Genomic DNA, 144,179 nt, shown 5'->3' with positions numbered 1-144,179 from the left:
AGGCCTCAGTCATAATGAAAGTCACCAGCTCTTCACAGTGCAAAAAGACGCTCTTCTTCACTAAGCCTAATTTGGAAACATTTGCCTTCCATATTGAATAATTACGACTTCAAAATTCTATCCTCGTCGCCAGTAGTCATGTGGGCGTCGGTTCAAGAGAAAGAGGAGCAGACAAGTTTCCTGGGAGTGAGCGACGTTTATTACCACATGTTCATCGTTACGTGGCCTGGTCTAGATAAGCCCCGGGCACGGTGCGGCCCATGCTTCTTATTCGTTTCATGTGCATGCGCATTATCGGCTTGATCAAATGCAGTGCTCGGCCGGACACCACAATATTTGAATAAAAACACACTGCTAGTACACTATGTTGCTGAAAAAGTAGGGGCACTGCTGGTGAATAAAGTACTGAATGCTAGAATGCGAACGGCTTAGTTTTGGGGACGTTGAAGTGGGGAGATATGAGATGGATGCAGTACGTAATGTGTCTCCGCCCATGACGTGATGCAGTACATAATATATCTATGGATAAAGGCGTAGTATAAGCAAAGCTGAAAAATGGTCGTGCTTTAAATGTTGTTCTGATACCAGGACCTATCCTCTGCCTTATAAGTGAAATTTGATGACGGACTTAAGATGAGCATCTAGGACTACTGCCAAGAATGCGAACTTAGTGGTAGAAAGATGTTTGCGGCCGTTGATAGTAATAGCTGGGGTAGGTGAAAAAGCGTTATGGCTAGAATGGTAGACAATAGACTGTTTTATTTGTGTTCATTGGTAAATCATTATCTGTGCAGTTATAAGACCTTTTACATCCCATTGTTAATCCGAAAAATGGGGACCACAAGCAGGCCGTTGTGAGCACCACGTCGTTGGTTCATTTCGACATTTGTTTTTAAACCTTCACTCTTACACCATGCTAGACATCTAGGGTTGCAAGCTGCTCTAAGGATCAATAGGCTTTGTCACATAGTCTTCATTAACAGTGGCACTTGTATACTGCTCCGCTTTACCAAATGAATTCACAATAAAACAAAAAAGATAGCTGTTAATATTACGTTTCATAATTTTGCAGTTGTACGTCTGCTCAACTGCAAAAAATGAAATTTCTACTTTCTGCATTTATAGATGTAAGCATATGTTAGAGAGACATAAAACCTCATATATTCATGTGGTCATAATGTTGAAGACTGCAGTAGTCGGTGGTATTGAGACCAAGCTTTTTTTATTTCTGCGAACCTTTGCCTGAGGAACGGACAGTCAAACTACAAGCAATACATAGTCTGCCCTGACAGCGGGAAACAGTAGGCTGGCCATCAATAATCTGACAAGCAGTACAATGCATCTGCTTTTATACTAGTGTTATTGACAATTCCTGTGTTATTGCGGGTGGCTTCGTAAGCTCTAACTTATTCGCATCCTGTCCACAAACTTAGCAGTGTGATCTCAAGTTATCGCGGAGCTTCTAAAACACTGCGGCGCCGCTGGCGCCGAGTGTTGCTTACAGTCTTTATGGGTGAAACACGACTTTATTGCAATAAAACAGACGTGTAAATATGCATGTTCTAAGTTTTCAGGCTTGTCATTTGTGCGCTAAATTGATCCTAGGTAAAAAGGTATTTTCATCCCTAAAGTCATAAAGACATCTGATTGTCGTGTTCTGGGCTGCATGTGTCATTGCCGTGAAAAATATATGTAGCAATTTATATATCTGTAGTAACAATATGTGTGAAATCCACAAACCCAAAGTGTTTGCAATGAAAAAGTTTTTTTTCATTTTCAACTCATTTTGTGACATCCCTTACTAATGATTTCATATCCATCATTCTCTAGCAAGAATAATAAACATATTGCAATCTCTTTTCTCTTCGATCATTTCAGGAAGACATTTAAATGCAGAAGTGAGACTTGGCATCTATAGTTATTTTTTTCGCGACAAAGCACCCAAAGTACGTCGGCATGTGACTCAACTTGAGCCACAAAACAGATGCTTCCAAAGCTTCTCATAAAAAACATATCATCGCTATAAACTGTTATAATTTAACCAGACTGCCATTCGTTATTAAGGCAAGAATTGCCTCAATGTATCGGCACTCACTGCATTTTTGTCAGGCATGTTCTAAATGATAAAAGGTACTTTTATGGTAATTTGCTGTGTTAATTTCGTTCCTATCTCAGCAGAGTAAAATTGAGCTGTCTGATCTTCTGTTTTTATATTTATTGCACAAATAATTCAATAATTAACAAGCGCCTATGAACAGGCTCATGCTTCGTTTACTTATGTAAGCTGAGAGTAAAAAAAGGTAAGGAATAAACTGAACCTTCTTGCTAATGGACGACAAGATTCAGAGCAAATTTCACCAAATACACTTATGCTACTTCCCATTTCATGTCACCAATTGGCGTCACGTGTAGCCAGGCACGTTACCTTTTTTTTTCATTTACGTAACTTGAGGCATGTGCAAAAGTGCGTTCAATAACGAATGGGATACAGCACATAAAATCACTCGTGATGTTTACAGGTGCGCAGTCACATTGAGGCAAAAAGACGGTGGGTCACTGGTGATGAGAAGATTACCAGAGGTGTGCAGATATTTAAATAACGGACCAAATAGCATTTCCTCATCGAATTGAATGGTACATATACGTAATACTGAATATTTTAAAAGTTATCGGCTTCTGTGGGACAACCCTGAAGCAGCAAAACATGGGGTCAGCTGAAGGTTTTTCTTTTTGTAACCTCTGAATTGCTACAAGTGCAGCCCTAGTATCGGCAACACTATTAATGCTATAAACATTACCAGATAAAGCATTTTCACTGGAAAGTGCACTTTCACTCTGTTTTTGCCATGGCGGAGTTGCATCGCAATCCTCGTTTCCTGTCTTCATTATTGAAGTTAGGGACTGTGGTTACATTCAGCTTCACGAATGAAAACACATGCAAGTCTTTTCTTTACGTAAATAGCTCATACAGATACAGCTTTCAACACTTGATTTTTATATGCTCTCTATGCCAGGGCATACGTTGTGATAATTTTGGCTGTTCCAATAAATATTTTGCTCAATAAATGGTGTACGGTTCAAAATTATTTAGATTTAATACCGCAATATTACTTAAAAGCCGGCAACAGAGTTTCAACTTGAACAATGTAGTTGCTGCGGTATTTTGACATACAGTTCAAAAGTTTTTTGAAGGCTCTGGTCACTGCTGTATGCAAGCTAAACACAGCTATTATATATGTAGTATTATTTAGTGACACTTCGTGAATACTTATTTAAAATAAACTGTTGTGTATTTTTAGGATTACTTAAAAAAATCTTGCCCTACTATTTGAAAACTATCAGAAAAGTACAAGGTCCGTTTAAGTGTTCGATTTGGTTATACCACTATTGGATTCGTATTGAATTTGCTTCTGAAATTTACAACTCCCTAACCCATTGCTTGCGCGCATTTTGTACTATGACAGTGCTCATGCTGCTAACGCTTCACCGTTTCACAGGCATGCAACGCGGTAAAGTGAACAAAAAAACGCCGGCTGGAGTTTTTTATGTGCACGACATACAGTAGATTTCGAATTGTATTTGGCCTAGAGGGAATATTCTGTCACCCGCGTCATTCTCAACTAATAATAGCGCGGCCTCTCGCCCCTTATGTGAACAAAATTGCTTGGCGTGTTTATAGAGTGACACTACGAAGACAATCGTTTGCAAGTCTATCGAGGTGCTCCTACAAATATTCGTGTTTCTCATTTCGCATCGCTATCATAATCAGTAGCGGTGGCATTCACTACGAGTAGCCTCAGATATGCCAAAGTGAGTGCAGATAAAGTGACGTGCGCGACGTAGGCACTCAAGGGCTCCAACACCCGCTCTTTGAGCTGCAACAAAGGCTTACTGAATTACAATTATTGTTATATAGTCCACACATGAACTCTTTACATCGTCAGCTTTCATTTTTTTCTGCATATCTGAGCTGACTTTGATGCTTTCAGCGATCGTTGCAAACGAAGCGGCGAGTCTTTCGGCAGTGTCGACACAGGCATACGCACGCCGTTTCTGTAGCACATTGATGGCACTAACCATTTGATAGCGCCGTCTTCGCATTCATCGTAGGCGGTTTCCCAGTACGCGTGCGAGCGTCAACTTTGCTCTCGCCTTCGCCGCAGTGTCTGCGTAAGTTGGGCCCGCGCCCGACACACGAGCCTTGCAGCATGAACTGTAGCATCGTCGTGGGCGCAGCCATGTTTGCTGACGAAATTACGCACTAACCAATGAACTCGCAGCTTCCAGGAGCCTCGCGAGACCGCCTGGCGCAGTGCATTGCCGGGGGGGGGGGGGGGGGGGGTCTATCCGTTCCCCTTTGTAAACTCGCGGCCAGGCAACTGCGGCGGTGATACCTCAAACACGGTGATGTTGCTTTACGTATAAGTCCTGAACGCTGCGCGTGTAATAACTTCTCCACTGCACTTTTATGTCAGAACGTGAGTGACTAAGTGGTGCCTGTATTACTCCGTGATTTTGCCGTACCCGCCATGGCATGATGTGGTGCAGGCTGTGGTGATGTGGTGATGTGGTGATGCGGTGCAGTGGTGTGTGCGCGCTTGCTGATCCAATGTTCGCGAGTTGGAATCCTCATGTGTTTTTTGTGAATTTTCTGAGGTTTATATCTGATTGCATTGTGTGAGTATAGCTTGATTGATTTGTGGGGTTTAACGTTCCAAAACCACCATATGATTATAAGAGACGCCGTAGTGAAGGACTCCGGAAATTTTGACCACCTGGAGTTCTTTAACGTGCACCCAGTGCGAGTATAGCTTGCGTGTGTGATTAAGATTGAACCTAAACCTCCCTAACCCTGGCTGGAGCCCTAAAACGTGTCCGAAAAATTTCTATTTGTTCGCTTGATACATTGCCTATAGCCTATAGCTAGGACAAGCAGTACCTGGGACAAACCTTATGTGGGAGACCTCTCCAGTCGGCATTTTGGCTAGCCGGGACGTGAGACGAAAATTCTCCGGCCTGTTTCAGTCCCGCCTTTGTGATGGGCCGCTGAGCAGCGATGCCTCCTGCGGTGTGGGCCACCTATGTGCCCTACATGCCACGGGACGGCTACGGACGGTGCCGCCTACAGGTTTTGCCGGGTTAGTTTTTTCGTCTCGCTTACAAGCTATAGGCTGGTACTTTAAGCAGGACTTGGTTAGGAGTGTAGTTTAAGTAATATAGTATTGCCTCAACTGCATAGCGTAAACCAAAAAAAAAAGTTCGCCTTTATTCCTATAATCGATTGTCATCTCTTCAAAATGACTGGGAAAATCTCATAGCACATGCCCCGTCAGGAGTTTTCACGTGCAGTCTCTTTCTTGCAAACTTCGCAGATTTCCTGAAAATGCGAGAAAGACAGTTCAAAAACTTTTCTCAATATTTTCATTTTCTATGCGCAAGAGCATCACTGAATTGGAAAATGAAACAATACATTGACATGTAATATTCCTCTTTCGCTTATGACTGCTGACATGCAGAATTAAGACACAAATTCTATTTGTATGCTTTACTAAACGAAAGTGCACAATTTTTGTCTTTCGAAGCCCACCAATTGTGATAAAATACACAATCAGAACACATTTATTTAAACGCATTGGTGATCATTGATATAACATGAGTGAACAACATATTTCTTTGTTTCGTCCAGTGCATTTAATCATTTTGCACGCATATTTTATTAGCGCTACCTTCAAGTTTTCGCTAATGGGTAACATCTCGCCTTTCGCTCTCAAAATATTCAATAAAATCAAAAATACCAGGTGAGTAAGTTCAAAAATACTAATATATTAAGGCCTTTTCGAAATATATACTTGCGTGTGTGCTTTGGATGCACCTTTAGCACGTTTTCAGGGTGTGGCCTGTACTGTACAAGACCTGAACATTGGTTCGCTGCCTAAAGAAATTTATACGTATGCGGATGAAGGATAATAGCAAAGAGAAGAGCCAGACCTCTTGGAATTAAGAAGATGCGTGAGCTGTCCACAAAGCATGAATGGCTATCGGCAAAGCATGCCTGTTGGAGGCTACGTATGCTAGCCACACTCCTGCTAATGGCATGATCCCGAAGGTATTTATGCCAACCAGTCACGCCACGCTACATCACACTCTGCACTGTATTATATTGTCACGACGTCAAAACAGAGGTCTTGCCGTAGAGACTGAGACACCAGAAGCAGGTCGATCTTTTTAATTAGAACGCGCAAGCGAGTTCTTCTTCTTCGTCCATTTCGTAGTCCTTCGTGGCACATGCACAACTGTCATCGTCTTTCTTGGGCAAGCACGTGACATTTGCCTCCTTCCGAAAAAAGCATCGTCCCGATGCGCAACTTAGGTGCTCTACCAGGCGTATGAAGTGGTCGTACGAAAACGATAACCGGGAGCCAATTAACTCAATAAATATGGTTTCATACGCACGACGTGCACGACTTCGGGCAAACGCTTTTGGCGCTTAGAACTACAATTAGTGTCGGGAACAACTTCGTAGTTCACGTCGTTCAAGCGTCGCGTGACGCTGTATGGACCAAAGTACCGTCTTAGCAGTTTCTCAGACAGTCCACGTCGGCGTATCGGAATCCAGACCCACACTTTGTCGCCTGCTGAGTAGCTAACAAACTTGTGTCGGTTGTCGTAGCGTTGTGCATCTTGATGCTGTTGATGACAGATGCGCACTCGCGCGAGCTGTCTGGCTTCTTCGGCACGCTGAGTGAATTCTTCGGCGTCTACATGGATGTCGTCACACTCATGCGGCAACATGGCGTCCAATGTTGTCGTGACTTCGCGACCATAGATCAGACTGAACGGTGTCATTCCAGTGGTTTCTTGTCGAGCGGTGTTATAAGCAAAGGTCACGTACGGCAATATCTGATCCCAGTTTTTATGTTCTGTGTCAACGTACATACTGATCATGTCTGTGAGGGTCCTATTGAGGCGCTCCGTCAGTCCGTTTGTCTGCGGATGGTATGCAGTTGTTCTCCGGTGAGCTGTACCGCTGAGTCTGAGAACCGACTCTAAAAGCTCTGCGGTGAAGGCAGGTCCTCTGTCTGTGATCACTGTTGTCGGAACGCCATGCCGAAGGACGATGTTTTTGATGAAAAACTGAGCGGCTTCTGCTGCTGTGCCACGCTGCATAGCTTTAGTCTCCGCATAACGGGACAGGTAATCAGTGACCACAATAATCCATCTGTTCCCTGTTGTGGAAGTTGGAAAGGGACCCAGGAAATCCATTCCAATCTGGGTGAACGGCTTTTCTGGTGCTTCGACTGGATGTAAAAGACCGGCTGGCTTGCTGGGAGGCGCTTTGCGTCTTTGGCAGTCGGTGCACGTTCGCACGTGATGGTTAACAGCAGCAGGTAACTTTGGCCAGTAGTACTTGCATCGTAGTCGGCACAATGTTCGGGTGTAGCCTAGATGACCAGAAGTTGCTTCATCATGGCACGCTTCCATAATTTCTTTTCGAAGAGAAGCAGGCACGACGAGCAAGTGCGGGTTACCAGTTGGTGAGAAGTTTTTCTTATAGAGAACATCGTTTCGCAAGCAAAAAGATGGCAGTCCTCTAGCAAATAACCGTGGCACGTCTTTACGTCGTCCTTCTAAATATTCAATGAGTGGTAACAGCTCAGGGTCACTGCGCTGCTCTCGTGCAATAGTGGCTGTGTTGACAACTCCCAAGAATGCCGCGTCGATGTTTTTGTCATCAGGAGCGACAGTTTCCACTGGCGACAGTGAGAGACAGTCGGCGTCGGTGTGCCTCTCCCAGATTTGTAGACGATGGCCATGTCAAACTCTTGAAGTCTTAGGCTCCAGCGCGCCAAACGACCAGATGCATCTTTAAGGTTGGTGAGCCAGCACAAAGAGTGATGGTCGCTAACAACCTTGAAGGAGCGGCCGTACAAATACGGACGAAATTTGATGACTGCCCACACCACGGCGAGACACTCCTTCTCGGTGGTCGAGTAGTTCTCCTCCGTGCGAGAGAGAGAGTTCTGCTGGCGTAGGCTATTACTCTTTCACAGCCGTCTTGCCACTGCACCAGAACGGCACCTAGACCTACATTGCTGGCGTCAGTGTGAAGTACTGTAGGGGCGTCCTAGTGTAAGTGCGCAAGGACTGGAGGTGTTTGCAAGCGTTGTCGCAGTTCATTGAATGCCATTTGCTCCTGTTCACCCCAAAAGAAGGGGACGTCCTCACGTGTGAGTCGTGTCAATGCGCCACAATAGACGAAAAGTCCTCGATAAATCGGCGGTAATAGGCGCACAACCCTAAGAAGCGTCTCACAGCCTTTTTGTCACGGGGTGCAGGAAATTGCGCTACGGCGTCTATTTTGGCCGGGTCAGGTCGAACACCGTCGTGGCTGACGACGTGGCCTAGGAAGCTGAGTTCGTTGAAACCAAAATGACATTTTTCTGGTTTTCACGTGCTTGCCAATGTCACGTGCTTGCCAAGAAATGTCACGTGCTTGCCCAAGAAAGACGATGACAATATAGACGCCATTGTTGTCAGTTACTTCTGCAGTATCAGTTTTGTCTAACGTATGCGGTCACGATGCAGTGCAGGCTAATAAGCGCACTGAACGGAAATCAGGCTGTTTTGACTGGAGAAGCACAAATATTATGTCAGCCAGATACCATCAGCGCAGCGCTGGCCACTGGTGCGTCACGTGTAGCGAGCTTGTTCCTTTCGGAGGAAGTGGGATAGCCCGCACCGCGAAACTATTAGGCACGTGGGGTCAAAAAAAGAGAGTGCGTATTTGTCTGGTGCTCTGTATCTGGCTTCGGGACACCTGTACTGGACCTGACAAGTAACACTTCAACATGCAAAAAAATTGTGGAGCGATACCCTAAGGAAAAAATCTAAGACACCTCATTATATGTTAAAATTGACTGTCAGTGGCATTCCACATCTGCAGCGTCAAATTGAGTGAAGCGAAAAATCATCATTACGGAAACGCAGCACTGTATTATGTCAGTGTTGCGTCATATATTGCGAAAGATTGGGACGTCAATTTGCTATCGTGACGTCACATGATGTCACGTGGCGTCTTCACCTGGTCAATGAGGGCCGATCACGGAGTCAGGGCGAGTATAAGTGACTGATTGTTGCAGCGTCATAAAAAAACATGAAAAAATTTCTTTTCTCTTTGAGTCGTCTGGAAGGCATAAATAAAAGACCCGGCAAGTTTTTCTTTTTTGTAACTCCATTGCGCAGTAGGTACACTATCTGATGGGGTCCTAAAGACAGGTTTGGTGGTGAGTGACCACATTTTCATACGTTTTTACTAATCTCCCGCATGTTTTCGTGTGACTAGTCGCGGATGGCTCAGTCTTCTTGCCCAAAGTAAAAGATCGCTATACGCACTTAATGCCGATATAAACACATGCGGGCTCTCAGTTTCTTTCGCTGGGTGGAATCGCCTGGAATTCCACGCCTGCATACCTGCCTTTCTTCTGCGTTGCTTGACTATTTATTACCAATTTTCTGCCGAAACAACGCACTCGTCCAGGCATTTTCCTTTGGTGACGTGGATGAGGTATTGTTTAGCGTATAACAGAGACCTAATGATTTTTTATAATTAGGCAATTTAATAAATGCAATCACACTGTAAAAGTATCACGTACAGCGTGTAGGCAATACCACGTTGACAACTTATGCCTCATCGCCCATGCATATACCACAAAAATGGCAGAGTAGAGAATTCGCAAGCCGATTCTGTAACTTTTTTTTCGTCGGATAAATTCCTGAGAGTGGCTCACAAAGACGGCCTTCTTGGACGTCTGGTGCTGCGTCGTCATCTAAGGAGCAACCGTTCTTGCAACACTGAAGAGAAACCTGCTCCTGGGTCGTCTTCAGAAACTAGTAACGCAAGGGCAAATGAAGGACCCCTCAGTTGGAATGCTGAAGGACGCAAGGAAACAATCACAGAAGTGATGGGCAGGAAAAGAGTGAAACTTGTCATCATTTTTTTTTAATTTGGCAGTGTTCTGAATACTGATCGTACTGTTGAAGCGCGCTTTCATGTGTGTTTTTGGGCACAACAGAAAATTCTTTCTTTTTGCAATGAATGAATGGCTGTTGATGTCTTACTGGCATTTCACCTTGAACAAAAGTTGTTATCTCAATTTTAGGTCCTTCCACATCGCTCATGGTACCAAAATTGTTCCCATCAAGACCAACGTTCAGTACACCTAATTGAATCACCTCGCATTGTCACTAAAATGAAATTAATAGAGGGTATACATAAGAATAAGCATTGTTTCGAGAGACGATGTGCAATTTAGCGATGGGTGCAGTTCTCAGCCGCCTCTCACTTCATTTCTGACTCCGTAGCTTCACAGTTCGAGCTAGTTGGTGATTTATTACTAACAAGAACAGCCCTCTAACAATAACTTCTACTCTGCTTTCACACGTGTCAAGGTCGTCTGTATACGCGCATATTTTCTTCTATTTGTACTCGATGCGCACTGGGTACGCATTCTGTTTCGTTGGACGTTTTGTTCAGCACTCCGTACAGCGCTGAAAGACACAGAACAATAACTGTCCTATGTCCTTTTACTTCTGATACATCGTGTTTTTGAGCTGCCTTTTATACCATGAAGTTCAACCAAATCACCCGGTATGGCACCCTACAGTTTTGTACATAGGCACCTCAGCCTTCACGATATTATGCCTCTTGAGGCACGAACTTTAGAGAGCCCCTTGAGATGTAAAATTGCCATGCTAGAACGACTTAGAAATAAACTCAAACATGCATGAATGGTTGGAATCACTGTAATAAAACGAAAATCAATAATCTTGAGGTAGCGCAGTGAAAAGCACTTCGATTTCGATTTAACTAGCTATCGAGATCAGTTTCTCTCAAAGACCTTACGATCTCACTTTTGAGCAGCGGCCGTAGGATTCGAACGTCTACTAAGAATATGTTCTCTCCGCTACAGACCGGGGCAGTCCAGATGTTCCAGCCGAGCAGCATTCTCCAGTGTGCAACCACGCTCGTGTCAACACGAGCCAACCTCCTGTGCCTCCCCTGTGCCTGACTGCGCTGGCGCTGCGTGGCTACCAGAAGTGGCTCTCGGCGCCTGCGCTACGTGGCTACTGGAAGATCGACATCGACTCGATATCATCGTCTTGTACGACCTTTAGCGACCTGTCATTCGCACGTGGAGCGCTACGGCGCGTGGTCACCCCTGCGCCTGCGCTGGCCTCATCGGAAGTTATATAAGGAAGCCCCCAGCGCACCCGAACCACTTTTGAGCAGCGGCCGTAAGATTTGGACGTCTACTAAGAACCTGTTTTCTCCGCTATAGGTTGGTTCTTGTACTACTACCTCCGCTCGTGTTGCCTACTCACATGCGGCTGCTGCTCATAAGTGTTGTCTTCTGGTTTTCCTTGCACACCATGCCTACTAACACCGAACTTGCTAAGAAAATCGAGCACCCTGAGTCCCTGCTTCATGCTAAAGTTTACAATCTTGTTGATGATTTTGTGTCTAAAGTATCAAAAAAATTAGAAGATCAGGGACTAGGCAATGTTTCTGCACTTGCCGATAGTGTACGTTTCATCAGTGATCAATATGATTCAGTGCGCAAATCTGTAGATGAGCTGGTGCAGTCAAACAAAGCACTGAGGGCGGAAAATGACGAGTTAACCAAAAAGATTGCAGATGTGGAGCAATACAGTAGGCTCAATAACATTGAACTCAAAGGTGTTCCATGTACTCAAGGCGAGGACTGCGCTGTTCTTTTGAAAACCATTGGACAAGTGATTGAATGTCCTATTTCATCGACAGATATTGATGCAGTTCATCGTGTTGCCAGTAAAACAGCTGACAAGTGCATCATCGCGTGCTTTTGTTCACGCGAGAAGAAAAATTAGTTTCTTCGCAAAGCATGTAAGGCGCGACTGCATGCTTCCAAGTTAGGACTATCCGGAAGTAATGACAATCCAGTCTTTGTCAATGAACATCTTACCCTTGCCAATAAAAAGCTGTTTAGTAAAGCGCTTGTTTTAAAAAAGGAAATGAAATGGCGGTTCCTCTGGACAGAGAATTGTCATATCAAGGCCCGCAAGACAGAAGACAGCAGGGTATTTTGGATTAATACGGAATCTGATCTCAACTTATCCGCATGACGTTGACAAATTCGGTTCGCTTTTACCACCTCATAGCTTTCGTCGTGAATCATCATGTCGTTGCTTCCTTTCGAGGAAACTAAATCCCTCCTTGCTAATTTTACTTGTTCATTGCTGCACATCAATGCGCTTAGTTTGCCAAAAAAACTGCGATAACAATATTGGATTCACTGACTTACTCTGTCATTCCTTTTCATTTTTATGTGTTACTGAAACATGTCTAGGATCTTGTGATGGCAATCTGTACGGATTTCGATCGTTTAACTCTGAATGTTGTCACCGCGATTCGGGTCGCTACGGCGGCTCGGCCATATTTATATCGCCCGAGATAAAGTACAAGCGCAGGACTTACCTATCTTTGAATATTCCGAACTGTGAATCTGTATGAATCGAGGCTGCCTTCCCTTCCTCTGTTAATCTAAATAAAGTGATCATTGCATGCATTTACCGTTCTCTATCTTCGTCTATTCCGCATTTTCTACATAATTTAGCTGCTGTACTCGACATTATTACCGCAGAAAATAAGCAAGTTGTTTTGGTTGGTGATATCAACATTAACCTAATGGATACAGATAACATATAGCAAGTAGTAGTTGTTTTCTTGGCTTGCGGCTTGAATCCTTAATTTCATCCCCTACTCAATTTTCACCCACTGGAATAAGCACGCTCATTGACCACGTGTTAAGCAATTTTTCGCCAACCCCTAGCGCAGGAGTCATTGATGTGTGCAGCACTGATCATCATTCTGTCTTTGTAACTTTCGCCGTAAATCTACCTCGCCTTAACACGTGCCATTTCACGTCTACCTTCGATCAGGAAAACTTTATAAAGGCAATTCAAGGCTCTGAGTGGTCTTCCATTAGCACCTTAGAAAATGCTGAAGCACTAGGCAACTTCTGCTCCCTATTTCTTAAAGCTGTGCATGCAAGCACTAAGACTGTTAAATGTAAGAAAATATAAAGGTTTCAACGTAATCCCTGGTTAACTCAAGGCTTGTTAACTAGTATGCAGAAAAAAGATAATCTCTACAGTAAAAAAAAACAGCCATTTAGTGTGAATTTGAAACTTAGGTATGAAAAATATAGTAAAATGTTGAATAAACTGCTGAAACAATCAGAACGACTTTATTATGAAAAAGAATTCTGTAAAGCAAGAAATGACCCAAAGAAAAAATGGAAACTTTTCAATGACTTTTTAAACAGACCTCAGGTTAGTAATGTAATTGATAATATTAGGTATAAACAGCAAATCTGTACTGAGTCCTCTGACATAGCCGAGTTTTTAGTGATTACTTTTATGAAATATACAATGATAGGCCCAATGTATCCTCGTACACCCTTACCCGCTGTATCGATTCATTCTTTCTATTTCCTGTTACCATTGACGAAGTCTATTCTACAATCCTGAGTCTAAAAAACTGTAGCGCTGGACTAGACAATGTATCGGCGCTTCATTTGAAACTTGCTGCTCCAGACACCTCAGAAGTCTTAAGCAATATAATTAATGTCATTTTTAAACATGGTATATTTCCGAGCTCAATGAAAAAAGCCAAGTTAATCACAGTACACAAAAAAGGTGATACAACAGATGTTCGTAACTACCGCCCTATTTCTCTTTTGTCTTCCATCAGCAAACTTATTGAAAAATTATTTCTCAAACGTATTAACAAGTACCTCAATAAATTTAAGCTGCTAAAGCTTTGTCAATTCGGTTTCCGGGATGGTAGTTCTATGAATTTAGCATTGATATCATTAACCGATTTTTTGAAAACGTCCATCGACAACGGTAATTTCACAGGGTCTGTATTTCTTGATTTCTCGAAAGCCTTTGATACCATTAGTCATATTAATTTATTTAGCAAATTAGAGTCCTTGGGTATCACTGGCCCATCCTTGACCTTCATAAAAATCTACCTTCTTGATCGTGAACAATCAGTCTGCATTGGGGGCGTTAATTCTAATGTTAAAATGATTAATCAAGGAGTCCCACAGGGTTCTATTCTTGGACCCTTAGTGTGTTGCATCTATATTAATGATTTGCCTGACTGCCTTGAAGATTCTAAAGTTATTCTTTACGCTGATGATACGACCATTTCCATCTCGCATAAATCATTACCTACTCTGATCAATATGTTGAAAAAAAAAACTGACTATTGTCGTTGAATGGTGTCGCTTAAACAACTTAATTTTAAACCCGCTTAAAACTCATTTCATGGTTTTTAAAACATCACAAAAAATGCTACCCTTCATTCCACAAGTGTTAATTGACAATCATTTCATTCCTGCGTCTAACTGTGTGTGTTTTCTGAGCGTAAAATAGACCCTCATTTAAAGTTCACCAATCATATTCTTTACGTCAAACAAAAAACAGCATTTGGTATAAGATCACTCATCAAATCTCGTCTTTTTTTTCACTTGAAGCCTTATTGTCTTTATACTTTGCCTTCATACATGGTCACATCACCTATGGCATTACATCATGGAGAAATACATATAGCACTTATATTTCGCCTGTACAGCACATTCAGAATCAGGCCATTTGCATTATTACCAACAGTTCATTTTATTCTAATGCTACCCCACTCCTTCAGGCTAACTGTATTCTTACTGTGTCTGGCTTATTTAATTTTCACTTAATCATATTGTTATATAAACAACTTAACAAACAGTTTGTGTTTGATTTATTCGATGCTAGTTTACTCACTAACACCAATAGCACTATATTCGCCCCCAGTCACAACTTCCTTTTACCTAAATGTAGCACCAATTATGGCAAAATGACGTCCGCCTTCGCGGTCATTAAATTGTGAAATAACCTGCCCTATACACTAAAATCATCATCATCTGCTCATGCATTCAAACGCGAACTTAAAAACTTCATCTTGCATAACTAGGTTGACAACGATGATTACTTACCGATTCTTCTGTGTCCAAAATAAAATTGGTAAGTCTTTGCAAATTTAGGTTATTACTTTATGGCGTGATTATGTTTTACTTGTATAACTTATTACTATGGTTCTTTTGTCGCATTCTGACTGCTTTTTTTGTTTACTTCATGTTATTTTATGTAATTTCACTGTTTACTTTTCACTTGTGTTGCGTATTTTACGTGCTGTTATAATTAATAATTTTATTGTTATTGTTAACCGAGGGTCCCACTGCAGTAACTTGACTTTGGGACCCTCGTCTGCATACTACATTCTACGAATTTGTATTTTGAATGAATGAATAAACTGAAACTGAAACTGAAAGCTGACCATATTGAACCTCTCGATATAAGCTGACCGGAGCACGGACTGTAATTTTATAAACTGCTCAACTGTTTTACACGGAGAATGCACACCTGGACGTTTCTGTGTATCTATCTTCCCTATTAGCTCGAACCGCATGTTACTGTAGACATTATTTATTAACCCCTTGTTTCACAATAACGAACACTTTAGGACTTTTTACCGTCGTACTACAACCGAACAGAATTTCACGATTGATTTAATATTGCCACGTTCCTTCCTCAAGTTTTCTTATCACACCTTTATGCTGTACGCAATTCTCAGTGCCATCCGCGCCTACAGTGTTTGAGAAGCTGCAGGGCTGCCGTAGATCATTGTGTTGAGATTACGCCCACGTCGTGAGCATTTCAGATTATTCTGGAATCAACATCACCGCTAGCGATAACACAGGAATGTTCGATGGCAAGTGGATAAATGCCGACATGCTTTGCCGCTTGTCAGTTGATGGACGGCTGACGCTCTGCTCGCCGCTATCAGTGCCAATATCTTGGTGACTTTTTTTTACGTGGCCTCAAGTTCATTTCGAATAAACAGTTGATTATTCCACCTGCAGTCTACTCCCTTCGTCCACGTCACGACCACGTAACAATACAATAACCTTCATTATTATAGGTTTCGTTGCTGTTGTTTTGCCAAACATATGCACCTAAATTCCGGAATATTATTTTTGTCTTGTTTTTCTTATTTTATGTTTTCTTCAAACCTGTTTAGTGTGTGTACTCATGTCCTCCCTAATTGTTGTACGCATCTGTGGTATGCGAAAAATAGAAAATAATATGCCTACACGTGCCTTAGCGTTACCATTACTCGGCACCACCACGAGCCACGAGAAATTATCATTTTAGGGTCGAAGCTTCTTAAGGCGTGGGTCGTGCGTCTTCTGCAAGTAGTAGCCAGCTCTCGTTTTAGTCCTTGGAATGTCCGCTGGATGGCGGTACTAGTATGTGATGAGTACATGATGAAATGATGTGAAATGGCGGTACTTTGTTCGCTAGATGGTAGGACGGACGGATGGACAGGCATGCAGACAGACTGGCGGACAAACAGGCAGACAAACAGGCGAATGAACGGACATACATACATACATACATACATACATACATACATACATACATACATACATACATACATACATACATACATACATACATACATACATACATACATACATACATACATACATACATACATACATACATACATACATACATACATACATACATACATACATACATACATACATACAGATGGACGGATGGACGGACAGCTGGTCAGATGGATGGACATGGCCAGTGGATGATGTATGGTATACCGATAAAACCCTTCTAAGCTTCGCTCCACTCATCATTACCTCGGTGGATATGCTGTAATTTTTCCCTTGCGACTCTACATCAACAAAATGAAAAAATATCATGAGTATATAGTTTTGGGACTCCGGGTCCCACGGGTCTCATTCTGGTAGCGGGACACCGTCCTAGGTCCCATCGTCGAACAAGTCAGATGAGGCGCTCGTAGGAACGACAAGTTATTTACATGGTTAGTAACTGGGAATTCGAAAGGAGGTAATCAAGTGATCAAGTATGAACTAGAACTCAAGAACTGCACGTGATAACCCTTGAACTGAAAATATACAAAAGTCTTCCGCTTATATAGCGCCAAGTTGCCAGCCCTGGACGCATTGTCCGCGGCTTCAGCCAATACGGCCCTTGGTGGTCTAGGTGCTCCACCCACGAAGGCGGCGAAACACACCACACAATGCACGTGGAGAGGACAGAGTCTACACGATGCCGAAATATAATGACAAACGCACTGCACGGACGTTTTGCTCAAGTCAGCTGGATTTGGCGCACGTCCGATCATCTTAGATGACCTTGGTTTCCAAAAACTCTTCTGGCAGTCGGATAAGGTTCTAAAAATCGACTCCCGGTATACGTGCCAAACTTGCCTGACAGTGTTCGGGTAGGCCACCTCACAGCTTCTCGTCGAAACATGCCACTCCACTCAGCCGATCCTATGAAAAGAGACCTAGGGAAGGAGTGGTCGACCAATCCCTTGTCGTCGAGGCGCTCAGGCGGGCTCCTGCAAAGGCTGCAGCAGATAGTATAGAGTTTTAGTGCTGGGTACGCAAGCTCTTGGGGCGTTGCGGGCTTGGGGGTGCGTGGTACTGCGTACCGAACCCATACCCAACTAGAACGCCTTATAGAGGCGCGCGCGCAAACTCAAGCCGCACGAAGGTCACAAGTGCTCGCAGCGTCATGGCCTCTTTATTGTCGCGTAAGTATTATTTAAATATGTTTACGATTTAAATGTTAAATTAAACTTACATAGTCACATGAAGTAAACTAATTTCAATAAATTATTTTTAAATAATATGCAGTTATCAAGACGGAACAAAAAAACATTTTCGTATGCGCGACACTTGCGACTCAAGCCGGCACCGTCGATGCCAAGCAATCCAGACGGCCGGTCGTAGCCCGACAAGTGCGACGACAGAGCCGCGGTGTAACGTGTAACTCTGTGTAACTTTTAGCTCGTACGTATACTTATTTACGTTAACGTGTTACCGGATACCAGTCTGCATTTACCGTCCTACCGGAACGTGCCTCTACAAACGTTTTGAGCTCATCATACGTAGATATGTATGCCTTTACGTATTCGCAGACCATAAATAGTGATGTTAACTGCATTTAAACTTCATTTAACTTAAATAAGAATGATTCACCGTTGCGGCATAATCGCGAGACTTTTTTTGCAAAAAAAGTGAAAAATACAAGGTTGCTGTAAAGATAGTCTCGACATCTTGTGACACTTCGTGCAACCACAGTCATGAACATGTTGGCTTACGCGTAATGTTTTTGAGAGTAAAATGAATGAAAGGCTACTAATTTGTAATAACGCCGCTGTGCGGTTTTCGCACCAGACGTACAATGCACAATGTTTCTCCAATAACAATGTTGTGATTGTCTAGTTCACTATGGCCGTGCTAGATGGCGCCACCTATTCAGCTGCTCGGAGGGCTGGCATATTTTTAGTTTTTATGTTCCAGGCCATTCTAGCTATAGTATCTGGCTGAAACAATGTAATCGCTATTGGTGCTCGCACTTTGGCTTATTTTAACTAGACGGCTAGAGTATCCGCAGTGCGGATACCATGAGTTCTTGCGAAAGTGGACCTTACAAGCCGGCCGATTCATGCTGTCCGAGGTTTGATGTCTTTGTGCCATGATATTTTTATAGTGTGCTTAAAATGTTTGCGCTTAAAACTTATAAGTGAAAGTGCTGGTGCTGGCCAGGCTAGGCTTTGCTCGCCGTAGAGGTGAGTGACATCACGGGTAACATGCTGCGCCAGGGCAGCTTATCTCGATCGCTAGGAGGCCAGTGGTGGCCGCTTAGTTTATGGCCGCGCAGACGCATCGCCCCATCGCCCCAGCGATCTTGCGACACATCTGTTTGGGGTTTCGCGCATGCGCAATACCACCACCCCAACGGCCTGGGTACGCAAGCCGCTTGGGTACCCAGCACTAAAACTCTCTAGTGCCTTTTTCCATCCCTTCAACCACACCTTCATCCCCTCGTTGTTTGCTGGAAGGTGCGGCTTAGCTGTGAATTTCCAAGACTTCGCTTTTCCTCGCAATGTGCAGCCACAACTGGTTTAGGTTTCGGCTTTCAGCCCAAACTACAAATGCCACGCTGGTTCTGGTCTCTCCAGATCCACGGTGACCTCGAAAATGGCCCAGCTGCCTCCTTGTTTGCCCGAAAGCCTTGCATGGAGTCGAGCTCACAATGACCTTTCTTGGCTCATGTGTTTTCTTTGCGTGAACCGGTCCTGGAACCCCTTGTTCACGTTTTGCTGAGAAGAAATCAACCCGTCTTGATGGCACATCCTTGCTTGGAATGCGTCGAAATATTTTCGTCCGGTTCAAAAAGGCCGAAAGACTTCAATAATCATGACGGTCGTAACAGTCTCTCGTGCGAGAGGTGAAGATCTCGATAAGCTGAGGTTTGCAGACAGAGTTCAAAGAGATCAGCGCTGACGGCCAATCTGGTGGAAACTGTCCTTGATGAAATAGCGACCAGCTGCTTCATTTTGGCTCAACAAACATCAAATACGCACATAAAGACACAACCACTCACTTAGTGAGCGCCAGACAATTCCATCAAACCCCCCCAAGCAATTTTTCCTTTTCCGTAAAGCCATTCAAATCCGTAAGGCCATTCCCCTGCTGAGGCGCGAGCGCCGTCTCCAGCTCATCAATCTTCTCAATGACCTCATCAGGGCAACTGGAACTAGCCTTGCTCTCACATGGAACACCTTTTGGATTTACTACAGTTTGCATACTAGCCACCGTCCCACTCTCTGCGTGCACTACCTTCGCACCATCGAAGAGTCGCGTACCTTCCCTAGGTGCAATTTCACTAACAATGACCTGTTGCACTTTTAGCTTCGACGAAGGATCACTTTGTCGCACTCATAGAGACGCGTACCTTTCTCGGGTGGTACCTCGCAAACAGCGGCTTTCTCGGTAACTTCACACTGCACCGTACTCATCACTTCACCGCACCTTGCGGGCTTTACACATACTGCACATATACCCGATGGACGACGACTCTGATGCAGTTCCTGAATGCTCTGATGCACCATTTATATCCCCTCAGACAAGGCCTGCATCCTAGCCTCGCGTATACATTTCCTTTTGGCCTCTTTATCAGCCATTTTCTGCGGAATGCTCTCGACATACTCTGAGAGGTCCTCATCGCTTATCCCTGTTCCGATGACCCACTTGATCAGTTTTGACCTCAATATGGAGTCTGGCACATCCAGATTTAACTCCCTTGCGATCACTAGCAAAACTGGTTTTCGCAAGGCTTTCTGATTCATGACTATTCCCGGTACCGTTCACTGTTCCATGAATGATTCCTATCTTGCAACTAATTAACCCTGACGTCAACGACAGCCTTAGTTTTCTGCTTTACCTCAAGTTACCTGTTAACATAGTCTGCAAAACCTTCCTTATACTCTTACACACCATCCTGTTCTGTCATGTTAACCTTGCCGTCATCCACAGACTATAGCTTCTACAAGCTATCTCGCGATCTGCCTGACGCCATCTACCCAATGACCAAAATAACTATGTCACTGTTAAACTTGCCGTCACCCACAGACTATAGCTTGAAGGAATTGTCTACCACTCGAAAAACAATTTTGTGATTGTGGCGCAAATGAAAAGATCGTTCATCACATCAGCAACAAAGAGAATGATTTAAGGCCCGAAACAAGGAATTATTATTTTTACTTGATGTTAAAAATTTATAAAAAGTGGCAACTAGCGTCAACCAACAGTGAATGTGGCTGATCTTGACAATCTATTGATACGTCAGTATGAATCACAAGTATTGGGGGGGGGGGGGGTATTGAACAACCGAAGAGCTAACTCTAGGACGATGCGTCAGTCGTGGCTGGCTCACGAGCAGAGAAGAAGCATCCGATCTTCTTTTTTTCTGCAGATTGAGAGTCGCTCTTGCAGTCGACCCGCTACGTGCGGGTGGCATTATCCCCGCTTTCAAAAAGCGAAAAAAGTCCCAAAAGAGAGAAAAAAAGTACATAACACCACCCCAATACTACACCATAGGCACGTGAAAAAAATAAATTGGAAATTTGTCTGAAGTGAAAGTAGAAATTGAAGAGCATGCCACTATAGGAAAAGTCAATGAACAAAAAAGCAAGTTCACAAAAATAAACAAAAAACACAAAGAATGGCGTACGGTGAGGAAAAAAGTTATGAATAATGCGCAATAAATGGTTTCACGCGCAACACATAAACGACGTCAAGCCTCGGTCCTGTCCTGCTCCATGCCTGCGGCGTTGAGTCCGGAACCACTTCGTAGTTTACGTCACTGACGCGGCGTAACACTTTATATGGGCCAAAGTACCGGCGCAGTAACTTTTCACTAAGGCCATGGCGGCGGACGGGCGTCCACATCCAAACTTGGTCTCCGGGGTTGTAAAACACTTCTCTGTGGCGGGTGTTATAGCGTCTTGCGTCTGCCTGCTATTGCTGGCCGATGTGCAGTCGCGCGAGCTGCTGGGATTCCTCAGCATTCTTCGGCGTCAGTTGACAACTCGTCTTCGTCTTGACACGGTAGCATAGAGTTCAGCATGGTCTGCACTTAGCGGCCGTAGAGATTCCGAACTGGCATGAATCACATGGTCTCTTGCGTGGCAGTATTATACGTGAAGGTCACGTAAGGTAAGATCCGGTCCCATGTTTTGTCCTGTACGTCGATGTACATTGAGATCATGTCTTCGAGGGTCTTATTCAGTCGCTCGGTAAGTCAGTTGGTTTGCGGATGGTACGCAGTTGTTTTTCGATGTCTGGTGTTGCTCAGTTTGAAAACTTCGTCCATAAGCTGCGACATCAATGCCGTCCCTCTGTCCGTTATTATAATGGAAGGAGCACCGTATCGTAACACGATGTGGCACACGAAAAATTGTGCTACCTCAGAAGCCGTGGCTCGTGGCATCGCCTGCGTCTCAGCGTAGCGTGTCAAATAATCAGTCACGACGATCACTCATTTGTTGCTGACCGCAGCCAGTGGAAATGGCCCGAGAATGGCTATGACAACTTGTTCGAACGGCATGCAAGATGCTTCAATGGGCTGAAGCGCATCAGCTGGCTTAACAGATGGTTGCTTTTGGCGCAGACATTTGTGACTGCTCTTGACGTACTTCTTGACGCTTTGTGAAAGTCCTGGCATATAGTACCTCTCGCTTATTCTGACAAGTGTCCTTGAGTAGCCCAGATGATTGGATGTGGGTTTGTATTGGCAAGCGAAGAGGACGTCGTCCCGCATGTCCCGAGGAACCACCAGGAGGTAAGCACAGTTGCTCGAACGAGCGTTCTTCTTGTACAGCCCACTGTCTCGCAGGCAGAATGACGTCCACGAGCGGGATAAATGACGTGGTATAATTGCGCCCTGGCCCTCTATATGATCGATTATTGGACGAATCTCTGTGTCATCTCACTGCCGTTTGCTCAGGTCTGATGCTGATGCTGATGGTGATGACCTCAGGGGGATGGCGCTCATCCACAGAGGGGGATAGGACAAGAACTTGGCGGCAGTATGTTTACATGAAACTAAAATGAATTTAAAGCCAATCTGAAGAATTAGTTTAGAAATAATTATGCCAATAAACAAAAATGTTTGCTGAGCAAGCGTTTCAATCATTTCTTGCTCCTGAAAGACATCGCTACGAATTATAAACTAAAGATCCGAAAAGGTTAAGGTTAACTAGCACGATAATCTTTCAGTTGCATTGATGTATTCACACACAGTGGAGCATATATCCCTGTAGCAGAAACCAAATGATCTGCCGCCAAGTGATAAAAGTACTGGTAGATTTACTTATTTTCCTAGCTTTTGTGATGGGGCTACTAAAAATCGTTTTCTCTGACGAGTAACGACGACAGAATAAAAAGAAATGTTCAATTGTTTCAATTTGGTTGCGAAAAATGCACAGTGGTGAAGCCTTGATTTGAGGTTTGTTAAGGTAGTAATTTAGTTGTGGAAGTGTACAGCGCAATCTGGTGACCTCTAACTCGTGAGATACACACCACTGTTTATTCCAGCAATACCTTAAATGCTCGAAATCTTTAAATTTATCTAAATTACCTGTTCCCCGTTGTAAACAAGCATTTCGGTACCTTAGCTCTGTCACGTAAGCCGTGTCTGGCAAAACTGGGATGGTGGGCCCACTCAAGAATACTGCTGCTAAAGAGTCCGCCATTTCGTTCAAATATAATCCGCGGTGGCCTGGTACCCACAGCAAATGCAGTTTTTTTAACGTTTCTCGGTACTAAATGTCGAAACGTATTCCTCAGCTCTGCATTTGCTGCTGCAGAAAATGCATTATATACTGATAACAAATCTGTAATGAAACTGCTGATGAATCGCTTGAGGGCAATTAGCGTAGGGCAAGAACAATAACCAATAAGTCTGCAATGAATACAGCGGTATAATCTGGGAGTCGAATCGAAAAGGACCAGTCAAAAGGAGGAGAGAAGATGCCAACCCCAGCCTTTTCTTTTGACACAGATGCATCAGTCGCAACGATATTGTTTATCTCTAGGTAAGCTAGATAATCTGCTAACTGGTCATTTTGGTACCTATGTGCCAATTGTTTCATGTTATGAGGAAATATATTGTTACGTAAAAGTGACACGAGGCGTGTCCATTTAGAATTTATATTGAAACTGATGCGTATAGCATCGACTAAGATGGAGGACAGCACTCACAATCGATAGATCATTTCCTCGTTGTCGCATTCTGACCCCTGGTATATCAGCTACGTTGCATTACCCCCCCCCCCCCCCCGCTGGCGGTAAAAGCGCCGTCTCCGTGCACATTAACTACGATCTGCAGTAGGCAGGTGGTAAGGTTTTAGCCTGCTGACGTGCACAACATCACTGGGTGGGGCTGCAGGCAAGCTTGTGGCCTCAGATACAGGAATGATCTCATAGATGACGTCGGTTACCTGGTGGATGATACGGTAAGGACCCATGTAGCGAGAGAACAACTTCTCTGATAAGCCAACTCGATGAACTGGGCACCACAGGAGAACGAAAGAACCATGTGAGAAACTAACGTCAACATGCCGGCTGTCGTAGATGGCTTTCTGAGTGGCTTGCGAAGCCAAAAGTCTAGAGCGGGTGATATCGCGTGTGAGGTCCGCACGAGCAATGGCGTCGCGTGCATATTCGGTTGACTGCGTTGTAGTGGTTTTAAGTAGGGTGTCGACTGGTAGCGTCGAATCACGGCCATAGAGCAAATGAAAGGGTGAATAACCAGGGGTGTCATGGCGCGAAGAAATGTACGCGAAGGTCACGTGAGGTAGTGCAAGGTCCTACTCATGGTGGTCGGAAAACACATACATCGCGAGCATGTCCATGAGGATGCGATTTAGTCGTTCGGTAAGGCCATTTGTTTGTGGATGGTAGGAAGTGGTCAACTTGTGCTGCGTCGAGGAAGAGCGCAAAAGATCATCGATTACACGGGACAAAAATGCGCGTGCACGATCCGTGAGTAATTGGCGAGGAGTGCCATGGTGTAGGATGACCTCGTGGAGCAAAAAGTCTGCAACTTCAGTAGCGGTGCTGGTGGGGAGCGCTCGAGTGATGGCATACCTAGTCGCGTAGTCTATAGCAACGGCGACCCACTTGTTGCCCGATTTTGACTCGGAAAAAGGACCGAGAAGATCTATACCAACACGGAAGAAAGGTTCGGTTGGGATGGAGATTGGTTGAAGAAGTCCAGGTGAGGGCGCAGTAGTTCGCTTCCTACGTTGGCATTTGTAACGGCGAACGGACCGGGCGAGACCACGCCAAAAGAAGTTGCCAAGTCGTCCAGTGGGGTCCTTCAGAGCGAAAGCCAACACAGCGCGTGATGATCTGTGATGACACGGAAAGGGCGGCCATACAAGTAAGGATGGAATTTTGAAACCGCCCAGACAAGGGCAAGACATTCCCGTTCTGTTATAGAGTAATTGCGTTTAGACTTTGAAAGCAGATGGCTTATATATGCGATTACATGGTCGTTGCCCCGCTGAATTTGAGCCGAAACTGCACCAATTCCATGACCACTCTCCTCTGTTCGCACTTCTGTAGGAGCATCGGAGTCAAAATGTGCAAGAATAGGAGATGTCGTTAGAGCGGTTATTAGCTGAGAGAAGGCGTCAGCTTGAAGAGGGTGCGTGTTAGGCGACAATCATGTGGTATGTTTCGATTTTTGTGCACTCTAAACAAAGGCTGCAAAACAAAATAAGCAGCACAGATAACTTACCAGAGATTTCAAGTTTTGTTATCTCTGCTTAAGCGTAACAAGCTTTGTGTTCAGGATTTTTCTCTGTAGTCACTATTTAAAAAAGTACATGGAGCAATTTTTGTTTATTGCAAACTTGGCGGGTCGAAAAATACTCTAACAAACTCCATGTGGCTTAGAACAATACTGTCCTAATTTCAGATTCATGGCGCCCACGAATACTTTTTATTACTTTGTGTTTTTAGCAAAAACATCCTGTATCTCATTTGTATGAAGAGTCAACACCCCTGCACTAGCGGGCGGCAGTCACAAGAGGGCCGAGTCCAGGAAGATGACAGTAACGAAGGGGGTGGGGAAGGAGAAATTCCAACAAAATGTCACCTAACCTGACCACATGAAAGACTGTCTTGCTCGTTTTTCTGATATGGGTATGATTGGCAGGTGTTTCGGCGTCAGGTTTCTAGAAACGTGTGTATTATACTCCCGTTCAGAATCACAAAGATTCTGAAATAGCTTTGTTCACAAGAAAGTGTTTTACGTCACATTCAACCACGGCTTCGCTGACGTATTTCCGTCATGGTTGTTACGTTTTAAAATATATACTAACATACTGCAGAGAAAAAATTCAGAGAAGTTCCGTTGTCAGGGGTCGAATCTTTATACCCTCGCTTTGCCGTGCGCGGCGAGAAGTCACTAGGCCACGGAGAGCATGATGTATAGTTGGCTAACGGCAGCCTATTGATGTGCATCATACACACCGTTCGGAAGTCCTCTGAGCTCCCCTATTTTCACCTGTTTTCACAGTTAGTAGTGAGATAGAGCGAAATGTTGGAGTTGGCGTTGGGTGTGCTCTAAAGGTCGTCGCTTCCACCCCCCCCCCCCCCGCTTTTCTATGCGTGCGTGGGCGTGGGCCCTCGTGAGAGCGCGCTTCTCTCGAGCTTAGGGAGAGCACACAGCAAGGTCTATCCAAATATGTAGCATAAGTTTGGGTGAAAAACGGTTGAGAAGCGGTTATTCGCAGCATCCAGGAACTGTGGCGCTGCTGAGTGGTGGCGTTCGGAAGCTTTGTTGAGATAATTTAAGTTTTGAACCTGCTTCAAACGGCAGACGCTTCTGGTTGTTTTCACGCGTTTGTGGTCATTTTGCAACGTTTTGAACGCTCTCAATATTACTCTAACCCTTCGTGTTCTTCAAGGTAAACGGGAAAATATAAAGAAAAAAAATCGACTTATTTCACTGTGAGCATCGATGCTCACGGCCTATATACGCCGGGACGAAAAATTAAGTGTTCTGTTGAAATTATCGCCCAAAGAAGCCATCAGGGGTAAAGAGGGTAAAATTTCTCAGACAAATCACAAAAGCCCGTGAATGTATGCAGCACCCATTATCTGCACGAGTACAGCCACTTACAGGTTCGCAGTTCTCGCGCTTAGTTCGTCTGCTCGATATTATACAATTTGGCTCATAATATTCTTCCCATTATGCAACGTGGCACTTATTTACCTAATATAGTATGTAAGCGCTCCCCTAGTTTCTCAAAAACATAAATTCAAGTGTCACCAAGGCGCGGAGAATTGCAACCTTCGCCAAACGTGTACTTTCCGGTATCGTCTCTTTCGGGGTGATTATCTAAACGACCGCCATGTTGGAAGTATTGTCGCACCGCAAATGGGTCGTGAAAGTTGCAAATAGCCAGCGACGTCTACATGGGGAGTTCTGGTTGGAAGCGCTACTGCTTGGAAGGAACAAACGCTGACACTGAGAAATAATGTTTTGTTCAAGGTAGAAGCAATCGCCATGCTCTAATGGCTCTTAATTCTCCCAACAACATTATGAAGGTGTAATGAGCAAAGAATTTGTGGCAGTTTTGTATTATTACGAAATATCTTTTTGCAAGTGCTTTCTGTCCACGCAACTATTTATTGGGCGAGCCCTTACACTAGATAGATAGGCGCGCTCCTAAGATTCCACAGAAATGACACACCCTATCACTTGTTTTAGGGTTTCGCTCTTTCTTGCCTTCTATGCTATGTGCAATGTTGTGTAATTATTGGGACGAGGCGCACAAACTGCGTTACGTTACTTTTTACCTCGATGGCGTCGCTAAAACCTGGTATTACAACCACGAGAGCAACTTCTCTTATTGGTCAATCTTCACGGGGCATCTCCGTCAGGTATTTCGTAACAGAAGCTCGCAACCCGCACCCAGGGGGACGACGAATCGTATACGTCCTACACTAAAGATATTCTGGCTCTCTGTTGCCGAGCACAAAATGACATGACGGAGGCCGATCACATCTGACATCTACTGAAACGTATCAACTCTGTGGCCTTCAATGCTCTCGTGATCCAGAATCCAATTACTGTCCGGGACGTCATCATTACATGCCAACGCCTGGACGCGCTTCATTCCATGCGCCTTCCACACGCTTCCTGCGTTACCGGAGAGCATGAATTGCTGGCCCTTAGCCGCACAATTGTCAGAGAAGAAGTCCACGACCTTATTCCAGGCAACCCACCAATGCGTCTCTCCGCACACCTCCTCTCAACCTGCGTGAGATAATCATGGACGAACTGGCATCAATGACAAGCGCTGCCCATGCCCCGTCTCCTGTGTGCTTCCCAGTGCCTTCGTACGCAGAAGTTGTATCACGGGCCCCTGCACCAGTTTCAACCGTGCCTGCGGACGTCGGATGCGACCATGTGGCTGCGATGACAACGCAAGTGCCAAGGCCACGCCATTATTTTACATGGCGTTTTCCGCGCCCCATCTGCTTCTGCTGTGGAATAAGGGGTCTTATATCTTGTTTCTGCCGCCGCCGTCAGCAGGATGAACGACGTCGTCACCCAGCTTAAGAGAGAGACTTTGCCCCGAGACCCAATGAATATGATCCCGCAACGTATTCGTCCACCTTCCGTCGGTCGCCCTCCCCTCCACAGCCTCTAGGCGGGCCTCATCCTTCTCGTTCATCTCGCCGCCGTTCTTCGTCACCGTTTCGGCGTACGTCATCACCCCTGCGTCCCGCACCGATCTCTCGGGACTCGGAAAACTAGAAGGTGCAGTTTTTAGAGGGGAAACTGCTTGTTGTCGGAACGTTACAACTCCTCCGTTTCGTCCAGCTAATTTACTGCCTGTGTGTGTGGAAGGTGTTTTTGTTTATGCCCTTATAGACACTGGAGACGCAATTTCGGTAATTGATCGTGAATTGTGTTTTCGCCTGAGTAAAGTGCAAACTCCTTATGCTTGTCCCATGTTATGCTGCGCTAATGACAGTCCAATTTGCCCGACCGGGTTGTGCACTGCTCGTGTTCTCATCGATGGAATCCGTCATCACATACAATTGGCTGTGCTGTCTTCGTGCGCTCATCAGATAATCTTAGACTGGGACTTCTTGTCAGCGGCGTCTGCTGTTATTTTGTGTGGTCAGCCCCTCATTCGTATTACGGACACTGAGCTTTCTTCTGCTGCCAACCTTTCGTCGCCCAACCTTGTGACAGCTGCAGATTTCCTCCTGCCTCCCGGCCAAGAACGTGTCCTTATGATCAAGTCACCAGACATTCTAGATGGTGGCGCTGTGGCTGCTCCTTGCCAGCCCTGCATTTTTTAAGGATCACCATAGCATCTTGTTCAGTGCGGTTCTCCCGTGGTTATGCAAGCATCACAGCCTGCAACACGACGCCAGAACCACTTCTTCGGCCAGAGGGGACCACTGTTGCCAGCATTACCGAAGAAGCACAGGTTTGTGTCGTCACTGGTTCGTCTGCTTCGTCATTCTCAAAGTGTATGCCAGCGGAAGATGCATCTCGTGCTCTCAAGGCCACTTTGTGTGAACATCTCCACCCAATGCAAACTGATGCCTTGCTAGCGTTATTATTGAAACACAAAACTTGCTTTGACGTTTGTTCCGAAGGTCTGGGTCAAACAACAGTGGCCGCCCATCGTATCGACACCAACGGATCCCGTGTAATTCGCCGCCGCCCTTACCGTGTGTCGGCTTCTGAACGCAAGCTTATAGAAGAGCAAGTCAACGGCATGCTCGCGCACAACGTCATCAGGCCTTCGACAAGCGCATGGTCTTCTCCTGTCGTACTAGTCAAGGATGGCTTGGTAGGGTTTTGCATTGATTACAGATCACTGAACAAAATCACTTGTAAGGACGTCTACCCAATGCCTCGCATTGACGACGCTCTTGATACTTTACAAGGCGCCGACTACTTTTCAAGTCTCGACTTGCGCTCTGGTTATTGGCAGATTCCAATGCACGAGTCTGATGAAGAGAAGACTGCGTTTTCTACGCCAGATGGGCTCTTTGAATTCAATGTGATGCCTTTCGGCCTGTGCAATCCCCCAGCCACATTCGAACGGATGATAGACACGGTACTGCTGGGATTAAAATGGAAGATCTGCCTTCGCTACCTTGACGACATTGTCATCTTTTTATCCAGCTTCTCACAGTATCTGGAATGGCTAAACGAAGTCTTCGCTTGTTTAGCTAAGGTCGGTCTCCAGCTCAACACTAAGAAGTTTCGGTTTCCCAGTCACAGCACCAAGGTATTAGGTTACGTCATCAGAAAACATGGCGATGAGCCCGATCCCGACAAGGTTGCCACGGTACTGCACTTTCCTACACCAACCATACCCAAAGACCTCCGCAGCTTTCTTGGCTTGGCGTCGTATTTCCGACGCTTTGTACGTGATTTCGCTAATATTGTGGCTCCTCTGCACAAACTTCTGACCACGAGCGCACCCTTTGTCTAGTCGAATGACTGCGAAGCCGCTTTTCACACCCTCAAGCGATGCCTCAAATCGTGGCCAGTGCTTCGTCATTTCGACCCTGCAGCACCTACTGTGCTACAAACTGACGCAAGTGGACTTGGCATCGGTGCTGCCCTTCTTCAGTGGAACCACGCTTCTGAAGATAAAGTCGTGGCCTACGTGAGCCGTACTCTGTCACCTGCTGAGTGAAATTACAGCAGCACTGAGCAAGAATGTCTCGCCATCGTGTGGTCCGTACAAAAGTTTCGCCCTTAAATAAGGGCGAAACAGAAGCTCGCTGAACAGAAGGCTAAGGCCGTATAAATATGCGGCCGGCATTTCACAATGGTGACTGACCATCATGCTCTGTGTTGGTTACCGTCTCTCAAAAATTTGTCGGAACGCCTTGGCCGTTGGGTACTACGATTGCAAGGGTATGACTACAGCGTCACATATAGGTCGGGTCGAGAGCACCAAGATGCCGACGCTTTCTCGCGTTGCCCGCTCTCGCAAAGCGCCGAAGTGTCACCTTCCATCTGTTCGTCACCACCCACCAAAGTGACCAAACAGACAGCTGCTGCTTCGAAACAGTTAGTTGCCTCGGTGGACCTTCTTTCGTCCACAGATCTCGCCTCGCTCCAACATGCCGATACCTACTGCCGCACAATCACCGATTGGCTCACTGGCTTATCGCGTGCTCCAAACAGCCGCCTAAGACGACAACTTGCCCATTTCAAGCTTCAAGAAGAAACATTATGTCGGCAAATTTTCCATCCTCTCGGTAACCAAGGGGTTCCCATTATTGCTCGCTCACTTCGTCTGGAAGATCTACAAGCATTTCATGACGATGCGACAGCTGGCCACTTAGGGTTACACAAGACTTACGACCGCCTCAAGACTCGCTGCTTTTGGCCTGGCCTCTCCACTTCTGTCGCCAAGTACGTCGCTTCCTGCTCGTCATGCCAGCACCAAAAACGTACCACGTCTCTTCCGGCGGGACCACTGCAACCACAGTCGTGCCCGTTCACTCCCATTGAATTTGTGGGCATAGACTTATACGGACCTCTTCCGCTTACGCCAGCTGGTCACCGTTGAATTGTTACTGCTGTAGACCAGATTACTCGCTACGTGGAGACGGCAGCTCTTTCATCTGGTGCCACCTCTGAAGTAGCCGATTTTTTCCTTCGCGCCTATATTTTACGACATGGCACACCGCGTGTGCTCCTTAGTGACCGTGGCAAGATATTTCTTTCACATGTCCTTGCTTAAGTCCTCCAGGCTTCTAACACCATCCACAATACCACATCAGCGTACCACCCAGAAACTAATGGTCTGACTGAGCGTTTTCACCGAACTTTGTCCTACATGATCTCTATGTACGTGCAACCGGATCACAAAAACTGGGACACTATACTTCCTTTCGTGACATATATACGTGACGAAAGGAACGTATATATGTGACGTTCGCATATAATACTGCCATACAGCGTACGACGAATTTCAGCCCTTTTTTTCTCGTGTAGGGCCTTGTACCGACTTTTGTTATGGACATTCCCTTTTTGTCCACATCTTCCAATCCACCTTCATCTCTCCGGGAGGAGTTCGCCGCTCGCGTCGCCCGCTGCCGTGAAATCGCCCATGCCAACACTGCTACCATTCAGGACAAGAGAAAAATCGACATTGATGCAAAGCGTTGAGTTGTGTTCGTCACAGAAGAAAACCGTGCAAGCGCTACTGGGCTTCTTGCGAACTACTGGCCTGTCGGAACGCCTCTGAGTGGACTGATTTTGTGTGTGCGTGTGTGTCAGTGTTTTTCTCTTATTTATTTTTAACTCTCTCTTTCTCTTTCAACACCCTATTCCCCAACCCCAGTGTAGGGTAGCATACCGGAGACTAGCATCTGGTTAACCTTCCTGCCTTCCTTTTTTCTCGTTTCTCTCTCTGTGTTCCACCCAGGCGACAAAGTCCTTTTGTGGACACCTGTTCGTGCACCTGGGCTCTGCGAAAAATTCCTTTACACGACGGTGTATGGACCGTTCCAGGACCGTCCACACACCGTCCTGGAACGAACATCTGAAATCAACTATCGCATTACTCCTGGCAACGCGGCTCCTGATTGCCGTCACCGCCACACCGAGATCACCCACGTCTCTCGACTGAAACAATATATTCGGCGTCCCAACCCTTTTTAACTGGCTGCCCTCTCTCGCGAAGGGAGGAAAATAGTGTGAGTGCTGACTATGTACTTCATCTTCATCTGTATGACAAAAACAATTGTAGTGATCATCATCGCATGTCACGCGGGCTGGCTCTCTAGCTCGTGCATTTGGATTAAAAAAATAACCTGGTTACTGCCGTACCGGACGTGGTCTCATAGTGGTAATAATAATAATAATAATAATAATAATAATAATAATAATAATAATAATAATAATAATAATATTGATATTAATAATAATAATAATAATAATAATAATAATAATAATAATAATAATAATTTAAGTTTAAAATCTTCAGACCTTCGCTGCCCATCATATAGGGCACGTATTTGTATGATGGTCCAGTGACTGTACAGAAAATTGACGGTTTACCAGGAAAACCTCCGGAGCAAGCTCCATCATCATCATTCACTTCGTAGGACTGGCGTCATCTTTGTTATAGTTCGTTTGTTTTACATTGCGTCCTTTTTGAATGACACAGCAGCAACGCTTGGCCGTGGTGTGTTTGATCAAGCATTGCAAGGGTAGAAACCACACATAGCGAATCCTAAAAGACTCATTAGAAAAAGTTAGAGGCAATGTGTAAATAAATAAATCAATCAATTATTGAATGATTCAATTAAACAACGAAACAATCGGTCGAATGAACCTAGAGCTCACGACAAAAAACGTCGAAGTGCCGAAAAACACGCGAAGATTTCACATAGAGAAAGCTGCCGTAATTTTCACCGACAATTACAAGGAGAAGAACTATAACGATAATCAAGTCTCTGGCAAAATGGCTCATTTATTCTGCACTTCAGCTGCAGGTTACCGAGGCGGAGATCATGTTGTGTTAGCATGTCTTTATTCGATGTAGCAGACGTTTGCCTCCTTATGATCGCGTCGGTCATGGCACCTGCGAAAAGTACAATTGTATCAATATTCTCTGCACTATAATAAAAACAAGCATGGCTGAAACCTTGGTTATGGAAATCATTATACCACGAATGTGCAGCGCACCTCACAGAGATATGCGAGCGCTTTTTGTGCACTAGTACATGAGAGCTTCTATATACAGTGTCTTGTAGTGTTTTGCAGCTTGTAGTGTTTGTAGTGTTTGTAGTGTTTTGCAATGTGGACGCACTCACGTTGACTCCTATATTAATACTTCTCCATCAGGGTCGCCCTTGCGTCGACTTCAAGAATACCCCGAACTCAAACTAAATGTAGCCAAAGTAGCCACGTCATTTGATTTTATCGCCAATTTTTTATCAAATTGGAACGGAACGAGTAGTATGAGAAATGTTTTTATTTTTGAACAATAAGAAATACTATTCCTAATAAAGAAGAACACAGCAACGATAGCACAGTTTTTTCTAGGTAATATGAAAGTAAAAAAAATTTGCGCCACGCATGCAGTTTATGTATAATAGATATGTTGAGTAGATAGATAGATGTGCATTTCGAAGGTGGTCGGTTCGGTTTCTGCCCATGGCAAGTTATCTTTTTGTGCACTTCTCATTCTTCATATTTACGAAATAACTTTTACTAATACCATCCCCTATATTTTCCTTGTAAGTATTGTTTTTTTAGCTCTCAACAATATTATGTCCAACAAAGACAAACGAATCCCTAAATTTACAGTTCCTTCGCTCATGCCATATACAAAGTAGCAATGGAGCATTTCACGCTGAAGTTTTACTTGTAGCCTATATTGAGTTTGATAACTACAGCTCACAGAACACCTGACCAGCTTCATCCAGTCAAATCTGGTTGATATAAGCAGTCCAGCTTAATTTTATGAAAATCTCTGTTTCTATCAGCTTAACAAAAGAGCGTACGCTGCGCATCAGACTTATAAACTAGGATGTGCTGTCAGCATAGATGACTCGAGCAGCGAGCTAGTTGAACGTTTCTCGACCTGGATTACCTACGCCACTTCGAATTCGCAGGGTCGCAGGCGTTAAGTTGGCGTCGCTCAATGCGCGCCAGTCTGTTTGGGGGGAGGGGGGAGGGGTGACGTCTGCGGGCATAGGTTTATACGACAGGACACCCTGAAAATAGTCTATTTTACTTGCAATAAAGGTAAACAATGGCTACTTATTACTCCAAAACAGATGTTAAAGCTGGGGCCATCTTAAACTTCGCCTTTGTGATGTAATAGTGGCACTGTCCCCAGTGCGTAGGGTAGAATAGGGCAAACTAAGGCAAACAATTAAAAACTGTGAATGTATATTTTTATTGCACTCGTTATTATTAAACGCTGACGCACAAACTTTCTTTTGAGTTTAAGGCACGTGTATGTTTTCACAGATCAAAAGATTGTGATAAAAATAAATAAGTAAAATGAACCAAGTGTCCGATTTCGCACCAACGTGCAAAACGAAACGATAAAGCAGGTAAAAATATCATCTCTTTATTTGTTTCAGTAGAAGCACTTGAAATTCAATCCGCAGGCTCTCGCACAGTCCTCATTAGTCTAGTTCCTGCACTCCTCGCATTTAATCGGGACAAACCTCTGTGCTCTGTTTTTTCAATATTTCTTACAGAGCTAACACTGTCAGTATTTCTTTGTATTATTGCGATTGTTTTCAACGCTTGCACCTGATTTATCATTTAACCACTGAAATTTAGATGTGTTCTGCGACCTCTTTTTCACCTCTTTTAAGGTTTTGACGCTTAAAGGTACGGGCAATTTGTGACTTTTGACTTCATCAGCCGGGCTTTGTAAGGCGAATAATTTTGAATTCGGTATCACTTGTCAGTGTTAAAATTCAGGTAAAAAAATCTCATTCAAACTTGATTCCAAGACGCGTTTATGAGCGGCTTGAGTTGACGATTCTCTCAACTTTGCATGGGCTTCTTGAGAGCATCCTTGGAAACGCGGTACAAGCTCATCCCAGCGCGAGTGGAGTGAGTCCTCTCCTCAACAGCAATCAGTGTTTTTACATGTCGTTTTCCGGTTAGAAAGCTATATATCATTTTCTGTTGTACGTCCGAACCCTCCTACACGAAGAACTATAATAATTAAAGAGCGTAAGTGAATGGCTCGCTTATCAGGACAATCTCTAAAGCAAACATGCTTTCATTTTCACGTTTTTTTACTCTAATAGAATAACGGTTACCTTCAGCGATGTTGTAAAGACTGATATGATTGTTCGTATTGTATATCACGTAAGCAGTCACTACAATGTAGTATCTCGTATGCCATAAAGCTAAAAAATGATTACTTACCCTGTCGACGAAGCCCCGCGTATCCGGCTTCTGACCGTTCCCTGCGGTTAACGACCTTTGTAACGGCGACGTGGTGGGTTATAAAGGTTGCGCACTATTTGTTCCATTCGTTGGGGAGGTATAGGGCGGGCAAGAGGTTGGAGAGGCGATGTGGGGCGGCGCTGACCTAACCTAGGCAATCTTGGCAATCTCAACGGGAAACCTGGCACCGGCTTTGGTTCAGGAATTGGCATCGCAAGAGCCAAGGAAGGAGTCCCGTATATTATTGTAGATAGACTAGACGCAAACACTACCAAAACAACTACAGTGTTGAAAGCGACACTTTTCATCGCGCTTCTATGCTGACTTCACTCGGAAGGCTCTTTAGGTTATCGCAGAGCGGTTATTGTACTCGTACGCACTTTATGCGGCATCCTAGCTTGTTCCAATGTGCCGGTTCAGTTCGGTCTCTCACGAGTGAACTTACTTGTAGTGATCATCAATAAGCATTCACAATTTTAGCCCTGTGGCGTCACTAAAATACAACGAACATTCACATCAAGAGCAAACGGTTTGCCCACTGCTCGTTGATATGCTGAATCAGCCGACGAAATGACAATAAAGGGCCGATACATTACAGTGACATTTCCTTAGGTTTAATGGTGACAGATTTATTTTTGAACACTTCTGGCAGCCAACTGGGACCTGTTGCCACGTCGTCTCAAGTCGTCATGTCACCTCATGCCAGCCAGCCAAGCAGAACAAGAAGGTAAGGTGGCACAAGTGCTGTCTAACAACTGAAACCTCATTGGAAAAAATATCAGTTATTTATGAAGAGGAAAGAGGTTAACAAAGCAACACAGCCCCGAAATATAACAGCAGAAAAGACGAAAACGCATGCTTGAAGTAACGCAAATACGCGCGTTCTGGAAAAGTCATTTCATCATCAATTAAAGCCATATAAGTGTAGCTCACGCCTTTATGTTTGTATTTTACCATTTTTATCATTTATAACCATCTGAGCGTATTCCTTGCTTTCCTGTGAGACGTGCTAAGACCTAACAATAGGCGCATTGTATTGCTGGGCTTATTTTTCCACCAGCTCCAACGCGTCTGAGCGAATTCACAACGCGCATGCAAATCGAGCACGTGCACATGATTGTGAGCTGTGACGCAGTATTAATCAATCGTAGGAGTGAGTGATACCACTTGTCTTGTGCTTTGTTCCCGTCCAACAGTTGTTGCTTCCTGCCGGTGCTACTTAAGAAACATTTGATCTTGTTTTCAAGTTTCATGATAATAGATTCTGCTATAGCTTTGAACATTATCTTTTTTGTACGCTCAAAGCGCTCGATATTTTTGTGAAATAGCAGCAAAAAGTCTTAATATAGATGTTTTGTGCTTCCACACGATGTTTCCTTGAGCGTGTCATACTATGGTGTTTTCTCAAACGTTATCTCTTTACGCGCGCGTAGCTATTAGTATCTAACCAAATTGAGCGCATGTAACGGAAATATACCACCCATGTGGTCTACATTCTAGTGATTTATATTTACTTTCAGGGTGTTCTCATTTGAAACATGATTTAGCTTTCATTATTTATTAGTAAATGTCATCTCTTGAAAAGGCTACAATGCTCATCTCTTGAAAATGTCCGTCCTCATTATTTTGTCGTCAACAAGCCTTGTACATTTTAGAAAAAATGCACGAGCTACAAGTTTGAGATTAGTGCTTTTATTTTACTCTATTTTCGGTACTTAACGTATTCACTCAATTAAAAACAGACGCGCGAAATTCACAAGGCTTGCGTGGACCATTTAGCTCAGCTCCAGCTACAGCTGTATGAGCGGCTTTTCAGAGTGTTTATAAACACAATTTTGGGCACTGCTACAGATACACTTCCTGAGTACCTACTACGCCATAAATCATAATTTTCGTGATGTATGGAGGCATACGATGATGATGATAATGATGATGATGATGATGATGATGATGATGATGATGATGATGATGATGATGATGATGATGATGATGATGATGATGATGATGATGATGATGATGATGATGATGATGATGATGATGATGATGATGATGGTGGCTCGTACTCACTCGTACCCACTCAGGTGACTCGTACCAACTCAGGGGGATTGGCCACGAATCGATGACTTAATTCAGGGAGACTTTTTTTTTCATATTCAGTATCAATACCTCAAACCCAAAAAAAAAGAAACAAAAGGCACCCTTGGTAGAATGAACGGAGTGCAATAATCGTTTGTCACTTTTCAGATCACACAATGCATTCATCACCTTGAATAGGAATTAGCGTGGTTTGCCCCGCCACGGTGGTCTAGTGGCTAAGGTACTCGGCTGCTGACCCGCAGGTCGCGGGATCAAATCCCGGCTGTGGCGGCTGCGTTTCCGATGGAGGTGGAAATGTTGTAGGCCCATGTACTCAAATTTGGGTGCACGTTAAAGAAGTCCAGGTGGTCAAAATTTCCGGAACCCTCCACTACATCGTCTCTCATAATCATATGGTGGTTTTGGGACGTTAAACTCCACAAATCAATCAATCAATCAAGGAAGTAGCGTGGTTAAACAAAGCTCCTGTTTATGTTGAAATATTTCTTCAGGAATAAGGATCATGCAATTAAAAGGTCAATTCCTTTAGTTTCATTAAGGTACTTGCAAACTGCATCAAAAACGTTCTCGTGGCTTAAGCCCCGATCCGAAGCACCGAAGGAAAGTATATTTTCTATTGTGAATTTGAGCCCCAGGCTAGCGAATGTGATGACTAAAAGTCTTTTTCTGAGCAATATCTATCGGCGACATGATGAAAAAATTGGCAGATCTCACGTACAGTGAGAATCAATGATATGCGAAGCACGAATGAGAAAGGTTGATATGTCACTGTAAAATCAGCACAGCATTATGAGGTGGATATAAATGAGGCCGTACATGACTTCCGTGTAATGATGTTTGGATGTATCGTTTACATTCGTCATCTATTCACGTGACGTGATACCAAATTTAGAGCATGTGAAGCTAGCGAAACGACTGCGAACATGCTATAAGCGTGGTTTGTTGTCTTGTTCTTACATAACACGCATCTCAGGATTATCATGTTTGCATCAGACATATACTTTCGTCATCCATTGACGTCAAGTAACACCAAAGTTGGTATATGTGGAGCTAGCAAAACGGCGGCGAGCGAATCATGAAGGGCTCAATATACTCAAATATAGTGTTGATGCGCGTGCATGCTGGGCACAGTGACGCTACATTAGCAGAACGTGAGCGCTTAATAGTCTGGGGCCAGGCGCGACCGACGTGACCAGCGTCCGTCGGCACGGCCCGACGGCAAATGGCGATAAATGCGACATCCTGCATTTCGCGCCGATGCGTTACCCAGCCAACACTGCATCTCCCTCGTTTTTGATGGAGGGACGCCGAACGCGCTGAAACGCGCATGTGTCAAAGCAACGCAGCGTAGCGCGTGCCTGCGAGTATATGGCAGGACCGGTGCCTGGCGTGGCAACGCCGGCGTGACCAGACGAAATGAACGCCGGCGAGCACGCGCACCACGTCACGTCGAAATGTATTGGCGCCTTGGCTGTGGCATGTAGTCATGTTCTCACATGGCACGCATCTCAAGATTATCATGTTTGCACCAGTCACATACCTTCGTCATCCATTGACGTCATGTATTACCAAATTTGGCATATGTAAAGCTAGTGAAACGGCCGTGAGCGCATCATCAGTTTGGCATGTAGTCATGTTGTTACATGACAAGCATGTCATGATTATCATGTTTGTATGTGTCATTTACCTATGTCATCCAATCACCTCGCGTAATACCGGGTTTGGTACATGTGATGGTTGGGAAGCACCCGAGACCACATCAAGAGCGTAGCATGTAGTCATGTTACAAGGCACGCATGTCATGATTTTCATGTTAGGGTCTGTCGCTTGTGTTCGCCATGCAATCATATCATACTATACCAGTTTTTCAACTTGCAATGTGAACGAAACCACCGCAAAAGCTGCAGGAACATGAAATGTTTATTTTGACATTCATGACATACATCTCACGATGACATGTCAGATATGTTCTTCATAAAATAATGTTATGCCATACATATTGGTATTGATACCAATATCGAAACGGCCAGGAGAGCTAAAAGTCGTAGGCAGCTAGATAGATAGATAGATAGATAGATAGATAGATAGATAGATAGATAGATAGATAGATAGATAGATAGATAGATAGATAGATAGATAGATAGATAGATAGATAGATAGATAGATAGATAGATAGATAGATAGATAGATAGATAGATAGATAGATAGATAGATAGATAGATAGATAGATAGATAGATAGATAGATAGATAGATAGATAGATAGATAGATAGATACCCGCAAGGTCGCCATAGTTCACTAAAAAGTGCTTCGCATTTAGTAGTGCTCTATTGTTTCTGATTATGATCAATAGTTCTATAGCGGTGATATCGCCAGACCAGCCCTATGTGAATAGAAATTTAACGGGGGGACACGACATCGAAATCTGGTTATTATGGCTTCCAACTGTCTTCTAGGACGCCAATAAATTTTCCACTGAAATCTTAAGTGAGTATATTCTGCTGTTGACATTATTGCTTCCATAGCGTCTACACGAAGCGAAAGTTTTCTGTATCTCGTCGCAATTTTAATGGCCACTTCAGGAAGGACTTATAGTACTGGACCTTCCAATGCTACTCGCGCTAGAGAGTCGGCGATTTCATTTACTTCTAAGCCGCAATGACCAGGTACCCATGCTCATTTCAGTAGCTGCAGCTGAGGAGGGACTAGCATAAGGAGCGTCTTTAAGGCCATCGATTTTGTTGACGCCGTAATCGGCCCGCATGCTTACAGAGAATCCGTGATTATGATCGCGTTATAGGCATTCAAAGGTAGCTTTCGCAGCGCTAGAACTAATTCCAACAGTACAGCTTCAAAAACGAGGGTGAAATTCGGTGTCTTAATGAAAAAGACCAGAATAATGAATGGGAGAGTTAGTTTCCTTCTCCTCCTCGACTAGCTTCTACACTAGCTAAAGAGGGAAGATGTTTAAAGTTCGGAATGGGTTTCCTCGTTGACTCGACTGCACGATGGCAACGCGAAGTAAGAGCCATAGTCCGGTGAAAAGACGCTTTCTTGCAGCCTCAGACGAACGCCCTAGTCCAAGCCCGAACCTCCGCTCCCCATTTCAGATTCAAACATCCTCTTTTCAACCCTTGGTTGAACAAAGGGTCCTCCCACAATTCAATCACACGTTGGGGCTCGCACCATCACAACCGATTGCAGAAAAACTTTCATGATGAGCACTGCATTGGTAAAACCAACGTAACCAAATATACCACGCAAAGGTATAGGTCACACACTCTTCCATGCCAGGTCATGTATCAGCCGACCTCCGTCGATAGTCATTCTCACGCTCGAGCTCCATCAGCTTTCTCATTACATGTCGCTTAATAGAAGCCTCTTTAAGCGCGGAGAGTACACCATGAGGCCCTGTGCGCTGACCAGGTGCGCACGCGACAGTGAGGCGCCCCGCCATCCTAACAACAGTCGGTAATGACGTATAGCGCGGGAGGATAAGCTCGTCTTCATGCCGCCACTATGTCTCGGTCAGCCCAGTGGTCGTGTCCCTGCGTCATTCTCAATGGCACGCGTGCATGCCAACAATAGCTTAAACTCAGGCGGCGGCGCCTGGCCTGCTTCTTGCGAGACGCTCTTCTGAGTAAGCCTTCCCCTTTTAGTCCCGAACAGAGGCGACCTTGACGGCCTCCTCAAGAACCGTGTGAACGAAGAAGTCTCCTTTACTTCCCGTGCGCCGGTCTCCCGCGTTCAACTCCGCGGAACCGATCAGCTTCGCACTCTATATCTTTGAGGGAATTTGCACTCTATATCTCTGAGGGCGATTATCGGGCGATGACATTTTTGTTACAGCAGGCTCTGCCACTCTTTAACGACAACTTTATCTAGCGCTCTACTATACAAGTTTTATTTAGCGATCATGAAAGTTCCGCAATAAAAGCTGAAATCTGAAAAGCCTATTATCCATTTTTTTTATTTTCTCTAAGCTTCATATCCACAATTAGCTATAAAAGGTACATTCTTCTAATATTTAATGAAGCACCCACGATACAACCAGCGCAACAAAAACAGTGAGACAGTTCGCATTCAAATTTTTTATTTAAGTCATACAAAACATTTTTTGATCTACAATTCATGATAACAAAATTGAGCAAACAGTGTTGTGTATTCAATAGGAAAACATTAAGACGTCTGCCAAGGCGCCCGCCATTCGCTAACCTCGGTTGATTGTCGCGACGCCTCCAGCGTCACCGTCATCGCTATCGTCGTCGCCGCTCGTGACGCCGCCTTCGTCGTCTCACCCCGTGGCTACTTTTCGTGTCTCCGACTAGTCGTGGATTACGGTGAGTGGCGCAGCCACCGGGTGCAGGGCTTATAGCAACGGCGATGCGTGAAGCAGAATGGGGCCCTGCACGAAACACCGCCATATTCGTAGCTATACTCGTGAGTCGACTTGCTCGGACTCACATGAGAACGTGATTCCTAATTTGAGAGGGTCTCCTGAGGAATATTTCGGCAAGTAGTGAAAGCGACTGAGTCCGGCTTTTAAAAATGTTTGCGAGAGAGACAGTGCAATTTAGACAAAAATTTTGAGTAGGAACCCGAGTGAGCCCCGTTGAAAAAACAAAATTGTGCGATTTTGCGTGCGAGTGAGCTCTAAACAGAAAATGCATTTCTTTATTAAGTGCAACTGATATGCACGCCTTCTGCGGACCTATGGCCGCATATACCTATATGCAGTATTACTATTCGGCTCATGACAATTGATACTAATAATCACGTCTACTCACACTTGTTTCAACGCACATACACCGCCGCGATATTTATTGACGCGAGGCGTGATCATTAGAGGAAGTGCGAGGGAAATGGCTCGACTTTCCACGGCAATCTATTCAACGCAAGTTATTTGCAGTAAATAACACGGGAATTATCGATAAACACTTCATCGCAAATTACCGGATTCATAAGTCTCTACATTCAATTCAGCCGTGAGACCGAGCAGGTCTATTTTAGGAAAATTTCGATGAATAGGCTGAAATGAGCTGCAATTTTATTTGCCGACCCGTACTGAGCGGAATGATCAAAGTGAAAGTAAACAGCACCACGAACAACAAAGAAGAAAACCTCCCAAGCATTTCCCCAAGGGTGAACATGGTTAAGTGCGAATGCACGGGGTGATGCTATGAGGGGGAGTAAGGTTAAAATCCGTTGGCATTCGCCCGCTTGCACTCGGCCTCGCCAGCACGCAGTTCGGCATCCGCTGCACGCTTCGCCCGCTTACGTTCGGTCTCACGAGCCCTGCTGCAGCGAGCGAGGAGAGCGGAGGAGTGAGCGAAAGAGGAGAGCGGAGGAGTGAGTGAAAGAGGAGGGGGTATAAGGCGCGTTACTGACACCGATATCAGCGTCGCGTCCGTGGCTTATTCGGTAGAGCGTCGCGCTGCGGCCCGCCAAGCCGTCTTTCTTTTAAAGATAGAGAGAAGACTGCAGACGCCGCCGACGGCGTTGGATGGTTTGGGGTAGCTTATAAAGTGTATTCACACTTAAAAAAATGGCAGCATATCCACGGAGTGAATGATGGAGAGTGGGGCGAAGCATTCGTCCGTTCATTCGTTCTTGCTTCCGTCCGTCCATGCGTCCGTCTGTGTGACCGTCCATGCGTCCATCCACCCGTCCGTGCGTGCGTCTGTTCGTGCATTTGTGCCTGCGTTCGTTCATGCATCGAACCCTGCGTCCGTTCATGCGTCCATCCATGCATCCGTTCGTCCATCTATTCAACACTCCAAGTACCACCATCTCGCATCTTTTCATCATATCTTCTCCATATAGAAGCACCGCCATCCAGTGGACATTCCAAGGACTAAACAAGAGGTGGCACATGCACACTTTCCTTCGGCTTGCGCTTCGCGTCCAGTTCCCACCTTTAACCACCTCGAGTTCATGGTATATACTAGTTCATTGTATTTATGGCACTGTGGCTCAACGCTCGCTAAACCTTTCTTAAACTAAGGAGGTTACACCAAGCGAGTATAACGTAGCAATCCTTTCTTGTCAGATAGTGCTCAATGTACATGCCGATGGCTGCTAATGGGAATTGCAGCGTGCGCGTTAACTAAAAGCAAAATGTCCCTGTCTCTCATTTCTCATTAGCAGCCATTGGCATGTACATTGAGCACTCTTTTTTATTTTTCAACAACGCACAAAACAAATCTCTCACTGGCACCACCTTGGTGGTCAAAATGTTATACTTGTTAGATATTACAACGGCTACGAGGGACGAACGGGTGCTGCTCGTGTTCCCTCGTTGTCGTCGTTAGCGTCTCAGGGGGTCCCTGGGCTGGCGGGCGCCCCTAATGGCAAGCCAGCGCCCGAAGAAGGCGCTGGCCTTCGACGTAGTCGTCCCCGAGGGGACTAGTGCCGAAGACGTCGTTGACGCGACGTCTTCAATAGTAGGAATCGAAGAAGTGTACTGCATTCAGCACTTTGGAGGCCAGAACTACCATGTTACCGTCAACAGTGAGGCCGCACTGGCCCAAATCGTAGACGCGTCGCACCTTATCATCCCAGGAGAGCGCGTCGCCATCGTACCCCTGCGACACAAGGGACCCAAGTGACCGTCCTGTTCCTGCCGTGCCGCGTACCCAGCGAAGTCTTCGTACAAGCACTCTCTCCCTACGGGAAGGTGCTGCACATCACCAGAGGACTCATGGGATCGCGCCCAACCGTGACCACTGGGACGCGATACGTCCGCATGAAAATGAAGGCTTCGTCCGTGGTGCCCAACTACATCAAGGTCGAGGGCCATCGAGTAAGCTGTGATTATAAAGGCATCCAGCGAGTGTGCCGTTGATGTGGAGACTGTGGGCGCTTCCGCATGAATTGCACAGCTCCGTCTTTTGGAAGGTGCGGCGTTTATGGCCACGACGGGAAAGGCTGCTCGCTGCCGTGTCGCCGTTGTGGGAACCCGCATGCCACTGTGGCCTGCACCATCAGGCCATCGTATTCCGAGGTGGCATCCAAGGATTTCCTTCCACTTCAATCAGGAACGCCATCTAAGAACAAGTGCGACGATTCGTCAACGCGAGCCGCGGTAACCGACCACGACCGAGGTGCGCAAATCGCAACGCTGCACCAGACGCCCACTGCGTCCTCAACGATTCCGGACCTGGTAATCTCTCCAGGTACTGAAAACTTAAATTCCCCGCGTCCCGTGGCCATTTCTGTGGAGTGGCAGGCCAAGCCCTCGTCCGACGAAGCGCCTCGTGAGGACGGCGTCTCGGATGGAAATATTGCATCTGACGCTCCTCGCGTTGCTGCTCGGTCGACAACAAGGTCAGGTGTCCTCGAGGAGTCTACATCTCAAGACGACAACGCCTGCATCTACGAGGACTCCAACAGCACCGCGAATAAGGCGCCCCTACAAATTCACGAAGACACCTCCCCAGTGACATAAGCCAGGACAGTGGAGACGTCTTTGTACCATCCTCGCTCAAGAACCCGGACTCCAAACGCCACCAGATAACTACTCGTGACTTAGAAGCCCCCACCAGAGACAGAAGTCCCCTGCGGACTTCGACGCGATCCCGAAAGCCCCGAGCCTCCGGCGGATCGCCTGGCCGGAAACAATCAACAGTTTTAGCTTGTACGTATACTTCTTTACGTTACCGTGTTACCGGTTTACGTTTACCGTGTTACCGGCGCCCGAGTTTTTACCGGCGTTTTGCTACACATACGGGAACCTTTACGTTCGTACGTAAAAGTTTACGTTCGCCGATGATGATGATCATGGATGCACACATATTCGTTTTCTTTTAAATAAAACTTAACCAGCGCTGCGGCGCAAATATAATAACTTTTAGCATGTAAAATTATCAAGTGTTTTGGCGCTATATAATCACCTAACCCATTAAAGTTGGCTGCGTGCAGAAAGCTATAAGGAGCCACCGCATAATTCTTTAAGCCTCTCTGGCTAAGCCTCTCTGGTTGAACGGTCAGCGGCTAGCCGCATTCGCAAAGAAGTGGTCATCGATATGGCAAAGAGTGTGCTCCAAGATCCATTCCTGGCTCAAAATCTACCGGGGAAGTACATCGACGATCTACTGATTATAGATCTGCTACACAGCCGCAGCCGCGGAGGAACCTTCACGAGAACGGCGTGTTGGATATCGACGGTGGATTGCTCCGTGCGTCGTCTGCTAGCCACGTCATGCTTCTATGTGCGCGTACGTCTTGGAAATTTTCAAAGTGTGGTTTGTCCAGTCATGTCAGTGCGAGTGTAACTGTTTTACCTATGCCTATAACGACGTACGAGAGCATTTTATCTTTCGGATGCTTATGCGTTGTAATAAGATCAGCGAGTGCAACTTTCCAAAGTGCCGTTTATTGTCGTTGTACCCTCCAATCACCAGAATAATTTCAGAGTGGGTGTTGCTTTCTGTTTCAAGCATATCACAAAATGCTCTGGGCATCCTCCCAAACATGAGGACTATTAAATAGTGTATAAATGCAGCGTGTTACTATAGAAACTCGGTAGCAAAAAAAAAAGGGCTCTAGGCCATACATGTGGGTGCTGTTGGTAGGTGTACAATTACAGCACTGTAGTTTATTGATCGTGCTAGGAGCCTTAGTTGTGTTTATTTGACCGTGGTATCGCTACATAACAATATTACTACCACATAAACAGTGACACATCGGTACTTAAACTGTACTGAAAACAGAGTTACCGCGTGCAACCGTGTGCTTAGATTTAAGAATGCTTTAAAGAAGCCAGACATTGGAAATAATTCAGACAGCATGCCTTATATGTAATGTCGTGTAACTTAACTGAAAATTTCATCTTTGTTACATTGTCTTCAGCGTTTATGTGGCATTGTTAGTGACTGACTGAAGGCAGTAATAATTTTTGTAAAAAAAAATCATGCTTGTCTCATTAATCAGGCTTTTGTTGTACCACTGTCATGCACGTAATCAATCGATGAAAGCTTTCTGCTGAACTCTTATATAGGATTTTTATGTTATTATTGGTGCGAGAACATGTGCGTACATGTGGTAAATGCAGTATAGTGTCAGCCCCTGAGCCACTGAACGAAGCGCGGCTGCAAGTATTTGTATATGCGCCGTCGACCGCCTATCCACACTTGCGCGGGTGCGGTGCTGGCACCTATAGCCTGATCTTTGGGAGGTTGCCCGATATGACAAATTCTTGAGCCGCTAGACACCAATGGCTAAGGTACCCTTTATCGGCTGCTGTGCTTCGCTTTAGGCATTTTCTTCATAATTTACCTTGATGAGATCAGCTCCTGTGCCATCCCTTCTCTCTGCACATAACAGTATGTTAAAAACAAAGTAGTGCACAACTGTCTGACACTAGGCATGTAGCTTATGCTTTTCTTCATGACTTATCTTCAGATGAAGGGGTGATAATTTCTACACTGTTATCTTCTGTCTTTTTAGGTGTTATGTGTTCTGGTTTAAGTGCAGTTGTTCTCTAGTGGTGTCAGTTCTTCAAGGAGTATTTAGAAGACGCCTCTGACATTCCAAAAATAACAAAACTTGCTCGTTGTGCCAACAGAACCTAACAGCTACTCATGTCTGCATTTTCCCATTAGTCTATTGTAAGATGGTCTGTTGAAGGCCGCGATTAAGTTTGATGAACTACATGTGTGTGTGTGTATGCACATGACAAGGTAATCATGGTGGTGTTATCGGGTCGCTCCACACCTAAAAATCTCCAACTTTTTTTATGAACCACGACTTAATGAAAATACGGGGATGAGAGCCAGACACCTTGCTATGTGGAAGGAGTGAAAGCAACTACCTGTAGCAGCACCCTCTGCCGATGCTCGTGCTCTAAAACCTATTTTTATTTATTTGCAACACACCTTAAATGTATTTAGAGCAAAGTTTTATGCCCATTTTGCAAAATATGCAGATATATATATCCATTTTGATGCACATAGCTGGGCAATAATGGTCAAATATTTTGCAAAGGTTGCTTGTGCTAAGTCTGCGAAGTAGCGAGTGCCAAAAATGAGACACCCAATCAAAATTACGCACCACGCAGAGTTTCACACGGATGGCACGCTTAATTATGCTTGTTGAGTGCTTCTTATGGGACTTCGTACACGACTTTGAAGACTTCTGTTGTGTCTGTTTCAGCATATCTTGTTCACGCATACCCAACACACATAAAAAGGCGCTTAAAATACTTTGTGCCTTTTAGGTTATGCATATTTAGGATTTGTGGTTACATTGATGTATAATTTGATGGGATGTTTGCAGTTGCATAGATGTATATCTGTTTGGTGCTGAAAGATGTGTATACTTTATGCAGGTTTTTGCAGCTGTGTGAAAATGAAGGATTGTTCAGTATCTCACCCAGTGTCGATGTTTTGAAATGGCATACAGTAGTCTAGAGTAGAAAAATCATGGCCTAGGGTAGAGACTCATTGCTCACTCAAAGTCGCAAAGTGTGCATGAAATTGTGACATAAACCTGGTGAAAAAAATGTTTGGTTTTATTTTGTTTCACATATTTAATTACTAAAATCACTACTCCACTGGGGCACTCAAGCTTTCCAAAGCGTCTTTGTAAAAGTTCAGGTACAACAAGCATCACAGAATGTATCACATGAGACCACAAAATGAAAACTATTTTAGCCCAGCCAGAAACTTTGATCTACAAAGTGAAAGCAAGAGGCAACATCTGAACAAGAGCCGGCTAAGCAATGTAAATATACATGAGTTTATTGTCTATCACATAATTAACCGACTAGATTTATTGAGAAGTAGCTCGGGGATATTCAAGATCTTAAGTATATGTAACAAATTTCAGGTACATCTAGTATCGCAATAATATATCATGATAGCCCCTGCAATGAAGACACTTTCTGCACAGCCAAAAAATTTCATCTAGCTTTTGACCAAGCTGGGTATGCACAACACCTTAAAAGAAATAGCCAAAGCACAATGCATTTCGTAGCTTGAATGCGTGTCAACCACTACCATAAGAAAACAAATTATGAACAAACTTGGCACAATTTACCACCAGCATGGCCAGAAAATTTATATCTCAACAAAAATTGGAAACACCGTTGCAGTGGCTAATACTCATGGACACGTGCACCTCGACTGCAACAGAGGCCGACGAAAGGCCAACGCAGAGGCTTTGATTTGTTTTTTGCATGCTTGTTGACGTGACGGAGTATTGTAATAGTGACAAGGGTCACAATTACACTGCCGTAAAAATAGACAGGTTTCAAAGCTGAAATTACAGGCAGCATACGCACGGAACATTCGGAAATAGCAGATGAAGTAGCCATATTGTTGCAGAAAAAAAGCATGCACACAAGTGCAGAGTTGGTGTTTTGACAGTATTTGTAGTGATTGCGCAGGGTGTGATCAGTCAGGTCAATTTCCTCCAATCTAAGTGAGCTTTCTCGTTCTTTCTAGTGCAACATCATCCTCCCGGCAAGTGTAGCTCCATCCGGGTACAAATCATGGAGCATTAGTTAAGGCGAAGTATATATGGTTTGAACCTGGCGCCATGAACGTCACTATCGACGTGACGTAGCAAAAACACGTCAGCTGGTGCTATTTCGTATACCATGTCACAAAATTGGCGTAAGGTTTTGTACGGACCAGAATGACAAGAGAGCAGTTTTTCCGCCGAGCTAACACGGCACGAGGGCGTCCAGAGCAGTACAAGAGAACCAAGAGGCAATTGTGTCTTTGTGCTGATGATCGAAGCGTCGCTTTTGAGAAGGTTGCGACGTCTTGACGAGCGACCTCTCGGGCATGGACGGCCGAAGTGATTGCATCGTGGGCGTAATCGGTCGTTGAGAATATAACACCAGATGGTAGGAATGTGTCGAACGGCAAGACAGAGCCGCAGCCATACAAAAAAAGAATGGGGAAAATCGAGCGGTTTCGTGACAGGACGAATTGTAAGCAAAATGATTGTACAGTAAAGCGGTGGACAAAGTGATGGGGATTGTCGGAAACGTACATGGCCAGCATATCAGTTAGGAGTGTGGTTTAGTCGCTCAGTGAGCCCCTTCCTTTGATGGTGGTATGCGGTAGCAATCTTGTGTTCAGAAGCTCAAAAGCGGAAAGGGCCACCGTCGACCTTTGACAATAAGTAACGGCCACGATCCCTTAGTAACTGTGGAAGGGTGCTGTGGTGTAGAGTAACATCGGGGAGTAGAAAGTCCACAACATCTGCTGCACAGCTGGTCGGCCTTGCTTGTGCATTGGGGAATCTTGCTGCATAATCTGTCACAGTGGCAATCCACCTGTAGCGAGAGAGGAAGACGGCACTGCGGCCAACGTGGTCGTGTCAAACTCGCTGCTTTATTCGATTGCCGAAGTGGAGCGGCAGCGGCTGCCACGACAAAACCGCCAGGCGCGTGAGCTTGTTCTAATCCTCACGCAGCTCGAGCTAGCATCAGCTGCGCGAGAGGCGCGACGCGGTGATCGAGAAATGACAATGATAATCATGCGTATAGCCCCCCCAGCGCTTTGCGTGATTAGAAGTGTATATAACAAAGAAAGAGACTATACACGTGAACGACAATCCGCAAGGTGTCCGTTTGGGAAGTCCAGTTTGTCAACATGTACTGACATGTTGGTAGTGCAAACCAACGGGACACAAAAATTGGAAGCGCAAACCAACGGGACACAAGAGAAGAGACAAACAAGCCCGTTGTCCTGTTGGTTTGCACTTCCAATTTTTTCATTATGAATTGAACCAACGGGACATAAGAGAAGAGACAAACAAACCCGTTGTCCCGTTGGTTTGTGCTTCCAATTTTTTCATTATGAATTTGTACCAACTAGCCCGCCTGTCAACCCTTCTGAAAGTTGTATCCTTTGAACCATAAAGTGAGAGAAAGAGGCAACATCTGAATCTCGAGCTTGTGTCCCATAGCTAAAATGTCTCAACCTGAAATAAAATTATGGAAACAACAAATTCAACAATGAAGAGCAGACTAACTCAATGAAAGCATATATGCACCTGCAGGCATCATATGAGGTCGGTTATAAAGGTATCCAAACTTTGGTGGAACAGCAAAAACGGCGGGCATTATTGGAGCATTGTAAACCTAAACACCTTCAAAGTAGTCCCCTTGGGACTCTAGAGACTGCTCTTGGAGGTGCTGCCATTGCTGGAAGCATTTTAGCACTGCTCCAGTCGCTCCCTCATTCTCCTTGCAATAAAAAACCAATGAGAGCACTGTGCATACCTCACTCAAACACTGCATCTCAGCGACTGACGAAATTGCCAGGCGGGAAAAAATTATACTCAGTAAAGTAAAAAGTTGGGCGAGTTGGTGCTGGTTCATGATGATAAGGGGCGCGAAAAAAACGACACACAACAGAGAAGAAGTACACGGGACGACGCGCTCCGTCATCACCGAGGGGTTGAACAAGACTGCGTTAGAACACTCAAAAGAGCCCTTTGTACAAGAAATTATACTCAGTAAAGTAAAAAGTTGGGCGAGTTGGTGCTGGTTCATGATGATAAGGGGCGCGAAAAAAACGACACACAACAGAGAAGAAGTACACGGGACGACGCGCTCCGTCATCACCGAGGGGTTGAACAAGACTGCGTTAGAACACTCAAAAGAGCCCTTTGTACAAGAAATTATACTCAGTAAAGTAAAAAGTTGGGCGAGTTGGTGCTGGTTCATGATGATAAGGGGCGCGAAAAAAACGACACACAACAGAGAAGAAGTACACGGGACGACGCGCTCCGTCATCACCGAGGGGTTGAACAAGACTGCGTTAGAACACTCAAAAGAGCCCTTTGTACAAGAAATTATACTCAGTAAAGTAAAAAGTTTATTTATTTATTTATTTATTTTGTTACCCTCAATCGCCGAAGCTTTACAGAGGGGAGTGGGTTACAACATGACAAATATACGTGCTATTTTATACATGAACAAAACTAAAAAAAAAAAAAAAAAAAAAACCTCTACTCAATGAGGCGCAACAAAAGTGAAACGTAAAAATAAGGAAATCACAATGAGCAAATAGTGAATGTAGTAAAATTATACAGTACTAGCAAAAAAGTGTAAAAGTAAGGGAAATGACACGCACACACAAAAAATCAAGAATCCACTGGAAAACGCTGGCATCTTGACACGTGGAGACAGAACTTCGTAAGGAGGGGAATAGATCGGATGACTAAGGAGAGCTATCGCGAAATAGGTGAGCTGATAAAGAATGACGAAAGAGGGAGTGATCAGAGATGGAAACGATGTCACCTGGTAGCCGATTCCAATCGTTTGATGTGACCGGTATGAAGGAGCAAGAAAATGTGTTTGTGCAAGTTGGGCGAGTTGGTGCTGGTTCATGATGATAAGGGGCGCGAAAAAAACGACACACAACAGAGAAGAAGTACACGGGACGACGCGCTCCGTCATCACCGAGGGGTTGAACAAGACTGCGTTAGAACACTCAAAAGAGCCCTTTGTACAAGAAATTATACTCAGTAAAGTAAAAAGTTGGGCGAGTTGGTGCTGGTTCATGATGATAAGGGGCGCGAAAAAAACGACACACAACAGAGAAGAAGTACACGGGACGACGCGCTCCGTCATCACCGAGGGGTTGAACGAGACTGCGTTAGAACACTCAAAAGAGCCCTTTGTACAAGAAATTATACTCAGTAAAGTAAAAAGTTGGGCGAGTTGGTGCTGGTTCATGATGATAAGGGGCGCGAAAAAAACGACACACAACAGAGAAGAAGTACACGGGACGACGCGCTCCGTCATCACCGAGGGGTTGAACAAGACTGCGTTAGAACACTCAAAAGAGCCCTTTGTACAAGAAATTATACTCAGTAAAGTAAAAAGTTGGGCGAGTTGGTGCTGGTTCATGATGATAAGGGGCGCGAAAAAAACGACACACAACAGAGAAGAAGTACACGGGACGACGCGCTCCGTCATCACCGAGGGGTTGAACAAGACTGCGTTAGAACACTCAAAAGAGCCCTTTGTACAAGAAATTATACTCAGTAAAGTAAAAAGTTGGGCGAGTTGGTGCTGGTTCATGATGATAAGGGGCGCGAAAAAAACGACACACAACAGAGAAGAAGTACACGGGACGACGCGCTCCGTCATCACCGAGGGGTTGAACAAGAAAATTCACACGTGCACACGAAGGTTCAAAATTGGCTAATGCAAGCGCGCTTGCTCGAAATTCATGAAGTGCTTGCAAAAAAAAAAAAGGTCGCATACTTTTCTAACAGACCTCGTACATTTTCCACTGGCCTTATGTGAGACAGAGGAGCAATGTATTGGCAACAGCAAGTGGCAAACGGGAGGCGCTATCTGCAGAGCTTGTTGAACAGCTAACAGCAAAGCATCATCAAGAGCAGCTGTTGCAGTTTTGTACAACCATAAAATTGTTCATAAAATATGCATAAACCTCCATGTAACAAAATACAAAACATCACCGATACAAATCATCGCATTGAAGGTTCTTCGCATAAGAGTTGGTATTTCTATGGCGAAACCCTCTGCAGTGCTATTCAAGTGATTTTATGACTTCTGTATTAGATTACCAGACTGCATTTTTTTTCTACTTCAACTCTTTCCAAAATTTAGAAAAATGTATTCCCGTTCAACTGTAGTGGCTGGTCTCTGTTGCACGGAAGATGACTTGACAAACGCTAAAACTACATGTTTTGACCACTGGCACTAGCAGATGTTTTAGTGTATTGCCGTCCTTTATCGATTTTTTTTTATAAAGCGCATGGACATTCAGGTGCTAAATAAAAATGAAACTGCACCCTTAATTTTCTCCACGAATAATTAATTTCCAACTGTGAAACATGGGGTTAGAGTTCTCAGAGTGCAGTTTGTCAACCTAAAACCAAGTCATTGTATCTCTTTAATGTTCATTCCAAGGAGCCATGACAAGGAATTTTCATAATCTGTATTATAAAAGTTGGTCCTTTGCTGTTGACAAATGAGCTGGTGAAATTTCAGCACATTTGGCTGAATGCTTAATTTATAATGAGGATTGTTATAAACACGCATGTGGTCTGGTAGCCTCACAACAGTACATGTGAACCATGACATAATAAGACACTTGCTTTGTGAGCGTATCTATTCCGCCCAACAACTGTTTCATGGTCAGTTGCGGTACAATGGAGCTACTTCAACTTTTGTATGCCTTGGAATAGAAAAATTGAAGAATTTGCACTGGCTGAAGTTCGGGAGAAGACAAATCTCCTGCATGAAACACATGACGTCCCACACCCCATGGCAACATAACGGTAGCTGGCAGTGGGCGGAGTTTATAGCTGGAGACTTCTATAGCCGACTTAGCAATTGGATATTATTTTTTAATGTCTGTTTATCATACATTTACAGGCACAATAGATGCTCTACAACTTTTAGCTGAGAATACCAGTACGGAGGGTGACCTTGTCATGGCCCCGAATAAGTACTTAGTTATGGCGGACTTAGTTACATGGAGGTTTAAACGGATACATCTACTTATTTGTGAATGACTTTATGATTTCAAGCTGCGCTTCTTGATAGCTCCTGTTGTGCCTGCGCTCCTCAGCTAGCGCCTCTAGCTCAAGCTCCTTTAGCTTGAATTTTGCCTCCTGCTCCGCCTGCCTCTGTTGAAGCTCCATTTCTTTCAGCTTCATTTTCTCCTCATGGCGCTTTATCTCGAACCGGAGCCGGTCCTCTTCAAGTTGTAGGCGGCGGTTCTCGATTGCAATGTCCCGATTACAGCGGGCCTCAATGAGGGCATATGTTGCCTCAGCGTACCGCTGTGGACCTGCACAAATTTACAAAGAACAGTTAACTGTCTTAGGTTCAAATGGATGAGCAAGTGCAACAGTTTACAAAGCACCATGATATTCTACTGAGCACACATGGTTCTTTTTAACACAGTAGACTCTCAGTAAATTGAAATCTATTAAAGCGAATTGTTGCTTAAATGAAACAACTTCATTCAACACGGTTGCTTTCGTACTTAGATTCTCCACTTTTTTTTTTATCTCGGAGCTACTGTTAAATGGAAAACATTTTCTAGTCTCTTCACATTCCATTTAACGAGAGTCTACTCTACAGTACTATTCCAAAACACTAGACTTATTAAACACAGGCAGGTAAATACTGTAATAATAGTCAAGCTGCCTCTGGACACACAAAATTGCTTGCAACAAAATGTTGCGATTACTTAAAAAAGTATTGGGAGAAATCTTATAAGTTGTTTCTATGCATCAAATGAAAGGTCAAGCCCTCAAAACCAAGAAAGTTCACTTATACACTTGACTACACTTTAAAAAGCAAATGCAACACGTTTTTAAAAAGCTGGTTCTGTTTCATATACTGTATACTGACGTCAAGACACACTGTAGCCACATGAGTTGGCGACATGCTCACGCTAGATATGGTGACATTACACGGGCGTTCCATCATCTATTGCTATACACATATGGGTCAAAGACGGACCAAGTATTGTTCTGGCTGGCATCCAGTTGCTGCACACTTGTTGTAGCACCCAATAGTGAACGAATCTATGGAACTTGTATCTATTGCGGCCTGTTTTGCTACTGAAAGTTTATACTGGGCAAAATTTTGCTGTCATGACAACAAATCACAATAAAATTATTTCCTTGCCTTGTGATCAATTTAGACGATGTTGGAATGCACACACAATGACAGAAGCCATGTTTTACTTTGCTCGATTGAAAGGTATGATTAACTACTGCAATCGAACAGCGAGGAGAAGTGACAGGAAAAGCAACATGTAAGCAGCAATTTCGTATACTTTGGTATGTGACATCGCATGTGTTCATTTGGGTGTGTGAAGTCACCAGAATTGATACTGTAGCCTGACGTCATGCATGTACCATTCAAGTCTTAGCAGCACTTTCGGAACTTTATATTCGCTCAGAGACGTGTCTGTACACAGGAGATTTGTATAAGAGAGTAAACCCAGCTTTGAAAATCGGTGTTGGTGCAATTACAACTGCCTACATGCATACCTCTGATTGGAGTGGCTCGGGGGTGCACTGGAGTTGAAGTGCGAGTCGCAGCAGTCAACGGTGAGCATGGGCTACTTTGAGCCCTGCGCTGCTGCGAATCAACTGGCAACTCTGAAAGGGCAATCAGTAACTGAGTCATGCGAATTTATGCAATACATTTCAACCCCCTCCCTTTTTTTAACTGGCTGATTCTGTCTGATTTCTGATACAGTAAAAGCTCGTTAAGTCAGACAACACAGGACCAAAAAAATGTTTTAGTTATTTAATCTTGAATTATCAATAGTATCAAGAAAACGAAGAAATGCCTGTTATACCCCTATCACACCTGGCAATATAAGTGCACTTCGAGCGAGTACACTTAGCTGCGAGTGTCATTTGCGCGTTGTCACACGAGCAAGTTTAGTGTCACTCGCCGCAAAGTACACTTGCTGGCAAGCGCGTTCCCTAACCTCACTTCGCTTTGACCAAGTTTGTAGCCTCGGTCCCAGTGGCTTGCACAGAAATACGCTGTTGTCTAAAGCAGTCCTCATACTATTTTTGAACTATTGTTTTCATTATAAGGAATTCTGCTATATACTAAAACAAGTCATAAATCAACAACTCTCGCTACTCTCTCCCTCAGGCAGTTTGCGGCCACATTCGCTGTGGGGATGCGGCACCTCATGCTTGGTGGGCTTCGCGGATCATTCATATTGCCCACGTTGGAACCAAATGTAACCGAATCAACAGGTTTGATGGCAATAAACTATACAAATACTGGCCGGGGCCAGGAAAAACTCCTGAGTCATCCAATTTTCTTAATAATTCATTGAGGTCAAATTAACGAGCTTGTTCTGTATTACTCAGAAAGCTGCATGGACTTGTGCTAAAAAATCATGCACAAATTTCCAAAAATTAATCTTAAAACAAAGATGACCTACTCTATGTCTATGGCTCTTTAAAGTTAATGCAAAGGCTCTCTGGCTACACACATTATATATTTTCTGGCAGCGGAGCAAAGGTGATGACATTTTTATCAACAATTTTGTTCTGGAATATTTACTGGAATAGTTCCATAGTCTCCTAGTGCAGCAAATGCTTCATATCAATCGTAATATGCAACACTTCACTGCACTAAAAAGTAGCACCTTTTATTGCCACCTTGACTTCACTGCAAGTTCACATCATTGGAACCGACTGGAAGATGATTACGTGTGCTCAAACATTTCTCACAATGAGAGTGGCCACATGTCCCTGAGAGTGTGGATCTATTAAAGGCCACAACAGCACCCAGACAATGGCACACCTAAGCACATGCCACGTCATAAATGCCTAACATAAAAGGACACATGAGACACCAGTTTGCTCATGTCTCCTTTCCTGGCCAAGACTAAAGATGCGATAAAGCCATATACTCGGAGATTTTAGGGGACAGAGAAATAAGCTTTCTCAAAGAAAGATTTACTACACAATTAAAGTGATTAAAGTGTTTTTTTTTACTCTTGCCTTCAATAGCAAGCATCTTCATTTACAATTGTGTACCTGCATTTTGAATGATACTCTTGTTTTCTACTAGGCAAAATACAAGATACACTGATATGACCAAGCTTTCTTTTTTTTTTTGTTACACACCTTGCAGAGGCACACGCGTGTTGGCCACCCGTCTGGTTTCACCAGTGTGGGAATCAGGGGGGCTCCCATGCACAGTTGCATTGCCTGGTAGTCCAAGAGATCACAAGTAAACAAGTTCAGAAGGAGGCTGCTACTTGAGTCTAATGCACATAAAGCAGACTTATTCTCAGGGAGACAAAGAAAAGATAGAAAAGCAGCAAGGGCGACTAAAAGAAGTGGATCCATGATGAAACTATGCAACTATTTTTTGAACATACTGAAACTACTTACACTTATTAGGTACTTATTATCTTATTAATTTATTATTGCATAGGACAAAAATATTGTACTGAAAAACAAAACAATGTCCTTCGCTGAGCTCATATTAATTTAATTAAGGACTTGGTGCAAATGTTAGCAACAGCTAAAATCTGACCCTGTATTTCTTTCATAGCACAAAATAAAATTTTTCAGGCCATCTTGAATGATTTCCTAGACTCAATAGCTGCACCTAATGTCGCTTTTGTTGATGTTGAAAGCACTAATGACGAAAATTATTTGAGTCTGTAGGCATGCACCAACAAAACTAGGGATTACAAACCTGCAGCAGCAACATCTGAAGGACTAGATGTTGGAGTTTGAGCTCGACTGGGTGCAGCAGTTGTGATGCGGTCAGGTGCTGGGCATGAGGCCGTCCGGTTGTCTTCGAGTTCTGTACATCACAAGTGAACCAACTTAAGAGCTATGCTGTGTGCTTTCAGTTTGAACCCAGCTTTCATTTCCAATACACATCGGCAATAACTCCTCTCATGCAGCAGCTCTTTTGATGAGAAATACAGGCTCTTCCTAGTGCCTTATTTACATGCTGGAAGCTAGGGCTCAATAGTGCCGGTGCAATTACTTGAAAAACCTTATTTTCTATGATCTTCCAGGTATAACATGGACCCAAAAAATGACAAACAACACAGGGTGATGCACAAGCTATCAACTAGCCCCTATTGCCGCCTTAGTAGCTTCAAAAACCCACTGCAAGGCTAAAAATGACAGGTGGGAGAAAAGAGAAAAATAATGAAAAGTAATTTCAGGCCATGCTGAGAGGCCAACCTGACTGTAAATGACTATTTAGGACTATTTTAAGGGGTCCATGGTGTTGCCATTTCTTCCGTGTGTTCGTGTACGTGCATTTTCTAGTCTTAAAATGAATTAACACCAACTATCCCAATTTTGCATTCTACAGCATCCACTAGTTTATGCAACAGTGTATTCAGCATGTGTGTAATGAAAAAATTTTAGTGTTTCTCACTGTATTTTCACTCACCACAGTCAGGCAGATCCATGTGAATCTCTATGTTCTCCGGCTCATACATTGAATTAAGAAGTGTCTGAGCGAGCCTGTGACGTGCTTGCACCATCTGCTGGTCAGGAAGAAAACAAATTTTTATGCAGCTCTACTTAATATAGCCAGTAGAAATTTGATTTGTTATAACATAAGGGCTCTAAACCAAGGAACAAGAAACAAAAGAGAGGGAATACAAGTACTTATAGATAATGAGTAGGTTACACATAAATAAGAATAATTATAGAAAAATGGAGAACCATGCTAAAAACATCTACAAACTCCAGCTAGACAATTATTTCAGGTACACTTATAAATAGTCTATTTCAGCCTTGTGCAAAGCTGTTGAAGGCAAAAGTGTCACCTAATTCCTTGAAAAAAAAAATTCATCACATTCACATGTTGCTTGATCCTTAAACCTAGCCAGTACCTCAGCCCAACAATCTGTCTGACATTGAATCCCACTGTTTGGTTCAGAAGAGTGAAGTTGTTCTAATCTTTGCTAGACACTAAATGGCGTATCACAGCCTTCTTTAGTGAGACAGCTATTCCTCAACCTTTGGCAGAATAGTTCAAGCTCTGACCTAGTGAAATGTTATGTAACTGGTGAAATGATTATGTAACATAGAAAACAATTGCATATTCATAAGAATTTCATGTCTACTGCAGAATGAAGACTTGCATGAAGATATTCCAATTCGCCCATGTTGTGCAAGCAGACTGCATTGTCAATTTTGCCGTTTGATATAACTCATGTTCAAGGTTCTCTGCGTGACTCTTTTCTGAGCATGTGTGTGTTTGTGAGTAGACATATCTTTTTGCACATGTGATCCTTTTTTACATCACGGTAATCACCTGACACCAGAAGTAGCAAGCTAGGCAACCAAGCAAACATTTCCGGGAATCTTATTAAACATTGCTATATCTCTGTCTCCACCTATCTGGTAAATATACCACAGTGCCACACAGGTAGCACCTAACTAAGTCATACAACAGGCCGCAAAGTGTGCTGCAAGCATGGCTGCTGCCTTCAGATTTCACACAGAAAACTTCCAGAGGTTGTGCCTGCTATGATCGTGCAGAAAGCAAACGTTTACAAATATTTGTCCAGTTTGTTACTCTCTTCTTAACTTACTCAACCGGTGAAGCACTGTAGTATCATGCAATTGATCAAATGACACCACCTGTAAATTCAACGCAGGCCAAGTGTACGGCTCACTATCAGTTAAGTGCGAGTAAGAATTGCGAAATCAGCACATTTCTTACCAGGCTCAACACCGTCCCCGCTGTTAACTCCGCGTAGGCCGCCAGGGCATCTTCTTCCCTGTTGTCGACGCGACGTTTCGCTGGCGGGCGGGCGACCGAGTTTCTTGTGGCTCTTTTTTTGATGTCGTCGCGTTCAGCGAGCTGTCGTGCGGTTGACGGCGGTGGCGTGTAGCCGCACTCGCGCGCTATGTCAGCCGCTTGCTGCAGGAGGTCCTCCAGTTCGGACTGCTCCTCTTCTGTACCGGAGCTATTGCGGAGCCAGTAATCACAATTTTTGTCAATGGGAAAGAACAGTACATAACAAAGTTCAATACGAGACGCACTTACCTCTTAATTTTCTTCTTCTGATCTTGCAGAAAACGCAGGAGGATTAAGTTAAGCCTTTCCCTGACACTGCGAATGCTGAAGCACCTGCCGAGCACCTCGGAGAGCCGATCGGCTATCTTCAGCCACCTCGCAGGGTCAAGGAAAGGGTTTGCATATAATACCTCCTTTACTAGAGCTATGTCATCGCTGAGAGTAAATCGCTTGCGCCCAGACATCGATTCCGCTGATGACAGAGCGAATGTAAACAACGTGTTCGCCGTTGGCGCTTCTGCTTCGGCTTGTCTTGACTCGGTGGCTTGCTCCGGGCCGTGAACGTAAAGCCTATCCGGCGAGTAGTTTACGTTACGTAAAGGTTCACGTTCCGTAAAGACTCGCGCATGCGCAGATTCTATCCGGTATCCGGTAACACGGTAACGTAAAGAAGTATACGTACAAGCTAAAACTCCCTAATGACTCAGCCACTTGCGGGGCACCGGCTCCCGCACCTGATAAAGGTACCCCTGCATTTGCGTGATCCTATACTATGTTTTCATTTTCCCCATGGCTCTTACTCCAAAAGATATTAATTTTGCGATGTTGTTTATTCGAACAGAGGAGTCGCAACGAGGTCGCGACGGAAAATGGGCGTATGGCAAGTCTGGAAAGCGGCACAGGTTCTCGCGCAATCAGAGCACGGGGTTTTTCGTTCTCTTTTGAAGGAGCATACGCGCTATGCCTAGTTCACACTGAAACATCCGCTTTCTACAGCGACCGAAATTCCCCTGCCGCCGAAACACAGAGTCGTTCGCACTGGACGCGGCCCGCGCCGCCGAATCTGCCATCTACTACGGGGCGAACACGGGATGGATGCGCTGTCACCCGGTTGTTGTCGCGGCTCGCAAACGCTACTACGCTATCCGGTGGTGTATACTTCGACGATTCTCGTACGCACGAAGCAAGAAAAGACAGTACTGCTTACTTTGCTGGCAAGTGGCTGTCTTGTAATGCACGAAGAGCAGAAAAACCACCGACGCCAGTGGCGTTGGTGGGTTCGTTTTGCTCTGCAAGACCGCAACAAGCTCGGTCACGCCAACAGCAAGCTCGGTCACCTCTTTCACGAAATACGGAGGCGAAGTAGGCACAGAGTAGGTTAAACTCCCGTTGGTTTCAACATTCCGTTACGTGCACTGCAGCATAACAAGTGAGTAGGACTTAGCCGCCATTTTTCAAAATTCCTTGACTAGCGCTCCTATTCGTCCGCGGTGACCGATTCGGCGGCAGACGCCGCAAAAATCGGTCCGAAAGCGACCGGAGCGGAGAGGGCCCTTTCGGCGGATCTCACCGCCACCGAACCGGATTCGGAGCACTTTCGGCGGCCGGAATGCTCAGTGTGAAGCGGCCTTAGTGCGTATGCTCTACTACAATACCCCCGGGTTGAAGGTAGCCATTCTGGTGACTCAGGGAGTAGGCAGAATGAGGGGGTCGTAGTAGAGCTTGAGACGGTTGACGTGTACGGTCTTATGTCCTCGGCGGCGCAAATCTGGCGATTATGTTAGGGGCTCGATGATGTAATTTTCCGGCGAGGTTGCGTCAATGACACGGTATGGACCATGGTACTGGGCCAGAAGCTTAGAAAAAGGCCAGGAACGTGTGGGACACCCAAAGCCACTCAAGAGAGCCAGTACAAAACGTAGGCGCTATGTGATGAACGTCGTCATGTCGGGTCTTTTGTATACCTTGAGCCTCACTTGTCATAGACCGAGCCAACTGACGGCAGTCTTCTGCGTATCTGGCGACTTCCGATAGCGGGGAGCACTGCCATGCACGCCCCGCCGCGGTGGTCTAGTGGCTAAGGTACTCGGCTGCTGACCCGCAGGGCGCGGGTTCGAATCCCGGCTGCGGCGGCTGCATTTCCGATGGAGGCGGAAATGTTGTAGGCCCGTGTGCTCAGATTTGGGTGCACGTTAAAGAACCCCAGGTGGTCTAAATTTCCGGAGCCCTCCACTACGGCGTCTCTCATAATCATATAGTGGTTTTGGGACGTTAAACCCCACATATCAATCAAAATCACTGCCATGCATCAGGGCGGTACGGGAGTATAATGTCGAGTGAGTGGGATGGTTCACGGCCGCACAACAGAAAGAACGGGGAAAAACCGGTAGTCGCTTGCGTCGCGGTGTTGTTAGCGAAGGTAACAAAAGGTAATACACCGTCCCAGTTAGTGTGGTCGAAGGAGGTTTACATCCTCAGCATGTCGCCAAGTGTGCGGTTGAGCCGTTCAGTGAGACCATTCGTCTGTGGATGGTATGCGGTAGATTTCCGGTGGATGATGTTGCATTGAGCGAGAATAGCTTGTATGACCTCCGACAGGAACACTCAACCCCTATCACTGAGTAATTCCCGTGGAGCCCCATGGCGGAGAATGAAGCTGCGCAGAATGAAGAGTGCAACTTCGTGGGCGGTCGCTGCCGGTAGAGCTGCAGTCTCAGCGTATCGTGTCAGGTGATCGACGCCGACAATAATCCACTGGTTTCCAGCGCGACTATATGGGAGGGGGCCATAGAGGTCGATACCCACGAGGTCGAATGGGCGAGCCGGGCAGGGGAGCGGCTGTAACATGCCAGTAAGATGCCGCGGAGATGTCTTGTTCTGTTGGCAAGTGGTGCAAGACTGAACGTATTTCTGCACGCTAATGTGGCGACTCCCTCAACATCGACATCAACAACATTTTGCGGCAAAAATGGAGCCCTTGGGAATCGCGCACAAGTTGCAGTTCTTGCCTCCGGAACTGCACTGATTAGTTTCCCTCCTCAGGAGGTGGTCGACGACGCATAGGCGATGGCGATCGGCGACGACGTGATGGGAAACGAGCAGTCGATGGGCGGCGATCCGAGTCGGAGTGCCTCTGTTCATATGCAGGCGTGGTGGTTTGCTGCGGTGCGTAGGCAGGAGTTCCGAAGTATGCGTGAGCAGGTGTGGGGCGGCGGCGGCAAAAGCATGCAATGTGGCCAGCGATGCCACACCCGAAGCAGATAGGACGATGTTCTCGGGTGCTCCACTCATGAGATGGACGGAAAAAGCGATGCGGGGGCATGTTAACTGGAGGCGAGGCCGGAGGAGGTGGAGCCGATAAGGCGACTGGTTGCGGTGGGGGCCGCGCGACCACAGCTGCGTAGCTGAGAGGTGAAGGCGGCGCAGTTGGTGCGTAGCCGGTGGTTGAGAGATCGGATGGCACTGAAGTGCAGGGGTAAAAAGCCGGAACTGAAGGGAGGGCATAGCAAATTTCAGTGCGTACGGCCTGCTGCAGTGTCGAAGGAAGGCTTGTGGTGGGCGCGTCGCTATGCGGCAGCAGGGAGAGCTGTCGGGCGACTTCCTCCCTGATAAAGTCTTTAATCTGGTTCGACAGAGGTCCTTGGCGAACGTTGCCATTTGCGAGTGCGACGGCCGAGATCGAATCTGGTGATGAGAGACTCTGTCGGGCGATAGAACGCTGACGACGCAATTCATCGAATCTCCCGCACAGGCTTACGAGGACTGCCACCGTGGTCGGGCTTTTCGCCAGCAGCATCTGTAATGCGCCATCCTCGATGCCCTTGAGAACCTGTCGAATTTTCTCCTCTTCAGGCATGGATGAGTTAACACGCCTGCAGAGGTCGAGCACATCCTCAATATAACTAGTAAACGTCTCGCCAGGCTGCTGGGCTTGGTGGCATCGACGCTGGTCAGCGCAGAGTTTGCGGACCTCTGGTCGGCCGAACGCTTCGGTCACGAGGGTCTTAAAGGTGGACCAGTTAGCGATGGCGGTTTCGCGGTTGGTAAACCATAGCTTAGCGACGTCAGCCAAGTAAAAGATAACATAGGCAAGCTTACAGTCGTTGTCCCCTTTGTTGCTGGCGCTTACGCGTTCGTACAAGAAGAGCCAGTCTTCGACGTCTTGCTCACCACTGCCGCTGAAGACTGGTGGGTCCCGCTGACGGATAGCGCCGGGGCAGGTCGACGGGGCAGCCGATGGTGCTGGCTGTGCTGGGATGGGCTGGTTGGCGACTGCGTCAGTCATGTTGTAAGGTGGTCTTTCGGCCAACTTGCGAGAGCGGAGCTCCAGGTCTGCTTAGGGATCTCAGCAGCCTCCACCAAATGCGATGATGTTTATTCGAACAGAGGAGTCGCAACGAGGTCGCGACGGAAAATGGGCGTATGGCAAGTCTTGAAAAGGTGGCACAGGTTCTCGCGCAATCAGAGAACGGAGTTTTTCGTCCTCTTTTGAAGGTGCATACGCGTTAGTGCGTATGCTCCACTACACTTTTAACGTTCAAGGTTTCCGCAATCCACAAAAACAGGCTGAGGTATCGGCTTTTGCGCGTTCAGTGCACTGTGATTTGCTGTTCGTGCAAGAAACAAAATTTTTCAAGCTTTCTGATGTACTCGCTTTCAAGCGCGCATTCAATATTGTTTCTTTTCATACGCCAGCACGCGTTCGACTGGCGTCGGAGCCATTATTTTTAACCGAGGTCTTTTACGTGACCATCATGTTTCCTTCGATGCCTTCGGACGCGTGCTGGCTTTCGACTGCACCTTTTTTTCGTTAAGAATAAGATTTGTGGCCGTGTATGCCCAAGCGGCACGCGTGAACACAAACTTGTTCTTCCAATCTCTTGATGCGTTCCTTTTAAATTCCCAACATGTGGTACTTTTAGGGGATTTTAATTGGGTCTTAGACTCACGCGCAGACGTTCGAGGTCCGGGTCGCGGCTGGTCAAACTGGAATGCCAGAGAACTCGAACGTCTAGTGCAGCAATTGGCATTGAGTGACATTCATCAAAGTGTGCATGGTGGTAATTATGCCTATACTTGGCGTCGAGCAGCGTCGAGCAGCCGAAAGGATCGCGTGTATGCATCCCCCCAGTCTCATTACCTACGTTCACGACACCGGGGTAATGTCATTGCCACCAACACCAGCGTACATTAGCGACCTTCGGCCGGTTACGTTCTCTCTCCGCCTGCCAGCGGGGATGCCAACAATTCACAGACCATGGCGTCTCGATTGCCGCGTCCTCCAGGACTCTCAGGCTACGGAGAAATTATCCCGAGCGTTACACGCATCGCTCATTGGGGTGGATGTAGCTGATTGGGATCGCCTCAAAGAACAGTGGCGCCATCATTGCAGTGTGCCGGGCAGAGTACTTTGCACCCGTATGTCGAAAGATGTGGCATTGTTAATCCAGAAGGTACGCATTGCCAATTAAGATCCCAGTCCTTCCACTGTAATGCGGGCATGGCAAGAGGAGCTCGTTGAACGGTACCAAGGTATTATGCGCGCTTCTTCACTCTCGGCTGCAGCTTGGCGCTGTAGACGTGCACCGTGTGCGCACCCTGAGGTGCTAAGGTGTGCACGCAGAGCTCTGCTTTGTCCACCAGGCTCGCCTGCCCACTCACTGAACTCTCCCTCCCCGGCTGTTGCGGGTACGCGCGACTTTCAGGAATTCACTCAACACTTACAGTCAATGGCTCAATCTGGTGCTAATTAATGTCTGTTACCCAGGATCCGTTTCTTCGCATTCTCTGCTAAAAGATTTACCTCATGATTCCAACATGTCAAATGACGTCCTGCTATCACCGCCATCCGATGACGAAATCAAGGGCGCATTAGACGCAATGAAAAAGGGATGGGCCCCAGGGCCTGACGGACTCCCTGCAGAGTTTTATGTACAGTTCTGGCCTATCCTTGGTCCGACTATGTCACGCGTCATTCGCAAGTGATTCCAAGATACAACACTCCCAAACTCTTTCTACAAAGGCCGTATAGCACTAGTTCCCAAGAAAGGCCCAATGTCCACGCGACCAGAAGATTGGCGCCCTATTACCCTGCTCAATGTGGATTACAAGCTCTTGGTCAACATTTTGGTGCGCCGAATCAGTCCATTTCTTGCAACATTAATCGCTCCTTACCAGGTCTGTTCTGATCCGGGCAGAGAAATACACACCCACACGTGGTTGACGCGTGACATCATTTAATACACCACTAGCCGATGTGCGCAAGGACTGTTGGTTTCATTAGATCAAGAGAAAGCTTTTGATTTCATAGAACATGACTACATACTTAATGTTTTACATGCATACGGATTCCCGGCTAAGTTCATTGACCTCATCTACGCGATGTCCACTAAATTAGAAAGTACCCTTTACTTAGATTCCCGTAAGATTCATGCATTTAGAGTCACGCGTGGGGTCCATCAAGGGCGTCCCCTCTCCCCAGTGTTATTTATCATTGCATTAGAACCCTTCTTAAGGGCCGTTGAACATCACCCGCAGATTCGTGCCTTACCTCTACCCGGTAACACTCAAGTAAAGGTCACTGCATATGCAGATGATATTACTCTATATGTACATAATAAACAGTCGCTGCAGCATGCTCTTGATACATTCCATAATTTCGGTATTATCTCCGGTGCAAGGTCAAACTTTTCTAAAAGCCAGTATTTTTTCATTGGCAACCCCAGTGGTCCAATCAACATCACGTCGCCTTTACAGTGGTCTCCTGAAATTTCAATACTCGGAGTTACTTTCACTGCATTTGGTATACAGGATAGCATCTGGTCATTCGTTGTACAAACTCTTCTAAGTGATATCAAAGAAGCCAGGTACTTCGAAGTCCCCCTCTTGGAACATCGATACTTAACTCAAACGGTGTACCTAGGAAAATTTTGGTACCTCTCTCATTCTGTTGAACCACCACTCTACGTCTGCAGGAAAGTAAAAGCTGCATCAGTTCATTTTTTTGGTCTGGTGGCACAGAATTGTTATCGCGTCGAGCGTTAGCTCAACCGCGAGATCAAGGCGGTTTTGCATTCCCCGACGTTTCCGTCATGGCTTCTACATTGTGCCCGCGCACTCTATTGTGAATACTAAGCCATAATGGCATCCCCGCTCAGACACTGGCTCGCTACCATCTGGGGCCATCACTACGTGTCTTCTTGCCGGATAGCCAAATAAACCAAGGTCCCCAATCAACTGAATTACCATCTTTGTATCGAGCCCTTCTTGCATTTCACCGACGTTTGGAAGCTACGTGCCCAGAGATAGAGGTGGCCGATTCTAAAGTGGTGGAACAATGGCCGCCCTTCTACGGCCCTTGGTGCCCCAGCATCGTCAATCTGTAATGAACCGCGCTTGGAAACCAATAACTGCCGCAGTGATGCCAGGGCATCTCAGAGACTTTGTCTGGTGGTTGGGCTGGGGCTTGCTCCCCACGCGACATTGGTTGCAGCGATGGCAGGTCGTTCGCACTTCCACTTGCCCCAACTGCGTCATGGTAGAGACCAATCGACATGCGACGTTTGTGTGGTTTCCCGCCTTTTTTGGCGTGCGGTTAATGCTGGTTTTCGCAGACAGGGTGTGAGAAATTTCGTGTCCAACGGCCGATTTCCGCGTAGCCGCTTCTCCGCTCTGTTAATAGTTGCGGGGCTGTTCAGCCTTTGGAGAAACCATGTGAGGCCGTAGCTGCCAATTGCCGCCGGCGCGCTTTGTGGCCGATACTGGGGAGAATGAGACGAGAGATCCTCGCGTTCCTCTCCGAGGAGCTTTTATTCTTCGGGGAGCAAGAGTTTCTGGGGCATTGGCCGTGCCCTTTCGTCAAGGTGTAACACGAAAGGATACAACTTAATTTTTCGACCATCTTGGTGCTATGCAGCGCCCATTGAGTTGTTTTATATGATTTCATTTGTTACATATTGTGTACTATTGCATCAGTTGTATCGTTATACCATTGTATCATGGTATCGCATTTAGTTCTTGTGTACATATATGCCAACACTGTCATGTATAATAGAGCAAATGTCTTCACTGTAACGTATTGATGTTAGTCGTGAAATATAAATGTGCCGAAGTGTATGTGCCCTGTTACGAATGGTATGAAGCCTTTGTGTTTTGTACATGCTGTAACTAAATTTTTTCTAAACAAAAAAAACTTCATGCCAACATGTAAATATGCAAAATGTACATATTCATGTTTTATTTGTGTCTCTTGTTTAACTTGAAGTTTTTTTTGTGGTTGTTTGTGTGAACCATCGAATGTACATGTTCTTTTAACGTCATCTCATATCCATGTTCATGTAAATGACGTCTGTTTTGTCACCATCGTTGGAGTATGTCTAAGAAGGAAATGTTCTGTTGAGTGTTATTGACGTTTGTGGCAACAAACTTTTTTAAACAAAAAATAGGGTACCCTAAACATTCGCCTTTAGGAGTTGAACGCGATAGCAATATCTTGTTTCCAGCGAGTACTGCAAATACTTAGCGCACGAAACCTTTTCGAACTTGCTACGCACCCACTACTTGGCCTTAAAGGAATAGGTACCGTTTTGTGTGTGCTTTTGTAAATTGGCACCGGCTTTAAACCATGAAGCTATTATAATTGTTTGTTCTGATGCCGGCTGACAATGGGCGCTTATATCGCGCGCCGTTACTGCAATATTTTATGTTGCATTTTAAGAATGTATAAAGGACGCGTGCATTTGTAAAGCATGAAATTTACTTTCAATGCATATCCAAGCAGAGGAAGTTTTTTTCACTGTTTTCACAAGCAGACGCATGGCCGTGTGGTAGATGTCCAGACGCCATGCAGACGACCAGGATTGAATCTCTACTCGGACCCAGCATTTTTATTATTAATGTTATTTGCATTGTTATCGACTTCTCGGTCACGCATAAAATATTAGTTCAATCACAACCAACGACGCCAACGCTGCCACAGGCGTATCTGCCAGCTCTTTAAGGGTGATTGCCTTGGCTTCTCGTCGCAATCTCTTTAACGGCAAGTTATTGGCGTTAAAGCGCACGGGTTTTATGATCGAAAACTTATTTGCACAATAATGTATTCATGAGGCACTTGGCTCACTTGAGCCATGAGACCGTACAAGTGTAGCTTAGGAAAGTTTTGATGAATGAGCTTAGGTAAGGTCCAATTTTTTCTGCCGACCCATAGTGAGCACAATCATCAAAGTCAGAATAACCAGCACTGCGAACAAAAAAAAAGGCAAACAACAAGAACACCCTAAACCTTCACCTTTTCAGTTTAGAGTTATATTTCCTAGTGCATACTTTAAATACTCAGCGCACGAAACCTTTTCAAACTTGCTGTGCACCCACTACGTTGACTTAAGGGAATAGGCGCAATTGCGTCTGTGGCTTTTGTAGTGGGTGACCAGCTTTAAACTACGAGGTCATTATGATAATCGCATGTTCTGACGCCCTCTGCCAAAGGCCGCTTGTACCACGCATCATTACGCGAACAGTACATGTTGCAATGTGAAGCAAGTCTGCAGGACGGGTGTGTTTGTAAAGCATGGAAGTTACTTAAACTGCAATCCCAAGCAGAGAAAGCTAACTTCGGTATATTCACAAGTAGACGCATGGTCGTGTGGTAAAACAACCGAACGCCATGCAAACGACCTTCATTCGATCGCCACTCTGGACCAGTTTTTTAATATCTTTTATTTGCATCGTTTTCGATCTTGGTCACGCATAAAGTAGTTGTTAGATCACAACCAACGACGCTGCCACCGGAATATCTGCGAAGTGAGCTCTTTAACGCTATCACGTTAAAAACTCTGTGGAAGCTATGAAATTTCATGGAAAGTTATCGACCCCAAACACTTGCACGAAAACTAATAAAGTACTTACGGATTTTGATAGCTTCCAAACAAGCGGTCACTGAGAAGCTGTAGCTGTTAATCTTTCGCTTTTCATCATATGTAATGCTCTCTAAGCAAACTCGCTCAAACATTTGGTGGCCTAACGACACACCCGATGCATGACTGATGTGGCACACCATACGTGCAATCTTAACGGAAGTGCTTGGAGCTGCATATGCGTTTGACCTTAGCTCCTAACAATTTGCACATCTCAACAATCTTTTGCACGAAAAAATAATCAGTATTTTATGAAAGGCCTGTTTCTTTTGTATATCAACTATTGCAGGCGTTAATAAAATCGTGAAATAAGTCCGCATAAGACTTCAAGTAACACAATTAGTACACTAGATGACCGGAATTTCTAGAGCTCTCAACAACCGTGTTTCTAATAAACATATCATGATTTCAGAAAGCATCTAAAGCCCCATATAATATTAAAACTACATTATTATTGGCATCTGCTTGATTGCCCCGCCGCGGTGGTCTAGTGGCTAAGGTACTCGGCTGCTGACCCGCAGGGCGCGGGTTCAAATCCCGGCTGCGGCGGCTGCATTTCCGATAGAGGCGGAAATGTTGTAGGCCCGTGTGCTCAGATTTGGGTGCACGTTAAAGAACCCCAGGTGGTCTAAATTTCCGGAGCCCTCCACTACGGCGTGTCTCATAATCATATGGTGGTTTTGGGACGTTAAACCCCACATATCGATCGATCTGCTTGATTGCGCTTTGAAAACTAGACGCCTCTTTGCTATCAAGGATACATATTGATAATGCACATGTCAGTTATGAATAGGAAATTCGAGGAACACGGCGGTTGTGCAACGTTCGTTTCGAGTGCCTTTTTTGCATGTTTAACAGCGTGCTTGAATCGTCGAGCTGTGACAGTAGTTAGGGCGCGTATGTGTTGTGAAACCTTATTCTGTGCGTGATTTCTGCTTGAGGTGCATGCTGAAAGTTTCAAAGTTGTTGTCGATCTTAAATTGAATTCGCAATTTGTAGCATTACCATTCATTCCTTCGCCTTTGAGGCAAAATAATGCACAACAAAGCTCAACTGTCTTTGTGAAGACGCGCTTGCTTTTCTTGTTATAACAATTCCTAAAAAAAGGGATCAGCCACGTTTTTTTTACTGTATAAGTTAGCAGCCTATTCTACCACGTCTAGTAGCTCGTCCGGTGCTACGAAGAAACATATATGTGTGCCCCGCGGCGGTGGTCTAGTGGCTGAGGTACTCGGCTGCTGACACGCAGGTCGCGGAATCGATTCCCGGCTGCGGCGGCTGCATTTCCGATGGAGGCGGAAATGTTGTAGGCCCGTGTACTCAGATTTGGGTGCACGTTAAAGAACCCCAGGTGGTCGAAATTTCCGGAGCCCTCCACTACGGCGTCTCTCATAATCAAATGGTGGTTTTGGGACGTTAAACCCCACAAATCAATCAAGAAACATATATGTGTGCAAGTGTGCACCCACCAGCGCCGTCTTCCCAGTGTAGTTGAGCGTTGGCGCCTCCAGGTGCTGTACCACAGCTGCATCATGCATCTGGAAGGCGGCGCAAACGCCCGGGGCGTCATCTGCTGCCCACACGTGTGGTTCTCCGTCGTCGCTGTTGCGTCGAGTCGACCATAGCATCAGGCTGCATGGAAGGCTCCAGAAACAGGCGTCCAGACATACTCTGTCCATCGGCGCTGAACTCCTGGTGTGCTGCTGATGTAGGGAACCCATGCAGGATATTGCGTCAGCGGCCGAGCGTTAGGCGGTAACTAGCACGAGAGAAGAACTAGGCCTTGTTCTGCGAAATGTATTTAAATGGACGCTGGAATTCGTCTATCAAAACATGCTCGTGACATATTCGTGACTTAAAAACGGGGTAATATGAAGGATAAAGCCGGCTATTCTAATAGTTGTTATGAACAACAGTCAAGGCACGCAGTGGTGGTGGGCTACGAAAAACCCATCTAAATGCATCTGCGGCGAAGATGAATCCACACCTTGCCCTCGTGTTCTGCAATGCACATTATAAGCACAACCATCAAGATAAGGACAATATCGACAGTGTGCGCTTACTGAAGGCCGCAAAAGATAAAAAGCTTCTCGACCACTAGAAATGGTGAACTCATTAACCCTTTAAGTCGTTTTGGAAGCTACCTGCCGTCAGCAGTATACTGCACATTGGTAAGCATAATTCTAGAGTTAGCAGCAAAAAAAACGTCAAGCATTTCATGTCTGAGTGGTCATACTAATAGGCGAATCGCCAAGTAAATGCTGCTACTGCATGTGAACTAATTGCGTGGTTTTGGGAGCTAATTGGCCATCCACAGTAAAGGCGCCAATGCAAGCTAACATGAACAGCTAGCGGCCCAAACAAAGTGGCATAGAGTTGATGTTCAAAGTGACCGAAATGACATTAGTGTCACACGGGAATGCTGCCATTGTGTAATAAAGGTTTATTTAATTTATCACTGCGATTTATCAAGGTGTTGTCCTCGATCTAAAGGTGCGAAAAAAGTGTGTGGTTCACACAGGCTGCGAATCCACATACTGTGATTTGCAGTTGTAGATTCCACACAATTAACCACCCGTTTGAAAAGCGCATAACCAGCTCGCAGTTTTTCTTCAATGCACGCCCTCGCTACTCATAAACACTGGAACTCCTTTGGATTCTGATGAGCAGGTAGAAACGCGACTACCGTTGTGAAGACACGAAGTTCAATGACACATTTTTTGTTTAAACTGGATTCTTTTGGCCTCGATGTGTTTCAAGGTGAGTGTGACTACTCAGGGGATGTTTGCGAGACAATGAACGCTTCATGAACGATCCGTAAAATGAGAAACCAACAGCGTCGACTAGCTCAAACAGAACATTAGAAAATGGCGTCTTACCATGGCGGTGTCGAGCGCTGTTCTAGAACGAGCAGATCACGAGGAGTGTGATACACGTGCAACTTCTTCTTCAGTGGATAGTTATTCTTGCAGGTGAAATGCACGTTTCGACAGCCTTGTCTAAAAATCTTCAGTTTCGTGAAAAGAGGTATATTCGGGAACGTTCATGCTTGATTTTAAACAAAGATGCTTACCAAATAAAAAAAACTGCGAAACAGCAATGATTTCGACTGTCCTATGACGGCCTTCTTCGCGTTGAAACGATTGCAGTAGAAGTGGGGTATAGAAGTTCCAATTCATGCCACCGATAAGGCAACCTAAAATGCTCCGAAGGCTACCGTCATGGCTGTAGAGCGTGGTATAAATAGTATGGATTCTCAAATGCTTGCTACCCGCTATGGATGTCTTATGCGAATGGTTCTGGGCTGCTGACGCTCGGGTCATGATAGGAAGTCTCGGTGGCGGCAGCCGCTCTTTTGATAAGTAATGAAAAATGCCCTATGCCCCTGTGGTCATCTTTATATGGTCTTGTTATTGAGGTATAACCGGCATCAAAATTCTTAATAGGTGCTAGATTAAGAAGACAACTATTGTTAAAGAAGTTTTCTGCATCTTTAATAACGGCCACATCTTAATTCAAGTACTTAATGTATAACTGAAATATTAAAATATGTCAAATGCGGGAAGTCGCACTTGCCAGACTGCGTGGTCCAATTCCGCAATATTTACACATAGCTCGTCTGGCAGCCACACCTCATTGTGCTGTTTGTGGTATAAATGAGCCAACTGAACATTACCACATTTACTGTAATAGATTCTCTGCCTTACGCAAAAACTATTTAGGTGGCGTTTGCCACCTTCTCGGAATAGACTTAAATGCGCAAAATGTTCTTACTTTCGGGGCTTTGTCTCTTGGCCACTGCGACGGGAAGATTGTTCACGCATTGCAGGAGTTCGTCAAAGGTTTAAATAGGTTTAAGTAGGTACATTCTTATGTAGATTTTATAACTTCTCCGAATTCACTTTAAATCAAATGCATAGCTTCATTGTATTACACTACAGATTATTTACTATTCCAGTATCAATTTCGGCCTGTTACATCTTTATTTCTCTTTCTCCTAAATATATTATTCTTAACCAGTTAATAAGGAAGTCATTCATGAAAGCTATCTGGTTCTTGACCAATCCCTCATCTAGGGTGTGCGCACACATCTGCAAAGATCTTGACTTTGATTTAGGTTCAAATTGAAAAAGCCCACGTGGTCTAAATCATCGACGGCCTCCATAATGGCGTCTTTCATTATCATGTGGGTTTGGGACGGTAAACCCAAACAATTATCTGGTCGGCTCTGGGGTTGTTCTCTGAAGGCCACTGGTGCCCCGGTCTCGCTACCTTTCGTCTGCGGTGTCAGAACACCAAGTTGGCTGCTTAATAAAGGAGTACTGACGCAAACTCTGAACATTTTCGGATTTCTGCTGTAAATAAAAGCACTGGTATCGACGAACCAGGAAATAGTATTCTGGTGCCTCGAAACGCATTGAACTTATTTTTTATATCAATTTTTTTAAACCCACTTTCGGTTTAACTTTCGAAGGAGCGGCTACACAGCGACGTATGAAGTCAGGCTCACGTATGCTTCAGTGACATGGGGACTGAGACATTCGCAGAAAATCGTGGCGCGCCACTGCAGCTCTGTCGTCTACTGGAAACATAGACGCTTGCCTGTGGGCTCTGATGCTTGATTTGCATCGCGATGTTGTGCTGAAGCAGCGTTGAGCGTGGGCGAAGCTTCTGGCTCCAGATATCACTTATTCGGCAGCGTGATGCTGAACTCAAAAAGGTACAGATGGTTTTCGATCCGGTAGCAGTCGGGGCTGAAATGCAGCGAGAAAAGGCGGCTTCGCTTGGCTGGCGTCCTATCGCAGCTGCGATCACGACGCAGAAAATCTACCCACACTTGTCTTACCGCTGGGTCGTTCGGGAAACTGTGCATACTAAAGTGGCCCCCAGTCTTAAAATCACAGCCTTTGACGGCACAAGGAGTAGGTGGCATCGTGATACAGGGATGCAGTGATCGTAAAATCAATGAAATCACAGTCGCATTCATTTGCATACATTAGAGGTGTCTCAGCGCTTGATCACTGTCGATGTGACCACGAAGTTTCGTAGGAAAATGGACAGCACAAAGCCCAACTATGAACGACGCCGGTCGGCGGCGCACCGCTCGACAGGCAGTCGAGAAGGTGTGCGGTCGCGCTTTCTGCCATTTTATTTTTGTCGTTACCGCAACGCACGCGCATTTACATGAGGTCACAATTTTTGTGCACCTGATTTGAAACGTCAAGCGCTGTGCCTGACGTTGGAGCTGCATTGCAGAAATCGGGAAATGAAAACTTCAAAATTAGATAAAAATGTTTTTGTGTGTTTCCCGATTCCGGCGTGAGGAGAACGTTAAAACTACATTCCAAGGAAGCGAAGACCGTCCGTTTTGCTGCACCTCCAAATCGTGTCAGTACTCCTTTAACATCTGCTTCAACTGCGGCAAGTCCCACACTGTCTGTTTCCGTTGTCCCGAGCTGGCTCCCAGCTGCCAACGATGTCTATGGCCTTGATGGTTACCATGCGGTGGCCGTCAGGGGCATGTGCAATGTCAGCCTCACGAATTATTTTGTCCAATAGTTACTGTATCAAAGTATCACAGTTTTTCACTATCTGCGTGAAAAATGGGCGATATGAAACGATGGCATCTATTGCAGCGAGGCTGCAAATCAAGCAGCCTGAAGGGTGTTTTGCTGCTTGGCCGTTGTGAGTGCTAATACTGCAACAACATTCAGTCTTATCGACTTTTCAGTGTGCCACTAGCGTTCTTTCACCGCCCCAGCTTAATCGTTCGCACTTGCCCTTTCTGCTCAACCGTTGATATGCGAATGATAAGGCGTAGTGCGAAAGAGACGTTTTCCGTTTTCATTCATAAACGAGTGAAACTGCGCACTAGTGAAATATGTTTCATAATCGAAAGCTACGAATCGAGGCATGCCTTATCTACTAAACATTCACTGCATCGTTGATTGATTGATGTGTGGGGTTTAACGTCCCAAAACCACCATATGATTATGAGAGACGCCGTAGTGGAGGGCTCCGGAAATTTAGACCACCTGGGGTTCTTTAACGTGCGCCCAAATCTGAGCACACGGGCCTACAACATTTCCGCCTCCATCGGAAATGCAGCCGCCGCAGCCGGGATTTGAACCCGCGACCTGCGGGTCAGCAGCCGAGTACCTTAGCCACTAGACCACCGCGGCGGGGCTTCACTGCATCGTTTCAATAGTCCATACCGTATTGGCTATCTTCACTGGACTACCCTCCATCCACTTTATGTGCGAGTCAACCGCGATGAACAACATATGTACGTCAAACGGACCGGCATACTCCGTACGTACGTGCGCTCTTGTCCACATTATTTTTTTCCGGCTGTGGCACAGACGCCTTACCAAGTGGCATGTTTGCTCATTAAACGAATAGAATGCAAGTGTTTATCCCGCGTTCCAAGGACTAAAAATAGTAGAGAAGAAAATGTGACACTTCATGACTTGATGTCTTCACTTTTATAAAAAAGTAATGCACACCAATACTTTGCCAAAACATCAATGACGACATACCGAATAAACAACCTTTATTAAAACAGTTTGAAATGTCACCACTTTCCCAACTACATCCCTACGTGGGTGTCGGAGTTTTTAAGAGGGAGAGAATATTACTGCTTTAAAGATGGGTACTCGTCGAAGAGATATAAGCAGACACGTTGCGTACCACAGAGGGCTGCCCTGTCGCCAGTTTTATTTACATCTTCTTATGCTCCATTCCATCATCTAAGGATATTCAGTTATACGTGTACGTGGACGATATTGCTTTCTTTGCAAGTAATACCGACCTTCAATTCCTATACCAGATTCTACAAAATTATTTCAGTATGTTAGAAAGGTGGCTCGAAAATATTCATATGAGCCTGAACGAAGTGAAAAGTGCGCTTCTGGCATTCTCTTTTCTGCAGCCTATCAACATCACGTTAATATACGGTAATAAGCTCATTACGCAGGCGAATTCACCTAAATACTTATGAATCTTATATAATGACACATTAAATTGGAGAAGCCACATTTATGATGTGTACTCCAAGGCATCACGGACCATGGGGTGGCAACAGAAACTCGCAAACCGTAAAGCGGGTTTAAGAAGGTATGCGCTAATAATGATATAAACTTTATGTGCGGCCCATCATGGAATTCCGATGTGTATTATTTTCTGGCAGTTCAGCTTATAAAATGAGACCCCTAATACTGCTGAAAATAGAAGCGTTGCGTTTGTGTCTGGGTCTACCAAAATTATTTGCAAATAACGTGTTGTATATGGAAGCTCGCCTATACCTTTTCGGCTAAATAGATTTAAAATTCTTACTGTGCAAACATTCTTAAAGATATACAGTTCACACCAAAGACTCATTTTACGTTTTTATTCAAGAACCAGCTTTATTTTTTGGAACACATTGGTCGCGACTACACACCCCGCAAATAATATTTGCACAAGCGCTACTACAGCAACTGAATGTAAAAAGTAAACTTATTGGTCCAATACACAATATAAAGTCTATGCTTAGCATACAATTTGATGATATATTTCCTCATAACACGAAAAAATTGGCACATAGGCACCTGAATTACCAGCTACCAGATTATCTGGCTCACCTAGAGATAAGCAATATTGTTGCGACTGATGCATCTGTGTCAAAAGAAAAGGCTGGGGTTGGCATCTTCTCTCCTTCTTTGGACTGGTCCTTTTCGATTCGACTCCCATATTATACCTCTGTACTCATTGCAGAATTATCGGATATTGTTCTTGCCCTACGCAAATTGCCCTCAAGCGAATCATTAGCAGATATCATTGCAGATTTGTTATCAGTATGTAATGCACTTTCTGCAGCAGCAAATGTATAGCTGATGAATACGTTTCGGCCTTTAGTACCGAAAAATGGCAAAAACTGAATTTGCTATGAGTATACCGGGCTACCGCGGATTATATTTAAACGAAATGACGGACTCTTTAGCAGCAGTATCCCTGAGTGGGCCCACCATCCCAGTTTTGCCAGATACGGCTTATGCGACAGCGCTAATGTTCCGAAATGCTTGTCTGCAATGGGGAATATGTTTTTTGGATAAATTTAAAGATTTAGAGCAGTTGAAGTATTTCTGGAAAAAAAACAGTGGTGTGTATCTAGCCAGTTAGAGGTCGCTTGTACTAGATTGCGCTGTGCAGTTCCAATGCAAAAATATTACCTTAACAAAGCTCGACTCAAGGCGTCATCGCTGTGCATTTTTTGCAACGAAATCGAAACAATTGAACATTTTTTTTATTCTGTCATCTTTACTTTTATTAGAGGAAAATATTTTTAGTAGCCCAATTACAAAAGTTTAGAACGCAAGTACATCTATCAGTACTTTTATCACTTGGTGGCGCTTCAATTGGTTACTGCCACAGGGATATATGCTCCACTGTGTTTGATTACAACAACGCAACTAAATGGTTACCGTGCTAGTGAACCCTAACCTTTTCAGATCTTTAGTTTATACTTCGTAGCGATGTCTGTCAATAACAAGAGAGGGTTTGACCACTTGCTCAGCAAACATTTTTGTTTATTGGTAGTATTATCTCTAAACTGATTTTTCACATTGGCTTTAATTTCATTTTAGTTTCATTATGTATTCTGCCACCCAGTTCTTGGCCCACCCCTCTCTGTTGGTGAGCGCTATTCGTCTGAGGTCATCAGTATCAACATCACCCAACCTTCGCTATCAGCCCATTTCTCGCTCGAGCAGCTGTATTGCAATGGCCAAAATTGCTGCCGATCCTGTTACACAAACGTGTCACTCAACAGTGTGCTGGTATTCTCGTCTTTCCATGCGTCACTTTTGCCCTTCCAAGAGAATAATATCTGAGATTTTACATTTCAAAATGCAATTTATTAGTTAGGAACGCAGCAGTGGAGGGCTTCAGTTATTTCGACCTTCTGGTGTTCCTAAACGAGCACTGACCTCACACATTACCCGGACTTCTACAATTTCACCTACACCAAAATTTGACCTTCGATACCCCAATCAAACCAGCTACCTTCTGCTCAACAAACGAGCACCAAAGCCACTGATCCTTCGAGGCGGACACTTCCAAAAGGGCATGAAGCTGTTCAGTGGTTACCCAATTACTGTGCATCATCGCTCAAAAATGTTACCTAAGTAGCCACTTTTCCTCAAATTAGAAAATTATGCCACATGCATAAATGGTGAAAGTGCACCCAAAAATTAGTCAGGGTGTGAAAGTGCTTATCCTTGAATATACGAATGTCAGCAACACAGCGACCGTTAAAGGTCCGAGTCCCAAACAAGTCCCTAGGGACGGAACTGTGTGTTCCATGCCTTAACAGCCCGTGAGGCCAAACCAACTAATTTCATTTTTTTAAAAACGTTCCGCGAAAGGGGTCAATACAGTCCTAAGGGTATGGCAGCACGAGACATTATTTAAAGGCAATGATGCGAAGTCCTTACCCCTCAATGATGTTAACAACGAAGCGCAAGGGACCCACCTTGTTTTCTTCTTTCACCAATGTTTGGCGTGTCCTCCGAATTCGTCCATCGCCATGTTACCAGGCCAGTGATCCAAACGCACCGCCCACACAAGACGTGTGCATGTAGGTAGGGAAATCTTGAATTTACATTGAACTACCGAAGAGCTTGCGGAATGAATTCGCAACAGAAAGATTTGAGAGGACCTGAACCCTTGACAACCATTTCGTGGCTGGTGCATTTCAAGAAATGAACTTGGCAGAAGAGCTTTCGCCCTCGTGTTTCACCTTCTGTAGTAGACGTAAGAAAAACATCACATTTAGCAAACCAACGCATGTGTTCGTGAGTACAGTGGTGCACGCGGGTCTGATAGCTTGAATTTTGACAATGCAAGAAGTACCCACATGACTCTGCAATCTATAGTCAGGCGTTTCTCGTCCCCGCAGTACGCCAATGAAGGCTGCTTGTGATAGGCACGCCAGCACACCACATAACTTGACCTCCGCTTCGATGTTTAATGACGTACGCAGCGGGATTGTGACAAGTTTCATGTGTCGACCAGTGCGTGAACTTCGTCATACAGTCTCACCCTCCCATACTAATGTTAGTTCACGCCAAGTTAATGGGTGATTACGAGAGCACTCAGATGTAGGCGGCTAGAGATATTTAGATACGCAAATACAAAAAAGTGGTTACACTACGCAAATAAGTGTTCAGCAATTATTATTGCGTGGCCAAAACTTAGAATCGGACCAGCCGTTACGCCATGTGACTGCGAAACATGAGCACCATAGAAAGCCAAAAACCTACTGCAGCGGGCCGAGCTATAACATATTGTAACGGGTGCAAGAGAGGAAAAGTCAAAAACTAGTTTATTATGGACGAACTTGTGCCCTGAAAATTATGTGCGAAAAGATTGAAGAGTCCGCTAGAGCGTTCCAAAACAAAAACTGTTCGTCTGCCAACGCACCTTCTTCTTCTTCGCAGCTCCAACCCACACTGGCTCGTGCCTGTGAACAAGAGGCATGAGTCGTGCGGCCCCAAGCAAGAGTGCGCACAAGACTGTGGACGCTGATTCTTCATAATGTCGCATTTTGTAAACAGTCTCTGTGGCATTAGTCTCCCTTCGAAATACGCATCGTCTCGATGCGCGATGGAGGGGGGCAAACAGAAAAAGGGAGCGCTTTCATTGCCACCCATAATAGGGCTTCATACGAACGACGTGTACGACTTCTGCGCTGTTTTGCCGCTTTGAACAGATTTGTCCATCGGCGATGACTTCGTAGTGTAGGTCACCAATTCGTCGGAGAACCTTATAGGGGCCAAAGTATCGACAAAGAAGCTTTTCTGATAGGCAGCGGCGTCGGAGTGGTGTCCATATCCACACTCGCTCACCTGGGTTGTACTGAACTTTTCTGCGGCACAGGTTGTAGTGGCTTGCGCCATTGTTTTGCTGTTGATGTATTCGATGTCGTGCCAACTGGCGTGCTTTTCAGCCCTTTGCAGAAAGTCGTCAAGTTCAGATGGCTCGTAATTGTTGTTGTCTACTGGCGACATGGCTTCTAGTGTCGTAGTGACAGTGCGACAGTAGACCAGCTGAAATAGTGTGACGCGGATGGTCTCCTGCACTGCCGTATTGTAGGCGAAAGATGCGTATGGCAAGATTTCGTCCCACAATTTATGCTAAATGTCAACGTACATCGACAGCATGTCAGCGATGGTGCGGTTCAGGCGTTCTCTCAACCCGTTGGTTTGGGGATAGTATTCAGTGGTCTTCCTATGGCTGGTGATAGTCATTGTCATTAGCGATTGCATCAAATCAGCCGGGAACGCTGCTCCTCGATCGGTAATCACGACGAGTGGGGCTCCATGGCGAAGAACAATATTCTGAACGAAAAACTTCGCGACTTCTGTTGCCGTCACTCGCTCAAGCCAGCCGGTTTCAGCGTATCGTGTCAAATAGTCAGTCGCAACTATTATCCACCTTTTTTCTGATGCCGCCATTGGAAACGGTCCGAGGAGGTCCATTCCAACCTGTTGAAATGGAGTCGCAGGTGCCTCTATAGGCTTGAGAAGGCCTGCCGTCTTGAGGGGTGGTGTTTTTCGCCTTTGACACTCGCGACATGTCTTGACGTAATGCTTCACGGACGCTAGCAACTTGGGCCAGTAGTATTTCTGATGAACTTTGGTGAAAGTTCGACTCGCTCCCAAGTGACCCGCAGACGGTTCGTCATTGCAGGCTTCTAAGACTTCATGCCTCATGGTTGATGGTACAACGAGTAAGAACTTCTCCTTTTTGTGTTCAAAATTCCTCTTGTAAAGTGAATTATCTCGCAGGCAGAATGAGGATAACCCTCTCTTAAATACGCGAGGAACTTGTTCGTCGTGCCCTTCGAGATACTTTATTAATGGGAGCAGTTTCATGTCAGCCCGTTGATGTTCGGCGATTTCTGAGGTTTTTATCACACAAAGGAGTAGGAAGTCCTCTTCTTCTGAAAAAGTCGAGTGGATGGGTGAACGTGATAAGCCGTCAGCATCATCATGCTTCCTGCCAGACCTATATACGACCGTAAAGTCATACTCTTCGAGCCTGAGACTCCATCTCGCAAGCCGTCCCGATGAGTTTTTTAAGCTTGCCAGTCAACAAAGTGAGTGGTGGTCGCAGACGACACGGAACGGCCTGCCGTAGATGTATGGCCTGAACTTGCTGATCGCCCATATGACTGCCAAGCACTCTTTTTCGGTTGCAGAGTAGTTTCTTTCCGCTTTTGAGAGGGTGCGGCTAGCATATGCTATCACTTTCTCTTCTCTATTTATTCTGCCATTGCACCAGGACTGCACCTAGGCCAAGATTGCTGGCATCTGTATGAACTTCAGTATCTGCGGTTTCGTCAAAGTGGGCCAGGATAGGTGGAGCTTGCAAACGTTTCTTTAGTTTGTTGAATGCACTGTCTTGTTCGGTGCACCAAATAAATGGCACGTCCTCTCTTGTGAGTCTTGTTAGAGGTTCGGCAATTTTCGCGAAATTTTTCGCAAAGCGCCTATAATAAGCACATAAACCCGAAAATCGGCGTACCTCCTTCTTGTCTTTTGGCTTGGAAAACAGCCCCACGGCCACAGTCTTCTCTGAATCCGGGCCAACACCTTGAGCGCTGATTACATGATCGAGGAAACGAAGCTTCTCGAATCCAAACTGGCATTTTCCGGTTTAATCGTCAAGCCAGCTTACTGGATAGCCTGAAGTACCGAACGTAGTCGCTCTACATGTTGTTCAAACGTTGCTGAAAACACCACAACATCGTCCAGGTAGACTAAGTACGACTGCCATTTGAGGCCTGAAAGGACGCTTTCCATCATGTGCTGGAATGTTGCAGGCGCACAACACAAACCGAATGGGAGTGCTTTAAACTCATATAGACCATCCGGGGTTACGAAAGCAGTCTTTTCACGGTCCCTTTCGTCCACTTCAATTTGCCAATGACCGCTTTTTAAATCCAATGAAGAGAAATACCTTGCGTGCCGTAGCCGATCCAACGTATCGTCAATACGCGGCAAAGGGTAGACATCCCGCTTGGTTACGCTGTTCAGCTTTCTGTAATCAACGCAAAATCTCAGCGTGTTGTCCTTTTTCCTCACAAGGACTACAGGCGACACCAACGGACTATTGGGTGGCTGTATGACATCATCCTCCAGCATCTCTTTCACTTGGCTCTTTATGATCTCACGTTCCTTCGGTGATACGCTGTATGGATTTTGGTGTACCAGCCTTGAACCTTCATCTGTTATTATTCGGTGTTTAACAACCTAGGTCCACCGTACATTTGACGAGGTAGAAAAACATCTGGTGAAGTCTCTTAGGAGGTCTTGAATGATTTTCTTCTCGGCTGGGGATAGATTTTGGCTGATTGAAACTCTTGCCACGACATCGGGCGCAGGTTCCGAAGTAGGTGGCCCTGACGCGAGACCACATAAGTCTGTCACTGTTTGAAAACCGTGCAGGAAGGCGATAGCAGCATCCTTTGCAACGTGCTGAATTTCGTTTCCGAAATTTGTGAGCAATACATCGGCACATCAACCGCGTAATTGAATAATGCCTCGAGCTACACAAATGCCTTTCTTGAGCAGTAGTTCGATGTTTGCATCCGCTATACCTTCAGATTCGACGAATGCTTCATTTCTTACACCGACTATTACGCTGCATCGTGGCGGCACGGTAACATCACAATCTATAACACGTAATGCAGTGTATTCTGGCTCATTTGTGTCTATGGCCAGTTTGGTCGAAAAAGAGACACTAGAATTCTGCAGGTCGATTATAGCTCCGTTTGCTAGCAGAAAATCTATTCCGAGTATTAAATCTCTAGAGCATTCCGGAAGTGCGACAAAGTCAGCAACGTAAATAGCGCCTTGAATTCTGATTCGTGCGGTACATCTTCCCACAGGTGTGATGAGATGACACCCAGCCGTGCGTATCTGGGGTCCATTCCAAGGCATCAGGACATTCTTTAAATCCTTTGCGCAGCGTAACTGACAACCAAATAATCAGCACCTGTGTCAACTAAAACGGTAAGTTCACACCCGTCTACGGTAACGCGTAAGTCTGAAGAAATTTTGTCGTTACCTAACTTAGTTGTAGTGTTCCGCTCGTCGTTGCTGCACTGGGACCTTGACGGAGGATCTTCAGTTGGTCGGACATCAGCGGCCTTGCCTCCATAGGTCGCTGGCTTCAGTTTTCCTGATGGGGACTGCTTGAACGACGGTGTGTTGAGGTTGAAGGTGGAGAAGGTGAACTAAATCGTCGAGGACTTGGCGATCGATAGCGAGCAGGTGCTGGTCATCTAGGCTGATGCTGGAAACCGGCAGTTGGAAACAATGGCCGGACAAGTAATCTTCAATTTTAACGGTTCTTTCGCCATTTCGGGGGCATGGCGCGTTTGGATAAAACCAACGGAGACCAACTCGTCGATATGGGCACATTCTGTACAGGTGTCCAGCTTCACCGCAGTGAAAACAGAGAGGCGTCCTGTCGGGTGTGCGCCACACGTCGCTTTTTCGTGGCCTCGAGTTAGCTAGATAGTTTGAGCCACGCGAAGCCGGTTGGTAGCCACTGGGAGCTGCAAACAAAGCAGTATGCACGGCGGGCTGGCGTACGGCATCGGCGTAAGTCGGTACGGGGTGTTCCTGCAGTTGCTGTTCAAGTCGAACAATTTGGGCATCGGGTTCGGCTTGAAGAATGGCGTGGCGAAATTCATCTCTGATCATGGTAATCAGAGACGAAACTGGCCTTGCGACTTGTCGGGGCAGGAGCTTCTGGAGCTCTTCCTCCACAATGGATCGCACCATTTCCCTTAATGCTTCGCTGCTGCTTCCCAGGTTTGCTGAGAGGACATCCGCAGGAACAATACTCGTGCCATGATTGTAGTGACGGGAGCGCTGCTGTAATGCCCGCTATATGGAGGTGGCTTCGTTGCGGAATTCAGTAACTGTACGAGGTGGGTTGCGTACCAAACTGGCAAATAACTCCTGTTGGACACCTCGCATCAAGTGACGCAGCTTTTTCTCTTCGTTCATGTTCGGGTCAGTGCGCTTGAAAAGGCGGGACATGTCCTCAATATGCATGCCAACACTTTCGTTCGTGCGCTGGTTTCTGGACTGTAGAGCGTTCTCCGCCTTCTCCCCACAATCGCTGCTGGCATATGTAGCTACTATTTGCGGTCGAAATTCTTCCCATGTCGGTATGAACGCTTCGTGGTTTTCATACCACGTCCTCGCTGCATCCTCCGATGCGAAGTACACGCGACGCAGTTTTCTTGCTTCTTCCCAGCCGTTGGTTTTCGCAACGCGCTTGAAGTGTTCTAATCAATCCTCCACATCCTCGAACGTGTCGCCGTGGAAGGGCTCAGGCAAGCGCGGTGGGGACAGAATAAGTTTCGATGATGTAACCTGGTAAGCCATCGTTCCGTTGTCTGTGGACGCTGCTTGTGTTGCTGGAGCACTGGGGAGGGGTGCGAATTCAGGCGGCTCTCCTCGGAGGTGGCGGCTTGAACGCTGGTGTACCGGAGTCAGCTCGCCAGGTTCCAATCGTTCAGAATCGGGGCTTCGCTCTCTTGCGCCAAGGGGGCTTCCAATCATACCCAGCACCGTCCACCAGAATGTAACGGGTGGAATAGAGGAAGTCAAAAACTAATTTATTATGGGCGAACTTTTGCCCTCAAAATTATGTGCGAAAAGATGGAAGAGTCCGCTAGAGCGTTTCAAAACAAAAACTGTTCATGTGATAATGATGATGATGATGATGATGATGATGATGATGATTTCACAGCCATGGCTCGTACCAACTCACGGGGATCGGCCAAGAATCGATGACTTAAATAAGTAAGGATTTTTTTTTTCAATATCGAAACCACCCACCAAAAAAAGAAAAAAAAGAAAAGACACCCTACGCAGAATGAAAGGAGTGCAATAGTTGTTTGTCACTCGTTCAGATAAGACAATTATTCATTACCTTAAGCAAGAATCAGCATGGTTAAACAATGCTCTTGTGTTCGTTGAATTTTTTTTGCACGAATATAATCACGCAATTAAAAGCTAAATTCTTTTACTTTCATTAAGGTACTTGCAAACTGCATAGAAAACGTTCTGAGGATGAAGCCCAGGTCGTAAGCACCGAAAGAAACTATGTTTTCTATGGTGAAATTCAGCCCCAGGCTAGAGAATGGGAGGACTAAGAATTTTTTCCTGAGCAATTTGTATCGGCGACACGATAAAAAATAGTGCTCTATTGTTTCCAATTCTGAACAAAAGTTGCATAGTGGTGATATCGCCAGACCAGCCCTATGTGAATAGAAATTTAACGGGGGGACACGACATCGAAATCTGGTTATTATGGTTTCCAACTGTCTAGTAGGACACCAATGAATTTTCCATGGAAATCTTAAGTGAGAAAATTCTGGTGTTGACAATATTGCTTCCATGGCGTCTGCACTAAGCGCAAGTTTTCTGTATCTTGTCGCAGTTATAGTGGCCACTTCGGGAAGGACTGATAGTACTGGCCCTTCCAATGCTGCTCGTGCTAGAGAGTCAGTGATTTCATTTACTTCTAAGCCGCAATGACCGGGTACCCATACTAATTTCAGTAGCTGCAGCTGAGGAGGAACCAGCATAAGGAGCGTCTTTAAGGCCATCGATTTGGTTGACGCCGTAATCGACGTACATACTGACAGGGAATCCATGATTATGATTGTGTTAGCGGCATTCAAAGGTAGCTTTCGCAGCGCTAGAACTATTGCCAACAGCTCAGCTTCAAAAACTGGGGTGAAATCTGATAATCTTAATAAAAAAGACCCGTCAAGCGAATGGGAGTATATACCTACACCTGTCTAGTCATCCATTACTGAAGCATCTGAGGCTATAATATTATTCGTTTCTGCGTGTGCAAGATAATCCTGCAGTCGGCTATTTAAGTACCTATAGGATTGTAATTTGGGCTTAGAGGGAAAATTTTCATCGAATTCCATCTTAAGAATTTGATTTGTAACCTGCGCCGCAATCGCATCTCGATTAAGGCGGCTGCTCAGTCTACTACGAAGAATTCCTAAGGCGCGTTGTGCTTTAGATGCCATGCTTTCTACGTGGGGAGTCCAGTTTAGGTTGACATTATAAATTACTCCCAAATATTTAGGTGATTCCACCTGCGCAATGGGCTTTTGTTTATAACATATGGAAATTTAGATGGGATCGGATAACGGGAATATCAATATTGTATTCTTATTTACATTTAAGGTCATGCAGACTGCATCTGGCCATCTCTCCAGCATATTGACATCTCTGCAGATTTTGATATAAAGAATATATGTCACTATGTGCCGTGAAAATTGCAATATCATCAGCATATACAAACACCTTCACGTCCTGGCAATGCGGTATAGTGCTCACTAAGATGTTAAATAGAACTGGCGATAATACGGAGCCTTGGGGGACACCGCGTGTTTGTTTGCACTGACGATGCGCAACCATCCTTAAAACAATAGAACTCTCTTTCTCTAAAAAATTCTCTCACCCACGCCAATATATTTTTTGGAGATTGTGGCTCTCTAATATGTCTAATAAAATTGAATGTTCTACACTATCGTATGCCTTAGCTATATCCAATGTCACTAGTGCCGCATGTTGTCTTTTTTTTGCGAGCAAGCTGAATGCGGCTTTCTAAATCTGCGTGTGCTCACCAGATTGAAAAATCTGTGCTGAAGCCAATTTGATTTGGATTTAATATTGAATTTTCCTTTCCCATATTTGAATTCTTTTATTGAGCACTCTTTCAATGAGCTTCACCATATTAGATGTAAGAGAAATGGGTCGAATGTTTTCTATGACATATCAGAATCCTTGTCTCTTTTGTATCGGCACTATTTTAGCTAATTTCCACTCATACGGAATTAAGGCATACTTTAACGAATAATTTACAGTGTTTAGTAGGTCACATGGTGATAATTTGAATAATATTTTTATCATTGCAGTTGTGATTCCATCCGGACCAGGAGCTGACTAGGGCAAACCTTGTATCACTTGTGCTAACTCTTCCTCTGTAACTTCAGTAACTTCAATCCTTAACGCTGGTTTCTGTGAATCGTAAGGCTTAGTTGATGTAAATCCACACTCTAGGCCTTTAGCCATGGTTTCTAAGGATTTCTTTGTTTCTTCTAAGTACATAATCTCAAACCCTATATTATTTGAGATGGCATCATTTTACGTGATCTCATGAGCCTGAACAGCGCCTTTTTGTTACAAGCTTTTGAAAGGTGATCATAATGTTTTCTATCATATTGTTCCTTAGCTAAAGAGACTGTGCGTTTAAAACTTGTAATCAGACCAGTTTTAGGGGCACTGGTTATACATAAGTTTTTTCCAAGCTGCCTTTCTTCGTCGGAAATCGCGGGCACAGTCCGAGTGTCACCACGGACTATGGGTTGTGCTCTTTGCGGATTCCACAACGAATTCTGCATTTTTGTATGTTCTTTTGATCACTGCACTTAGTCTCATGGCTTTGGTATCTTCTTGCTCTTCAGAATGAGTTGCTAAAGCAGATTCTAAATCTTTGCTAAATTTGGTGTAAATAATAAACACTCGAGTCTGAGAGCCTGACATTATAACTTGGCAAGCAATCTCGAATAATATAGGCTGTTAGTTGCACAGTCACACGCACTCCATGACAAACTAGTGAGTGATGAACTCACAAAGCTTAAATCTAAGACGGAACGAGACCGATCACTAATGTAAGTGGGTGTTCTTGAATTCAGACAACACGAGTTATTATCCCCTGTCCACTCCCACATTCTCTTACCACATTGATCAGTTCGGACACCCCAGCACGTATGATGAGAATTGAATTCGCCGATTAGAATTTTATTTTGATAACTCGAAGTCACTGCAGCGTCTAAACATCGAGTATCTATTACACTTTTAGGAAAGTATGCATTCACAACCATAAAATGCATGTAGCCTGGTAAGGTTATTTCTAAGCCGAGAATTTCACTGTCAGGTGACAAGAGCTTATACGCAATTTTTGCTTTGCGACTTATTCCATTATTAATAAAAAATGCCAAACCTCCACCTTTCGATGGACGGTCTAAACGGAAAAATCTGAATCTATTTATTTGAAAAGACTGATGCATTCAAAGCCAAGTTTCTTGTAGTGCAATAATATCTAGGGTAAATTTTGATGCCAAATACATTAGATCAGTTGTTGCAGAGTGAATCGATCGGCAATTCCAATGAAGGATTTTAAGTGACCCTATTGTTGCTCTAAAATAACCTCAGCGATGGCCTTGTTTAGAATATTTTCTTTAAGAAAATCAGCTTTAGACAGGGTGTTCTCTTGGTACTTTTTGGTTTTTGAATTGACAGGTGCGATGCGTTTTTTTTTGTATAAAGGGGATCTCGAACGCTTTAGCAATCGGGGATCCAGCTCTATTTCGTCTGAGTCCTCCACTTTCCTGGTAAGCTCGCATTGAGATACGCTACCTTCCTCTACTGAATCTGCAGCTACTGTAGGTTGCTGTGGCGTATCGAGCCGTACTCCTTTGAAATTTCAGGGGAGTCACGAATGTGAAGGGCTTCCGTAGCCTGCTGTGGCGTATCAGAGTCATACTCCTTTGCAAACTCCGAGGAGTCACTAATGTTGCGTCGTGTACTGAGTTTGTTTTCTGCTGTACCCAACATTTGAGCCATCTGGTTCGATAGAATCAGGGCCAAGGACTCACAAAGATTCCCCGCGATGCGCTCCATTGCCTTCTCCACTGTCTTCTCAATCGCTTCCGCAATAGGGACAGAGAGAGCTTCCATTGTTGGCATATTACGGGCTGTAACACTGGCGTAGCCTTGTGTTCGTGCTTTTATTTCAAGTGCTGCTTCCTTACGTGAACACCATCTTCGTTCTACTATCTCTAGAATTTGCAGTTCACGTACCTTTGCCGAACAACTAGAGCTATCGGCCGCATTAGCTTTGCTACATAGGCAACACTTTTCTTTATCGCTCAGACAGTCGCTAGAATTGTGACCCCCGCATTCCTTACACCTGACCGCTGACCTACAACCTTTCATTGTGTGACCATAACGCCAACACTTTCTGCATTGGAGTGGACGAGGAGAGAGCGGCTCTACTCTTTAACTTAAAGGCCAAGCCTTAATTTCTGATGGTTGGATTGATCCCGCAAAGGTCACAATTACAGACTCAGTTGGTATTTTGTTCTTATCAACCACCCGTCCACACCGATAAATTGAAATAGCACCTGCTGGCGAAAACAGCTCTAGTACTTCGGAGGGTGGCATGTTGGCATCGACGCCACGCACTAGACCTCGGGTATATGCTAAATGAGAAGGTATGAACGCGCTCACCGGCTGGGATGCAAACGTTGAGCACTTTAGCAGATCTAGGACACAGGACTGATCTGGCGAAAATCACAGTATGCCTCCTCTGCCGAACTGGCGGACCTCCGTTATGGACTGGAAATGGGCCGTCACTGACCATAATTCCACCTGAATGATTTTAGGGTTTTTCATCCGAATGATGCCGTCTTTGGTCGAGACTAGAGCCACTGGAACCGATAATATTCCGTTGCGCAAGAAAAAATCCACTGGCACCTCCTTCGGATCCGTAGAAGCAGACCAACGAAAGTCCCTGGCCATGGCGAAGATAAGGGCATCTTGTCTTGTCTTAACTGCACAAAAAACACTTATCAAACAACTATTGCAGTATAAGAAACGATGATAGATCAATTAACCAAACACAGCTACCTAATTCTTGGCCACACCCCGAGAGCAAGCTTCAACGTTCAGCCAAGTTGCACAAAACGATGGTAAGCCATCGTTCCGTTGTCTGTGGACGCTGCTTGTGTTGCTGGAGCCCTGGGGAGGGGTGCGAATTCAGGCGGCTCCCCTTGGAGGCGGCGGCTTGAACGCTGGTGTACCGGGGTAAGTTCCACTCGTTGAGGATCGGGGCTTCGCTCTCTTGCGCCAAGGGGGCTTCCAATCATACCCTGCACCGTCCACCAGAATGTAACGGGTGCAAGAGAAGAAAAGTCAAAAACTAGTTTATTATGGGCGAACTTGAGCCCTGAAAATTATGTGCGAAAAGATGGAAGAGTCCGCTAGAGCGTTGCAAAAACGAAAACTGTTCCTCTGCCCACGCACCTTCTTCTTCTTCGCAGCTCCAACCCACACTGGCTCGTGCCTGTGAACAAGAGGCATGAGTCGTGCGGCCCCACGCAAGAGTGTGCACAAGACTGTGGACGCTGATTCTTCATAATGTCGGATATTGCAAACAGTCTCTGTGGCAATATGACAATCGCTGGTGTACCCACACCATCAACAAAGCGCTAATGCTGCAGCGTTAATGGTGATAATTATAACAATAGACCCACACAGAAAGTCTTTCACCTTCGAGTGACTTATGGCGAACAATGCGCAAGAAACTGCGTAAAACCTTTATAACTTTTCACCTCTAGAGTGCTCGATCTGCGTCACTGTGAAGCGTTCATTTCTAACTGCTTTCAAAAAATAAATAAATACGATTGCCCTTAGCGAACTTATGAAGTAAACGCTAGTGTTTCTTAGGAGACTTTGCAGACACTCATACTGGCGCTATTGCTCTTTTATTATCATAATCAGACGATGATATTTTTATTATGACATGGTGTGCGACTTTTCGATGACAATTTTCTCTAGCGCTTCACTACTCTAGTTTTATTGAACGATCATGAAGTCTCCATATTCTAACTAAAATTCACAAAAGATAATGCAATTTTTATTTCCTCTGAGCTTTATATTTGCAATTCCCTATTATGGGTCATTCTGACCATGTTTAACGAAGCTCCCACGATAAAACCATCGAAAAAAACAGCAAAACACACTTCGCATACCATTGTTTTATTTCAGTCGTGCAAAAAATGTTCTGCACTGCTCTTAATAGAAACAAAATTAAACAAACATTAAGTTATAATAAATAACAAAGCATGAAGACGCCGCCAAAGGCGCCAGCTGGCGGCTGGCTCCGGTGGACTTTCGCACCGACTTTAGCACCTTCGTAATCCCCGCCGCCGACGTCGTCTCACCCTGTGGCCGCTTTTTGCGTCCAAGGCATATCGGGTGGTACTGCGAGCGGCGTGGCCACCACGTGCAGGGCTTACAGCGTCGGCGATGCGCGAACCAAAGCAGGCCCTACGCGAAACGCCGCCATGGTGAGCATTGAAGGACGGCAGACTAGCGAGTTGACTGACTCCTACTCACATCGCAACGTCAATCCTAATCTTAACGAGTCACTGGAGGAACAATTTGGTGAGTTGTATAAGCGAGTTAGTCCAATTTATAAAGAAATCTCGGTGAGAGAGCGAGTCCATTTGAGGAAAAATTGTGAATCAAAGTCCTGGTCAGCCCAGTTGAGAAAACTTTGTGCGAATGTGCATGCGAGTGAGCTTGAAACAGAAAATACAATTATTTAGTGAGTATAACTGATCTCCACGTCCTCTGCCGACCTACAGTCGTATCTACTTATCTTCAGCATTAATACTTGCCTTATGACAATTCATGTTTATAAATCACGGCTACTCACGCAGATATGCCACCAGGATAACAATTGACGCGAAGCGTGAGCAATGTAGTAAAAGGGAGGGCGAGTTTTTTTGCTTTTCACCACAATAAATTTAACCGCAAGTTATGGCGTTGCCCCGTTGTGGTGGTGTAGTGGCTAAGGTACTCAGCTGCTGACCCACAGGTCACGGGATTGAATACCGACTGCGGCGTCTGCATTTCCGATCGATTTGGAAACGTTGGTGGCCCATGTGCTCAGATTTGGGTGCACGTTAAAGAACCCCAGGTGGTCGAAATTTCCGGAGACCTCCACAACGGCGTCTTCCATAATCATATAATGGTTTTGGAGGGTTAAGCTCCACATATCAATCAATCAATCAATCAATTATTCAATGAATCAATCTATCAATCAAGTGAAGGCGTTAATGCACACAGGCATCATGATCGGAAACTTGATTGCACTAAAGGACCCATGAGTCGCTTAAGTGAACTCCAATTTTTTCTCCCGACCCATAGTGAGCAAGATAATCAAAGCAAAGTAACTAGCACTGCGAACAACAAAGACAAAAAAATGAGGGTAATCCGAAGTTTCGCCTTTAGGAGTTGAGCGCGATTGCAGTATCCAGTTCCTAGTCCGAATACTTCATATACGTAGCGCACGAAACCTTTGCGAACTTGCTATGCACCCACCATATGGCCTTAACGAAATGGGCGCAGTTGCGTGTGAGCTTTTTCTAGTGTGTGACTAGCTTTAAACCACGAAGCCATTATGATCAATGTTCTGACACATGCTGGTAATGGGTGCTTCATTACTGCAATATTTAATGTCGCATTGTGAAGCATATATGCAGGATGCTTGTGTTTTTAGATCATCAAAATTACTTTCACTGCATTTCCAAGCAGAGGAAGTTCCTTTCACCGTATTTCTAAGCACACGCATCATCATGGGGTCGAACATCCGCACTCCACGTTAACGACCCGGGCTCGAGTCCTCTCTGATCCAGGATTTTTTCATCATTCATTTTGTTTGCATTGTTCTTCATTTTTCGGGCGTGCATACGATGATTTTCCGCTGACAACCAACGGCGCTGACGCCGTAATGTCTGCGAAACGAGCTCTTTAACGCTGTAGTGTGAAAACACTCAGGATAAGTTATGAAATTGCATTGCATATTAGCGAGAGCTAACACACGCACGAAAACTAATAACGTAGTTACAAATTTTGCTAGTTTGAAACAAGTGGTCATTAAAAAGCTGTAGGCGTTTATCTTTCGCTTTTTATTATATGTAATGCTGTCTAAACCAACACGCGCAAACGTTTGGTCGCATAAGGACACCGACCCCTGATTCACGATTATAGCGGCACACAATACGTGCAATAGAAACAAAGAAACACACAAAAGAGAAATATAAGAAGGAGAGGAATTAGAATATTATATAGGAGAGTGCTGAATAGTTGCATATGTATCTGGCCTTTCAAAAAACTTTTCAATTCTCAACAAATTTCCGACACGAAGGCAGATCCTGTGTTCTATGAAAGGCCTGTCTCGCTTCTTTATATCCAGTATTTGAGACGTTAATACTTGCGTGAAAATAAGAAGCCATTTATTAAAATGCAAAGACCTTTAGTTGCACACTTCGTAAATTCCCCTAAAGTCGTCTCAAAACTAAAATAAATGAGGATGTTCACAAGGAAGTGTTCCAAAACAAGCGCATACTTACCATTTATTCCTGAATTTTTTCGACGAAATGGAGCGCGAAGGGTGTTTTAACGCATAAATAAACTGCGCGTATTAGCAGATTTCTCCCACAGAGATTCTATTGAACGCAATTGTTTTCGCGCTACGTTTCATTTCTGAAGTTACGCGTATATCGCAATAAACTCCAAGATGTGGTTGGCTCAAAAGCGACTTTTTTAACCCACAACATTCATTATCTGGCTGCTGACCCGTAGGTCATGAATTCAAAACCGTCCATTGTGGCTGTACTTTGGTGGAAGAGACGTGCCAAGGGCCTGTGTACTGTGCGATGTCAAAACGCAAGAAACACACCGTATGGTCAGAATTTTTGGAGCCCTTCACTACTCCATTTCTTATAAACATATAATGGTTACAGGAAGTATCTAAAGCCCTAGATAATATTGTTATCACCCCGTTAAAATGATTGATTCGTGGTGTTTAACGTTTCAAAACCACCGTATGATTATGAGAGACGCCGTAGTGGAGGGCTCCGTAAATTTCGACCACCTGGGGTTCTTTAAAGTGCGCCCAAATCTGCCCCAGATATTATTACATTACCAAAATAATAGTCGTGATCTGGCTTGCTAGAATATTCAAAACTAGACACACCTTTCTTATTATCGATACTATTGTCACCTTGATAATGCTCATGATTGATATGTGGGGTTTAACGTCCCGCGGATCCAGATAATGCACATGCCATTCGTGACTAGGAAATTCGAGCCACGCGTCCGTAATGCAACACAAGCAAGATTGATGCTGAATATTGCGCTGGGACAGGAAGGCAGCGTTCTTTTTTTCTTTTTTAACATGAAAACGTTTTATGCCGGGGTCTATTTAGGCCCGACTTACGTATTTCCGTCAGGTAAAAAAAACGATGCAAAATATAATCTAACAGATTCCATAGAAAAGAAACAACACGAAATGTTTCCGTCGTGATGCATTGATTCACTGACCTATCTGCAACGCGCGCCGCTATTCACTAGGCCGCGAAACGTACGTTGCCGAACATGCCAATGACAAGCCATTTATACACAACATATACTGCATGTCGGTCCTCAGAGCTCTGACTTCATCGCGCGATTGTCATCAGTAGCGAGTTGGTGCGATCGCTTCGCGTTGGGCGCGCTCTCGGGGTCGTCGCCTCTAGCGTTTCTTTAAGTGCCGCCTCGACAGAGCGCAGTCTCGCCTGCGCGGACGCTTATCAGCCTCGTGGTTGGGAAGAGCAAAAAGGTCACTTCTCTCGCTTCTGCAGCCGTGTTTGAAAACTGAGCACGCTTCTCACACACGAAGAAGTGAGAACTGTGACTGTTCGCGCTTGTTCGGTCTTTACTTGTGCGTTCGTTTGGTGCATCTTTTTTTCTGGTTGAAAAGGACGCTTCAAAAGTCTATCTGTAACAGTCGTAAGCCCACACACGTGTTGTGTATCGTCGTTTCGTGTGTGCTTTCGGCTTGAGGTGCGCGCTGAAAGTTTCGAGGTGGTTGTTGTTCTTTAGGACGTTGTGCTCTGGCAAGGCGTTTGGATCTAGGCCCTGGTACTAAAGGACTCTATTAGCCATAGTCTTCAGATAGGGAATACCCGCGCCCTTCGTGGCTGGTGACTTCCCGCACACCGGATGCGTAAATAATTCTTGTTTCTCTCTCTTGTTCTTCTCAGCTTGATTTTTTTTTATTTCTAGCTGTAGCATTCATTCCTTCGCCTTTGTGGCAAAACAGCGCACAATAAATGCTCAAATGCCTTTATGAAGACAGGCTTCTCTTTCTTGCAATAAAAATTCCTAAAGAGAGAAATTAGCCCCGTTTTTTTACTGTATAAGAAAACAGCCTGATCAACCACGTCTAGTAGCTCGTCCAGTGCTACGAAGCAGCATATATGTGTATGAATATGTACCCACCAGCGCCGTCTTCCCAGTGTAGTTGAGCGTTGGTGCCTCCAGGCGCTGTACCACAGGTGCATCATGCATCGGGAAGGCGGTGCAAACGCCCGAGTCGCCATCTGCTGCCCAAACGTGCGCTCCTGCATCGTAATTGTTGGGTCCAGTTGACCGTAACACTACGCTGCGTAGAAGGCTTTGGATAGAGGTGTCCAGACCACCTCTGTCGATCGGGGCTGAACTGTCCCGCTGATTTAAGGAAGCCAGGATATTGCGTTGGCGGCGGAGTGTTACGTGGTAACCAGCACGAGATAAGAACTGGGCCTTGCTCTGTGAAATATATATAACGGACGCAGGAATTCGTCTATCAAAACATGCTTGTGAAATCTTCGTGGCTTGCATGAAAACCAGGTGCTCTAAAGGAGCAAGAAGGCACATTTAATGATCGTTTTGAACGACAGGCACAATACGAGGCCCGCAATGGTGGGGGCTACAAAGCTACCCATTTAAATGCATCTATGGTTAAGAGGAATCTGCATCATGCCCTCATGTAGTGTAATGACACATTCAAAGCCCAAACATCACGATAAGGAAGTTATACACAATGAACTGAAAACCGCAAAACTTTCTCGACTTATGTAAATAGCGAACACCTCAACTGATTGAGCCATTTTGGAAGCTACTTGCAACCCGCGGTGGAATGCGCAAAGGTAAGCTTAATTAAAAAATTTAGCGGCAAAATTAACCGTCAAGGAATTGATGCGTAAGTGGTCAAACCGATATGCGAGTCACCACATAAATGCTGCTACTGCATGTAAACTCATTGAGTGAGTTTGGGAGCTAATTGGCCATCCGCAGTAGAATGCGCAGATGTAAGCTAGAATGAACAGGTAGCGGCCAAGAAAAAAAAATTGGCAAAACGTTAATGCCCAAAGTGACCAAAACGACATGAGAGTCACCACATAAATGCTGCTACTGCATAATACAATCTTATTTATTTATCGCTGCAATTGCTCCCCGCGTTGTCCTGTGCGTGGAAAGCATGTGGTTCACACATGCAGGACGCGAATCTACATACTGCGATCTCCCGCGGCAGATTCCACACAAATAACCACCCGTTTGAAAAAGCGCATAAACAGCTGGTATTTTTTTTCAATGCACGCCCTCGCTACTCATGAACACTGGAACCCCTGTGGATTCTGATTAACAGGTTAGAAACGTGACTACCGTTATGAAGACACGAAGTCCACTGACACAATTTAAGCCTCAACTCGATTGTTTTGGTATCAATATGCTTCAAGGTGAGTGTGACTACTCAGTGGATGTTTGCGAGAGATTGAACTCTTGATAAATGAGCAAATAAATGAGAAATCAACAGTGAGACCAACAGCGTCGACTAGCTGAAACCGGAGACTAGAAAATGGCGTCTTACCATGGCGGTGTCCAGCGTTGTTCTAGAACGAGCAGATATTGTCTTGTCTTGTCTTGTCGCCTGGGATATCTCGGCTCATACCCACATGGGGGATCGGCCACACTGTACCTCATAATAGATATTTTTTTACAACGCTTGCTAAAAAAAGAAACAGAAATTTGCTAGGAACAATATTATTGTTCCTTTAAAAAACGTGAAAAAATGCAGAAGAATGCGATAAACCGGAATATATAAAACAAAATACCAAGAATGAGGAAGGGGGACAACGAATTCGATATATGTGGCAGTACCACCAGCAGCGTATCCTTCCGGTTGCCTGAATGAATTCATGTAGCACTGACAGAATAGCACTGCGGCCCACACCAAGCTGACTGGCTCCAAACGATAATAGGGTGGATGTACTGACTGGCAATCCGAGCATACCAATCGGTCTTTCAAGAATTATTCGTCGCAGTGAGGTGAAGCGGTGGCATGTTAGAAGAAAGTGATCTATTGTTTGCGGTTCATTGCAAATTGCACATGCAGATCTCCAGGAGTGCAACGCACGTGCAACTTCTTCTTCAGTGGATGGTGATTCTCGCGCGTGAAATGCGCGTTTCGACAAACTTGTCTTGAAATCATGAGTCCCATGTAAATTGATGTGTTTGGTGATGTTCACGCTCAATTTTAAAGATGCTTACTAAATTTAAAAATATTTAAATAGCGAAGGTTTCGACTTTCTTATGGCGGCCTTGTTCACATTGAAACAAAGGCAGTAGAAGTAAGGTATACCAGTTCAAATTGAGGATACTAACAGGGCAACCTAATACACTCGGAAGGCTACCGTCATTGCTTTAGAGTGGGATATCAATAGTTTGGATTAGAAAGAACTTGCGACCCGTTACGATGGCCTTATGCGATTGGTAGTGGGCTGCTGGCCCGCTGGTCCCCGTTTCGTTATCCTAACATGTCCGCATAATTATATACGTATAAAAATAGACTATTGTTCTATTCTAAGAATAAATTCGTTTATGTAAATATTTGTATGCATTACATTAAGCACCACCCTTTCCTAGGCTATCGGTAATCTTTCTGTTATACCTCCATTAATCCAAAACTGAACAGTATTTTTAAAACCACTCCAATACCAGTATTGGCCAATACCCCATATTGGATATGCGCCACTAACAATAGGTGAACAACAACATCATCCCAGTGGCGGCCACTGCTTTTTCAATGAAGACAAAATGACTGCAGCCCGTGCATTTAGGTTCTCAATGTTTCGTCAGCACCAACGCGCTTCGAGCAACCGATCGGGTTTCTTGGTACCGGTGGCTACTGGTCTGCAAGTGGCGTTCGATCTGGTTAGGCGGTTCTCGGTGCTGGTTGAGTGGTTAATTTCCTGATAGTTTTTATTTTTTGCCTAGGATTGGGTGTGTTTTTCATAATTTTATGCAGGATAATTTTTGTTTTCTTGATCTAGTCTTGAGGCTGTACTGATGTCGAGGAATTCGCCGGGTCAGGATCGTTGGCCATGGATGGCCTCGCTGCACGATGATGACTTGCCCCTTGACCTGTTTCTTTGCATTGGCATGAGATATTTCCATCGCTCTGGTACCTTTGGGTGGAAATTTCATTAGGCTGCGTAACCCCAAAGCGACACAAGAACATCTCCATGCCGTGACCCCAAACTACCAGAGCATAACCGACGTGCGGCAGTTTGGTCACGGCGGTATTGTATGTCAAACACCTGATCAGCAATGTGTAAAGGATCTTCTTAAGTGTTCTTCCTTTGATTCGATCCCGTGTGCGTTTATACCGCAACATCCTCGCATGCACCAAAGGCATTGTACGCGAGGTTGACGCACAACTAAACCCTGCGAAGACGCTCGAGAAGCTGTCGGTGGCAGGCGTGGTTTCAGTTTACCTGTGCAATCTACTGGTTTACAACAAACGACATCCTACACAGTCAGTGATTGCGACTTTTGCAGGTACATCGTGCCCTTCAAAAATTGAAGCATGGCCATTAGTATTTAGAGTAGAGCAGTTAGGGTCCCGCTCATCGCAATCTCAGAACTGCTGGAGGTTTGGATATAGCGCTCGTGGCTGCAAATCGGAGGGTCGATGTCGTGGATGAGGTGAACGCCACTCAGATCAAGATTGTAAGGCCCAAGATGACATGTTGCCTGTGTGATGGACATCATGCAGCTGATTTTGCAGAATGCCCAATGCGCCATGAAGAAGTAAAATCCTAGAAATCCTAGACAAAAGGAGATGCTCTAGAAAGAAAGCCATTGCAGCTGTTAAGGAGAGAGGCCATCGCTATGCTGGCGTTACAGCACGTCATTCATGTCAGGATACTAATATCGCGCCGGCAGTTGAGGCAGCGGTAGGAAAAGCGGTAGGCTACAGCTATGGACCAATTGGTAGCTAGCTTCTCCGAATGCATAGCACAATTTTTCAGTAATAAAATTACTAAGCTGTTGATTCCTACTGCTTTGGGTAATCCTGACCTCAATAAAATACCGACTGCCAGTGATGCTACTGCAGTATTCAATGATGAGGTGAATAACGCTTATGATAACATCCTGGGCTCCTCAAAGTGCATGACAAACGTTGAACAAGAACAAGTGTAGACCTAAATGTGTCTACTGATGTCGAGCTTGATGCTCGGGCACAGAAACGCAGACGGTCCCCGTTGAACCATGACGTTTCGAGTTCCCTTCCGTCAAATCCTAATAAGACTTCGTCTCCTAAAATACTTAAAGAAAGTATTTTAAAGAAAGCTATCTTTGAAAGTTATCTCCGCAACAATTCTTACGCCAAGATAGCGTCCCTGAGAGTTCTGCGGTGGAATAGTCGTTCTCTATTTGCTGCTCTTACTAACTTACATTTCCTGTTTGATAAACGTAATCTCCATTATTTTACTTCAAGAATATTGGAATGCTCATGATACTAATATTCATTTCAAGAATCAACGCTTGTGCAGACTAGACCACCCTACGAGAGGTGGCGGATTAGTGACAATGATTTCGAACAAACTTTGCCACAAAGCCAAACTGATGTTAAAGTTCCTCTCCCCGGCATACGAAATATTAGTTGTAGGACTAACTCTCCCGACAAGGCAGGTTTTGTCAGTATTAAATGCTTACTTTCCTTCAAACGTACATGAAACTTGTCCATTAGATACTTTAATAATCACGTGTGGGGAAAATATTTTACTAGCAGGTGACTTCAACTCCCACATATTACATGGGGAGTAAAAAGTGGCAGCATAACCACGGAGTGAATGATGGAGAGTGGGGTGAAGCATTCGTCCATCCATTCGTTCTTGCTTCCACCCATCCATGCGTCCGTCTGTGTGACCGTTCATGCGTCCATCTGCCCGTCCGTGCGTGCGTCTGTTCATGCGTACGTCCCTGCATTCGTCTAAGCATCCGCCCCTGCGTCCGTAAATGCGTTCATCCATGCATCTGTCTGTGTGTCCGTTCGTCCATCTATTCAACACTCCAAGTACCACCATCTCGCATCTTTTCATCATATATTCCGCATATAGAAGCACCGCCATCTAGCGGGCATTCCAAGGACTAAACAAGAGGTGGCACACGCACACTTTCCTACGGTTTGCGCTTCGGCTCTACTTCCCACCTTTAACCACCTCGAGTTCATGGTATATACTAGTTCACTGTATTCATGGCACTGCGGCTAAACGCTCGCTAAACCTTTCTAAAACTAAGGAGGTTACACCCAAGGAGTATAACGTAGCAACCCTTTCTATAGTGCTCAATGTACATGCCCATGGCTGCTAATGTGAATCGCAGCGTGCGTGTTAACTAAGACCGAATGCTCCTGTCACTCATTACCCCCTAGCAGATATTGGCATGTACATTGAGCAGCATCATTTATTGTTTAACAAGGCACAAAAGAAATCTCTCACCGGCACCACGTTGGAGGTCAAAATGTTACACTTGTTACACACTACAACGGCCACGAGGGACGAACAGTTGCTGCTATAAGGACCTTCGCCCCTAAAACTGATACGCGTGGCAGCCGGTTGTGGTATTGTGCCCAATATAATCATTTTTCATGTCTGTATACGGGAACCCACACGTATGCAGTCATACTTCTTCAGCGCTAGATTTAACATATACAAGTTTCAACCTTAATGTTTCATCTTGGTCTGTCATTGACTGCGCAACAAACAGCGATCACTTACCGAAAACTTTCGAAATAGAAGATCAGATAGCCTCATCAATCTCTATTACTCGTACGCATATAAACTACTCAAAGTTTAAGGATTCCTTCCTTTCTTCGCTGTCGTCTTTGTCAAATAATAGCACGATGTGAGGCTCGGAGCTTATATTCTTTATTTAAAAATTCCAGTGAGAAACTGAATTTATGGTGTCGTCAGCTTATCATAACTCGAATTCTCCTTGGTGGAATGACGATTGCTCAAGAGACTATAGACGCAAGAAGGCAGCATGGAAAAAGCTTTTGTACAATCAGTGCCCTCAAAATTGTAGACTACCAGTTCGTTGTGGGTGTTTTTAAACGTACAGTTTCCAAGACAAAAGAATATTACAAAATTACTAAAGGTGGAAGTTCGATTCTCTTTCTAAATCCAAGAAGAAAAAATCGTAATTTAGATTCCTACGTAAAAAGAAAACGATTCCGCAATCAATAAATGCAGACTGTATCATTTTGTCGGCCGAAGAAATAAAAAGCTTCATTACAAGTGATTGGTAAGGGATTGGAGCAACGTTTTTCCAGCCAACTATCATCACCTTCTTCACATGCGCTAAGGGACAAGGACTTACAGAAGTTTCCAGGTATGAATTGTCGCAGGTGTCAGCTAACTCGCCACCAGCGGCTCCGGGATCTGACGAAGATACGTCGTTTATGTCGAAAATGATGCATAAAGAGTGCCAAGAGTACCTATTGGATATAATCAACTATTCTTTAAGAACGGCATGGCTCCCATTCGACTGGAAAATAGCAAAGGTAATACCAATACTGGAAGCTCCGGGTAAAGGATACGTTTTGGGTAACATTAGAGCCATGGCATTAACCTCAAACTTTGAAATGTAATTGAGAGAATCCTAAACTTTCGAATAACAAATTTCATCAATGATAGAGAAGTTCTCAATCCATCCCAAATTGGCTTCGGATACGGATGCTCCATATCGCAGGCCCATATAGACCTTCAAAGTCGCATAAAATTAGCTAAGCGCGAAGGAAAATATGCGGCGCTCGTCACTCTCGGTATATCAAAAGTGTACGACAGCGTTGAGCTTATAGTGTTGATCAACCAGCTGCACAACCTTAACTTCCCAAACTATGTACAGTAATGGATAGCAGAATTTTTACGCAATAGAACGCTTTGCTGTTTCAAAAGCGGCATCTCGTCTCCTAAATATGTGCAAACAAGAGGTGTCCCGCAAGGCGTCGTCCTTTCCCCGGTATTGTTCAATATCTTGATGAGCTCTGTACCACGGATCAGGACGTCCACACTTATGTGTATACGGACGACATCGCATTTTTTTCAGCAGCAGTGGACATTCGTAAGATATTTCAAATATTACAGACATACCTATGTGCCGTAGAAATGTGGCTTGATAGCTCACATCTGTATTTAAATGTCAAGAAATGTTCTGTTTGAACATTTCAACTCAAAGACCCGTTTCACATTTCGCTCTTCTATTATCTGGATCCTATCCTTCAAGTAGTTAATGTGAAATATCTGGGGGTGATCAATGACCAATCAATGTCTTGAAAGACACATTGAGTTCATTGCAGCGAAGGGAGGTCGTGCGGTGGGAATATTAAGCAAAATCAGTAATAGTCGGTTAGGTACTCGGAGAAACACTCTTATCTCTGTTTATTGTATGTATAATCGCCCGGTGCTTGAGTTTGGGTGCGTGTTTTACGGGGAGGCACCTGCCTACAAGATACATCCTCTGGCAGTCATAAAGAGACAAGCCTTGGGACTATGCTTAGGTCTCTCTAAGTTTGTTTCAATCAAGACCTTGTATCTCGAAGCTAGGCTTCCCTCACTTGCGACCCGTTGTATATTGTTACGTACACAGGCATTTCTCAGGCTGTATGCATCGCCGGTAAGGCGCTTAGAAACAGCTTTTATTGACCGTCCTGTTTAGAAAAAATTTATTGTCTCAAATGTCAATAACACTCAACAGAACATTTCCTTCTTAGACATACTCTAACGATAATGACGAAACAGACGTCATTTACATGAATATGGATATGAGATAACGCTGAAAGAACATGTACATTCAATGGTTCACCCAAACACAACCACAAAAAATACTTCAAGGTAAACAAGAGACATAAATAAAACATGAGTATGTACATTTTGCATATTTATTTGTTGGCACTTCATTTCTGCCGGCGCATCGACACATCAGCCTAACGATACCAGGCAGGTCGAAAGACAAGTTTCACTGGTCCGTCCCAGACCGACACAAAAGGGCAAGACCAGTGCCGAAGAAATTCCTCTTCATCGAGCAAGAAGAGCTCCTCCGACTAAACAGACAGCAGCTCCGAGTACAATCACTCTAGGATATGGTATAGAGCGCGCGGCAGTGGCGGCCCGCTTCAACTGCCTCGCATCGGTTGCGCCAGAGGCAGAAAGAGCCGGCAACAATGAGAAGACAAACGAAGTGGCCTCGCGATCAACGCCCAGAAGAAACAAAACGATTTACTCTGAGGCAGTGAAATCCTGCATGTACGGCTCTACAAAAAACGCGAGCATTGACACAATGGCTCAGAAAATGCTGATTTGTTTCCCGAAGTGAACAGTTCGGACATGTTGCTGACTCGACCATTCTCCACTTTTCGAGGCGGTCAAGAGTGGGAAGCACACCTCATTCCAGGCGCCACATGAAGTCCCGGAGGTGTCCAGGCAGAAAAGAAGCCGTTAACGTGCTCCAAGACAGCCCTCTGGAGTGAGCATGGCGGACTGGGGGGACCAACGGAAGCAACAAAGCAGCAGTTGTCTCAGCTATGTGGTTGTTCAAAACATCTATGCCAGGACAGCTCGACTGGACATGGCGAGAAAATGCAACAGTTGTTGCATAAAACGCAGAAAGTGTTATTGACTGCGACCCCATTTTAAGGTGCACATTAGGCATCAAATGCTGAAGGTGAGTTCCCAGAAAGTAATATGCAAGCGTTCGTGCAGGAGATTCCTCCCCTAGCACTAGGCGCAAAAGGAAGCGCAGTGCCAGTAGCCGACAGCGTATGGACAATGAAGGGAAAGCGAAACCTCCCTGAGGACGCCGCTGTCCCAGTGCTGCACGAGAGACCAATTCAGTGTCGCCTGACCAAAAGAAGGAACACAAAGCAGACTGCAGTGATCGCATGATACGTAAAGGTGGTTGCACGACGTGAAAAAGGTACCAAATGCGACCGCAATATACAGTCGGCGCAAGGTACCTCCGCTCAAAAAGCGGGAAGTCAATATCCCATGCATCCTGATCTTTAAGTCTTATTTCTTTGAGAGCGTTTAACCAAACGGATTTGCAAATGCCGTAGTGGTTGTATAAAATACCTAAAATACGAAGGGACGCGGTTGGCTGAATAGGAAGACCAATCCAGAAATTCCGGGAATAAGAGATGTTCAACGCTGCACCTGAAATGTCACCATACTGGAAAAATACACGCAGGCTGCGTGAAAGCCATCTTCATCTGAAAGGTACAAGGTTATATCGTCAGCGAAAGCTGTGACTTTCACGACACTGCTACCAGGAAGCGCAAGACACTGAACGCGTTAATCCACGTCAAGCGCGCGCAAATATGGCTCAAGGCTGAGGACAAATAGCACAGAAGACAATGGACATCCCTGACAGACCCCACGTGTTGTGGAACAGGCAGTGCTTTTCCTGGTATCCACAACTTGTGTGCTTTTCAGACCAGTGTAGGTGTTTCTAATCATTTCCACAAACGACTGAGGAAAGCCGAAGGCTGTGAGCACATTAAAGATATACGAGTGCTCTAGTCGGTCAAACGCTTCTTCCTAGTCCAAAAACATAAAAATACCAAGCGCAGATCACCACAGAGTATAGGCTATGATATCACGTGTGGCAAATGACAAGCTGTGTATTTGTCATCGAAGCACTGATGAAGTCTGGAGATGACCTACCAGGGCGTTTAACAGACCCTTCAAACGTTGAACGACTACCGCCGCGAATATCTTATAGTTAACGTTGAGGAGCGTGATAGGTCTCCAATCTTCAGTATTAACGGAGGAAGCATCACCTTTTAAAATAAACACAACGCGTCCATCTCGAAAACACGATGGAAAGACACTGTCCTCGTAACATCGCTGGATAACCGCGGTAAGGGTAGCACCAATCTCATTTCTAAATTCAAGTAAAACTCACCAGGAAAACCGTCTGGCTCAGGGGCCGTTCTACGTTTCATAGATTTCAGTGCCACCTTAACCACTTCAGGCTACGGAGGGACGGGCAGGCAATGCGTAGCTTTTTGAGGAATACGGGGCAAACTTCAAAGCATTGGCGGTGTTTTCTCACAGTTAGTCCGCAGGGCCGAACACGACATTGCTTCAAAATGCGCCAAGAAAACAGATCGATCACGCGTAGGAAGCGGCTGCGCAGGTGGTAATGATGCTACCATAGAGACAGATGGCTGTGATTGCCCAAAAAACGAACGCCTCGCGTAGCGCAGCACCTCGGCATGTGCACATGGGTTATGTTTACAGCGCCATGCTGCTGCCACCAGGGACGAAGCAGCAGTCAAGCGCTGACAGCGTTCAGGCCGTTCACGCTCTAGAGCTCGCATCAGAAGAGAAGGCTTTTTGGCGCACAAAACAATGCGTAGCTTCATGGCCGTATCAGCAAGCTCTTCACAAATGCGTCGACGAAGCAAACGCCCCTCTTCTGCGCAATGCAGGCGCCACTATTTTTTAAGCGCGTCCCAATCTTCAGGACCAGACGCCGTGAGTGACGCACGTATTGCACGTGGCAAATCTGATCTAGAGCGCGCGTCCTGCAGGACGCGGACATCAAGAAGCCATGGCTTCTCTGAAAAATAAAATGGAACTTCGAGCTTCAAGACAATAGGCCGATGATCAGATACGTACACAGGAAAAGGTGGAAAGGACGGAACGCATAAATTGGAGACAAACGCCTCTAACGCACATAGGATATAAGCCCGGTCGAGCCTGCTGGAGCATCGTTCACGTAGCCATGTTCAAACAAAGGTATTTCCGTGCACTACGTTGTGCGCGTCCAGTAATGAAAAGTGGTGGTCAAGGCATCGCAGCTCGCGTGAATTCCAAACAGACTGGCCTCAACCAGGACCTTGTACATCGGCTCACGTCTTTAGAACGTAGTCGAAGTCTTCAATCAGAATGACAATATGACTGTCAAGAACAAACACATCCAAGTCTCTAAAAAAGTCATTACACTGTCCAGCATGTGACGGCCCATACACACACAGTATCCTTAATCTGAAAGAAACGTAGCGGCAGTCTAAAGCCAAAACCCTGCCCACACCATCGTAAAAAGCATGATGATACCGTAATAAAGCCTTAATAAAACTATTAATACCTACTTCCGTGAAACGAGATGAAGTTAAAGAGAAATAAATGCCAATCTAGGTTGAACTTTCCTTTAAAACAAGCACGTCGGATAGCGAGAAGAAATTTGTTTCCTGCAGGCACAAAACATCAAGATTTGCAGCATGGGCGACACTAATTACTTCAGCCTGCTTTGCAGGACTGCAAAGACCGTGAACGTTCAATTAAATAATACGCAGTGTAGTAGCCATAATGAAAAGTAAAGACTAACCTGGACGCATAGTTCTAGACTGTGTCCTGGACACTTCCTCAGCCAAATCACAACGCACTGTTCGACCCTCCGGAAGAAGGTCGAAGATTTTTGGACCATTGGGATTTACCACGGCCACCACTGCGTTCATCAGAGCAAGAGCTGGAAGTGTGTCCCACTTGGTTACACGTGGAGCTCCCATGTCGACGTCTAATTCGGCAAGGCTAGACAGTCCGATGCTACTACCCAGTCCCAGGCTGAGGCCGTCTTCCGAAGACGTGCCCTGTGGAGGTAGGGACTGAGCCGCCGGCAAGCTTGGATTCACGTCCTTGATGCTGGCAGCACTGTCCACGTCTCGGCAGGCCAGTGTAGGCACCCTTTGGTGGGGCGATTTTTTACGTGTACGATGCGATGTCGAAGTGGTCGGGCATCGCGACCACTTCGACAAGTCGAAGTGGTCGGAGCGGCAGCAACAGAAGAGGCTGTGGTACTTTCGCCACTGTTTTCCGAAATAACGGGAGTTGTAGGGTCAACTCCAACAACAGCCACCTGAGAACTAGAGTCCTTTGTGCACTGAACATTAGGTGGCGTCAGAGAAAAGACAAGGACGCCATTTGCAGGGCAGTGCTTTGCGTCTTTCGAAGCGCACGGTTCCTGCACCAGCGAGACAGACAGACAGACAAAGAACTTTATTCAGGTCCTGAGGAAGTGCGTTGTAACGGCCCCGTTTAGGGGGAATCCGTAGCAGTCGCGGGCCGCTCCCACGTAGGGACCGAAAGACCGTGGCCCTCCGCCCTCTCGCAGGCCCTGTGGACAGCCCGAAGTTGAACCAAGAGGTCGCCGCTGTTAAGGACTTCCTCCCAGTCCTCTTCTTTGTTGAACTCTGCGTCACGTAACGCAGGACATTGCCAGAGCATATGAGGTAATGAGCAATACGCCTCTCCGCAGTCCGGACAATGCGGCTCGATGTTGGGCGAAAAATGACTGAACCTGCCTCGCGAAGGGACAGACCCCGTTTGGAGCATCCTGTAGGTCGATGATTGCGGTCGCGTAAGTTGAGGATGAGGAAGTGGAAAAGCCCTCCGAGATAGATGATAATGAGTCATGATCTCGTGGAAAGTTAGTAGCGAGTCCCTGTATCTTCCGGCGTCCCCGCCTGCGAATCCGCCGGGACCGCCGCGGTGAGCGATACCTCGCGCACGGTCGTGGGCAAACTCATTGGCGTTGGGGACATCAGAATGTACGTTGGCCCCCATGTGGGCCGGGAACCATGTTGTGGTGTGAAACCCAGCAGCCCCCTCACAGCCGAGGATGGCCGCTGCCTCACGCGAAATCGAGCCCGAGGCGAAAGCCCTAGCTGCGGAACGCGAATCTGTAAAGACATTAGGACGCGATGGGTCCTTCATTGCTATAGCGATGGCGATTTGCTCAGCCACCATTGCCGAAACCTTTCTAACCGAGGCAGAGCATAGGAGTGTGCCACTATGATCGACCGAGACCACTGCGAAGCGATCCGAACGCCCGTACTGGGCTGCATCGACAAAAGTCGCGAGATGCGGTCTGTTTGCAACTGATTTTAATAAGAAACGGGCCCGAGCTATGCGGCGCCCTACATTGAATTGTGGGCGGACATTTCTTGGAAGTGGAGCTACCGAAAACGTGCCTCTGATCGAGGGTAATAGTGTTACATTACGCTGGTTAGTCTCCGTAGGACCGCAGCCTATGGATTCCAGGATACGCCTACCAGCCCTCGAGGACGATAGTCGCACGACCTGAGCCATCTGCTGGGCCTCGATCACCTCCAAGAGGTAGTTATGCATGCCCAATTGTAGGAGCTTCTCGGTGCTAGTGTGGATAGGCAAGCCTAGAACTCGCTTTATGCTTTTGCGCATTAGTGTATCAATTCTTGCCTCTTTTCTTTTGGACCAGCGCAACGCCGAAGCGACTTAATTAATGTGCCTCATGAGAAATGCATGATAGAGCCGAAGGAGATTGCTCTCGCTCAGCCCACCCCTGCGGTTCGAGACCCTGAGTATGAGCCTAAGCATGTTCGCCGTCTTGGAGGTGATGCGGGCTATAGTTCGTGAGTTGCCCCCCTTGGACTCTAGCAGGAGTCCGAGGACCCTGATGGAGTCCACCCTGGTTATTTTCTGCCCATCCCGTGTGTATAAAGCTATGGGAGTCTGTTCCAAAGGAGTGAGGTTCCTCAGTCCTTGTCGGGTGGGTCTGTATAGTAGTAACTCAGACTTTGCCGATGACAGGCTCAGGCCCGAACCGACTAGAAAGTTCTCCGTGATGTCTAATGCCTCTTGAAGCGCCTGCTCTACGCCGGCGTCGGACCCTCCCATGCACCACACGGTGATATCGTCCGCGTAGAGAGCATGGTTAACCCCGCGCACCGTACTGAGTCGCTCCGAGAGGCCCTTCATGGCAATATTGAAGAGTAGAGGAGAGATAACGGCCCCCTGTGGGGTGCCTCTCGCTCCCAAAGTAAATTCCGTGGATTGGATTTGACCGATTCTAATGGTAGCCCTGCGATCCCTGAGAAAAGACCTAACGTATGCGTGGAACCGTTGTCCTAGACCCATAACCAAAATTGCCTCAAGCACAAACTTGTGCGAGATATTATCAAAAGCTTTGGCTAGGTCTAGAGCTAGTATGCCTCTAGTATCTCTGGTGTTGTTGTCAATGATTTGTCTTTTGATAAGGAGTATCACGTCCTGTGTGGATAGTGCAGGTCTGAATCCCACCATATTGTGTAGAAATAGCTCTCTGCTTTCTATGTACTCGGATATCCGATGGTGAATCGCATGTTCGGCCACCTTGCCTACGCAGGACGTAAGCGAGATGGGTCGCATGTTCTCCAAAGCCAGAGGTTTGCCTGGCTTTGGGATGAGCGCTACCGAAGCTGTCTTCCAGGATTCGGGGACGTGCCCCGTCTCCCAGATTTTGTTGACTTCCTCGGTAAGCTTCTCGACGGATTTACCATCCAAGTTACGTAGGAGCTTATTTGAGATTTCATCCGGGCCCGGTGCCGAGCGCCCGTTGAGCTCGTGGAGGACCTTCCAGATTTCTGGCTCAGTGAAAGGTGCGTCCAGCTCCGCCACCATTCCACCCCTGTAATGCGGATAGTCCGCATCGCCGGAAGGGCCAAGCGGAAGATAGCTGTCCGCTAACCTCTTCAGGAGGGCCTTTTCGGGCAATCCCTTCGCTTTTTGGTTGTCAATGATTCTGTCAATAGCCAATCGCTGATTTCCCTTCGACTGTGACTCATCAAGTAATTGTTTGAGGAGGATCCATTTCGCCCCCACTCTCATCTGTCCGTCAACCGAAGAACATACTTCAATCCACTGCTGTTTGGAGAGTTCGATAGAGTAGGCTTCGATCTCGCGATTGAGTTGCGCAATTTTCTTTCGAAGTCTGCGATTGAGCCTTTGCGTCCTCCACCGGGACAGGATAAAATTCTTAGCCTCTAAGAGATGCGCGAGGCGTGCATCCATCCGATCAACCGTCAGATTTGTTTTGACAACCTTGGTCGCAGCATTAGCATCCTCCTTGAGCCTTGCAAAGAGGCTGTCTAAGCTGTCGTATTCATCCTGGTCCTCCTTCCGCAATTTACGAAAGGCATCCCAGTCCGCTACTTTAAATTCCCTGAGGGGAGCTGGATTGACTGCTAGGGTAATAGCCACTATGAAGTGGTCGCTACCTAGATTCTCTTGCAAATTTTGCCACCCTGTTCCGGCGACGTTCTTGACGAACGCCAAGTCTGGAGTTGTATCTCGGACCACCGATGTGCCAATTCTTGTCGGGTATTGCGGGTCCGTAATCAATTCAAGAGAACAGCTAGATACTGCCTTTAGGAGGTTGTTGCCTTTGGGGGACTGCCTGGCGTATCCCCAAGCGTCGTGCGGAGCATTAAAGTCTCCCGCTACCACGATGGGGGCCCTCTGGCCAGAACCACCGCTTTTGCCATGATCGAAGCGAACCCCTGCCGCTTGTCCGACGGCTAGCTGTACACATTCAGAAGGAATACGCTGTTCTTGAGCCAGCTGTTGGGGATTATTTCGAGGATAATGACCTCAGCCTTGCTGTTGCCAAGCTGTAGTTTGTGTTCATGAAAGGAGCACTTTTTTGCGACCAAGGTTGCCAAACCGCGCTTCCCTTGCTCGCGCACCGAGACGACTCGATAGCCCGGGAAAGTTAGCACATCACCGAGAGTTTCCTGCAACGTAATTACGTGCGGTTTGACCGCCCTAGAAGCAATTAGGTGCAGCAGTGGAGCCCTGCACCTTTTGAAACTGGCAAAGTTCCACTGCCACACGACCAGTTCATTAGTGCTGTCCGCCATAATTACTGTTCTGAGACAGCCAATCTCCTGTCGGGTTGACTGTTACCGCGCCTGCAGGCGACTGTGCCCTGTTCGGGCCTTTCGGAGGCGAGCTACCCGTAGCTAGCGCTGCCTGCGTACCTTCAAGAGACGACACCCTTTTCAGTAGGGTAGTCATGCTATCAACCAGTTGTTTAATCGATTGCTGCATGCTTTCCAGAGCCTTGCTGTTGGATTCTGTCTCCATAGCATCCCACTCCCCTTGGGGGGGTGAGGCCCTACGTTTTCCCGAGCGCGCCTGCACGTCCCCTGGTGGGGGAATCTGTTGTCTCTCACCCTGCGAGGAGTAACGTTTGCGGAACGATTCAAGGTCAGCCCTCAGCTGTTGAATCTCTGCCTTAAGGCAAGCATTCTCTTGGATCAACTTAGCTACCCTGGGGTCTTCCCTATGCTCTGGCAATGGTACCTGCGTTACCTCTGGTGGCGGCGCCACTGGCTTCGGCTTGGCTCGATCCGCCCAGGTAGGTACTTCCTGTATTCGTGCCCGGGAGCAAGAGCGCCCTTTGGTGCGAGCGCGGCCCCTGGAGTGGTCGCGCCGGCGGCCAGCCGGCGTATCGGAACGCCCCTGCCTGGGAGCACTTGCCACGCTGGAATCCCTTGACCGGTCCTCTTCGGCCAGCTGTTGTTGAGACTTTTTGACGCGCTTTCGGTGCCGTCGTCTTCTCCGTCGCACGACGTAAGGAACTTGAAAGCGTTCTTTGCACGTTCTTTCCGCCGTCGGATGTGGGCCTCCGCAAAGGGCACATTTCGGCGAGCACTGGTGATCGTCGGGTCGAGACACGAGCCCGCAGCCCCTGCACACCCTCTTGTTGGGGTTGGGGCAAACATCGGCCCTGTGACCAAGTCCTCCACACGCGTAGCACACGCCGGTTTGGCGCTTGTAGAGCGTGCAGCGCAGCATGCTGACGCCGCTAATGACATAGTTTGGTACCTTCATGCCGTCGAAAAGCACTACCACAGTGGTGGTGTTCTTGATCCTTTTGGCTTCTAGGGTCTTCGGATTTCGCTGGTTGACGATCATCGTTTGGAGCTGGGCCTCGCTGATGTCAGTGTCCACTCCTCGTATGACTCGTTTACAGGTGTTATCGGGGGCCGCGACATATGCCGCCACATGGTACATTCCTTCGCTTATCCGAATCTGTTGGATCGCGGCGTAGGCGTGTGCGTTCTTCTTCTCCGGTGTGGAAACTACGAGAATGTTCTGGGCGATGTTTAGGCAAACGATGTCCCCTTCCGTCTCTGCCGGGGCAAGAGCAGCCGCCATGGCAATAGCCTGTGCGAGCCTAATTTGGCTTACTTTTCTGACGTCAAGTCCGTCCCTCGGCCTGACGATAATTCGTATGTGGTCCCTCGGCAGCCGGGGGAGCCTCGATGCAGCTGCGAGGCGCTTCATTGCACCTTGCGGGGCTGCCGTGCGGCGGCCTCGCTTCAAGCCCACATGTGATGCGTTGCCCGTGGAAACTGGCGTTTCTACACGAGCTTTCTTGTTCCTGCCCAACGCTGTCGTCCAACCCGGGCGATTGGCTTCTTCGTGAGAGATTTTCTCTCCTTCCACCATCTCTACTTCGGGCGTGTTGCCCCATTTCTCCCACCCCTCGCCGTCGACGCTAGGCTGAGCCCGGTAGGGTTAGCCGAGCCGCGGCGCGTTCCACAAGAAAAGTTCCAATAATTCGGCAAAAGGACCACTCACCGAAAAAAGTCTGGTATCGACGTGATCCTCAGAAGAAACTGCGTCGAATGAAACGCCGCTCGAGCACAGGCACCACAAAACTCTTAACGAAAACATTAACAGAAACGGGAGCCGATCTTCTCGCGTCCGCACAGGTCGGCGCCCCCTGCGTCTCCCCCCACCAGCGAGAAGGCCGACGCGCCGAGCATCGCATCGAAACTCGCGCTTTCGTTGTGCGCTTCGCTCGAAAGAACTTGTAGGGGTGAAAGCAGCACAGCGTCAATGACCTCCTCTGCGTCCTCCGAGTCGGTAGTTGGTTCCGTTGCCGGTGTCAGTGGTGGAAAGGCACCAGCGGCAGAGTCTGAGTAAGAGTGGAAGACAGGGCAAACCACAGTTGGGTGGCCGTCCCCGCGGCGTCGACACGAGCGGTCACATCCTTTACCAACGTGACCGCGCACCGCAGCGACCACAAGACGGTCGAAAAGAAGCGCCTTCGAAAACGTCCAAGAGACGACGGGCACCATGGCTTCTACTGACGGACACCCCTGACGTAGAACACACAGGAAAGTCCACAGCTAAACCTGCCATCGAGAGCTTCTCGAGCGTCTTCGCAGGACATAGTTGTGCGTCAACACCACGCACAATGTCTTTAGTGCATGCGAGATGTTGCGGCAACTTCATGTGGTAGAATGCTTGTCACACAGGATGCTTGGGTTAGATTCCTGCTGAAACCCGGACATATTATTTGCCATCGTCGGGTCCATGCTGCCGATGCCAGGTTTTTTTAACGCCCACGCGTTAGAATTGCCCATGCGTGCTCAGGTCGTTCCTCGGTATAGTTTCAATTACCCGTGGCACATACCCGTATATCAGTGGCACATATCCACCCGCGTGTATGTGCCATCTTGCACGAAGTGTTTGACGAAGTACGCAACAGGATTGGGAGATTATTAATTTGTTGACCAGCGCCTCAAATTGATCATATCCCGTCTTACGGACGGACGGAGGGACGGACGGACGAACGGACGAATGGATGGATGAATGGATGGATGGATGGATGGATGGATGGATGGATGGATGGATGGATGGATGGATGGATGGATGGATGGATGGATGGATGGATGGATGGATGGAACTTTTTGTTGCTAGACGTTTTCTCTCGCTCGTAAAAATTTATTTACAGTGACCGTTAGCGAACTTGCGAAGTAAACGCCTGTGATTGTTAAGAGAATCTGCACACGTCTAAATTGGCGCTATTGCTCTCCGAGGGTAATAATCGGACGATGACGTTTTATTACTGCATGCTCTGCCACTCTTAAGCGACAATTTTCACTAGCACTCTACTACACTTGTTCCATTGAGTGATAATCAAAATTCCGCAGTCAAAGATAAATTATGAAAAACCTATTATCCAATTTTTATTTCCTGTAACCATCACATCAGCAATGTGCTAATGAAAGGTCATTCTGTCCATGTTTAACGATACGCCCACGATACAACCAACGCGACAAAATGAGCGAGACACAGTTTGCACACAAATTCTTTATTTAAGTCATGCAAAACATTTTTTCCTCACCAATTCATGAGAACAAAACAGAGCAAATATTGTCGTATAATCAACAAGAAAGCCTTAAGACGTTGGCCAAGGCGCCCGCCGGTGGCTAGCCTCGGTTGATTGTCGCGACGCCACCAGCGTCGCCGTCGTCGCCTTCGTCGTCGCCGTTCCTGACGCCGCCGACGTCGTCTCCGACAGGTCACGTGTCACGGCGAGAGGCGCAGCCACCACGTGCAGGGCTTACAGCGACGGCGATGGGCGAAGCAGAACGTGGTCCTGCGCGAAACGCCACCATAATGAGAGCTAAACTCATGAGTGCACTTGCTCGGACTCACATGAAAACGTGATTCCTATCTTGAGATACTTTTGAGTGAGTGAGTGCGACAACATTATTGACGATCCGGCATAAAGGGGGAAGGGGTAGGGGGAATAAAGCGAGACACTAGCGTGCTTGGACGTCCCGGAGCAGCCACCTACTCGCGTCAAACCCGGGGGGGGGGGGGGGGGGCGCCGCTTTCGGCCGCTGGCGTTCCAGGATGCTAAGCACGTGCTGGACCACGTCTCTTTGATTGCCTGGCTCTCGGCTGATGATTTTGCTGCTTATGGCAGTTGACATTACTTCATGGTTACCCGGCGGTGGTGCACAGTCCCAAAGGAGGTGTGTCTGGGTGGCTCGCGCCTTGTTGCAGTGTTGGCATACATCAGTGGTGTAAACCTCCGGGCAAACGTGCTTTGCCCAGACGGGGGTCCATATTGCTTGTACTTGCAGCTGCCGTAGTGTGGCTGCTTCTCTGCGTTGTAGGTCTCGGTGAGGCGGTGGGTAGAGGCGTCTGCTCGTTCTGTACCACTGCAGAACGTCAACGTAGGTTGTGATAAAATACTCTCCGTCTTCGGCAACGGGTCATTGCGGCTCCGAAAAATGCGTTGACAGAGACCCGCGGCTAGTTAGCGCGTGTGCCTCCGTATCTGCCTCCTCGTTGCGGTTCGGGCCCACGTCCAGCTCCCCGGCGTGCGCAGGGAACCACTTGACGGTAATGTTGGTTTCCGGTCTTGCTATAGTTGAACACAGCGCATCGGAATCAACGCGCCAGCGATGACTCCAGAGGTAGCAAAGCAGCTACCCCGGGACGTTCTCCAAAGACTGAGGGCTCCACCCTTACCGAAGCACATGCATCCACAAGTACACCAAGAAAGAAGAACGGCGAGAGCCACGGCCCTCACAAAAGGTCACGCCAACGATCCGCGCGCGTACTACGTGGACGTGGCGAAGTATCCCCACCGGCCAAACACGTACGCAGCAGCAGTCATCGCAGCAGACACTGGAGTACTCACAACGTCAGGAAGCATACGGTGCAAGTCGCCCACGCAAGCCGAGGAGTTTGCAATCGCACTGGCACAAGCTATCCCGCATTGCCGCACGGTGCTCAGCGACTCGAAGACGGCAATAGCCAACTTTGCTACAAACAACGTCCATGGAACCACTGCAAGAGTATGTTCAACTATAGTGAGAGACTTTTGAGGAATATTTTGGGGAGTTGTGAAAGCGACCAAGTCCGACTTTTAAAAATTGTCGTGAAAGAGTCAATGGAGAAATAAAAATATGCATCGGAATCCAATGAGCCCAGTTAAAAAGAAATTGTGCGATTGTGAGGGCGAGCGGGGCTCTGAAAAGAAAATATATTTTGTTATTAGGTATAACTGATGGCCACGTCTTCTGCCGAACTATGGCCGTATCTACTCATATTCAATCTTACTATTTGGCTTATGACAAATGATATTGATAATTACGTTTACTCACACATGTTTCAACGCACATACGCCGCCACGATAATTATTGAAGCGAGGCGTGACCATTAGAGGAAGTTGGAGGGAAATAGCTCGAGTTTCCAAGGCAATCTTTTTAACGGCAAGTAATATGCGTTAAAAAACACGAGCATCATTATCAAACACTTATTTGCATATTAACAGATTCTTGAGTCGCTTGACTCAATTGAGCCGTGAAACCGAGCAAGTCCAGCTTAGAAAAATTTCGATGAATAAGCTCGGGTGAGCTACCTTTTTTTTTTTTTGTCGACCTGTAATGAGCCGGATGATCAAAGTGAAAGAGACCGGCACCACGAACAACAGTGAAAAAAAATTAGGATGCTCTCCAGCTTCACCTTTAGGAGTTGAACGCGATAGCAGTATGCTGTTCCCAGTGCGTACTTTAAGTACTTGGCGAACAAAACCTTTTCGAACTTGCTATGCACCCACTACGTGGCCTTAAGGGAATAGGCGCCATTGCGTGTGTGCCTCTTGTTGTGTTGGACCGGCTTTAAACCATGAAGACATTATAATACTTGCTTGTTTTGACGGCTGCTGACAATGGGTGCTTATACCACGCATCATTACTGCAATATATCGTGTGGCATTTTGAAGCATGTAAAAAGAACGCGTGAGTTTGTGATGCATAAAAGCTACTTTCAATGCATTTCCAAATAGAGGAAGTTCTTTTCACTGTTTTCACAAGCAGACGAAGCGCCGCGTGGTAGAACATGCACACGCCACGCATACGACCGGGATTAAATCTCTACTCTGACCCAGTAATTTTTATTATTTATTGTATTTTCATTGTTATCGATTTCTTGGTCACGCATAAAATAATGTTTCGATCACTATCAACGACGCCGATGCCGCCACCGGAACATCTGCGAAACGATCTTTTGAACGCTACCGCGTTAAAAACTCAGGAAAACCTATGAAATTTCATTGCGTATTGCAGACAGCCCACTTGCACAAAAAGTAAATTGTATTTACGAACTTTAATAGCTTAAAAACAAGCGGTTAGAAGTAGCTTATTTTTCATCTTTCATCACACGTAATGCTCTCTAAACCAACTCGCTCAAACTTGCGGTCGCTTAACGACACACGGGCAATCTAAACAAAGATAGACACACACAAAAAAGAAAAAAAGGTCAGAAGAAATAGGCGAATATTCTAGAAGAGGTCTGCCGTGCTTCCTATGCGTGTGACCCTCCTAACAATTTTCATTTATCACTGGATGTTTGCCATGAACAGATCCTGTGTTCTATGAAAGACCTGTATTGCTTTTTATATAAAATATTGGAGGCGTTAGTACTTTGTGAAAATAAGTTCCTGTTTCGTAAAAAGAATAGGACTTCCAGTTACACATATAGTACTTTGACGGAAAGTGAAGTCTGGAAAATAAAGCCTCCAAAAAAAACACAAAAAATGGGTTCACAAGAAAAGGCACGAAAAGAAGCGCAATCTCTTTGAGTATTCCCGAGAACAATAGTCGGATAAATTGACAAAATTCCACTTGAAGGGTGTTTCCACAAAAAAATGACTAGCTCAGACTTGCGATTCCACGCGCACAGATACATACGAGCGCATTTTTTAAAGACGATAGTCTTTCTTGAGGATCTGCAAAGCAAAAATTTAACCTGTCTGCCTGTCAGTATAATTGTCTCTCCGCACTTATCGGTAGTCTAAATGGCATAAAATTGCCCAAACGGTACTCCAAACGGCCGACCCCATCCGCAGAGCCCACCAATATTACTCAAGCTTCAGCGTTCATACTTGTGGGATAGTCAACGAAAAAGCAATTATTGCGCATATCTGAGGCACCATAACAACACGTCAATAGTATGTATATGTTTTACTAGAAAAGGCATACATGGGTAATTTTAAGGATTGTAGCCTTATGACCGTGCGGTGGCCATGCAACGCTTGCATGAAATGGCAAGTGTTTCCAACACCTTGCTAAAACAACAAGGCGGTGGCACTTACCCGTCGCCTTTCTTTCTACACCTTATCACCTCATAGAAGGGCACGCACGGCGCACGCCCCATTTTCCAGGATAACTGCCTCATAGCGCTCACGTCTCACTTGTGACGTGCCTTGATTGACTCGTTCACCTCCGCAGCACACTTTAGCTTCTCTAACACAGCGCTTCTAGAATACCATTCACCGATTTACTTGCGCAGAACATCAAATAAACGTTCTGTTCACTCTCTCCAGACGCAAGACTATCGTCTTATCACGACGTATGCGGTGTAACATGCCGATATGGGGCCAATTTTATATGCGAAGCATTTCTAAGCGAATTTCCGCAGCTTTGAGCGCATCTATCTATCTATCTATCTATCTATCTATCTATCTATTTTTCGATCTATCTATCTATCTGTCTATTCATCTATCTATCTATCTATCTATCTATCTATCTATCTATCCGCCTACGACTTTGAGCTCTCTTGGCCGTTTCGAGAATAGTGTAGCGAAACGTCGGGGTTGTTCAAAGTTAGGCGCATCAGACGACCAGGGAGACGAATAAGTGTGGGTGAAACTCCGCGGAGGCAATCGATGAGACGTCAACGCGATGATTTCGGGGAGCACTCATTGGGGGTTTATTTAGCTAACACAACTTCAATTTACAAAATGCACTGGGTCACAAAGACAACACATAGAAAATCGTGGCATACCCCTCGGCCTGCATGGCCTGGTCTCCGGTGGTGAGATCCGCTGTTTACCCCGACTCCGCTCCGCTTTCAAATTCAAACATCCTCTTTTTAACCCTTGGTCGAGCAAAGAGTCTTCACAAAAACAAATCACATGTTGGGACTTGCATCCTCACAACCAATCACAGAAACACTTTCATAAAAAGGCACTACATTTGTAACCAAATAAAACACGCAAAGGGATAGGTTCTCCGCACGTGACACTCTCTCCCATGCCAGGCCGTGCTGCCCAACATTACTCGTGCTGCCTCCGTCGGTGGCCGTTCTCACGCTCGAGCCCCGTCAGTTCTTCCATTAACTGTTGCTTTCTAGAAGCGTCCTTAAGAACGATGGGTACATTATTGGTCCCCGTGCGCTTACCAGGTGTACATGCGACAGCGAGGCGCCCCGACATCCTAACAACAGCGCGGGAGAATATGGTCGTTTACCTGCCACCACTATGTCTCGGTCAGGCTAAGTGGTCGCGTCCCCATGTCATCCTCAATGACACGCGTGCCTGCCAACAATGGCTTAAACTCAGACGGTGGCGCCGGACCTGCCTCTTGCTAGACGCTTTTCCGAGTAAGCTTTCCCCTTCTAATCCCGAACGGGGGCGACCTTGACAGCTCCGCTTGTTAGCCGTAAAAGAACGGGGTTCTCCGCGAAACAATGCTCTCGCGACACCTCCCCCCTATGAAAAAGAGTGGCCCACTCGTTTTATCTGCAAAACACGACAAGAAATCGACTAATTATACAAAAAGGTTTTGCATTCAACAAGTGTATGAGACGCTTATTTAAAGACACTTATGCATGTGTATAAAAAGTGAGAGGCTTTTAAAAAATTTACATAAAAACAACAGATGAAAGAAAAAAAACAAAACAAAATCATTGGGCACAGAAATATATAGGTTCACTCCTCGGTACTGCAATAAAACTCAGTGTCCGTTTCGTAAGCACTGACATTCTGTTGTGCGTTGTTATTACTTGAAAATGTCTTCCAGTCCGAGTAAAGTTCAGTGTCCGTGTCGTAGCTTTCGCATTGCGGAACTGGAACACTGCTCTGTGTCCCGCGCGCACAATGTTGCAAATGGAGTTCCTGACCCACTCGCGAACCGCACTCGCGCACATCATCATTGGAGCCGCACTCGCGCACAACACTTCGATGCAATCCGTGGTCATCTCTCTTTGCACTGCACTCGCGCACAACACTTCGATGCAATCCGTGGTCATCTCTCCTGGCACTGCCCTCGCGCACATCACCACCGAGATCGTGCACCTCATGATTATCGTCACACTCATCGTCCGCGTCGTCGGCATCGGAGCCCAGTCGAACGTGGCAGGGCTTTAAACGCGCCACATTCACAACGTCACGTTTTTTCGCAGTTTGGTCTACCACCTCCCAGTTGTTCTCGGCTACCCGGCGCACAAGACGGAAAGGTCTGTGATATTTGTGAAGAAGCTTCGTCGTCTTCCCTTTCGCCCGGGAGGGAGTCCACAAGTACACCAAGTCGCCCTGATGATAAACAACACTTCGTCGCCTAGCATCATAGCTGCGCTTGTTCTTCTCCTGCTGACGCTTCTCCCGTTCATTCACTATTTTTCGAGCCTGCCGCAGCCTGCGGGCCACTTTCATTGCATCCAGGGTGTAGTCGAATCCGCGTTGCGCGCCCGACCCTACATCCACCGGTAGTGTCGGTTCATGTCCGTGAAGAAGAAAGAAGGGAGTGAATCCAGTCGTCTCGTGGGTGGAAGAATTGTATGCAAAAAGAACGTACGGTAGGAATTCATCCCAGTCGCGGTGGTGTGAGGAAACGTACATGCTGAGCATGTCAGCCAACGTGCGGTTAAAACGCTCGCACAAGCCGTTGGCTTGTGGGTGGTATGCTGTTTTGGTGGCATGCTCGCTACCCACGAGCCGGAATATTTCTTCGGTCAAGTTGGCGACAAAGTGCTGCCCACGATCGCTTATTACTTTCTCCGGGGCACCATGACGTAGGACGATTTGTTCGACGAAAGCTCTTGCTGCTTCTGCGGCAGTGGCCGCTGGACACGCGACCGCCTCAACCCATTTCGTATGGTAGTCGGTAATCACGACGATGTAGCGGTTCCCTGCTTTGGATTTAGTGAAAGACCCAATGAAGTCCATGCCCACCTGCTGAAAAGGTCGACCTGCAGGTGGGATCGGTTGGAGGAAACCGACCGGCCTCCCCAGTGGTTGCTTTCGTGTCTGGCAGTCGGGGCAGGAGAGAACGTACTTGCTTGCGTACGAGAACATCTTCGGCCAGAAATATCGGCAACGAACTTTCTCCCATGTGCGCCTGACACCTAAGTGGCCTGCCGTGGCAGCGTCATGGCAGTACCTTAAAATCTCAGATCTCAAGCACTTGGGGACAACGAGCGCAGCACGATCCTCCTGAAACCCTTTCGCCCTTCGATACAGTACACCGTCTATCAACCGTAAGCTCCGTGCCGTTCTTTTAGTTTTCCTGACAACGGGCGCATCCGGGTGCTCGAAGTGCTGCATAATTTCTTTCAATTATGGGTCTGCCCTCTGCTTTTTTCCAACATCCACCCGATCCAGAACCAGCAACGGCAAGGGGTTTTCTTCGCTTACAGGCGCGGGATCATGGGGAAGGCGGGAAAGCGTTTCGGCATTTCCATTCTTGAGGCCAGGGCGGTGTCGCAACGTTATGTCGAATTCCTGAAGCAACAGAGACCATCGCATAAGACGACCGTTCGGATTCCTTACTTTCATTAGCCAAGCCAGGCTGGCTTGGTCAGTCACGACCGTGAACTTAGCACCAAAGACGTATGGCCGAAACTGTCAGCAGGCGTACACAACGGCGAGGCATTCTTTCTCAGTTGTACTGTAGTTCATCTCAGCTTTGTTAAGGTGGCGGCTGGCATAGGCGATGACTCTCTCTTGAGTTCCAATTTTCTGTACAAGTATGGCGCCAATGCCGTTATCACAGGCATCAGTGTGCACCTCTATCGGCTTTCCCGGCTCAAACTGACGCAGAATTGGGGCTGTGATCAGCTTTTCTTTGAGGGATTGCATGGCCACTTCGCATGCCGCATCCCAGACGAAAGGAACATCCTTTTTGGTCAAGTTGGTCAGAGGTCGAGAAATGCGAGAGATATCTTTGATGAATCGCCGATAGTAGTTACAGATTCCGAGAAAGCTCTGTACACCTTTCTTGTTTCGTGGCTTGGGGAATTCTTCGATCGCTGCTACTTTGTCTGGGTCCGGCCGGATGCTTTCACCTGTGAGAATGTGTCCAAGATATTTGATCTCCTGGCCGGCGAAGCTGCATTTCTCGGACTTCAGTCGTAAGTTTGCCGCGTCCAAAGCCGAAAACACACTTTCCAAATCTTGCAAATGAGTTGCCATAGTCTTCGAAAAAATAACGATGTCGTCCAAGTAGGCCAAACAAACTCTCCAGAGAAGACCACTGAGGACTTGGTTAATCATTCTCTGGAATGTGGCAGGGGCGTTGCACAGGCCGAAAGGGACAACATTGAATTCGTACAGGCCGGGTCCACAGGCAAATGCGGTCTTTTGCTTATCTTCCTCCTTGATGCCCACTTGCCAGTAGCCGGATGTTAGATCAAGTGTGGTGAAGTATTTTGACCCCTGTAGCACGTCGAGAATGTCATCAATTCGTGGCAGTGGGTGCACATCTTTTTTAGTGACCTCATTGACTCTGCGGAAATCGACGCAGAAACGCCAAGTCCCATTTGGCTTCTTCACGAGGACGACAGGTGATGACCAAGAAATGTGAGACTCTCTAATTATCCCATCTCGCAGCATTTCTTCTACTTGTTGCTCAATCTGTTGTCTTTCAAAAGGGGAATGACGATATGGGTGCTGATGAATTGGTCGAAAACCGCCTGTGTCGATCACATGTTCAGCGACATGAGTCTGCCGGATGGGGTTGTCACTGCTCGTAAATAGATGGCGGTACTTCTCAATGAGCGACAGCAGTTCATCCCGCTCAGACGGCTGTAGGTGATCCCCAGTCTCTATGTCAAACTCTTGAGGCATTCGATCGTTCTCGGGGGCCGTGATTGCCAGCTGTGCGTCATGAATAGATGAAGCCCATCCAAGCTTTGTTCCGCTGAGCAGGTTTACTGGCGACATGGTAGGATTAGCTATGCGAATGAGGCCTCTCCCATGCACGATCCTCGTTATTGTGCGTGCAACCTGAAGTCCGTTTCTGAGCGTGCTGTTCGGTTCGACGAGGTGAATTCCGTCCCTTGCGACCTTTACTTCAATAGCGACTTCTGCGCGAGGTTCAATGCGAATTTGCTCGTGGCACCGCACTGTAAGTACATCATTATGTTTGGGGGCACTTGAGTCTATACGTAGCCGGAAAATTTCACCGTTTAGCTGCAGCTCTTTTTTGGAGAAATCAATGAGAAGCCGGGCTGCTCGACAAAAAGGAAGACCACCGAGTAGCTCGTACGGGCAATCCTTGACCACTAAAAACGTCTCGTGAACTTTGGTGGTGCCAAATTCAAGTTTTATTTCAGCTTCACCATTGGGGGTGAACAAGCCTCCGCCAATTCCTCGGATGAATATGTCTTTTCTCGATTTGAATGAAGCACATATTTTGTTAGCTAATTCTTCTAAGATGACATTTACGGCCGAGCCGGTGTCAATTACAAGTTTTGTTTCTGTACCGTTGGCTCGTGTGGGGACTGTGAGAAGCTGACCTTCCGACAATGTGCCGATGGGGCGGCCGGGCTGGCCCCCTAGGCCCGGCCGTTCTCGTTTCCCGAAGGATTAGGCTGTACATTCTGATTGCCTTGGAGCTCCGCCTGATCGTTCCTGCCATCTCGGAATCGCTGCCAGCACTGTTGTGCTATGTGACCTATGCGGCGGCAAATCTGGCATCGGGGACGCCCGTCGTTGGCACGGGAAGTTCTCTGAGGCCAAGGCATTGGGGGGCGACGCACCTCGTCTTCGATGCTTTTTAGCCGGTCAGACAGCACGGCGATCAAGTCCGAAATCGCTTTTAGGTCTCTTTCGCTGTCAGCAGCCTCCCGTGGGCAACGCAATTCGGCCGCGGCGCCATACGTAGGAGGAGGGTGCCCTGTCGCTGCGGCGAATGCGAACCCTACGGGATGCGCGATGTTTCGCGTCCACGACTGCGATCCGGTGGAATACTGGATGCCAATCGGTTGTAGCCCCGACACGCGGCTCATCAAAGCTGCCAGATTTATGCGTTGCGAAATTTGGAGGAATGCAGTGCAGCTCTCCGGGTTTGCGATTATCATCTTCTCCAGAATATCCGGACGCAAACCGCGCATAAGGTGCCGCAACCGATGATCTTCCGTCATGGACGGATTCACTCTGGCACACAGCTGTACGACGTCATAGTAGTACTGCTCGGGGGTTTCGGACGGCAATTGGGTGCGGTTTTGTAGCCGCAAATGGGCGATCTCGACTGAGTGGCGACTCGTAAAGGACGTTTTTAGTAGCGTCGCCCATTCTTCCCATGTATTAGGGGCACCAGTTAGAATTTGAGTAGTGTGCCACTTTTTCGCATCTCCGTCTAAAGCCAGATATAGAAATTTCACCTTCGTGGCTTGGTCCCAATTGTTAAGCGACGCTACATGTTCGTAGCAAAGTAGCCACTCGTAAATAGATTCCTCCGGCGCGCCTCTAAAGACTGGTGGTCCGACGAATGGTTTAGCTTGGGGGGTAGACATAGCAGAGAAGAAGGTAGGGAGTTCCGTCATAGTAGAGCTGTCAGAGGTAGGTTCCTGATATTTGTTGTTGACTCGGGGCATAATTTCAGAGCGGGACTATCGTTACTCCGCACCTCTACCACTTTGTAGCGAAACGCCGGGGTTGTTCAAAGTTAGGCGCATCGGACGACCAGGGAGACGAATAAGTGTGGGTGAAACTCCGCGGAGGCAATCGATGAGACGTCAACACGATGATTTCGGGGAGCACTCATGGGGGTTTATTTAGCTTCAATTTATTGGGGTTTATTTAGCTTCAACACAACTTCAATTTACAAAATGCACTGGGTCACAAAGACAAAACATAGAAAATCGTGGCATACCCCTCGGCCTGCATGGCCTGGTCCCCGGTGGTGAGATCCGCTGTTTACCCCGACTCCGCTCCGCTTTCAAATTCAAACATCCTCTTTTTAACCCTTGGTCGAGCAAAGAGTCTTCACAAAAACCAATCACATGTTGGGACTTGCATCCTCACAACCAATCACAGAAACACTTTCATAAAAAGGCACTACATTTGTAACCAAATAAAACACGCAAAGGGATAGGTTCTCCGCACGTGACACTCTCTCCCATGCCAGGCCGTGCTGCCCAACATTACTCGTGCTGCCTCCGTCGGTGGCCGTTCTCACGCTCGAGCCCCGTCAGTTCTTCCATTAACTGTTGCTTTCTAGAAGCGTCCTTAAGAACGATGGGTACATTATTGGTCCCCGTGCGCTTACCAGGTGTACATGCGACAGCGAGGCGCCCCGACATCCTAACAACAGCGCGGGAGAATATGGTCGTTTACCTGCCACCACTATGTCTCGGTCAGGCTAAGTGGTCGCGTCCCCATGTCATCCTCAATGACACGCGTGCCTGCCAACAATGGCTTAAACTCAGACGGTGGCGCCGGACCTGCCTCTTGCTAGACACTTTTCCGAGTAAGCTTTCCCCTTCTAATCCCGAACGGGGGCGACCTTGACAGCTCCGCTTGTTAGCCGTAAAAGAACAGGGTTCTCCGCGAAACAATGCTCTCGCGACACCTCCCCCCTATGAAAAAGAGTGGCCCACTCGTTTTATCTGCAAAACACGACAAGAAATCGACTAATTATACAAAAAGGTTTTGCATTCAACAAGTGTATGAGACGCTTATTTAAAGACACTTATGCATGTGTATAAAAAGTGAGAGGCTTTTAAAAAATTTACATAAAAACAACAGATGAAAGAAAAAAAACAAAACAAAATCATTGGGCACAGAAATATATAGGTTCACTCCTCGGTACTGCAATAAAACTCAGTGTCCGTTTCGTAAGCACTGACATTCTGTTGTGCGTTGTTATTACTTGAAAATGTCTTCCAGTCCGAGTAAAGTTCAGTGTCCGTGTCGTAGCTTTCGCATTGCGGAACTGGAACACTGCTCTGTGTCCCGCGCGCACAATGTTGCAAATGGAGTTCCTGACCCACTCGCGAACCGCACTCGCGCACATCATCATTGGAGCCGCACTCGCGCACAACACTTCGATGCAATCCGTGGTCATCTCTCTTTGCACTGCACTCGCGCACAACACTTCGATGCAATCCGTGGTCATCTCTCCTGGCACTGCCCTCGCGCACATCACCACCGAGATCGTGCACCTCATGATTATCGTCACACTCATCGTCCGCGTCGTCGGCATCGGAGCCCAGTCGAACGTGGCAGGGCTTTAAACGCGCCACATTCACAACGTCACGTTTTTTCGCAGTTTGGTCTACCACCTCCCAGTTGTTCTCGGCTACCCGGCGCACAAGACGGAAAGGTCTGTGATATTTGTGAAGAAGCTTCGTCGTCTTCCCTTTCGCCCGGGAGGGAGTCCACAAGTACACCAAGTCGCCCTGATGATAAACAACACTTCGTCGCCTAGCATCATAGCTGCGCTTGTTCTTCTCCTGCTGACGCTTCTCCCGTTCATTCACTATTTTTCGAGCCTGCCGCAGCCTGCGGGCCACTTTCATTGCATCCAGGGTGTAGTCGAATCCGCGTTGCGCGCCCGACCCTACATCCACCGGTAGTGTCGGTTCATGTCCGTGAAGAAGAAAGAAGGGAGTGAATCCAGTCGTCTCGTGGGTGGAAGAATTGTATGCAAAAAGAACGTACGGTAGGAATTCATCCCAGTCGCGGTGGTGTGAGGAAACGTACATGCTGAGCATGTCAGCCAACGTGCGGTTAAAACGCTCGCACAAGCCGTTGGCTTGTGGGTGGTATGCTGTTTTGGTGGCATGCTCGCTACCCACGAGCCGGAATATTTCTTCGGTCAAGTTGGCGACAAAGTGCTGCCCACGATCGCTTATTACTTTCTCCGGGGCACCATGACGTAGGACGATTTGTTCGACGAAAGCTCTTGCTGCTTCTGCGGCAGTGGCCGCTGGACACGCGACCGCCTCAACCCATTTCGTATGGTAGTCGGTAATCACGACGATGTAGCGGTTCCCTGCTTTGGATTTAGTGAAAGACCCAATGAAGTCCATGCCCACCTGCTGAAAAGGTCGACCTGCAGGTGGGATCGGTTGGAGGAAACCGACCGGCCTCCCCAATGGTTGCTTTCGTGTCTGGCAGTCGGGGCAGGAGAGAACGTACTTGCTTGCGTACGAGAACATCTTCGGCCAGAAATATCGGCAACGAACTTTCTCCCATGTGCGCCTGACACCTAAGTGGCCTGCCGTGGCAGCGTCATGGCAGTACCTTAAAATCTCAGATCTCAAGCACTTGGGGACAACGAGCGCAGCACGATTCTCCTGAAACCCTTTCGCCCTTCGATACAGTACACCGTCTATCAACCGTAAGCTCCGTGCCGTTCTTTTAGTTTTCCTGACAACGGGCGCATCCGGGTGCTCGAAGTGCTGCATAATTTCTTTCAATTATGGGTCTGCCCTCTGCTTTTTTCCAACATCCACCCGATCCAGAACCAGCAACGGCAAGGGGTTTTCTTCGCTTACAGGCGCGGGATCATGGGGAAGGCGGGAAAGCGTTTCGGCATTTCCATTCTTGAGGCCAGGGCGGTGTCGCAACGTTATGTCGAATTCCTGAAGCAACAGAGACCATCGCATAAGACGACCGTTCGGATTCCTTACTTTCATTAGCCAAGCCAGGCTGGCTTGGTCAGTCACGACCGTGAACTTAGCACCAAAGACGTATGGCCGAAACTGTCAGCAGGCGTACACAACGGCGAGGCATTCTTTCTCAGTTTTACTGTAGTTCATCTCAGCTTTGTTAAGGTGGCGGCTGGCATAGGCGATGACTCTCTCTTGAGTTCCAATTTTCTGTACAAGTATGGCGCCAATGCCGTTATCACAGGCATCAGTGTGCACCTCTATCGGCTTTCCCGGCTCAAACTGACGCAGAATTGGGGCTGTGATCAGCTTTTCTTTGAGGGATTGCATGGCCACTTCGCATGCCGCATCCCAGACGAAAGGAACATCCTTTTTGGTCAAGTTGGTCAGAGGTCGAGAAATGCGAGAGATATCTTTGATGAATCGCCGATAGTAGTTACAGATTTCGAGAAAGCTCTGTACACCTTTCTTGTTTCGTGGCTTGGGGAATTCTTCGATCGCTGCTACTTTGTCTGGGTCCGGCCGGATGCTTTCACCTGTGAGAATGTGTCCAAGATATTTGATCTCCTGGCCGGCGAAGCTGCATTTCTCGGACTTCAGTCGTAAGTTTGCCGCGTCCAAAGCCGAAAACACACTTTCCAAATCTTGCAAATGAGTTGCCATAGTCTTCGAAAAAATAACGATGTCGTCCAAGTAGGCCAAACAAACTCTCCAGAGAAGACCACTGAGGACTTGGTTAATCATTCTCTGGAATGTGGCAGGGGCGTTGCACAGGCCGAAAGGGACAACATTGAATTCGTACAGGCCGGGTCCACAGGCAAATGCGGTCTTTTGCTTATCTTCCTCCTTGATGCCCACTTGCCAGTAGCCGGATGTTAGATCAAGTGTGGTGAAGTATTTTGACCCCTGTAGCACGTCGAGAATGTCATCAATTCGTGGCAGTGGGTGCACATCTTTTTTAGTGACCTCATTGACTCTGCGGAAATCGACGCAGAAACGCCAAGTCCCATTTGGCTTCTTCACGAGGACGACAGGTGATGACCAAGAAATGTGAGACTCTCTAATTATCCCATCTCGCAGCATTTCTTCTACTTGTTGCTCAATCTGTTGTCTTTCAAAAGGGGAATGACGATATGGGTGCTGATGAATTGGTCGAAAACCGCCTGTGTCGATCACATGTTCAGCGACATGAGTCTGCCGGATGGGGTTGTCACTGCTCGTAAATAGATGGCGGTACTTCTCAATGAGCGACAGCAGTTCATCCCGCTCAGACGGCTGTAGGTGATCCCCAGTCTCTATGTCAAACTCTTGAGGCATTCGATCGTTCTCGGGGGCCGTGATTGCCAGCTGTGCGTCATGAATAGATGAAGCCCATCCAAGCTTTGTTCCGCTGAGCAGGTTTACTGGCGACATGGTAGGATTAGCTATGCGAATGAGGCCTCTCCCATGCACGATCCTCGTTATTGTGCGTGCAACCTGAAGTCCGTTTCTGAGCGTGCTGTTCGGTTCGACGAGGTGAATTCCGTCCCTTGCGACCTTTACTTCAATAGCGACTTCTGCGCGAGGTTCAATGCGAATTTGCTCGTGGCACCGCACTGTAAGTACATCATTATGTTTGGGGGCACTTGAGTCTATACGTAGCCGGAAAATTTCACCGTTTAGCTGCAGCTCTTTTTTGGAGAAATCAATGAGAAGCCGGGCTGCTCGACAAAAAGGAAGACCACCGAGTAGCTCGTACGGGCAATCCTTGACCACTAAAAACGTCTCGTGAACTTTGGTGGTGCCAAATTCAAGTTTTATTTCAGCTTCACCATTGGGGGTGAACAAGCCTCCGCCAATTCCTCGGATGAATATGTCTTTTCTCGATTTGAATGAAGCACATATTTTGTTAGCTAATTCTTCTAAGATGACATTTACGGCCGAGCCGGTGTCAATTACAAGTTTTGTTTCTGTACCGTTGGCTCGTGTGGGGACTGTGAGAAGCTGACCTTCCGACAATGTGCCGATGGGGCGGCCGGGCTGGCCCCCTAGGCCCGGCCGTTCTCGTTTCCCGAAGGATTAGGCTGTACATTCTGATTGCCTTGGAGCTCCGCCTGATCGTTCCTGCCATCTCGGAATCGCTGCCAGCACTGTTGTGCTATGTGACCTATGCGGCGGCAAATCTGGCATCGGGGACGCCCGTCGTTGGCACGGGAAGTTCTCTGAGGCCAAGGCATTGGGGGGCGACGCACCTCGTCTTCGATGCTTTTTAGCCGGTCAGACAGCACGGCGATCAAGTCCGAAATCGCTTTTAGGTCTCTTTCGCTGTCAGCAGCCTCCCGTGGGCAACGCAATTCGGCCGCGGCGCCATACGTAGGAGGAGGGTGCCCTGTCGCTGCGGCGAATGCGAACCCTACGGGATGCGCGATGTTTCGCGTCCACGACTGCGATCCGGTGGAATACTGGATGCCAATCGGTTGTAGCCCCGACACGCGGCTCATCAAAGCTGCCAGATTTATGCGTTGCGAAATTTGGAGGAATGCAGTGCAGCTCTCCGGGTTTGCGATTATCATCTTCTCCAGAATATCCGGACGCAAACCGCGCATAAGGTGCCGCAACCGATGATCTTCCGTCATGGACGGATTCACTCTGGCACACAGCTGTACGACGTCATAGTAGTACTGCTGGGGGTTTCGGACGGCAATTGGGTGCGGTTTTGTAGCCGCAAATGGGCGATCTCGACTGAGTGGCGACTCGTAAAGGACGTTTTTAGTAGCGTCGCCCATTCTTCCCATGTATTAGGGGCACCAGTTAGAATTTGAGTAGTGTGCCACTTTTTCGCATCTCCGTCTAAAGCCAGATATAGAAATTTCACCTTCGTGGCTTGGTCCCAATTGTTAAGCGACGCTACATGTTCGTAGCAAAGTAGCCACTCGTAAATAGATTCCTCCGGCGCGCCTCTAAAGACTGGTGGTCCGACGAATGGTTTAGCTTGGGGGGTAGACATAGCAGAGAAGAAGGTAGGGGGTTCCGTCATAGTAGAGCTGTCAGAGGTAGGTTCCTGATATTTGTTGTTGACTCGGGGCATAATTTCAGAGCGGGACTATCGTTACTCCGCACCTCTACCACTTTGTAGCGAAACGCCGGGGTTGTTCAAAGTTAGGCGCATCGGACGACCAGGGAGACGAATAAGTGTGGGTGAAACTCCGCGGAGGCAATCGATGAGACGTCAACACGATGATTTCGGGGAGCACTCATGGGGGTTTATTTAGCTTCAATTTATTGGGGTTTATTTAGCTTCAACACAACTTCAATTTACAAAATGCACTGGGTCACAAAGACAAAACATAGAAAATCGTGGCATACCCCTCGGCCTGCATGGCCTGGTCCCCGGTGGTGAGATCCGCTGTTTACCCCGACTCCGCTCCGCTTTCAAATTCAAACATCCTCTTTTTAACCCTTGGTCGAGCAAAGAGTCTTCACAAAAACCAATCACATGTTGGGACTTGCATCCTCACAACCAATCACAGAAACACTTTCATAAAAAGGCACTACATTTGTAACCAAATAAAACACGCAAAGGGATAGGTTCTCCGCACGTGACACTCTCTCCCATGCCAGGCCGTGCTGCCCAACATTACTCGTGCTGCCTCCGTCGGCGGCCGTTCTCACGCTCGAGCCCCGTCAGTTCTTCCATTAACAGTTGCTTCCTAGAAGCGTCCTTAAGAACGATGGGTACATTATTGGTCCCCGTGCGCTTACCAGGTGTACATGCGACAGCGAGGCGCCCCGACATCCTAACAACAGCGCGGGAGAATATGGTCGTTTACCTGCCGCCACTATGTCTCGGTCAGGCTAAGTGGTCGCGTCCCCATGTCATTCCCAATGACACGCGTGCCTGCCAACAATGGCTTAAACTCAGACGGTGGCGCCGGACCTGCCTCTTGCTAGACGCTTTTCTGAGTAAGCTTTCCCCTTCTAATCCCGAATGGGGGCGACCTTGACAGCTCCGCTTGTTAGCCGTAAAAGAACAAGGTTTTCCGCGAAACCCTGCACTCGCGACAATAGTATCAATACCAAAGTTGTCATGGCATAACTATAATGTAGGAAGAACATATTTGATTAGTCATTACATGAAAGTAATGACGTGTATGTCATGATTCTCATAATTTACATTGCATGGTCCTGCAGCTCTTGCAATGGTTTCGTTCACATGGCAGGTTGAAAAAGTGTTACGGTGCGACAAGACTGCATGGTGAACACAAGCGACTGAACCTAACATGCAATTCATGACATGCGTGTCATGTGACAACATGACTACATGCAACGCTCATCATGTGCTCACAGCCGTTTCGCTAGCGTCACATATACCAAATTTGGTATTGCGGTACGAGAATGGATGGCGAAGGTATGTGTTTGGTGAAAACATGATAATCGTTAGATGCATGTTATGTAACAACATGACTACATGCCACACTCATGATGCGCCGGCGGCCATTTTGCTAGCTTCACTTATACCGAATTTAGTATTACGGGACGTGAATGGATTACGAAGGTATGACACAGGTGAAAACATGATAAACAGGAGATGCTTGTTATGTAACAACTTCACTACATGCGAACCTCAAGACGCGCTCGCGGCCATTTCGCTACATCTTCACGTGTACCCAACTCGGTATTATGCGACGCGAGCTAGCGACATAGGTAAATGACACATCCAAACATGATAATGTTGGCATGCGTCTCATGTAACAACATGACTGCATGCAACACTGATGACGCGCTGGTGGCCGTATCGCTAACTTAACATACGCCAAATTCGGTATTACGTAACGTCAATGAATGACGAAGGTATGGTACTGGTGCAAACATAAAAAAATGGCAGATCCTACGTACAGTGGGAATCGACGACATGCGAAGCACGAATCAGAAAGGTTGATATGTCAATTTAAAATCTCCACACTGTTACGAGGTGGAGGTAAATGATGCCTTACATGACTTACGTGCCATGATTATTATGTTTGAATGTGTTGCTTACCTTCGTCATCTATTCACGTCACGTGATACCAAGTTTGAAATATGTGGAGCTAGCGAAACGGCCGCAAGCACGCTATGAGCGTGGTGTTGTGAGCTTGTCAGGATTATCATGTTTGCACCAGTTATAAATTTCGCCATTCATTGACGTCACGTAACACCAACTTTGATATATGTGAAGCTAGCAAAATGGCCGTGGGTGCATTTTGAAGGGACCAATATACTCCAATGTAGCAATGACGCGATCGGACGCTTGGCACAATGACGCTACGTTAGCAAAACGCGAGTCTGGCGCGAGGCGCGATCAGCGTCTGTCGGAACGACCCGACGGCAACCGTCGCGAAAGGCAACATGCTGCATTTTGCACCGATGGGTTACCCAGACAACACTGCGCCTGCCTCTTTTCGTGACGGAGGAACGCTGGACGTGCTGAAACGCGCGTGCGTCAAAGTAACGCAGCCCGGCGCGCACCTGCGAGTAAATAGCAAGACCGGCACCTGGCATGGCAACGCTGGCATGAGGCAACAAAATGAACGCCGGCGAGCACGCACACCGCGTCATGTCGAAATGTATTGGCACCTTGACTGTTGCATGTAGTCATGTTCTCATATGACACGCATCTCATGACAATCATGTTTACACCAGTCACATACCTTCGTCGCGCATGGCGTCACGGAATACAAAATTTGGCATATGTGAAGCTAGTGAAGCAGCCGCGAGCGCATCATGAGTGTGGCATGTAGTCATGTTGCCACATGACACGCAGGTCGTGGTTATCATGTTTCCGTGTCTCATTTAGCTATGTCATCTGTTCGCGTCGCGTAATACCGAGTTTGGTACATGAGAATCTAGCGAAAAGGCCGCGAGCGTATCATGAGCGTAGCATGTGGTCATGCTGTTACATGACGTGCATCTCATGTTTATCATGTTTGCACCAGTTTCATACCTTCGCCATGCATTCACGTCCCTTAATACCAAATTTGGTATAAGTGAAGCTAGCAAAACGGCCGCGAGCGCATCATCAGCTTGGCATGTAGTCATGTTACAAGACACGATTGTCATGATTTTATGTTAGGGTCTGTCACTTGTGTTCGAGATGCAATCATGCCATACCATACCAGTTTTGCAACACGCCATGTGAACGAAACGACCACAAGTGCTGCAGGAGCATGAAATATAAGTCATGACATGCATGACTTCCATGTCATAATTTTCATGTTATGACTACTCAAATATGTTCTTCATACAGTCGTGTTATGCCATATTAAATTTGGTATCGATACCATTATCCAAACGGCCAGGCGAGCTAAAAACCGTAGGCGGCTAGATGGAGAGATAGATAGATACGCTCAAAGTCGCTGAAGTTCACTAAAAAATACTTTGCATGTAATAATCATGAGATACGTGTCATGTCAAAACATGACTACATGCCACAGTCAAGGCGCAAATACATTTCGGCGTGAGGCGTTGTGCGTGCTCACCGGAGTTCATTTCGTCGCGTCACGCCGGCGTTGCGACGCCAGACACGGGATTTGTCATATACTCGCAGGCGTGAGCTGCGCTGCGTTGCTTTGACGCATGCACGTTTGAACGCACTCCCGTAACTCCCTCCATCACGAAAAGTGGGAGACGCAGTGTTTCCTGGGTGAAGTATCGGCACGAATTTCGCGCCTTATCCGTCGGGCCGCGCTTGGCGACAGAATATGGAGTTCTCGTGTTTTGCTAACGTGGCGTCGCTGTGCCCAGCGTGCGCGCGCGTCTACGTTACATCGGAGTATATTGGGCCCTCCATGATGCGCCTTCGACCGTTTTGCTAGGTTTTGGTGTTACGTGACGTCAATTTTTGACGAAATATATGACTGGTGCAAACATGATAATCTTGACACGTGTCATGTAAGAACATGGCAACATACCACGCTAACAGCGTGCTCATAGACGTTTCGCTAGCTCCAAATAATTGATGAAGAAGGTAGACGGCATATCCAAATATGATAATCATGTACGGCCCCATTTACGTGTACCTCGTAACATTGTGCTGATTTTCAGGTTACACATCAATCTTCCTCATTTATGCTTCGCATATAATTGGTTCCCACCACACGTGGGATCCGCCATTTTTTTCTCGAAACGTTTATTTTTGAAGTTACGCAAAGCACACTAAATTTGTGGTTAGAAACAAGACGGAATCTTTTCATCGTGGGGTGTTGATTAAGCGACTTCTCACACCTCAACACGTGGCGCAAACCACTAGGCCACGAAACGTACGTTGCCGAACAAGGCTAACGGCAAGCCGGTTATACAACCATATACCGTTTGGCAGTCCTCGGAGCTATAACTTAACCGTGCTATTGTTATCTCAGTAGCCCGTTGGTGCGATCACTTCGCGTCAGGCGCGCTCTAAAGGTCGTTGCCTCTAGTGTTTCGATACGCGTTGTCAGGTTGGAGTGAATCTCTTTTGCGAGCTGGTTAATCGAACTCATGATTTGGGAGAGCGAAAAGGTCGCTTTGCTCGCTTCTGGGGCCACGTTTAGGAAAAAAGCACGCTTCTCACACACGAAGTAGTTAGAACTGTGACTGTTTGCATTTGTCCGGTCTATATTAGTGCGTTCGTTTCGTGCATCCTTTTTTCTGGTTGAAGAGCGCGCTTCAAGTGTCGATCTGTAACAGTCATTAGCCCGCGCTCGTCTTGTGTATCCTCATTTCTTGCGAGCTTTCGACTTGAGGTGCGCACTGAAAGTTTTTTGTTGGTTGTCGTTCTTAGCGTGAACTTGCAAGTTGTAGCTGCAGCAATCATTCCTTCGCCCCTGTGACAAAACAATGCACAATAAACGCTCAACTGCCTTTGTGAAGACACGCTTCTCTTTCTTGTTATAACAATACCTAAAAAGAGGGATCAGCCACGTCTCTTTACTGTATACACCAACAGCCTATTCTACCACGTCTAGTAGCTCGTCCGGTGCTACGAAGCAGCATATATGTGTATAAATATGCGCCCACCAGTGCCGCCTTCCTAGTGAAGTTGAGAGTTGGCGCCTCCAGGCGCTGTACCACAGGTGCATCATGCATCGGGAAGGCGGCGCAAACGCCCGAGTCGCCAACTGCTTTCCGCACGTGTGGTTCTCCGTCGTCGCTGTTGGGTCGAGTCGACCATAGCACCAGGCTGCATGGAAGGCTCCAAATAGAGGAGTCCAGACCACCTCTGTCGATCGGCACTGAACTCCTGGAGTGCTGCTGATGTAGGGAAGCCAGAATATTGCGTCGGCAGCCTATAGTGTTAGGCGGTAACCAGCCTGAAAGAAGAACTGGGCATTGCTCTGCGAAACGTATATAAACGGACGCGGAAATTCATCTATCGAAACGTGATTGTGACATCTTCGTGATTTGACAACTGAGTGCTATATAGGGGCAAGAAGGCAAATTGAATGGTTGTTATGACAGGCATGATGCGAGGCACGCAGTTGTGAGGGGCTGCAAAACTACTCAACTAAATTCATCATCCGTTAAGAAGAATCCGCATCGTGCTCTCGTGTCGTGCAATGCCACATTATAAGCCCAACCATCAAGATAAAGAAAGTATACACATTGTGCACTTATACTGAAAGCCGCCAAAGGCAACAAGCTTCTCGACTCATGGAAATAGTGACATCGTCAACTCATTGAGTCGTTTTGAAAGCTACTTGCCGTCCGCAGTGGAATTCGCTAAGGTAAGCATATATTGAAAGTTAGCAGCAAAAGAAACCATCAAGTATTTCATGCTTAAGTGGTCAAATCGATATGCGAGTCACCAAGTAAACGCTGCTTTTCCATGCTAACTAATTTAGCATCTAAATAGCCGTCCACAGTAAAATGTACAAAAGTAGGCTAACAGACAGGTAGCGGCAAAAAAATCATCGAGGATTCTATGTTCAAAGTGACGAAAACGACATGAGAGTCACTACCAAAATGCTGCTACTGTATAATAAAACGTTATTTATTTATCGCTGCAATTGCTCCAGGCGTTGTCCTCGATTAAAAGGTGCGAGAAAAGGATGTGGGTCTCAAAGGCTCCAAATCCACATACTGTGATTTACGATGGTAGATTCAACACAACCAAACCATACGTTTGAAAAAGCACATAAACGACCGACAATGTTTGTTTTGTTTTGTTTTTTCAATGCATGTTCTCTCTACTCAAAAATCCTGTGCATTCTGATGAACAGGTTAGAAACGCGACTACCGTTTTGAAGACACGAAGTCTGACGACACATTTATGTTTAAACTGGATTGCTTTGGTCTCGATATGTCTGAAAGGTGAGTGTGACTACTTAGGGGATAATTGCCAGAAATTGAATGCTTCATAAATGGGCCGCTAAATGAGAAACAGCGTCGACTAGCTCAAACAGGGGACTAGAAAAAGGCACCTTACCATGGCGGTGTCCAGCGTTGTTCTAGAACGAGCAGATCACGAGGAGTTCAAAGCATGTGCAACTTCTTCAGTGGATTGTAATTTTCGCGCGTGAAATGCACGTTTCGGCAACCTTGTTTTAAAATCTTGACTTTGGTGAAACGTGGTCTATTCGGGAATGTCCACGGTTGAAGTTACACAGAGATACCAACCAAATATAAAAAAGACATAAAATCGCGAAGGTTTCGACACTTACGGCGGCGTTTCAAAATGAAACAATGCAGTAGAAGTGTGGTATAAAAGTTCAAATTGATGGCGCCAACAAGGCAACTTACTATACTCTGAAGGCTACCGTCATTGCTGTAGAGGGTGGTATCAAAAGTTCCGATTAGCAAAAACGTGTAGCCCGCTACGGTGGTCTTATGTGTATGGTGCTGGGCTGCTGACCCGCTGGTTGTCATTGAAAATCCCGGTGCCGGCTGCCCCATTTTCGATAAAGACAAGAAGGCCCGAGGCCCATGTAGTTAGAATTAGGTGTATGTTGAAAAACCCCAGGTGGTTCAAATTCTCGACAGCCTCTCCAACGGCGTCTCTCAATATCATGTGTTTTTGGGGCATTAAACACCAAAAATTATCTCGTCGGCTCTGCGGTCATTCTCTTAAAGCCACTGGTGCCCCGGTCTCACCAGCTTCCGTCTGCGGTGCATCAGCCCCAGGCTCTTGTTTGTCGTCTGCTTCAACAGTAGCAACTCCCGCACTGTCTGTTTTCCTTGCTCCCAGCCGGTTCCCACTTCCCGACGATGATGATCGCCTTCTGGGGCCTTGATGGTTATCATGTGGTGGCCGTCAAGCGCCTTTACAAAGCCATTTATACACCTGAATTCCGTCTTGCAGTTACTGTATTCGAATATTCGAGTTTTTCTGTATCTGCGTGAGAAAATGGGCGGCGTAAAAAGATGGCACCTATTTCAACGAGGTTGCAAAGCAAGCAGCGTGAAGGGTGTTTTCCTGCTTGGCAGTTGTTTATGTGATACTGCAACCGAATTTAGTCTCATCGCCTTTTCGGTGTGCCACTAGCGTTTTTGCGCAGTCCCAGTTTAGTCGTTCACACTTCCCTTTCTGCTCAACATTAGAAAGGCGTAATGCGGAAGTAGCGTATTCCGTTGTCATTCATGAACGACTGAAACTGCGCACCAGTGAACTTTGTTCCATTATCGGAAATCACTGTTCGGGAAGGCAAAATCTACTAAGTACTGACTGGAAGGCTTCGACAGTCTGTCCCGCGTTGGCTATATTCACTAGATTCAGCTCTATCCCAATTCTGTGCGAGTCAATCACGATAAGCGAGTCATACGGGTCGGCATACTCTGTACGTGCACCCGTATCAAGTTTTCTTCGATTTCCGGCTATGTCACAGGCGCCTTAAAAACTCCCCCGCGGCCGCATTTTAATCCCGTGACCTGCGGGTCACCAGTCGAGTGCCTTAGTCACTATAGACAACCGTGGTGGGTATCCCCACAGATGAGACTCCAGAGTGCCAAGGAAACTGTGCGGAAGAAAATGGGGTGTCTTTCTCGGTGGCGTTGCCGATTCAATAAATACTGAAATGGGAGCAAACTATAATAAAATTCTGGCTCCTGGGATCAAACCCAAGCATTCTTCATGGTACTATTTCTACCTCAGAGCCACCCCAGGGTTCTGAAATGTTCAGGAAAAAGACCCAGGACACGCGTTATATCAGTGCAACAGCGATTGTGGTGGCAGTGCGGGTCATCAACTATCGCTTTAAAAGAATAAACAATACATATCTATGATTCACCAAAAGAAACTCGTACCTAACACTCCTACGACCGCTACGTATACGATAGGCGCGACATCGCCCGGTAACGTGTTCTTCGAGGTGATGATACTGAAGTCTCTGGTGTAACGTGAGTAAATTCCTAAAATAAACTACCTGCCTTGTATTGACGCATGCAGCTGCCTTACCAAAAAAGTGAACGATACGCGCACGAGCCCTCAACTTACACGAAGACATTTAACGACCTCGTACCACTTGGCTCAAAGCGAACAAATTTTGCGTAGGTTGGCTGCTATTCGCCGACTGCTTTGCGTGATATATCTATTCTCTTAGCAAAGTAAGGGGTTGGGCTAGTTGGTTTTTCATGACTGGAAAAAATTCCGCTACAATTACTGCGGAAAACTAAGTTAGGGAGAAGACGAAAAAGAAGGTGACAGTACAAGCACAAACTGTCAACTAAGGTTTTTTGAACGAACTTGGAAGAATGAATGTTTCCCGAATGAGAAAAATCTATTTACGATGAGAGTGGGGCTCCGCAATCTTGCTCCACGGTCTTCAGATGCAATACGGGAGGTGATTACGATTACCAGATGTCGTGCCAATTGAAAGTTCTTATCCGAGTATGCTGCATACATGAATCGGAACACGTCTGAAGACCAACCATGCAACACAAAGTATCATCAACGGAAAGAATGTAAAGTATAGATTTTGTTTTCTCTACCCGACTTTCATTCTCAGTGGGTGCCTCACCATTCTGCGAAGTACAGACTTTCTGGCGTATTCATTTGTCATGTATGTTTTTTACCACGTTACAGTAGGACCAAATCTCCGTAGGCTGGTAAAGTCTGGAGCCTTCTACTAAATCCATCAGTATACGAGTTCTGTGCTTTCGCTCTCATTTTGTACGCCCACGCGTGAAACAAGCTATGCATGAAGGGCTTCACTGAGCAGGTGTGAGAGCTGAATTCCTCAAGTGCATGCACTTGCAAGCAAAAAAGCATTTATTTTAGTTTAAAATGAGTTTTTCTAACGCTACGGTTGACGGTAAAACACTGCAGTTCAATTCGAAATAACATTTATTTGATCTTTAAAAGTAATGCTTAAAGCGCGAAAGTGCGCGAGAAACAAAACAATTTGCACAATCTAGTATGTAGAGTCCATGTTAAATTATTTAACGTGCCAGCTGTGGCACCTGCCAGGCCCTGTCGGTCTGGCGACCAGGGTGATATCAAAGATGCTGTCACTGGCCTGGACGCCTTCGCCACCGTCGTCGGCATAGACGACCGCTCATAAACCAGGCATCGATGGCTTCTTCACAGCCCACGAGCTTCTCGCGGCGCGAATGAGGTGAAGGCGATGAGTGCAGTGACGACAAATAAAATGGTGACTGGAGAAATCAGCGCGAACCACGGGGAGGGCATGCGCACAAGACAACTGCTGTGAATGCATCGCAAGAACGTCTGACAGCTTTGCCACAAAAGCGAAGCAATGAATGCGATAGCAACAATTTGAAAAGTCACGCGCAGAATAGAAAGCACATCGAAACGTGCCCCGCATTTTAGCGTGCAAATTACGCACGGAACGTACTCACTGGTGCGGATGCACGCGAATAAGCGTCTCATTTGTTACTGCGCCGAGTCTGAAAAGCGCGCGCTTTTCGCGAACGGAGATTTCAATGATTGCAGTAACCTTTGTGCGCCCGGTAACTACAGTAAAATCATTCCACGTAAAGCCCGATGCCAGCCGAGGCGTACGATCCTCCCCTCCTCGCCACCGCGAGATAAAAGCGGCAAGCGAGCGTAGCTCCCCTTCTTTAAGCTGGGCAAAGTACGCGTAAGAGATAAGAGCAGGCGCCGCTGCGCGATGTGGTGACGTACGCTCATTGCGCCATCTTTCTAGTAATGCTGAAACACATCAGTGCCAAGTGTAGATATAAATAGCTTACTGTTTGAACGGTGAAGAACGTTCTCCGGGAAAGCTCAGTGGTTAACGCCTCACTTTTACGACGCAGAGGTTCCACGTGTGAATCCGCGCGCCGGAGTCCTTTTTTCTGGAATTTTTCTTTCTTGCGTTTTCATATATATGTAAATTTGTGTACATATACGGTGCAAGACATCGATGCCGACGTCGATGCCGACGCCAGCGGCAAAATACAGCCAAGAGTGTCCTAATAAATGATATCGAAATAAAATCAGCACAACGTTATGAGGTGGAGGTTAATGATGCCGTACATGACTTTCCTGTCATGATTATCATGTTTGGATGTATTATTTAACTTCGTCATCTATTCACTTTATGCGATACCAAATTTAGTATATGTGGAGCTATCGAAACGGCCACGAGCACGCTATGAGCGTGGTATGTATTCATGTCCTCACGTGTTACGCCTGTCATGTTTGCATCAGTCATATATTTCGTCATACATAGACGTCACGTAACACCTAATTTGGTAGGTGTGGAGCTAGCGAAACGGCCGAGAGTGCGTGGTGGTGGTGGTGAAAACATTTAATAACCATTAAATGGTTACAGAGAGGTGATTGGGTTGGGGCCTTATTGGCCTCCTACCCTCACAGCACTAGGTGGAACCCCTATTCCGGGGCTCCATTGGCAAGCAACGCCGCCCGCGCACGTTGAACCAGAGCCTCTTGGGCCTTCAGGTCTTGACAGCCGAGCAGGGCCGCCTCCCAGTCCTCTCTCATGGGATTGGGGTTGGGGGGGATAGATGGATTAGACTGGCACGCCCAGACGATGTGAAAGGTGTCAGCCACCTCACCACAGAATTGGCACGTGCCATCAAAGGATGAATTGAAATGTTTTAGTACCGCCGGGCACAGTACAGTATTGGTAAACAGTTTTAAAAGGAGGCGCTCGTCAGCGCGATGCAGTCCCTTACAAGGGTCTGGATAGCGCCGGTGCTCCTCCTTGTAGTAATTGGTAATATCTTTGAATGAAAGGGCCGAATTGTCTGATTGCGAGTAGGCTTCCAAAGACAGGGAGATAGCCCGGGAAGAGAGTGCGCGGGCGGCCTGATCGGCCTGTTCGTTACCCCTGAGTCCTTGGTGACCAGGTGCCCAAACCAGATTTCGCGGAGTTGGATTAACGTATCGGCAGCTAGGTTCCAGTATGCGCTGAGCAAGCGGTGAAGCCCACCCTAGCTGATAGTTCCGACAGGCCCCTCGTGAGTCGGTGATGATATGTTTAGAAGAGGGATAGGTGAGAGCCAGAGCGATGGCAACCTCCTCCGCGTGTGTTGCGCTGTAGGCTTTGAAAGTGAGCCCGTTTACGGTGTTTGCGTTGTGTATGACTGCGGCAGTATACCACCCCCATGGTGCGGGCCGGCAACGTCCACGTAGCACACGTGTTCCTCTTGACCAAAGTGTCGCTGCAACGCTTCCGCGCGCGCCTGGCGGCGACCACTGTGGTTTTCTTTGGACATGTTGCGGGGAAGGGGTCGGACCCGGAGGGCGCGTCTCCAAGGTTCTGGCACTCTCACCCTTTCCTCAATATAGTAATCGTGTTTGATGTGTATTCGGTCCAAGAGGCGGCGACCGGAATGGGTCTGTGCAAGGCGCGTGTATTGGTTAACGAGGTGGGCTTCTCGAAGTTCCCGGTAGGTATTCACCACGCCTAGGGCCAGAAGTCTCTGGTTGGACGTGGTGATAGGGAGGTCGAGAGCCCGCTTGATAACTTTACGGTGGATGACCTCGAGTTGATCATCCTCGTGTTTGCGTAGGTGCAAGTAGGGAGTCGAGTAGAGTATTCTACTCGTTACGAAAGCATGGGCAAGCCGCATTGCATCCCTGCTTCGTAATCCGCCCCGCTTGTTGGAGACCCGGCGGACCATACGGCCCACCTGGTCTCCCACCGTGCGAAGTTTGGCTATTGTGGTGTCGGCCTTGCGTTGGTGGTGTATGAAGAGGCCAAGGACGCGGATCTCCTTGGCCTCACGGATCGGTCCCGAGGGAAGACTGATATGGAGCTGAGTTGTGTCCTGAGGGGAGGGACGTACGTGCACAAATTCTGACTTAGCCGGGGCACACTGGAGTCCGCAGTAGGTTGCGTAGTCGTCGACTACAGTCGCTGCTGCTTGCAGGCATGACTCCATGTGACCCAGGTTACCTTGCGTGGCCCAGATCGTGATATCATCCGCGTAAAGAGCGTGATGTATCCCTGGTAAAGAAGCCAATTTGGGGGGAAGATGAAGCATGGCTATATTAAATAGGAGGGGAGAGAGGACCGCGCCTTGAGGAGTTCCCCTCGAGCCGATGACGTAAGGCCCATGTTCCTCATCTTGTATGCGTATGTAGGCTCGACGGTCTGTAAGAAACTGTCTAACATAATTGAATGTTTTATAACCACAGTTGGTCTGACTGAGGTGGTCAAGGATTACCTCATGCTTCACGTTGTCGAATGCTCCTTTAAGATCCAAGGCCAGGACTACCTTGTCATTGTGGGGGCATTCAACAGGATCTAATATGTCATGGTGGAGCTGTAGAAGTATATCCTGGGCTGACTTCTGAGGGCGGAATCCAAACATGGTGTCCGCAAAAGTGTGCTGTGTTTCTAGAAACTCGGAGAGTCTGTCGCGCACCATCGTTTCCATCAGCTTGCCGACACAAGACGTGAGGGAGATGGGGCGAAGGTTCTCCACGTCAATAGGTTTACCTGCCTTCTGGATGAAGGTCACGAGAGCTGATTTCCATTCAAGAGGGAGAGGAGTTTCTCCGTCCCAAATGCTATTGATGTATTTGAGGAGCGTGGCGTAGGCTGCGTCGGGAAGATTGGCCAACAGTTTGACCGTAACCTGGTCACGCCCTGGTGCAGTGCCACGCTTCATCTTGCGTAAGGCCGCCTGGAGGTCGTGGAGCTGGAACGGGGTGTCCAACTGCGTGT

General features: G+C 46.4%; 1 long non-coding RNA gene across 1 annotated transcript; it reads right to left on the bottom strand.

Moving 5' to 3' along the window:
• Window positions 1-33,008: 33,008 nt before the first annotated feature.
• LOC142785263 (uncharacterized) lies at window positions 33,009-36,074 on the bottom strand. Its single transcript, XR_012888898.1, has 2 exons — window positions 35,458-36,074; window positions 33,009-33,139 (listed from the first exon to the last, which is right to left on the bottom strand). It is a non-coding gene; the product is annotated as an uncharacterized LOC142785263 (long non-coding RNA).
• Between the last annotated feature and the right edge of the window lie 108,105 nt (window positions 36,075-144,179).

Source organism: Rhipicephalus microplus, unplaced genomic scaffold (assembly GCF_043290135.1).
Source record: "Rhipicephalus microplus isolate Deutch F79 unplaced genomic scaffold, USDA_Rmic scaffold_20, whole genome shotgun sequence".
In the NCBI taxonomy this organism is placed as follows: domain Eukaryota; kingdom Metazoa; phylum Arthropoda; class Arachnida; order Ixodida; family Ixodidae; genus Rhipicephalus; species Rhipicephalus microplus.
The sequence above is the reverse complement of the archived record's forward strand: the minus strand, read 5'-3'. Positions and strand labels throughout refer to the sequence as shown.